The sequence below is a fragment of the Geotrypetes seraphini genome, chromosome 11 (genome assembly GCF_902459505.1).
Source record: "Geotrypetes seraphini chromosome 11, aGeoSer1.1, whole genome shotgun sequence".
Taxonomy (NCBI): domain Eukaryota; kingdom Metazoa; phylum Chordata; class Amphibia; order Gymnophiona; family Dermophiidae; genus Geotrypetes; species Geotrypetes seraphini.
This window is the reverse complement of record NC_047094.1, coordinates 131,804,279-131,948,457: the sequence shown is the minus strand read 5'-3', so window position 1 is coordinate 131,948,457 and position 144,179 is coordinate 131,804,279. Positions and strand designations below refer to the sequence as shown.

Sequence of the window (144,179 nt, the reverse complement as noted above, 5' to 3'; positions counted from 1 at the left end):
TTACAAAATGATGGTACGGCCTCACGCACTAAAGGCCATGCACTAATGGGGAATTTCACGTGTGAACTGAGCGTGCACGAGGAGTGCCAATGTCGGCAACAGGAAGAGAGGCAGCCAACTTCTTCCTTAATGAGCCAGCACTGGGGCAGTTCCAGCAGTGGATCTTATCAGCTGGCAAGGGATTGGTCATCCCCAGCAGCCAGTCAACGGATATTCCAGTTAGGAGGGGGCCTGAGTCAAAAGTGTGTGTGTGGGGGGGGAAGGCCCCCAAGGCCCTCTGTGGCTTTGCCACCAGGGTTGAACATCACTAGTTAATGTTTAGTAAGTAATATCACACCAAGCAAGAGCTTGCATGGGTGAACCATAGAAAATCCATATTTGCAGCATCATGCGTATAAATCCGAAGAAGTCGGCTCTGAAGAACTGTAACAGGAAAGGAAATCAGTGAACTAGACAGGTCATGTGGTTTTATCCGCTTTTATATTCTCTGTTCCTTTATTCTTGAAGTGGGGTTTGACTGCAACATGGCTGCTAGAAATAACAGCGTAACCTGCGTTTTATCAACAGTAGAAGGGATATAGACTGAACTATGTCTTCAACATAGTTATTCATAGCACAGAGGCATGGGATGTTAGGAGATTTTGTCCTTTTAAATCGTCTAACATAAACATTTTAAAGCATGTTTATGGAGCAATAAACAGTCTGTTAATGAAAGCTGAAACGTTTCTGCTGCAGGCATTACCACCATGTTTGCTGATGGCGCAGGCAAAGCACTGAGTGAGAGCGTGCACTCACTTCTATTCTCTGTTTATGGTTCTTAGAACAACCCTCTTGTCACTGGAATGCGGCGGTAAAGGAAAGGCCACGAAGCCAGTTTCAGAAGTCCCGTCCTTATTAAGATGGCGTCCTCGACATAGGCAGCGTTAAACCTCCCTTGTTCAGGACCAGTCAGAAAAAAAAATCACAAATATGATGTCAAAATTCATAGCAATTTATTTATTTTGTAATTGTTTATAGGCAACAGTATACAAAAGCGAGGACGTTGGATATCCAACAGTAAAATACTTGTTTCTGTTTATTAAAAGTTTTAACCGTACTTCGGTTTATCAACAGCACAGTGTACAAAATATATAAAAACAAGACATGAAAAGAACGCCATAAAAAATAGGAAAGGAAAAAAAAAAGGAAAATTGATTAAAATCAATCAAATCTAAATAATCTACAATAAAAATAATTTTGGATATGGGCACAGCCGTAAAGCTATAAACAATATTTTTTTTAAATGAATGAAACGTGCTGTTGATAAGTATTGGAGGGAGCACCATTTATCCAAACAACCAAGACGTGTAAATCATAAAAAACACAAGTGGAGGAAAACAGACCTCAATACTGTGACCCTTGGGCCCATAAGACGCCCGCAGGAGTCTGTATCATCATGGGATCAGTGTTAGATCAGAAACTTTGACATCGGGATGGTCTGTTAAAACAAAAAAAGGGGGATATTATCTTGAAAAAGCCTCACGGCGAAACATGTCGATGTGACAAGCCCCTACCCGATATTTGATCCTATTAAGGAACCAATAGATATTTAAGATAAGTCAAATATTTTTATTGCAAATATTTTCATTGCAAATATTTATGAGGGCACCATGCACTTTAAAAAGAAAATAAAAATATAAATAATTTGGGCGAATGAAGAAGCCGCAGTCATAGCCACTAAGAGCATTTTGTATCACCAAAAAATGTGGGCGTACAAAAATGGCATGTCTGAAGCCCGTTAAAAATTTAAAAAATTAAAAAAATTTTTACTATAGAGGATAGCAGATGGCGTGGAAACACGAACGTCAAGTCTTAAGCACCGTCCCAGAGTCAAAATCTTTTGTATCACTTTGCCGATTGGCGGCGTGATGTGGATGGAAAAATAATTTGATTTCCCCTGATGTAGCGCATTGAGGCAGCGAAACAGGCGGGAGAAGACTGAGAAAAGTGGTCTTTGGAGCCTGTTCCAGTTTTTTGAACTTCATGAGAATCCTTTTATGAAAGGTTGATATCACCCAATCTCACTGCCTCATTCTTGCACGTTTCTGCTGAAACTATCATTCTTCAGAAAACTGTTTTTATAGGAGCCATTTTCTATTAAGTAATGATTGGGGCTCATTTTCAAAGCACTTAGACACACAAAGGACCATAGGTTACTATGGTATTTTGAGTGTCTGCTTTGAAAATGACCCTCACAGTAACATAGTAGATGATAGCAGATAAATATCTGTACGGTCCATCCAGTCTGCCCAGCAAGATGAACTCATAGCATAATACATTACATTAGAGATTTCTATTACGCCATTATCTTGCAGATTACAAAAGAGTTATAGAAAGTGGGTTACAAAAGAAGATCTCTGGTCATTTCCAGAGAGAGTAAAGAGTAGATCAGGTTGGTTCGGGGAGGGGTCAGGAAGGAGGAAGGTAGGCGCTTGTGGTGGTGGCTTTTTCAGAGATTTCTTGAATAGTAGTCTTTTATTTCTTTTCTGAACGTCTTGTAGTCTGGTGTTATCAGTAGATTGGAGATTTGATTGTCTAGTTTTGTTGCTTGAGTAGCTAGGAGGCTGTCATGTAACTTCTTTGATTGGAGGCTTCCATTTAACTTCTTTGATTGGAGTGTGTGTGAATGGGGTGTGAGTTCTCCTATGCCTGGTTGAGGTAGTTTGGATGAGGCGGTTGTTCAAGTAGGTTGGGCCGTCTCCGTTTATAGTTTTGAATAGTATACAGTAGAATTTAAATAGTGTTCTTTCTGGAATTGGAAGCCAGTGTGAGTTGAGGTATGCTTCTGTAATGTGTTTCCTCAATGAATAGATGAGTCTCAGAGCTGTGTTTTGAATTGTTTGTAATTGTTTTGTCATTGTTTCAGAGCAGGGGAGATAGAGGATGTTGCAGTAGTCTAGTAGACCTAGATATGCTTACTTGACCTTGATTTGTCCTTGCCATTATCAGAGCACAGACTGTAGAAGTCTGCACAGCACTGAAGCTGTCATTGAAGTCCCACTCCAGCCCATCCAAATCTGTCCAGCCATGATCAGGGCACAGACCGTAGATATCTGTCCGACACTGGCCTTGCTTCCCAATTTCTGGGGTTGCCATTTAAGCACCGCTAAGTATGTGCATGCGGTTCCATTCTTTCCATATAGGATTCCTTAGTGTTTATCCAGTGCATTTTTGAATTCTGTTACTGTTTTTATCGCCATCACCTCCTACGGAAGGACATTCCAGATATCTACCGCCCTCTCTGTGAAAAAATATGGTACTTCCTACATTATTCCTGAGTCAGTTTCCCTAAAAACTAAATAAATGTCTTCTATGACCTCCTGCCTCTGGAAAAGATTTGAATGTTTGTATGATATAACCCCTGTCTCTCATTCTCTCCATCTTCAGTTCATCAAGTCTCCTCAAACGTTTGTGGCTCAAACCCCATCCCATTTGCATTGCTTCAAGTCTTTTTCTATCCTTAGCAAGTTCCAGCCTCCAGAACAGAACACAATACTTCAGGTAGAGAACATCTTATATGAGAACCGTTATTTGGATTGCTACATGGTATTTTCTCCAATAAAGTCTTTGTACCTTGTACATCACATCTGCAGTTTTTTTCGATGTAGGGTTTACCTGGACATGTTCTCTTTTTAGAGGGTATGTCCGGGCATCTGAACGACTTTGTCCAGATTTTGAAAAGCTTCTTTGGGACCGCGGCATGCACAGATGCCCTCCCTCCTGACGAGAACAGGTTGAGGGGGGCGGAGCTGGGGGCGTGATGTGGACATAATGGGGCAGGGCGTGCCTGGGGGTGGAGCTATGGGTCTGGATTTCAGTCAACTAAAATCTGGTAACTAGTTCAATGCAATTTTTTTTTTTTTTTTTAAACCCAACATTTTATTAAAAGAAATGTGTGATACAAACTGAAAACACATCCTACAATCCAAATGAAACTCCAGCCATAGCTCTACTTGAAATGCTTGCTTCCCAAAGAGAACTGATTCTGGGCTTTCCTCCATCCTTAACGCATCACTCAGTACAGAAATTAGCAGGGCTCCTTGCTTCCATGTTAGCTGCTCCCACCAGAGGTCAGGAGCAGAGAAAAACAGAGGGTCTTTTCTTCACAGTGCAATGGTAAATTTCCATCTCAGTTGGAGTGAATACATTTCGTCAAGGTACCATTAAATTCAGTTCTATGGATGAGATTACGTGGGTCGGTGAATGGGTGATTTCCGCCTTCATATTCATACATTCCATGCCCCGAGTTTTGTGTCAAGCTGTCTGGGATGGTGGCTTAATTCCTCTCAAGCAGCCTGGAATTTCTGTCCCTGTGTCAGACTGTCTGGAATCATGACTAATGTTCATAAAACCAGGCCTTGTGCTTCACCCTGCAGTCAGCGTTCCAATGTCAGCTTGGGCTTCGCTGAGGATTAATTTCCTTCACTCCACTTTCTCTGTTCCCTGCAGCTATTAGACTAGCTGTGATCTAGTCTTAGGGGTCCTTTTACTAAGGCAAGCCAGTGCCATTTTTATTTATTTATTCAATTTTCTCTACCGTTCTCCCAGGGGAGCTCAGAACGGTTTACATGAATATATTCATGTACTCAAGCATTTTTCCCTGTTTGTCCTGGTGGGCTCACAATCTATCTAGTGTACATGGGGGCAATGGGGGGATTAAGTGACTTGCCCAGAGGTCACAAGGAGCAGCGTGGGTTTGAATCCCCAACTTCAGCGTGCTGAGGCTGTAACGTTAACCACTGCACCATTCTAGAAATCAAAATGTAGTAAAAGGGAGCCGAGTATAGGACAATCAAGCCATTGTGACATCACTGCTGAGGTTGGCTCTTAGGCATTGGTGGAATGAGGCATTATGATGTCACAATGCCAGCCCTGGTTACCAGAGACAGAAACCTTTCACACTATTTATTCATTCACTGTTCTCCAAGGGGAGCTCAGAAAGGTTTAGATGAATTTATTCAGGTACTCTAGCATTTTCCCCTGTCCTGGTGGGCTCACAATCTTTCAAATGTACCTGGGGGAATTAAGGGACTTGCCCAGGGTGCTGAGGTTATAGCTTTAACCACTGCGCCACGCTCTCCCCTGCACTCTAGGCGGCAGCCGATTTAGACGGCATTTAAAGAGTTAGCCCGTAAATGTATGGCCCTCAATGGAGACTGCGTTGTGTAACTTCCTTTTTTTTTTTTACCAGACTTTTCAAACCACACTCGTAGGCAGCCGGACAAAATCGGCAAGCTGAGGACCAAGCCATGCCGGCTAAGTAACAGCATTACGGACAGGGCTGGATTTTCCTATAGGCTAACTAGGCTTCAGCCTAGGGCCTCAAGATCAAGAGGGGCCTACATTCAAATTGTTAGCAAAATTAAAATTACACTATTCTAAAAACATTGAACACTAAAACACTGAACCGAAAATAAGGAGAAATTCTACGCATATGACTAATAAACAAACATAAAAATGTATTGGTTAAGATCAAGGCGTTCGGTTCATTGGGTCTGTTCGTTTGTATATACTAGATTGCACCAAAGTATAGTTCATACGTTCACTGATTGCTATGGCAAATATTGACGTGTTCTTGCATAAATAAAGTGCAGATTGGAACAGACAAACGAACAGACCTATTGATATCCCGACGTTCGGTTATATTCGTGTTACTTCGATAATATGAAACACGTGTTAATGTTATTAGAAAAGATTCTTATTTTAGGATTGCGTACACGATCATTTGATTTTCGCCTTTTGAGTTCAGTAGGTTCAATACTTTAGTGAAGTGTTTATAGACTATTGAAAATTTTTTTTGTGACAATATCTTCATTTCGCGGAATTCTAAGTAAGTTAATAAGACATACAATTTGATATTTTCTTATTTGTGATCTGGATTTTGTTTGAATAAAGTTCCATTTTTGGTTTAGTTTAAGACTTAAAATTCATAATAATTCATACTTAAACTTTAAATGCAAATTATTATGAAATAAATTTGTCTGAATTGAATTTGGTTTAATCTTCAATGTATTGAATATATTTAATTTAATTTGATAGAAAATATGATAATTTTTATTGCGTATTTTATTTTCGTAATCAAATATTTTCATTATTTGAATTTTGTTTCTTTGTAAATGTTGTGTGTTATGTTTGATTAGTTATTGTTACAAGTACTATATATGGTGCTGAGAATAAATGTCCAAATAAGTGTTCTCGACATTTTTTTATTTTTTATCCGTGTCACATTTTCTATAAAGGTTAGTACCAATAACAACATATTTCATTTAACATATTGATATATATCACAGTAATGATGTATTTTATTATCTTTCATGTAATTTACAAACTTAAAAATGGGAGGTGAAAGGGCCTCATAAGTGGAATAGCCTAGGGCCTCTTTTCATCTAAATTCGGCCCTGATTACGGAATGTACTTATAGACTCATTTTACTCTGCTGGTCTTTGCTTGTGACTTCCCGTGTTCAGCCATAATCTCAGGAGACTAAGTCAAAAACAAAATATGGAGGAAAAATAATCCAAAGGAAAACGTGAAAAAAAATCACATGAAGTAAACTACACAATATGCTTTCATGAGATTTTTGTTATTGAAGTGAAAAATAAACTTATTTTCATGCAGCGAGCTGATGAGTGGGATTTTTTCCTTAAAGCTTTGAGCTCTAAAGAGACTGACACCCATAGGAAAGACTTTGGGCTCCTTTTACAAAGGTGCATTAGGGCTTTAACGTGCGGAATAGCGTACGCCGAATTGCCACGCGCACTAGATCTTAGCGCCGAGGGAGCTCAGGATCACCAGGTTGTCTAAGGAGGGGTGAACCGGCCCAGGTCGGAAACGGAGCTGTTCTAGAAGCGTAGCGTGGGTTTAGCGCGAGCTACAATCCGTGCACTAAAAACGCTAGCACACCTTAGTAAAAGGAGCCCTTTGTGTCTTTTTGAAACTTCTGTTTGGCTTCCTGAAGAAATAATGAAACGTGGAATGTCGAGGCCACAGATCAATAGTAATTAATTGTTTATCAGAGGGTATAGCAATGATTGGGTGGTGAAGTTTTGGGGGGAACACAACCCTCTAATTAGTTAAACTGTATGAAAATAAGTTTAATTTATTTTTCACATAATCCCAGGAGATGCAGACCAGCCGCTGCCGGGACCTTGGAAGACAAGAGGTCTTGATTGCATGTCTATCACAAGAAGAAGGGCAGCCAAGGTCAGGGACCAGCAGGATTCTTAATGCTTAGAACGTGAGAGCACACAGTGCTGGGGAACCGATCTTAAAACGAGCATGTCGTTTGTTGAATGTTTTATTTTTAGATCTGGATTCGCTGCCCAGATTGCAAGCCACTTCACATTCCTTCAATGACTTGGGAAGCTGACCTCCCACTGCCTCTCATCCTACAACAATTCATCCAAGGAAGGACAAGTAGAAATGCTTTATTAAGCGGATTATTTTTTTTTTTCCTTTCTCTACAAAGAACAGGTGGAACACGGGACTGTCGGGGAAAGTAGGGAAAAGGGAAGGGTTTCCTCTCACCATTCAAACTGCACTGAGGTAACCTAAATCTGCGTTTACAGAGATGATGTCGCAGCGCTGCCTTCAGTCCCGTGGCTTGGAGAAATATAGAAACATCTAGAAGTGGATTTTAGAAAGGATGTCCAGATTGGAACATCTCAAGTTTCCTAAACTTTTAAGAGCGATTTAAATTAGGATCTGCCAGCAAACGGCCTGCTCCAAAATACATAGAGAAATGGACACTTATGTGTTGGTTGGGTGCGACAGCAACATTGAGGCTGATATTCAAAGTGATATAACTGGCCAGAAGTCAGAGTTGTACCAAATAGCATATCTGGCTAAATACGAATATTGAAAAATATTATTCGATCGAATATGAATAATTGACATTGAGCTTTAACGTAATAAATAAGAAACCTCCTCAAAGAGAGTGCTACGCTCCCAAGATGAAACACGCCTACATACACCATCAGGACACTCCCTCCAACTCCAGACAGCCTGGAAGAGATCCTATTCCCATTTCGTACCAAACCCCTGGAACAGCCTACCTCCTCATATCAGAACCCTTATATAAGAACATAAGAAATGCCTCCGCTGGGTCAGACCTGAGGTCCATCGCGCCCAGCAGTCCGCTCACACAGCGGCCCAACAGGTCCAGGACCTGTGCAGTAATCCTTTATCTGTACCCCTCTATCCCCTTTTCCAGCAGGAAATTGTCCAATCCTTTCTTGAACCCCAGTACCGTACTCTGCCCTATAACGTCCTCTGGAATTGCATTCCAGGTGTCCACCACACGTTGTGTAAAGAAGAACTTCCTAGCATTTGTTTTGAATTTGCCCCCTTTCAACTTTTCCGAATGCCCTCTTGTTTTTTTATTTTCTGAAAGTTTGAAGAATCTGTCCCTCTCTACTCTCTCTATGCCCTTCATGATCTTGTAAGTCTCTATCATATCCCCTCTTAATCTTCTCTTTTCCAGGGAAAAGAGTCCCAGTTTATCCAATCTCTCAGCGTATGAAAAGCTTTCCATCCCCTTAATCAGTCTTGTCGCTCTCCTCTGAACTCTCTCGAATAATGCCATATCCTTCCTAACTTTAGAAAAGCTGTAAAAACTGACCTTTTTGCTAAAGTTAGAAGGGAAAAGATTCTGTACCACCGTAAGGAAGTTCTTCTTCACCCAGAGAGTGGTAGAAATCTGGAACGCTCTTTCGGAGGCTGTTGCAGGGGAAAACACCCTTCAGGGATTCAAGACAAGGTTGGATAAGTTCCTACTGAAACACAATATATGCAGGTAAGGCTAAACTCAAATAGGGCACTGGTCTTTGATCTTGAGTGGCTGCTGGGTACGAAGGACCACTGGTCTGACCCAGCAGCGGCAAATCTTATGTTCTTAATCACTCCCTCAACTCTTCCCCAGCATCAGTAAGTAATCCTATATGACGATATATTGCAACACACTGTATGTAAACCCTATATTATAATACTATGAATATAAACTGTAACCTATTCTGAGCTCTTTAGGGACGATTGAATATAAATCTATCCCTCCCCCCTTTACAAAACTACGAAAGCATTTTTTAGTGCACTTAATGCTCTTTGCTGCTCCCGATGCTCATTTATGATTTTTTAATAATTGTGATTCATTTATTCTTGAGGCATTATATTTTATGCTTGATTTACATGTTGTGTTCAATTTGCATACACGTATCACCAAGAAATGAGGCTCGTTGCATGAAATTATGAATTGATTTCTGGATCCCTATCTATATATATAAAATCGGAGGTATGTATGTGTGTATGTATGTGTGTGTGTATGTGCCGCGATCACGCAAAAACGGCTTGACCGATTTGAACGAAACTTGGTATGCAGATCCCTCACTACCTGGGATGATATGTTCTGGGGGTCTCGCGGCCCACCTGCACATGTGGTCGGAGCTACAAACAGAAAATCAGATTTCACCCATTCATGTCAATGGAAAAAATGTAAAAAGCTGCCAGTCTCATAGTAATTCACAAACGGCTTGACCGATTTGAACAAAACTTGGTATGCAGATCCCTCACTACCTGGGGTGATATGTTCTGGGGGTCTCGCGGCCCTCCTGCACACGTGGGCGGAGCTACAAACAGAAAATCAGATTTCACCCATTCATGTCAATGGAAAAAATATAAAAAGCTGCCATTCTCACTGTGACCAATTTGGACGAAACTTGGTATGCCGATCCCTCACTACCTGGGGTGATATGTTCTGGGGGTCTCGCGGCCCACCTGCACACGTGGTCGGAGCTACAAACATAAAATCAGATTTCACCCATTCATGTCAATGGAAAAAATGTAAAAAGCTGCTATTCTCACAGTAATTCAAAACCGGCTTGACCGATTTGAACGAAACTTGGTATGCAGATCCCTCACTACCTGGGTTGATATGTTCTGGGGGTCTCGCGGCCCTCCTGCACACGTGGGCGGAGCTACAAACAGAAAATCAGATTTCACCCATTCATGTCAATGGAAAATATGTAAAAAGCTGCCATTCTCACTGTAATTCAAAAACGGCTTGACCGATTTGGACGAAACTTGGTATGCAGATCCCTCACTACCTGGGGTGATATGTTCTGGGGGTCTCACGGCCCACAACTCTATTTTGCTTGCTCAAGGGTGGGTTCACCCAAGAATTTATATGTTCTTGCTCCAGGAGGTGAAACTAAAAATGTTGTTTATAATCAAGTTTTGTGTTTGTTGTATTGTATTCATTTTGTCAAATATTTCACTTTATAATTTGAATATTGTACTTTTTATTAAGCTGTAAAAAAATACTTTCATTCACCACTATAAAGTATCTTTATTTGAATCCATTTACAGTGTTATTGCTATAATTAAATACCCGTGCAACGCCGGGGCATCAGCTAGTTACTCATAATACTTACATGTTAGTCATTGTTCATTTGTATGTTTTAAGTTGGGCTGTTTGAATAAAGAATTAATTCTACATTGTGGCCTTATTTTACTAAGCCAAGGTAGTGGTATCTACCGCAGCCCGCTCAAAGGAATTCTAGCTTTGGAGCATTTAGCACTCTGGGCCACGGTAGAGACTTCTACCGTGGCTTAGTAAAAAGAGGGGGGAGGGTTATTTGGGATCTGCTCCTTTTCTGTGTATCTGCACTGCTGCAGATTTGGGAAGCCTCTGTTGTCTCCTTTTTTGGTTTTCATTCAGCAAGTTACTATGTCGTTCGTCCTTCTCAAGAGTTTTGCTCAAGGGCTTGCAAATATTGGCCAATATGTCACAAGCCTATATGAATGAATTGCACAGAGATCTTGACACGTTATCTAGCCATTACCCTCATGTGGGGTTCCCAAAGGATTTTTAGGCATTTTGTCTTGCTCACGTAAGACTCTTGGAATGCCACAGACCCTTTCTGTCTTAGCCAGCCCACTTGGTGAGAGGAGGAAATTAAAAAGTTGTCATACTGGGCTATAATCTATTCAGGAAGGACAGGCAAGGTTGAAAAGGAGGAAGAGGGGTGTTATATATACAGTATATGAAAGTAAATTTAAATCAACAGAACTGGAGAGGTGAGGCGGAGGCAGAGTGAGCTAATTGGGAAAGAAGGAATGGAATATTCACGTGTCACTTACTCCTCCATTGCCCCAGCTACAAATAAAAACAGTTTGTGAGGCCACTAGGGACAGGTACCTGCATATAATGTGTTCAGCCCTGTGCCTGTCTAGTGTCCATTTCCACATACAGTTCAAACTCTTCTTATTCACTCTGCACCTCCTCAATATCTCTCCCTATAGTCCTCCCCGAGAACTCTGTTCATTGGGTAAGTCTCTCTTATCAGTACCCTTCTCCTCTACTGCCAACTCCCAAGATGCATTGGGAGGGGAAGGTCTGTCATTTGAAGAGGCGGCCCTATCGGCAGGAGGGAACGGGATTCCCTCCTGCTGATCTTTCTTCGGAAGATACGGAGGTGTTGGGATATCATGGGGGGTGCCGATTAAGGTGGGTTGTCGGGGGATCTCAGGGAGAGTGTTGAATGATGTCAGGGGGTGCCGATTAAGGCACGAGAGTGTCGGGGGATGTTGGGGGTGGGACTTGGAGGACAGCAGCTCTCTGTTGAGGGAGGCTGGGGGAGGGAGAAAGGAATCACCTCTCTGCCGGTTCAGCTGATCCTGGCAGGGGAATCCCTGATCAGCTGAGCCAGCAGGACCCCACAAAACAGGCTCAGTTGATCGGGATTCCCCTGCCACAATCAGCTGATGACAAGCCTTTCAGACAAAGTCTGCTTAGATGTCCAAAATGCTGGCCTTTGCATGTTTTTCATGTGGATATTTTTATATCAGGAAATGGGCAAAAAAGATAACATAAGAACATAAAAATTGCCGCTGCTGGGTCCATCGTGCCCAGCAGTCTGCTCACGCGGCAGCCCTTAGGTCAAAGACCAGTGCCCTAACTGAGTCTAACCTTACCTGTATACGTTCTGGTGTAGCAGGAACTTGTCTAATTTTGTCTTGAATCCCTGAAGGGTGGTTTCCCCTATAACAGCCTCCGGAAGAGCGTTCCAGTTTTCTACCACTCTCTGGGTGAAGAAGAACTTCCTTATGTTCATACGGAATCTATCCCCTTTCACTTTTAGAGAGTGCCCTCTCATTCTCCCTACCTTGGAGAGGGTGAACAACCTGTCCTTATCTACTAAGTCTATTCCCTTCAGTACCTTCAGTACCTTGAATGTTTCAATCATGTCCCCTCTCAATCTCCTCTTTTCGAAAGAGAAGAGGCACAGTTTCTCTAACCTCGCACTTATGGCAACTCCTCCAGCCCCTTAACCATCTTAGTCGCTCTTCTATTGACCCTTTCGAGTAGTGCCATGTTCTTCTTCATGTACTGTGACCAGTGCTAGACGCTGTACTCCAGGTGAGGGCACACCATGGTCCCATACAATGGCATGATAATCTTCTCTGATCTGTTTGTGATCCCCTTCTTTATCATTCCTAGCATTCTGTTCACCCTTTTCACCGCCACCGCACATTGCGTGGACGGCTTCATCGACTTGCCGATCATAACTCCCAAGTCTCTTTACTGGGAGGTCTCTCCAAGTAACGCCCCGGACATCCTGTATTCGTGCATGAGATTTTTGTTAATTACATGCATCACTTTACACTTATCCACGTTGAACCTCATCTGCCATGTTGATGCCCATTCCTCAAGCCTGATTATGTCACATTGCAGATCTTCGCAATCCCCCTGTGTCTTCACTACTCTGAATAACTTCGTATCGTCCGCAAATTTAATCACCTCACTCGTCATACCAATGTCCAGATCGTTTATAAAGATGTTGAAGAGCATGGGTCCAAGCACCAAGCCCTGCAGCAGCCCAATGGTGACCGCAGGGCTCGGTGCTTGGACGTACTATGGACCAAAATGTCCAGATAGGTCATTCTCGAAAGAATGTTTTAAGAACGGTCATTTTCTCTCCTGGATTTCTGGCTGTCTTTCCCAAGACATCCAGACTTAAAGTTAGATGTGCTATCAAAAATGCCCCTCTAAAGTCTACCAAATAAATTACCCTATCCATCCAAAATCAGTTAGCAAATTGCTGGAACCAGCTACCACATACATTACACTGTTGTAACCATGATCTCAGGTTCAGAAAACTTTTAAAAGCATTTCTGTACCAAGACAGGGAGACAACCCTGAAGCAACTGAAATAGTAATTGTAAAAAAAAAAACCCCAACCATTTCTATACTGTCCAATTAAACTCCTGGGACATAATGACGAGCCAATAATGACCTACTTAAACTTGTAACTATGTATTTGTAACTATGACCTAACTGTATTCATAACTGTACACTTCTCCCTCCTTATTCGCGGTTTCAGCAATCGCGGTTTCGATTATTCACGGTTTGTAGCTGGGAGTTGGATTGAGGGCAACAGCAAACTAAAAAAAGTGAAGGTAAAGATTAATACCTTGGGGTTTATTGTGCTTTGGGGTCTAACACAGGGATTTTTTAAAAAATCTAGTTCATCTGTAAACGCCAAAAAGATCTTTCCATAGTACAGAAGCACAAAGGAAAACGTATTGAAAGAAAAGTAGTGGAATAGGAGCAAATGTAATCTTTAAATTGGATAATAAATGTTTCAGAGACAAGGTTATTGGGCTAATAAAATTCTTTATTCAAGCAATCTCAAGAGATACTTGGTGATGCCAAAAATGTGCGTTTTGGGGCTTTTATTATCCTAATTGTGGGTCTCGTCTCCAGCCAAGTAATTTGCCTTTCTTTTTACTGGGCAAAACAAATTAATCCTTTTCTGGTTTCTGAAAATAGACTGGGAAACAGGAAAAGGCGCTAATGTCCTGGAGTTCCAGTATTCGTCGTTCCCCCCCCCCTCCCCACCCCATGTCAGAAAAAGACAAAGAGCCAGACTCTGTGATTGGTGCCAGAAAAGATAGGTGCCGAGGGGCTGATTCTCAAAATGGCTTCCCGACTGTAATCAGGACGCAGGTTGTCGATTTCTTTTTAAATCGATGCGGCAAATGACACCTACAATGTAGGTGTCTGACTCGCGCCCAGTGGCATAGTAAGGGTAAGAAGCGCCCAGGGGGGGGGGTGGCGCCTCTCCCCCGCCCCCCTGCCGCGCATGCGCCTCATTCCAAAACACTGCAGTTCGCTTGATCTTCGGACTGAGAAAAAAAACACCACATTAGCCCCTATTACAAGAAATTACACTGGCTACAAGTGGAGGCGCAAATACTGTTCAAATTTGCATGTACAGTGGTGCCTCGCATAACGAACGCCTCGCACAACGAACGCTGCACACAACGAACTTCATGTCTTGATTCACACAACGAACTTCGTTTCACACAACGAACTTCGTTTCACACAACGAACTTCGTTTCACACAACGAACTTCACACAACGAACTTCGTTTCACACAACGAACTTCGTTTCACACAACGAAGTCGCCCGAGCTGCCGATGTATTGCATCCTTCCGCGCAGGCACTGCAGGCAGTCGTTAGTCACTGCGCTTAACTGCCCTCTCTCACTGTATACAGTCGTCCTTTTAAGATAAACTCAATATTTTGTATATATCATGGCTTCTAAAAAAAGCAGGAAGGTGATTTCTGTTGAAATGAAACGGGAAATAATTAGAAGGAGTGAATGTGGGGTAAAACAGTGTGACCTCGTCAAAGAGTTTGGCCTCAGCAAGACCACCATTTTCACCATTTTGACAAATTTATCTTTTTTTATGTCATCTTAGCATATTTTATGCTGCAGAACGAATTATTTTTTTTAACATGTATTGTTATGGGAAAACGCGTTTCACATAACGAACTTTTTGCATAACAAACTTGCTCCTGGAACCAATTAAGTTCGTTGTGTGAGGCACCACTGTATCTGTTTCAAACAAGTCTGGGGCCTAGCACCTTCCTACCTGCAAACACACTTCACTCTACACAACCCCACACGAACCACCAGAAACAAAAACACCTTTGCCTACCCAAAGATCACAGGCTGCAAATACAAATCCTTCCTAGACAGAACCTTCATGTTCCAAGCAAACAGACAGCAATCCACATAAATAGAGCCAGACAGACCTACAACACATTCCGAAAATCAATTAAAACTGCTCTATTTGTCAAATTCCTTGCCTAATCAGATGACCTCTCTCAGGTATTCTTTCCCCTTTCTACCCCAATGTATTATGTAACATCTTTCTTCTCTCATGTATTCTTTCCCCATGTTTCTCCAATTTATTAAGTAACATCTTTCTTCTTGCATTCTGTAATTCGCTGATTGTCCAGCCTTCTTTCTATGTGAACCGCCTAGAAGTCACTTTGACTATGACGGTATAGAAAAATAAAGTTATTATTATTATGATTATTCCCTTTCTCTGTACCTTTTTAACTTTTCTGGCGTCATTGTCGGCTCGCCCTTTGACACCACATCCTAGGCGTGGGTCCCGGAAGTGACATCAGAGAGAGCGCCGATGCCGACGTGGGCAGCAACCTTGCGCCGGAGAAGGCAAGGCGCGTGTGCGTGCGGCAAGGAGAGAGACGGGGAGCAGAGATGAGGAGGGGAGCTGCTCCACACCCCCTTACTTTAGCGCATGCTAAATCGGTTAGCGCGTCTTAATAAAAGGACCCCTTGGTCTTTTCCTCCCTCCCCCAGTCTGTACCCTCACTCCTCATCCCTGCCCCTTCCTCCCTCCCTCTCCAATCATGTTACTTGACGTATAAGTACACTTCTCCCTCGTTATTCGCGGGGGATAGGGGCAGAGCCGGACCGCGAATGGCAAAAAATCGCGAATATCCGGCTCTGACCCACCCCCGCCTTCCTTCCGCCTTCCCATGGCATCCCGGCCTTACCTGGTGATCTAGCTGGTTCTTGGGGCAGGAGCGATCTTCCTACGCTCTTGCCCCGTGCAGATAGCCATTAAGAAATGGCTGTGGAGAGTTCCCGTAGTCTCTCCTCTCGAGAGACTACGGGAACTCCCCACAGCCATTTCCTAATGGCTATCTGCACGGGGCAGGAGCGCAGGAAGATCGCTCCTGCCCTGAAAACCAGTTAGACCACTAGGTAAGGCCAGGATGCCGGGGGGGAAGACAAAAATATGGGGGGGGTTTTCCCTCCCCCCCCCAAAAAAAAATCGCGATTATGTGAAATCGCAAGTAGGGAAACCGCGAATGGGGAGGGGGAAGTGTAAACTTACTCCCCCACGCTCCTTTGGACCCTGAGGTTTTGCCACAGTAACGCACAGTCACACCCCTTGACTCTTTCAAATTAATTTCATAATTCCACTAGATAAATAACTTACAACCCTCCATGTTAACCGGCAAGGCATCACTTGCATGAAATATAACAATTTTGGAAATTAGACCTTTACAAATTGTGCACACTTTCCAAACAAGGACAGAGGGAGGTCTCTCCAAAGATCCTATTGAGTAATTTGTCTATATGGTTCACAAATGTTCCACCTGTCTAGGAATCCAGACGCCTAAATAGTTCAGCTTCTCTGGTTCTCATCTCAGCGGAAAGTGACCTGAGTAATATTCAGCGGAGATACGAGAGGACGCTGAAAAGTTCTGAGCCCAGGGTTCAATCAATGATCTGAAACATTGTCAAAAACATAGAATTTAGTTTCTGCAAATTGGCACTCACTGAAATAAGATGACACTCTTTTCAGCTCCAGTGGCAAAATAATTCTCACGATTTAGGAAGCTGGTTGGTTGGGCTGGGAACCTTTTAGCGCCCCTTCGTATGTAATAAAAGTGAGCCATGTTTAGGACAATCAAGCCATTGTGACATCACTGATGAGGTTGGCTCTTATTGGTGGAATGAGCCATTATGACATCACACTCTCTGCTCTGGTTACCAGAGACTGAAACCCTTCACACTACGAGGGGGGTGCTGAAAAGTTCTCAGACCAACCAAGAAGAGAATGAACACAGATAAACTTATCAACTAGACCATAACGCTAATTTCCTCACCATAGCATGTATAGTTAATTTAGAGAATCTCGGATGATTATATATACTATTCTTACCTAGTGTATCTCAGATAATCTCTATTTACCATAATTCAGTCATTGTACCACTAGCTTTCCAAATACATTTTGTCCATATTTGTCTTTACTATACTGAAGGGAATAGACTTAGTAGATAAAGACAGACTGTTCACATTCTCCAAGGTAGGGAGAACGAGAGGGCACTCTCTAAAATTGAAAGGGGATCGATTCTGTACGAACGTAAGGAAGTTCTTCTTCACTCAGAGAGTGGTGGAGAGCTGGAACGCTCTTCCGGAGTCTGTTGTAAGGGAAAACACCCTCCAGGGATTCAAGACAAAGTAGATAAACACAGGTTGTTCACACTCTCCAAGGTAGGGAGAACGAGAGGGCACTCTCTAAAGTTGAAAGGGGATCGATTCTGTACGAACGTAAGGAAGTTCTTCTTCACTCAGAGAGTGGTGGAGAGCTGGAACGCTCTTCCGGAGTCTGTTGTAGGGGAAAACACCCTCCAGGGACTCAAGACAAAGTAGATAAGGACAGGTTGTTCACACTCTCCAAGGTAGGGAGAACGAGAGGGCACTCTCTAAAGTTGAAAGGGGATCGATTCTGTACGAACGTAAGGAAGTTCTTCTTCACTCAGAGAGTGGTGGAGAGCTGGAATGCTCTTCCGGAGTCTGTTGTAGGGGAAAACACCCTCCAGGGACTCAAGACAAAGTTGGACAAGTTCCTGCTAAACTGGAACGTACGCAGGTGAGGCTGGATTCATTTAGAGCACTGGTCTTTGAGCTGGGGGGCCGCCGCGTGAGCGGACTGCCGGGCAGGATGGGCCACTGGTCTGACCCAGCAGCGACAATTCTTATGTACTCCTGTAACCCATTCTGGGCTCTATTGGGAGGATGGGCTCAATAAATCAATGATCTGAAACTGTCAAAATATAGAATTTCGTTTCTGCAAATTGGCATTTAAATAAGCTAACACTCTCTTCAGCTACAATGGCAAAATAACGCTCAGAATTTGGCTGGGCTGAGAACTTTTCAGCATCCCCCTCGTAAGCAGATATCTCCTGCTGAATATTAATGGTTAGGCACCGATGTATTATTTGAACGGTCAGCGGCAATGTCTGGCCGGTTAAATAGGTTTGAACAAACGATGGCGGAGGAAGACAAAAACGACCCATCCAGGCTGCCATCGAGGTATTAAGAACTAGACGCCCACCTGTTGTTATGGGAAGAACTAAGATAGATTTAGGCAATGTCTGGATAGTGGAAGAGTTTGGAGTTGGTGGACAAAAAAAAAAGAGAGGCATTGAGGAGACTGGGATGCAGGAACAGCATGGACACATCTGTCTAACGAGAAGCTCGCCTTTCTGCCAGAAGCAAAGGCACCAGGAACGAGATAAGCGTAAAAAAAAAAAAAGGGTGTCATTCTTGGAAAGCACCACCTAGCTTGGCTCGAGGGATGGATGGAAATAATGTATTTGTTGGACAGCAGGTCTAGTCTCTGCAGTGTTGTGAAAATTCCTTTATTCTCCAAAGCACCAGCATGCTAACAACAGCAGCTGGGGACAGGCTGGAAGCCAGCATTCCAAGTCAGAAGCTTGAAGTATGCGTTTGGACTCTAGAAGCCCTATGTGTAATTAAATAAATATATGCAGAAGCTGTAGCATGCACGTCTGGCTCGGAATAACACCTCGCATCCAGGTGAAAACAACTCACATTGCTCTAAATCGGTGGTCTCAAATTCAAACCCTTTGCAGGGCCGCATTTTGGATTTGTAGGTACTTGGAGGGCCTCAGAAAAAAATAGTTATTGTCTTATTAAAGAAATGACAATTCTGCATGAGGTAAAACTCTATAGTTTATAAATTTTTCCTTTTGGCTAAGTCTTAATGGTGTCATTTATAGCTAAAGAGACATAGGATCAAGAAACGGTTTTATTCTACTTTTGTGATTATGCTAAACATACCCAGGGCCTCAAAATAGGACCTGGCGGGCCGCCAGTTTGAGACCACTGCTCTAAATCAACGGTCATCCTCCTCCAGAGGACGTAATAGGGCAGAGTACGGTACTGGAGTTCAAGAAAGGATTGGACAATTTCCTGCTGGAAAAGGGGATAGAGGGGTATAGACAGAGGATTACTGCGCAGGTCCTGGACCTGTTGGGCCGCCGCGTGAGCAGACTGCTGGGCACGAAGGACCTCGGGTCTGACCCAGTGGAGGCATTGCTTATGTTCTTATGTTCTTAAAATAAAGTTGCGTGTCCAAACAGTTGATTCTGTGCTTTGTTCCTGCAAAATGTCTGTCTGTCTTTTACCTCCCCCCCCCCCTTTTAGAAAACCGCACAATTGTTTTTTAGCGCCGGCCAGTGCGCTGAATGCTCTGCGCTTCTCTGACACTTATAAGAGCTCTAAGACTGTCGGAGCAGCGCAGAGCATTCAGCACCCTGGCCGGCGCTAAAAACCTCTTGCGTGTTTTTTTAAAAGGGGGGGGGTTGTTTTTTTATTGGCGTATGGTGTGGGAATTAATGAAAAGTGCTAACCCAAAGCTGCTTATAAAGGGGATGGGACCTGATTTAGTGCTTTTTTGGCCCAGATTCTTGAACCAACGCCAGGAGGCGCCCATAGCTCCATTAAAAATGCCATCCGAATGGGGTTTTTAACCAAGATTTGTGGCGCATACCGGCGCCTGGAAAATCGATGCCGGAATCTCACCTACGTAGGCGCTTTAGGCCGCTGAACACCAAAGTAGGTGTGGCCAGTGCCGGAAGTGGCGTTAGGTAGCTTAAAGCGTCTGTATTAATGTGCATCGCTTTGGAACAAGGCAGTATATACATTTTTTTTATTTTTATTTATTAGCAATTGCAAAGGGTACATACAACCAGGATCAGAACAAGCATAACAAACAGAGCTGGCATAGAAAACAACACTATATACATTTTTAATCAATGAAATGAAACAAAATGCAGACTGAGTTGGTCATTTCTCCCCCCCCCCCCCCCTTTTACAAAACCATGATAGCGTTTTTTTTAGGCCAGCACCCACCTAACTAACCCAGCACCTGCGCTGCTCCCAACACTCGTAGAGTTCTTATGAGCGTCGGGATCAGTGCAGAGCATTCAGCGCACCGGCCTGTGCTAAAAACAGCTGGGTTAGATAGGTGGGTGCCTGCAACAAATATTGCCTGCACCCGCATCCTGCACCATTCCTGACCTGCCCACTTATAAGATGCACAGTCAGAGCTGATAATCTGCAGCATTGTGTAGTTTAGCACTGTTGAATATGGGGATTAGAAACATAGAAAAAAGCGGCAGAAAAGGGCTATAGCCCACCAAGTCTGCCCATTCCAAGTATCCCCTCCCCTGAATTTACTCCCTTAAAGATCCCACGTGAGTATCCCATTTTTTCTTAAAATCCGTCACGCTGCTGGCCGTTATCACCTGGAGTGGGAGTCTGTTCCAATGATCCACTACTCTTTCGGTGAAGAAGTACTTCCTGGAGTCGCCATGAAACTTCCCTCCCCTGATTTTCAGCGGATGCCCTCTGGTGGTCTAGGGTCCCATGAGCCAGAAGATATCATCTTCTGACTCGATGCGTCCCGTGATGTACTTATATGTTTCAATCATATCTCCCCGTTCTCTTCTTTCCTCAAGTGAGTACAGCCGCAATTTCTTTAGTCTTTCTTCAAACGTGAGATCCTTGAGCCCCAAGACCATCCTGGTGGCCATTCGCTGTACCGACTCGATCCTCAGCACGTCCTTTCAGTAGTGTGGTCTCCAAAATTGCAGCCACAGGGAATTTAAGCGGGCAGGAGCCTTTCCTGAATTCTGGGCCCTATATTTCTATTTTTAATTGAAAGCAGAGACACTTCTGGCATACAGTCCCGAGCTGGAGCAGGTCAGAAAAGCAGCAAGTGAAGAATAAATACAGCAGCTAAATCTGGAGAGTGTCATATTTTATAAGGCAAGGCTCTAATGTAGCACGACCAGTCCCTACCTTACCCCCTCCAACCTTCTCTATACCCTTAATACACTCTAATGTGCTTCTAACTACCCAACAAAGTCCAAAATGCTACTATTTTACTCGACCTCTCTTTGGTAATTCTTATTACCCAACATTTATCACCTTAAGATCTTGACAACTCTTTAGTTCTTCTTAAGTAAATATTATGACATCGCTTATGCTATTCCTACAAACTATTAATGTAATTCTTGATAACTTGATATAATCCGCCTTGAACCGCAAGGCATTGGCGGATTAGAAATCACTAATGTAATGTAATGTCTTTTGGAACTGCACAGCCTATGGATAATCATTGCTGGTGAGACTTATCTTCATCGAATGCTAGGAAGTTCTTCTTTACCCAACGTGTGGTGGACACCTGGAATGCACTTCCAGAGACGTAATAGGGCAGAGTACGGTAACGGGGTTTAAGAAAGGATTGGACAATTTCTTGCTGGAGAAGGGGATAGAGGGGTATAGATAGAGGATTACTACACAGGTCCAGGACTTGTTGGGCCGCTGCGAGAGCGGACTTCTGGGCACGATGGACCTCAGGTCTGACCCAGTAGAGGCATTGCTTATGTTCTTATGTTCTTTCTTGAGGCTGGACCTCCTGAATATCTTGCAAAGCCTCAGCCTACTTCTAACCAGCATTTTGAAACACCTGTAATTGATCATGCGTATTATTGCTAGCATGGCAACCTTGAGTTAGAATTTTCGTTAATATGTTTGCAAGGGCCAGATTTGAGGACTGGGCAAACATCCTGCAGTTCTGGTTGTCCTTCTATAGAATACACAACTTTTAATGGCCAAGTGTTTGCTTAGCATGGTACACATGTCTAGAATGACAGTATCCCCATTTATATAAAGCAGTGTTTCTCAAACTGAAGAGATTCCAGGTGTGCCACGAGAGATTCCCGAATTCCCTTCATAAGTATACACTAGAATAGAGGAGATGTACGTTGCGTACTCAAGACTCTGTCAATGCTATGAGAGTCTGAGTGTGTGTAAGGATGTAACCACCCAGAGAAGCATCATTCTTTGACACGATTGGTCCTTAAAAACTAATGGCAAGTAATTTTATTTTAATTTTTTACGCAGTAGTTATCCTAACTTCAGCAGCAAAGCAATTATGGCTTTGTTGTTGTTTGGATCTTCTTATCTTTGCAAACTTGGATCTTCAGCTCTGCCAGAAATTAAATTAAAAAAAAAAAAAAAAGAGAACGAATGTAGATGATGAAATGCATGTTTGCTTGTCAACTATCGAGCTGAATTTTGAGTTAATTTACACTCAAAAACAAGCACATCCATCACATTGATTAGCAATTCTATTCTATTTAATTTACTCTCTCCCCCCCTTTTACGAAATTGCATTAGGCTTTTTATCGTTGGCTGCATTGAGTGTCGGAGCTAATGCCACCGCGGTTGGCAATCAAAAAGTCTAACAAAGCTTCATAAAAGGGAGAGGTTAGTTTCACCGTGGTTACAATTACCCATACATAGCTTAAAGAACTTTAAATAACTCTCAAATGTAATTTTTTGTTGGTTTTGCAATTTTATGTTTCAATTATTATGTGCCGTGAAAAACATTTGCTCTGTTTAGTGTACCAGAGCTAAAATGGTTTGAGAGACGCTGATATAAACTCCATCAACATCTTCTCTCACATCAAGTGGCATTATGGGGCAAAGATCTGGAACAATTGCTCACGACTACTACTTATGGGGAATTTAGGAAACACCTGAAGTATTTAGGCAACAAACCTGTACAATCCTACTCCACAATAACTGATCTCTAGCGCTGTTAATAACTAGCTTCTAACCTTGTTATTCTAATTAATTTGTAACATCTTTTAACCATTATAAACCGCATAGAACTTCACGGTCCTGTGGTATATAAACTGCTAATATTATTATTATATAAAGGAACCAAAGCCTTATATAACTTTGCATAGAACAATGGCAAACACAATAGCCTTTGATGGTACCGTACACAAATGTATATGCTAAATCTATCTCTGCTTTTTTTCAGCTATGTGTAATTTCTCTGTTGTCTTGTGCTCCCATTTTAAATGGCTTTTGTTTCATGGAATATCTTCAAACCAGGCGAGGCAACCACAGCTGTGCCCAGCCCAGAGGGGCAGTAGTCAGATTCTCCCATCATCACTGAGGCTGGAATCCCCATGGGAAGTAAGATCTGCGCCTGGCAAAAAGACAACGTTATTTTTGTTATTAAGAAACATAAGATAATCTGGTCAGTGCTAGGGTAATCGTGTATGCGACAGACAGTGATCGACCTCTAAACCAGCACATTTCGCTCGCGCTGAGGCCTGCAGAGATGGGAGCCATGGCCTTACTGTCATCCCAGGTTTTATTCAAGCTTAAGTCTGTGATACAGGGCCAGAATCGTGAATCTTTCAGCATAAACAGGCACTAAATCTCTTCTTATGAAGCTTTTTTGGAAAAAAATATGCACCCAACCTTCATATGTTTATCTTAGACACCAGCTGGAAAATGCAAACAGTTATAGAAAAGGTACTTCATACCTTTCAAAGGGCAATCTTAAACCCAATTCTATATTGTGGGATTACAGTTATAACTCATATACCAGAAGCAGTTCATCCCTCTTATAGAACCATCAAAGACCCAATTCGGTAAACCTCTGACCGGAATGTCCCAGCATGTCTGCAGACCTTCTCTGACCCAGCTGTGCAGTATGTTGTCAGTCCTTGCTGCTCACTTCTGCCAAGTGATGGAGTCAAAATTCGAAAACAGAGCAGCTGGCGGCTCATCTCCAGTAGACGCTGGTGGGGCATGTATTGTCATATTTCCACTGGGAAGCTTATTTGATTTGAAGTGCAGAGAACTTTGTCCCCATGTCATTCTCTACGTAGAATCCTTGTCAATGTGTGGTTACCCACGATAAAAATAGAACCCTAATGCAGCTTGATAAAAGGGGGCCTTAATTTGCATGCTCATCTTGGAAGCATGCCTACATTTCGGCTTAGAATACGAGGGGCAGTGCCAGTGTGGTCACAGCTTACAAATTAATTCAGCAGCACTCTTACATCAGATTGTGAAACACCGTCTTATTGTGTAAGCATCTCTGTTACTTTCCTTACCCTATGGGTTTGTTGTGCTATACCAGCGTTTCGCAAACTTTCCGGCCGGCGGCACACTGGTGGAGGGATCCAGAAGGTGCGTGGAGAGGAGGAGAGACACCGGCCGGGAGAAGAGTCATCTGCGCAGGCTGACTTCCTACAGGACGTGCCTCTCGCCTGCGTACTTTAGAAAGTTGGTCCTTGATCTGGCAGCTGGGCTTCAACGCCAAGAAATGTAAGGTCATGCATCTCGGCAACGGAAATCCTTGCAGAACTTACACCCTGAATGGAGAAACTTTAGCCAGGACTACGGCAGAACGAGACTTAGGAGTAATCATCAGTGCTGACATGAAAGCAGCCACTCAAGTGGAGAAGGCTTCATCTAAAGCACGGCAAATGATAGGTTGTATCAAGAGAAGCTTCGTCAACAGGAAACCTGAAGTCATGATGCCACTGTACAGAGCCATGGTGAGACCGCATCTGGAATACTGTGTTCAATTCTGGAGGCCACATTACCGTAAGGATGTGCTCAGAGTTGAATCGGTTCAGCGGATGGCCACCAGGATGGTCTCGGGGCTAAAGGGTCTCCCATACGAAGAAAGACTGAGCAAATTGCAGCTCTACACTCTCGAGGAGCGTAGGGAGAGGGGAGACATGATTGAGACATTTAAGTACATCACGGGACGGGTAGAGGTGGAAGATGATATCTTTCTTCTCAGGGGACCCTCGACCACAAGAGGACATCCGCTCAAGCTCAGGGGAGGGAAGTTTCGTGGAGACACCAGGAAATACTTCTTCACGGAGAGAGTGATTGAGCATTGGAACGAGCTTCCAGTGCAGGTGGTCGAGGCACGCAGCATCTCAGACTTCAAGAATAAATGGGATACCTATGTGGGATCCCTACGAGGTCATGCCAAGGGATAGGGTCACTAGGACTGAATGAGCGGGTCAGTAGAGTGACAGTATAATTACAATTATTCTTTAGGGGGTCAGTAGACTTAAGAGGGTGGGTAAATAGTGTGGGCAGACTTGATGGGCTATGGCCCTTATCTGCCGTCATCTTTCTATGTTTCTATGTTTCTATGTTTCTATGTCCTGGAGGCAGGCAGCCAGCGTGAACGACTCTCCTCCTCGCCAGTGTGTCGCAGCACACCAGAAATCTCAGGAGGAACACAGTGTGTGAGACACTGTGCTACACAGTGACATGGATGCAGAAGACTACCAGTACTCTTCCCAGTTAAAAAGTCTAGAGAACGTTATTCTGAGCACCTCTTCCTGACCTCTCATCATCGGAGAGCTGGATTCCAGGTCACATGTGGAGTAAGTTTGGTGGAGTTCTTTGTTTTTGTCTGTTTTGACCTATCCATGCGAGGGGACAGAAAGGTCTGGAATGGTTAAAAAAAAAAAAAGAAAGAGAGAAAATAAACAAAAGTTCATAGAAAAGTCTCACTGGAGTCCGTGGAGAAAAAATATACAAGTCAAAGAATACTTGGGTAATTTGACAGCTATGAAGCCCAAGTTTTGCATAATTCAGATAGAAAAAGGGGTGTCTAATCTGTATTTTCACAATATGCAGAGTATTTTACAAAAGGCGACAAAGGTAGAAGATAAGAAGTGAGGTGTACAGGAAAACTCCACACGATACAAAGATCCTCACTTGCGGTGATGAGGGAATAAGTAACTTTCCCAGGGTTATAAGGAGCAGCATGGGATTTGAACCCATAACCTCAGGGTGCTGAGGCTGTAGCTTTAACCACTGCGCCACTCTATAAATCAAAAGGTAGCAAAGGCGAGCCCAAGTATAGGGCAATCAATCCATTGTGACATCACTGCTGAGGTTGGCTCTTAGGCATTGGTGGAATGAGGCATTATGACATCACAATCTCAGCTCTGGTTACCAGAGGCTGAAACTTTTCACACTATTTATTCATTCAGTTTTCTATACCGTTCTCCCAGGGGAGCTCAGAATGGTTTAAATGAATTTATTCAGCTACTCAAGCATTTCCCCTGTCCTAGTGGGCTCACACTCTATCTAATGTACCTGGGGCAATGGGGGGATTAAGTGACTTGCCCGGAGTCACAACGAGCAGCATGGGATTTGAACCCACAACCTCTGGGTGGTGAGACTGTAACTCTAACCACTGTGCCACACACATATGCAATTGCCAAACAAGCCTTTGAAAATAACTTCCATAAGTCCATAAGATTAAAATGGCTAAAAATAATAGAATGGTATAAAAATGTCCCCTTAAGGTGGTCAGGAGAACCATATAATAATAATAATAATAACTTTATTCTTGTATTCCGCAATACCATGGAAGTTCAATGCGGTTAACAGAGGAAGAGACTGTACATTTACAGCGAAGTTACAAACATGGCAATGATAAGGCTTATAATATATAGGTGTAACAAGGACAGATCATTTAGATAAACAGAATCGATTATGAGAGGCCCTATAGTGGCTTGGCAGGGTAGGAGGGTTCAGAGTTTGGAGGCATATCAAGGGCAGGGGAGGGGGAGGGGAGTTAGAGGAATTTGTCAAAGAGATAGGTTTTTAATGACTTCCTGAACAATTGGTAGGGCGGAGAGTTGGAGATGAGGGCGGTTAGGCAAGTGTTCCATTTACCCGCTTGGAATGCTAGTGATCTATCGAGGAATCTCTTGTAGAGGCAGCCTTTTAGGGAGGGAAAGGTGAACAGGTAGGCGTTTCGTGTGCGGGAGGGGCCTGCTATTTCAAGGTGCTCAGACAGGTAGATAAGAGAAGAGCCGGTTAGAGTTTTGAAGCAGAGGCAGGCGAACTTAAAGATGATTCTTGCCTCTACTGGAAGCCAGTGGAGTTTGGTGTAATAGGGGCTTACATGGTCGTATTTTTTGAGGTCGTAAATGAGGCGAACGGCCGCATTTTGGACTATTCTTAAGCGTTTGATGGTGTTTTTATAGGATCCCAGGTTAATGATGTTGCAGTAGTCTAGAATGCTTAATATCAGAGATTGGACAAGTAGACGGAAGGAAAGGTGGTCGAAGTAACGTTTGATGGTGCGAAGTTTCCATAGGGTGCAGAAACATTTTTTCACCTGGGCGCTGGTATGGTCATCGAAGGTCAGGGTGCGGTCCAGGATGACTCCGAGGATTTTTATGGTAGGGTGGATAGGGTAATCTAGGCAGAAAGGTAGTTATGAACATGGACACATCACAGCGGACTTAGAGTCAAAGAGATAACTGTTTTCCACCTACCCATTAATATTAACTCACGTCAATGGATTTGCTAATGAAGCCGGTGATGATGTTTAATAAAGATTTTTTTTCTCCACTGGAACAGAATAAGGAAAAGCTATTTTCGAATAAGGATCACCATTCATCTGGCCCTTGATGGCAATGGTCAGAGATAGGTTCTGAAAAAAGACAATTGAAAAGAATGAATTAAATCCGGGAGCTGAAAGAAGAAATCAGTCTAATTCCGCTGCTTAGAAAGAATATTATGAATCCAGGTTTTTCATTTACTCCCTTGTGTTCCAACAATAACATAAAGAAACCCCGGGCGAAATAGCAAAATAACTATGCTAAAAATGCGAGAAGGAGGCCAAAGAGAAATCCAGAATAACAAACAAGATGAACATTTGTCCTAATGGCTGCAGGAAGGAAAATACACAACAGCAGGAGATGCGTTTAGCTTCTCTATGCAGCCGTGCACCTTTGAAGTGCACGCAAACTCACAGAAAGAACTGGAAAGCAATGCCGCTTACCTGAATCAGGTGATGCTGGAGCTGGCATGGATAGTGCAGAATATGTAATTTAATGTAATTTATTTCTTATATACCGCTAAACTCCGTTAGGATTCTAAGCGGTTTACAGAAAAATAGACAATAGGGTGCATTAAAATTATAAGTAAAATAGGTACTTAGAAATTCCCTTACTGTCCCGAAGGCTCACAATCTAACTAAAGTACCTGGAAAAATGACAATTACGTAGTAGAGTAATGAAGAAATAAAATAGAGAATAGATGAGAAAAATAAGAAAATAAACATTCTAATAAGACTACAATGATCTAAAGCAGTGTTCTTCAACCTTTTTACACCCGTGGACCAGCAGAAATAAAATAATTATTTTGTGGACCGGCAAACTACTAAGACCGAAATAAAAAAACACATTTTCGCCCCATCTCCGCAAGCTCGGTCCCCACAAACCATCTGATCCCATCTGCACAAGCCTCAGTTATGATTTTATATTGAACGTATTTTATTAAAGTATAAAAAGAAACAATATTCTGTACAATTGTCATTTTATAAATATAAATATTCAGAGCAAGGACCAACAAAACCCCTGTCTCCCCTCCCCTTCACATATATCCCCTCTACTATCAAGAAAACTGAACAAGCCAAATTATTACAGAATGCTACACAGAAATATCATGCTAACAGAATACTGCAGTCACACATGATAGGAATAGTGTTAGGCTTTGCAGTCCCCAGTTATGTCTCTAGCAGGATATATATTTCAAATCTGATATATTGTAATGACAAAATAGAAATAAAATGATTTTTTTCTACCTTTTGTGGTCTCTGCTTTCATCTTCTTTCCACTCTTCCTTCCAGCGTCTGCCCGTTCCATCCACTGTCTGGCCTCTCCCCCTTCCATATGTATCTGACTTCTTTCTATGCCCCTCTCCCCTTTCCATCCAGCCTGTGCCTCCTCTCTCCTTTTTACATCATTCATTCCAGCTTCACTGCTTTCTTCATTTTTATCTCTCCTACACCAGATCTAGCATCTTTATCCCTCTCTCATTTCTCTGCTGACCCCCTTTCCAGCATCAATCTCTCTCTACTTTCTCATTCCTCTGTCTCTCCCCTTTCCCTCATCTGATCTCTCCATTCCACCCTGACCCCCTTCCTCTCCTGTAATCTCTCTGCCACCTGTTTCTTTCCTTTTTCCCTTCTCCCTTCCCTCCTTCCCCCTATCCAACATTAACAATGGCTTCAATATCCTTGGCTCCCATAAGAATCAGAGTATGAATGGCCACAACCACTGACCCGCAAGCTTTGCTTTGAAGAGTGCTGGTGTAGAAGGACTGAGGTTGAAACAGACACTACAGAATGACAGTCTCTGGTATCCAGAGCAGATATTGTGATGTCATAATGCCTCATTCCACCAGTGCCTAAGAGCCAATCACATCAGTGATGTCACAATGGCTTCATTATCCTTGGCTTACATAAGAATCAGAGTATGAATGACCACAACCACTGACCCGCAAGCTTTGCTTTGAAGAATGCTGGTGTAGAAGGACTGAGGTTGAGATAGACACTGAAGAATGACAGTCGATGTCATAATGCCTCATTCCACCAGTGCCTAAGAGCCAATCACATCAGTGATGTCACAATGGCTTCATTATCCTTGGCTCCCATAAGAATCAGAGTGGCCACAACCACTGACCCGCAAGCTTTGCTTTGAAGAATGCTGGTGTAGAAGGATTGAAGTTGAGATAGACACTAGAAAATTACATGGGATTATTTCCCGCGGTTATCCGCGGGGACAGGAACGGTGATGAATTTTGGCACCGTGTCATTCTCTAGGTGGAAGTGTTCTTCTCTCTTTATTCTTGTTCTGTAATTATGTGCATGGGAGGGAGAGTGTTAGGAATGTGGCCATTTGCACTTCTCTTCTGTCCCCCCCTCCTTCCTTCTCTCCTTCTCTTCCTGAATTCCATCAACCAGACTTGGGCAGTCTGAGCGTCCATGAAAGAGTTTCTTCGACGGGGCAGCGCAACTAAGGGAGCAAGCTGCAAGATCTGTTTAAGAACACAAAAGTAAAAATTAAATATCCCCAAAAAACCTATAAATAATATAACTAAGGGCAGTGGCGTCACAACTCCCCCACCCAATTCTCCGCCCCACCCCATCCACGCCTTCCCTGCCCCCTCCTGCCACACGCACCCACAGTCCTTCCCTTTCCCCATACCTCGTAAACGTTTGGGGCGAGAGCAGCCACCCCAACCTGCCGCTCGCACCAGCGTCGGCTCTTTTTCGGATGTCACTTCCTAGGTGCAGGTCCAGGAAGTGACATCAGAGGGAGAGCCGACGCTGGCGCAAGCAGCTGGTGGGGGTGGCTGCTCGCGACGCTCCTGCATGCCTACGATGTAGCTTTTCCTGGCGCATGAGTACATTTATGCCTATTTCCCCGTGAACTATTCTACACATGCGTCAATCGCTTTCGCCAACAACTGGCGAAATGGAATTTCCCTGGACCTCATTTGCATGCAAAGCTTTTTGAGCATCGCTCATTGTGTGGAAATCGGAAAATTGATCGGCCCTACCACGGTACAGAGGATTTTGACGGGGCTTTCGCGCATCGGACCCTCAGAGGCAGAGTCTATCAACAGCGACTGACGGGGAAGGAGCAATCATTTCTCCCTGTAGTGGCCAGGACACAGGTTTTGCCAAATTTTGAAGTTTCTCTGAGCAGCCAGGAATCACGCATCAGTCGGGTAGGCAGGCATAGCATAGGCAGATCCATGCCAGGAAGCTTTTACTGTCTCTACTCATGTGAAAAGAAAGAGGGAAACCTCAGTTTCTAGTGATGTCAGTCTGGCAGCATTCTGTTTTTGGTTTGTATAAGCCTCCATGAAAATGTCAAAGATAAATGGAAAAACATCGAATGATTTCGTTTTTATAGACAGCGTGATGTTTTCAAACCTCAGTCCAATTGTAGAGCAGTCTTAACAAAGGTTTCCCTTCTTGTCTTTTTAGAACAGAGCAGGTCAAAATCTCCCTGGGGCTCTAATTGAAGACATCAATCATTTGAATGGCTATTCTTAGCTACTCCGCATGCCTCCCTTTTCCCAAAAAGCTCATCTTCTAAGAGGCACTTTCTAGGCCTCCTTTGAAACACGTCGTTCACAGCTGCATCCCTTCTGTCAGGTAAAGGAGCGCCAAAGATGAAGAAATATGAAACCTTATAAACTGCATGAGTAGGCAGAAAGCCTGGCGTCATTTTTTTAATTTTTTTTTTTTTTTTACTTCAATTTTCTAGAGCTCCTGATATGGCATTTAGCAGAATATATTCATAGAACCATAGAATCATGATGGCAGATAAAGGCCATATGGCCCATCCAGTCTGCCCATCCACAGCATCAACTGTCTCCTCCTCTCCCTATTGGTTAAGGCTAATATTTGCATCTCCTCTTCTTATAGGCTAAGGCTTTTACACCTGCATTGTGAGGTCATAGAACTTTATGGTAATAGAAACATGATGGCAGATAAAGGCCAAATGGCCCATCCGCAAAACCATTATCTCTTTCTCTCTATAAGAGATGCCACGTGCCTATCCCAGGCTTTCTTGAATTCAAACACAGTCTCTGTCTCCACCACCTGTTCCACGCATCTACCACCCTTTCTGTAAAAAAAAACTATTTCCTTAGATTACTCCTGAGCCTATCACCTCTTAACTTCATCCTATGCCCTCTCATTTCAGAGCTTCCTTCCAAATGAAAGAGGCTTGACTCATGCACATTTACATCACGTTGGAATTTAAATGTCTTTATCATATCTCCCCTCTACCACCTTTCCTCCAAAGTATTGAGATCTTTAAGTCTGTCCCCATACGCCTATGACAAAGACCACGCACCATTTTAGAAGCCTTCCTCTGGACCGACTCCATCCTTTTTATATCTTTTTGAAGGTGCGGCCTCCAGAATTACCCACAATATTCTAAGTGAGGTCTCACCAGAGTCTTATACAGGGATATCAATACCTCCTTTTTCCTACTGGCCATACGTCTTGCTATGCACCTTAGCATCCTTCTAGCTTCCGCTGTCACCTTTTCAACCTGTTTGGCTACTCTTTGGGTTTTTGCCAGGTACTAGTGACCTGGATTGGCCACCGTGAGAACAGGCTGCTGGACCATTGGTCTGACCCAGTAAGGCTATTCTTATGTTCTTATGCACACTCATTAACTCATGATTAGAACATGAGCCCTTAAAGACTCACGTGCTAAAGGCCACATGCTAATGGGAAATTTTTTTGTGTAGCCATTAATTTAAAATATTTTATATACGTGGTAAAAATAGCCGTCCAGCCCAAACCAAGCATTGTATTTCAACCTCCAGTTCAAAATGGACATTTCCTGTTGCCACCAAGATCTGCTCTTACCCAGGCTTATACAAGCATAAATCAAAAAGTAAAGTTAAAATGCATTTAATGGCTTTAATAGAAGTAACTGAGAAATTTAATATATCACTTTTCCACACAGTCCCCATGCAAGACGGTCCATTTGTTGTATCGTTCAACTAGCTTCTGCATTCCTGCAGAGAAGAAGTTTTTTGACTGCTCCCGAAGCCAGGTGAGCACCGCTTCCTTTACTTCATCATGCTTTTTCTCTCCGGGTCGCAGTGATGCGACCCGCGTCTCGTGGCTGGTGACAGTTCTCTCCAGAACACTCGGATCTTCTTCATACCGTCTCGAGGACTGGGTCTCAACCTCCGCACGCTGTTGCGTGTGAGGATCAGTAAGCAGTTTGGGAACCCATCATGCAGCCTTTCCTGTATCCCAAGTCATCTTGCGTTATGACAAATGCGGATCAATAGCTGATATCCAAATTTGCAGCCAATTGAGACACCGTTATCTGGTGGTCTTCTCTAATCAAGGCACGATGTTGATGGGCGACCAGACCAACCTTCATCGGTTACACCTGTTCTTCACACTGTAAACCTTTTTACCCACTTATAAACCTTTTGTTGATTCATGGTGCTGTGTCCATACTGAGTTAATATCGGACAGTGCATTTCCACAGGTTTCACTCCCTCTGCCAAAGAAAGCTCACTACTGCACACTGTTCTTTGATGCTGCAATCTTGCAATGGAGCGTCCATGTTTTTGACCTCATGGCTGGCACACGACTAAAGGACAAATGCTGCACTGTGCCATTGGTTGGAGTCAGGCCATTGGTTGGACAAACTATCCAACAGGCAAGGTATGAGTACATATGCTGTATTTCACTAACTCTGTTCCGGTTATTGTGTAATTTAATAATTCGCCCTCGTATGCTCACTATTTGTGGCCTTTCCTCATGGTGTTCATTATCGGCTGTGGCTAGCATTTGTTGTGACACCATTTTCGGTGTTTTCTGATTCAAACATGTGAATGAAAAAAATGGAGAGCTTAAATAATATACTTTCAGTTTCCCAATGCCGATTGGAGCACCTAATTATTTTTTTAAAATACATGCTTCTGAAAGTGCTCCTTAATTTTTGTGTGAAAACTCTGCTGATCCACCAGGTTCCTACAGACAGTTGGGCAAATTTATTTTTTTTAGCCCGTCCTCCCGAAGGAGCCCAGAACAGGTTGCAGGAGTACATTCATAGTATGGGTATGGGTAGGACAAACTTTTGTGAGCAACCTTCTCTATACCCTTAATACACTCTAATGTGCTTCTAACTACCCAACAAAGTCCAAAATGCTACTATTTTATTCGACCTCTCTTTGGTAATTCTTATTACCCAACATTTATCACCTTAAGATCTTGACAACTCTTTAGTTCTTCTTAAGTAAATATTATGACATCGCTTATGCTAGTCCTACAAACTTTTAATGTAATTCTTGATAACTTGATGTAATCCGCCTTGAACCGCAAGGCATTGGCGGATTAGAAATCACTAATGTAATGTAATGTCTTTTGGAACTGCACAGCCTATGGATAATCATTGCTGGTGAGACTTATCTTCATCGAATGCTAGGAAGTTCTTCTTTACCCAACGTGTGGTGGACACCTGGAATGCGCTTCCAGAGGACGTAATAGGGCAGAGTACGGTAACGGGGTTTAAGAAAGGATTGGACAATTTCTTGCTGGAGAAGGGGATAGAGGGGTATAGATAGAGGATTACTACAGAGGTCCAGGACTTGTTGGGCCGCCGCGAGAGCGGACTTCTGGGCACGATGGACCTCAGGTCTGACCCAGTAGAGGCATTGCATATACAGACTTTACAGCATTTATAGTAAAGACAGAGCTTACAGACTTAGTAGGCATAGGGTGGATTAAATTGCAGCATTTACCGTGTAGGTATAGCATGGAGGTAACATAGCTTTCCTAGCGATGAGTGTATCTTTTTTTGTCGGAGAATGTGGTGGTAAATTCAGGTTATATTTGCGGTGGCTTGCGAGTTTAGAGAAGTCGTTCGGTGTTTTAGGCGGTGCCTTTGAGATCCATCCGTCCGGGGTGTAGACGCGGGTTGAAAATTTATGTCTGGTCTCCCCGGTCACAGGGCTCAGCCTGCAACGCAATTATCTTCCTTTCAGCAGGAATGTCTGTAGCAAGGGCCAAAGCTGGGGATGAGAACAAGAATATTCACACATCATGCTTGCTCTTTGTTGTATCATCTGTTTCGGTCGCAAATGCAAAGAATTTCATGGTGAATGCAGGATTTCACACTCGCTTTATGTGGTCTGACAAAAGTCCTTTGAATAAATTATACAGTTTTGTTAGAGAAGATTCATGATTGCAGAGCCATAGAGAGGTTTTCAGATTGAAAGGAATGCATGTATTCTTGTATTCAGCTTCCAATACAGAAACGCAGGGGATAAGAGGAGCCTTGTTTGGCCAGGCAGCCTTCCTCCCACTCCTTGGAGTTGTTGCAGGACCTGCCCAAATCCTGCATTAATAGCAGGAGTACTCAAAGACACGGTTACATGGGTTTTCATTATTGTGGAAATTTAAAAATGGTAATGACTAGAGATTCAAGAATAGGCAGACCTCCTTTCCTCAGTGTGTTTATAGACCAGAGGTTTTCAGCCCAGTCCTTGGAACACACCCAGTCGGTCTGAGTTTCGGAATATACACGAGAGATTTGCATGCACTGCCTCCGCTCATTGTTGGTGTCCAGGAAACCCAACTGACCGGGTGTGTCCCGAGGTCTGGGCTGAGAACCACTGTTAATAGAACCATTGAAAAAATGGCAGATGAAGACCATAAAGAAACAGAGAAACATGATGGCAAATAAAGGCCAAATGGCCCATCCACAGCATCCACTATCTCCTCCTCCCCCAAGGGTTAGAATAACTGCTTGCATGTTGGGACAAGTGCATTGGGTCTCTAAGGGAAGGGAAGGATAATAGACGGCACAGATAGGATAGTAAGTTAAGAGGTGATAGGCTCAGGACTAATCTAAGGAAATAAGGGCGATAGATGCATGGAATAGTCTCCCAGAAGAGGTGGTGGAGACAAAGACCTAGTCTAACTTCAAGAAAGTTTGGGACAGGCATGTGGGATCTCTTAGGCCAGGTGTAGGCAATTCCGGTCCTCAAGAGCCACAGGCAGGTCAGGTTTTCAGGATATCCACAATAGATATGCATTTGTGATGAAGATAACTGATGGAGGAAGCACAGGAAGGGGTTTAATTGTTGGTCTGCTTTGGGTCTCCTATTTTGTCTAAACTTTGAAATATTTTTTTTATTGTATGTGGTATATAGCTCTCCAGGTGGAGTATGGATGAAATAGATTTGCATCTCAAAGTGGCAGTGTATGCAAATCCATCTCATACATATTCATGAAAACCTGACCTCCCTGTGGCTCTCGAGGACCAGAATTGCCTATCCCTGCCCTAGGCAGACAGAAAAGCAAAGTACCTGAGGCCATTTCCAAAGCTGGGTTTCCCATGTGGCTCCACACCACGATGCAGGCCCCAAAATATATTTGTACAATTTGACACCAGAAAGCATATAAATTAGGAATTCTAACTAGATGGGGAAGGATATGAAAGAAGGTAGTTTTAGATTTCCAGAGGTATCAAGAGCTGTTAATTAAAATGTAGGCTACTTTCTGGTTCACATTAACACCTGAAAGTTATTAACCCTTTAAGTCAAAAAGCCTTTGGCATTCTTTGGTTGGGATGCTATGAGGTAGAGACGCCTGCAGCCAATGCTGACTGATGAGGCTCTGGGGAAAGTCAAAGCTTGCGTGTTTACAACTTCCATACGATTTCATTTCTTTTGGCCCTTGTTGTAAAACATTCTCAAAGAGAAATACGTTGGTGTACGTAGCCAGTCTGTTTCCTGTTTATCTAAAAAGGGTCATAGCCCAGATGGAGAATTCGCCACATGCTGGAGGAGTGATGACATCTTGGTCAACCTAAAATCTATTGCGTACACCTAGTTAGCCTTGTAGTATAATGAGGTGTGTTTTGAACTTCGGCATGGGAGAATTCTGGTTAAAACTATTTCAAACTCCAGCCGCCCCGCCGTTCTGCCAGCAGCTCTGTCGCTTCTCTGCAGTGCTGCTAACCCCCTACCCTTGGACCTGCTCTTCCCCATTTTCACTTCCAGCAGACTTTCTCTTTTTTTCGTAGGGTTACCAGACATCTGGATTTACCCAGGCATGTCCTCTTTTTAGAAGATGGCATCCGGATGTTTTTTTCAGAACCCAGCGCTTTTGCCCGGGTTTTGAAAAGCTTCCACCTCGGGACCGCGTCGGGAGGGCATCTGTGCGAGCGCGGATGCAATACAGTGACGTCATCGGGTCGCATCCAAGCATGCGAAGATGCTTTCCTGACGCAGTCCAGAGGATGAGAACAGGTCGAGGGGGCGGGGCTGGGTAGAACAGGGCGGGGATGGGGGCGGGGCTATGGAGTAAAATCTGGCAACCCTACTCTTCCACATACACACCTTTCTGTGGACCTTCTATCCCCCATGAAACTTTTTCTCACCTAGGCTCCGATGCACAAAAGTTTTCTGTGGCAAGCCGTGGAGATCTCTCCTCCTGATGTTCAAAAGGGTTCTACGTGGCTGCTTCCGATCCTCGTAGCAGCCACCAAGAACCCTATGTAAATGTAATGTAATTTATTTCTTGTATACCGCTACATCCGTTAGGTTCTAAGCGGTTTTAAGAAAATATACATTTAAAATTAAAAGTAAGAAGTAAGAAAGGTGCTTAATAAATTCCCTTACTGTCCCGAAGGCTCACAATCTAACTAAAGCACCTGAGAGTTGATAAAGAAGTGAAAAATAAAGAAGAAGATTAATGTTAAACATTTTAACTAGACAGCATTGATCTGAATAGTACTTTGGTAGTGGAAGAGAGGAGAAAAAAGGAATAGATGTAAAAGGGAGAACTGTTGGAAAATAGAATTTTGGAGAGAATTTAAATGAAGGAGATAAAACATAATAAAGGCAGAATTAAAAACAATAGATAAAGTTAAAGAAATTCATAATATGAAAAGAAAAATAAAGTAAAAATGAAAAATAGTGTCTTTAAACACGTTGTTGCTAGGGTAAATAGAGTACTCCTGTCCTGTATTTTCTGTGCCAACCTGGGCCGACGGATAGCGGGACACCAGAGCAGAAGTCCTCCGAATCTCGGATAGGCAGGTGACGACTAGACCAACGCTGCTGAAGTCTTGCATGCAGGATACAGGCGGAGGAGGCAAATGCACTGCAATAGTCACAAGGCATCACAAACAGCTCATTAGTATTTAAATGTGCCCTTCTTGCGATGCCCAAAAGGGAATGATCCCCTTTTTTGGAACAAAATTTTCCGACAGGTCTGGATCTGCCAGTAGCTGTCCTGCATGTGTTGGGTGAAGCACACAACAGAAGCATCCGTTTTTAAAAATTTGTTGGGGCCGGCTTGGAGAGCAGGGGCTGCTGGCTCAGCTGTAGTTGGCCTTTTTTTTTTTTTAATGGGCACAGCTGTTGTGTGTGTGTGTTGTGTGCTCACAACACACACACACATCTGTGTCCTTCTTTTAAAAAAACTAGATCATGGCTCTGGAGCTAGTAGAAGAAGCCACAAATCAGTAGGGGATTACAGTTTACATTCAATAGGGTGAAAGAAGAATTAATCACCAATAAGTTAAATGATGTTCTTCCAATTGTAGTATGTAGAAATTGAAACAATATAAAATGAAGAGTTAAAAACAAAGTACATAACGTATTTAATAAAGATTGGACTCACGAAGAGTATAGCATCTGATAGCAAAGTGCCCAGATCTAGTCCGAAGGTCCACACATATAACAACACTAAATGAATTGAAAGGTTATATAAACATAAGAAAAAGCTCGAAAAATTATAAAACAAAGGAATTAAAAGGCATTTAGGAATATATTACAATATAGGGTTTACATACAGCGTGTTGCAATATATCTTCATATAGGATTACTTGCTGGTGCTGGTGAAGGGTTGAGGGAGTGACTAGGCAAAAAGGTAGGTCTCTACAGCCTCGCTAAAGTCAAGGAGTCCCCCAAGGGCTCTGATATGAGGAGGTAAGCGTTCCAGAGGCCTGGTAAGAAATGGGAATAGGATCGTTCCCAGGCAGTGTGGAGCCGGAGGGAGCGCCCTGATGGTGTATGCAGATGCATCTCATCTTGGGAGCACAGCATTATCTCGGGGGTGGAGGAAGAAGTCCACCTGAGAAGTACCTGGACGCCATGCCATAGAGGCATTTATACGCCAACACTAGGCCCCTGAAAATGCAGCGCCCAGCCGTGGTTCCTTTACAAACAGAATGGGAATAGGAATAGAATGGGCGGCTCAGCATTTTAGCATGCACTGAAAAAGGACCCACATGTGTCTACGTCTCTAACAGTAGCATAGCAAGAGTAAGTGGCAGCCCGGGCCAATGGCGCTCCTCCTCCACCCTCTTTTTGGCACCCCCTCCAGCGCACGTGCCCCCCCCTTCCCTTCTCCTGTACCTTTTAAATTTTCCAGGCGAGAGCAGCAGCACAAACTTGCTGTCTGAGTCGTGTTGGCCATCCCTCTGGTGTCACTTCCTAGGTGGGGGCCCGGAAGTGACGTCAGAGAGAGGCGACGCGGGCAGCGAGTTCATAATGCTGGTCGCGCAGGAAAAATTTAAGAGGTACGAGGGAAGGGGCGCACGTGGCAGGGGGGGTTGGGAGGAGGATGGGTGCCTACACCCATTACAAAGATCGCGTCTAGGGTGGACCGCTCCCACTAAGCCCCCCCTTACTATGCCAGTGGTCTCTATCCTGCTTTGAATCCTGCATCCTGATACGAGCTCGAATCCAATTCAAATTCTATTGTCTCCTATTCAAAGCAACAAACGGAACTGCACCCACCTATCTCAACAACCGGCTAAATCATAACAGCATATCCAGACCAAGAAGAACCCAGACCCTATTCTCCTACCCACCACTCAAGGGAACTCAGCGCAAAAAAAAATGTACGATGGTCTCCTAGTGACGCAGGCAGCGAAGCTGGACCCCTCCATCCTCAACCTGCTGACAACTACAAGTGACTTTAAATCATTCCGAAAAGAAATCAAAACTCTGCTTTTCAAAAAAACTATACAACCTACTTATTCCCCCCCTCACTTCCTCCGCCCTCCACACAAACTACCAACTAACCTCCCTTCTACTTTTATCCCCCATCAGACCCTATCAAGAAACCAACCCTAAACCTCTTCTTCCCTTCTAGTGATCCTAAACATCCCCCTTTCCTTCTATTCAACACCCTTAATCTGTAATTCCCTTGCATCCACTATATAAGCGTCCCCTGCATCTACTGTGTAATCATCCCCTAAATGACAACTTCTTGGCAATGTCCAGCTATCTTATACTTTAAATTGTAACTTCCTGGAAACGTCCAGCTACCTAATACTGTTATTTGTAACTTCCTGGAAATGTCCAGCTATCTTACACTATAATCCGCCTAGAACTGCAAGATACAGGCGGAATAGAAGTCACTAATGTAATGTAATCCTTCTTCCTCCCAGCCTCTTTTTGTTCTCCAGATCATTGGATTTTAGCCCTTTGGGGACAGAAACCTGTTTGCGATTTGTCTGTACTTTCCGAATTGCCCTTTTGGTTTGCTTTCTATTTGCTGATTTATCCAAAGTGGGAAAGACAGCGGGAGAATGTGCATAAAACCTTTTTTCTAATATAGGCTCTTTTTTGTTCTTCACTCAGTTTCTAAAACTGAAGCTGCAAACCATTACTTTCTTAGATTTTTGGCCAGAGATCACAGATCCCTTGATGGAAGCCAGAGCCCAGCAGCCCCTAGAGAAGATTTTCCAAAAGCACCTTCAGTTACAGGTGTGAAGGCTGGTACTAGATTTAAATGTCATTCATCCCTAGGTGTAGGTTTTTTGGCAGACAGGACAGTATGGGAAGGAATGGATTATTCCAACATGATGCTGAAGTCTCGCACCCTCCAAACGCTCCATTTATTCATGTTAAAAATTTCTATTCCGCCTATCGACTAGGCCGATTTACAAAGTAAACGTACATAAAATGTCAGACCTACAAAATATACAAATTCACAGAAAAACATACTACAACACAAACTCAGTACAGTAAAAAAAAAATTCAACAAAAAGAATAATCCTAGGAAGAAGTACATCAAAGCAGTAATTCCTTATTAATAAAAGGCTTTTACAAATACAGTACTCCCCTGAAATTCACAGAGGTTCCGTTCCAGGAACCCCTGCAAATTTTGAAAACCCGCGAATGCAGTTTTCTGCTTGTCAAAAGGCAGGGGAGGCAGAAGAGGGCAGCTGGAGCGCTGACGGGTGAAGAAAATCACTCGCGGTCTGCTCCGACCGCCTCTTCCTGTAGTAAAGTCGGGCTACACCCATCAGGAGCTGCTTTGACACGCAGCTCCCGATTGAACACCGTAAATGAGTTTGCAATAGTTTTTTTTTAATGATCCAAAGTTAGAACATAATCTTAATGGTCCATTCGGTGCATTCCACAATTTTAGGCCAGCTACAGTGGCGTAATAAAGTGTGTGTGGGGGGGGGGCGTCTGCCCCAGGCACCTTCATGGTGAGAGTGCTGGCACCCCTTCTCTTTCCACTCCTCTGTTCCCCCATACCTCTAGTTGTTCACCCCCGCGTGTTGCTTTATCGCATGTCCCCTAGGCCCTAGGCCTACCTTTTCCTAGTTCTCCTAGTAATGGGTCTGACCTCAGCTAATTGTACTGGAATCTGTAGCTGCTTGCACCAACTTTTAGGCACCTATTCTGGTCTCCCTCACAAGTTCCAGAACTCATATGCAGTACACCTGCCTGTTTCATCGCTGTCCGAGGTCTTCTCTCGTAGGATGAAGAGTTTCTCTCTCTTTCAAACAATGTGCAGTGTTGGGAAAGCAGTTCTTGAAAAGACCAACTCTGAGACAGCTGCATCCTGAGTGAGGAGGAGGGCAGGAGAGAAACGGGATGATGACAGCAGAGGTGGGGAAGGAAAAGGCAGCGGAAATCATTTTGCTGAAGAAGCTTCAGGACTTGTAAAACTTCCTCTGTTTCCTACATATACCGTAATATCAGAGCTGCTTGCCTGATATTGCTCACCTGACAGCTTGTGCGCGGATACCAAGAGCCCGGCAATGGCAGATAGTGTGAAATAAAGCAAAGCCCTTCTAGCTAGTTCTACAAGAAAGGTGTCTGCATGTCAGCCAAAATGGATAGAAGGCATCTCTGTAGCCAAGGATTGCCCCAGAGGCAGATACATAACAATCAGAGTATTCCAATGGTCCAAACTTTCTCATGGTATTCAGACTAGTAAAGGATCCCCTACTAGGGCATTTAAAATATTAGGAGAAATAATAATTAGGTATAATAAATCAGAAAAAGGCATGAAAATATGGATCTGGGTTGCAGCTACAGCTTCCTTTTATTTTCTGTGCTCACTCCATAGAGAATGACAGAATTCGTCACCGTCACTATCCCTGCGGATAACCACAGGAAACCATCCCCATATCATTCTTTTAAGGAGAGAGGGAAGAATCAGAGTTTGAATGGGCACAAATAGTGACCCTCAAGCCTAGGGTTACCATATTTTGCGTCCAAAAATCCTGGATGCATGGCCACGCCCTGTTCTGCCCCCAACTTCGCCTTGTTCTGCCCTGGCCTCACCGGCCGCACTCTACCTCTAGCCCCGCCCTGTTCAGCCCTCAGCCCCACCCACAACAAGCTGCTTTGTTAAATTCCTGACCTCCGGGCCATGCCTGAGGGCCTCTGAGCATGCACAGACACGTGTGACGTCATCCACGCATGCTCAGAGGTCCTCCAAACGCAGCCAGAGCTTTCCAAAACCCAGACCACCTGCTGGGTTTTGGAAAGTCTGGGCACCCGGTGACCCTACTCAAACCTTGCATTGAAGAATGCTGGTGTAGAAGGACTGAGGTTGAGATAGACACTAAAGAATGACACGGGATGGTGACAAATTCTATCACCATGCCATTCTCGCTCAGTTTACCTTTGGTGACCACTTTTTCCTTTGGGGAAGGGGTAGAGAAATGATAGGCTCAGGAGTAATCTAAGGAAATACTTTTCTACTGAAAGGGTGGTAGATGCATTGAATAGTCTCCCAGAAGAGGTGGTAGAGACAAAGAATGTGTGAATTCAAAAAAGCGTGGGACAGGCACGTGTGATTTCTTAGGGAGAGGAGGAGATAGTGGATGCTGTGGATGAGCAGACTGGATGGGCCATTTGGCCTTTATCTGCCATCATGTTTCTATGTTTCTATAACTATAAAGCTCTATGACCTCACAATGCAGGTGTAAAGAGCCTTAGCCTATAGGAAGAGGAGATGCAAATGTTAAGAGCCTTAGCCAATAGGGAGAGGAGGAGATAGTGGATGCTCTGGATGGGCCATTTGGCCTTTATCTGCCATCATGTTTCTAAGTTTCTATAACTATAAAGCTCTATGACCTCACAATGCAGGTGTAAAGAGCCTTAGCCTATAGGAAGAGGAGATGCAAATGTTAAGAGCCTTAGCCAATAGGGAGAGGAGGAGATAGTGGATGCTCTGGATGGGCCATTTGGCCTTTATCTGCCATCATGTTTCTATAACTATAAAGTTCTATGCAAAAACCGAAATAGTAGCAGCATTGCATGCCACCGATCCTCGGCAAGCAGTGGCTTTCCCCGTGTATGTCTCAACAGCAGACTATGGACTTTTCTTCCAGGAACTTGTCCAAATCTTTTTTTAAACCAGCTACATTAACCGCTCTTACCACAACCTCAGGCAAAGCGTTCCAGAGCTTAACTATTCTCCTATTGGTTTTAAAAGTATTTCCCTGTAACTTCATCGAGTGTCCCCTAGTCTTTGTCATTTTTGACAGAGTGAAAAATCGATCCACTTGTTCTACTCCACTCAGGATTTTGTAGACTTCAATCCTATCTCCCCTCAGCCGTCTCTTTTCCAAGTGGAAGAGCCCCAACCTTTATAGTCTTTCCTCATACGAGAGGAGTTCCATAAGAACATAAGAAATGCCTTCACCGGATCAGACCCAAGGTCCATCCTGTCCGGCGACCCGCACACGCGGAGGCCAAGCTAGGTGTTCCCAAATGGACACCTTGATCACCCGTATCCCTCAATGTGATTTGCAAGAAGGTGTGCATCCAACTTGCCCTTGAATCCAAGAATGGTGGTCTCTGTCATCTTGGTCGCTCTTCCTTGAACCTTTTCTAGTGCCGCTATATCTTTCCTGAGATAAGGAGACCAGAACTGAACGCAATACTCCAGGTGAGGTCACACCATTGAGTGATACAGAGGCATTATAGCATTCTTAGTCTTGTCAACCATCCCTTTTCTAATAATTCCTAGCATTTTGTTTACTCTCTTGGCCGCTGCCGCTCATTGGGTGGAAGGTTTCAGCGCATTGTCCATAATGACACCCAGATCTTTTTCTTGAGCGTAACTGGACTACCCCATTGACAGTGAATATCAGACGAGTATGAGCATGGTTACGAACTCCATATCAACAATATTACTTTTTTAATTTTTTAATTTTATTTACATTGTTGTAGTGTGACTAACATAAGAACATAAGAATTGCCGCTGCTGGGTCAGAACAGTGGTCCATCATGCCTGGCCGTCCGCTCACGCGGCGGCTCCCAGGTCAAAGACCAGTGCTCCAAATGAGTCCAGCCTCACCTGCGTACGTTCCAGTTTAGCAGGAACTTGTCCAACTTTGTCTTGAATCCCTGGAGGGTGTTTTCCCCTATAACAGACTCCGGAAGAGTGTTCCAGTTTTCCACCACTCTCTGAGTTCTATTCTGTTACTATTGGCGTTCCTTTCCCTTTTTTTTTTTTTTTTGCAATTTATCACCATAGTCTGTCATTGAGAAAGACATGGGGGAAGCCACCGCTTGCCCTGGATCGGTAGCATGGAATGTTGCTACTCTTTGGGGTTCAGGAATCTTTTGTTACTCTTTGGGGTTCTGGAATATTGCTACTCCTTGGGTTTTGGCCAGGTATTAGTAACCTGGATTGGCCACCATGAGAACGGGCTACTGGGCTTGATGGACAATTGGTCTGACCCAGTATGGCTATTCTTATGTTCTTATGTTACGTATACTTTTTAAAACGCTTTGATCTGTATTTTGCAATTGGCGATATATGAGATGACTGAATAAACGTAAACAAACGACCCTTTTCAAACCTCGGGCTACTCTATGTTAAGAACATAGTATTCAAAAAGCTTTTAAAATCTCATTTATTTAAGGACGCCTTTGATCTATAATTAAACTTATGGACGTCTTTAACTACTTTTTTCCTCTAAACTGTAGATTTGGCTCAAACAAATATGCAAGAAATGCTTTGAAAATTTTATACCCTACCTTTCGTTTTTCCCTGGTTTTTTTGTTTTTTTTTCCTCTTCCCCATTGTAACTTTACCCTCCTTCCCTATCTCGCATGTCAGTCACAATTGATTTTATTGTAATTAGGTTATAGTTTCTTTATTGTATTATGTACATCGCCTAGAATTTTGAAATAGGCGATTCATCAAATGTAAAATAAAACTTGAAACTTGAAACATAAGAAATGGCTTCACCAGATCAGACTCTAGGTCCATCCAGTCCGGTGACCCGCACTCACAGAGGCCAAGCCAGGTGTTCCCTGCTGAGAAACCTTGTTTACTCGTATCCCCCAATGTGATTTGCAAGAAGGTGTGCATCCAACTTGCTTTTGAATCCCAGAATGCTGGTCTCCATCACGACCTCCTCAGGGAGAGCGTTCCAAGCGTCCACCACTCATTGTGCGAAACAGAACTTCCTAATATTTGTCCTGGGCCTGGTACCCCTTAGTTTCAGCCCATGACCTCTTGTCCGAGTCACATTTGACAATGTGAATAACGATGTTTCTTGCTCTATTTTGTCAAATCCTTTTAGTATTTTAAAAGTCTCTATCATGTCTCCTCGCAGTCTTCTCTTCTCGAGGGTGAACAATCCCAGTTTTCCGAGGCGTTCTTTGTAGCTCAAATTCTCGATACCTTTAACTAGCTTCGTGGCTCCCTCTCCAGTGGGGTTATATCCTTCTTTAGGTAGGGAGACCAGTGTTGGACACAGTATTCCAAGTTGGTGTCTTCCACTGCTGGTTGGTATTAATCTGGACAAGAGAGGCTGAAGGTGTTTCCCAGAACCAGAATACTGTTAGCATTTCTGAATGGGAAGAAAATCTACTGTACAAGTAAATTATATAGAACCAGCTCCTAGGAATTTCGAAACAGGGAACCCTCCTCCCTCTTTCCTTCTCTCCCCCAATACGGGACATAAAGAGGATTTTGAAGACAACGCAGATGACTTTAGCACAGCCTCTTGGGAACATTATTCACGTTCCAGGAAGATACAGAAATCCATTTGAATTTTTCTCTCTCTCAGTCATCGGCCCATAATCTCTTCCAGAAGCAAAGTTCTTTCGTGAGCGTGTTCTCAGACTCCAACTAGACTTTTGTGTTTACGTGGAACAAATGCTTGGCATTTTCTTAACTCCCCCCCCTCCCCCTCAGTCTTCAGTCCCTAAGCTTCTGTTCCTTTCCATCAAAGAATTTAATGATATATGAAGCTATGAGCTACTTTTTCAGGAAGAGAAAGGGAAGGAAGATGGGATTTGATATAAGCCTTTCTGTGGTTACATATTACATACAGGTACTTACTTTGTACCTGGGGCAGTAGAAGGTTAAGAGGCTTGACCAAACTCACAAGGAACTGCATTAGAAATTGAATCCAGCTCCCCTGGTTATTCGGGTACTTTATACTGCTACATAAAATCCAGCCCAATAAGCCAATACAACTAGTATTATCAGATGTCCGGGGAAACCCAGATATGTCCTGGCAGTTTGTCCGGGTTTTGGAAGGCCCCACTCGGGGCCTAAGTTTGGAAAGCCAGCGAGCACGCACGAATGCAGCACGGTGATGTCACACTCCCATGCATGTTGTCGCATCATATCCGCGTATGCTCGGAGGACCTCCAGATGCAGCCTGGACTCAAGAAAAAAGGGATGAGATTTATTTGGGGACTGGGTTAGGGGCGGGGCTGGAGTGGAGGAGGGCAGAGCTGAGGGTGGAATGGGGTGGGACCACATGTCCTCTTTTTTTTTTTTTGGCATGAACAAATCTGGTAACCCAGAGCGTGCGTGTGACGTCACCGCGTCGCATCCGTGCATGCGCAGATGCACGCCAGACATGGCCCCGATCTCACCAGCTTTTCAAAAGCCGGACAAAGTGCCGTGTTTTGAAAAGACGTCTGGACGCCCGGACAGTCCTCTGCAGTATTGCGTTCAATTCTGGTCTCCTTATCTCAAGAAAGATATAGTGGCGCTAGAAAAGGTTCAAAGAAGAACGACCAAGATGGTAAAGGGGATGGAACTCCTCTCGTATGAGGAAAGACTAAAACGGTTAGGGTTCTTCAGCTTGGAAAAGAGACGGCTGAGGGGGAGATAGGATTGAAGTCTACAAAATCCTGAGTGGAGTAGAACGGGTACAAGTGGATCGATTTTTCACTCCATCAAAAATTACAAAGACTAGGGGACACTCGAAGTTACAGGGAAATACTTTTAAAACCAATAGGAGGAAATTTTTTTTACTCAGAGAATAGTTAAGCTCTGGAACGCGTTGCAAGAGGTTGTGGTAAGAGCGGATAGCGTAGCTGGTTTTAAGGAAGGTTTGGACAAGTTCCTGGAGGAAAAGTTCATAGTCTGTTATCGAGAAAGACATGGGGGAAGCCACTGCTTGACCTGGATCGGAAGCATGGAATGTTACTACTCTCTGGGATTCCAGAATCTTCTTATTCTTTGAGATTCTGAATGGAATGTTGCTACTCCTTGGGTTTTGGCCAGGTACTAGGGACCTGGATTGGCCCCCATGAGAACGGGCTTGATGGCCCATTGGTCTGACCCAGTAAGGCTATTCTTATGTTCTTATGAAATCAGTTTTCTACCCAAATGAAAGAAAACAAAAGCCATCAGTATTATTTCTCCTTTTGTCAGCAGGGAATTCATCACAGATGTTGTACACTGCTGTCTGGATCTTTTACACTAATTTTCATCCCCTAGAGTGAAATGAAGAAAGAGAGCCTCAGGAATTTCAAATCCAGACTCCAGTGTCAATGATCAAGAATTTACACTTGAGAAATTGCTTATGTCACATTGGCAGGTTCAAGGAAAATAGACAGGGGACATGGAAACTATCTCTCCCAAGTATAAAAGTTATCTGAAATCAAGGGCTCAGATGCACCAGAATTCCAGAAATAAAAAATAAATAAAAAAATGATTGAATGAAATCAGAGTGGATGTTTCTTTTCCAAATGTTCCCGTTCTCTGTTGGATTTCTTGTTTCACGACTGCTGAACAAACAGGGATCTTGGTGGAATTACAACAGTCAGTAATAAATTGTTGGATTGATATTCAAAGGGAGTTATGGGTCAGCCACTGGAAAGCCAACACATAATTCCTCACCTGGAAATTATGAAACGTTATCTGGATAACCAAAAATGTCAAACGAAGAAAAATGTATGACAACCTACTGGCCGCCAGAGCAGCGAAACTGGACCGACAACTCACCAATCTGCTGACTTCGACCACAGACTACAAAACCTTCAAAAAAGAAACAAAATCCCTACTCTTCAAAAACTATATAACACAACCAAACATGCTCCGAACTCCTCCTGCAATACCAACTACTCCTTAGCAAATCAGAAAATGTTCAAACTATTCCCTAAGTACTTCTTATTATCTTAACAATATGTACTTCTTAATATCATAACAATTCTTATGTAATCCACCTTGAACCGAAAGGTAAAGGCGGAATAGAAATCACTAATGTAATGTAATGTAATTCGTTTTAAATACTTTGAAATACATAATAATGAGATGCAAAAAACACAAATGCATGTAAACTCATTCTTGTTACATATGTTTAATAGGTGTCTTGGCTTCCCTGGGCTGCATTGGCCGAAAAAAAAAAAATGTTTCTGGGGCTGCAGCAAGACAGAGGAGGGAGCCAGCAAGATGGTAAACACCCATGGGCAGCAGAGGAAAACACTGCATCGCCCTCGACCGGGGTCGCACAAAATACTTCATGGGGCCGCAGGTTGGACACCCCTGGTTTAGACCAGTGTTTTTCAACCTTTTTACACCTATGGACCAGCAGAAATAAAAGAATTATTCTGTGGACTGGCATCGGTCCGTGGACCGGCGGTTGAAGAACACTGGGCTAAGTCGTGGGCCAGACCCCGCCCATCTCTACCCAATCTCCACCCCAGACCCCGCCCCCATAATAGTACTAATTGCACCTTGCACGTCCCGTGCCTCATCTGGAAGCCTTCCCTCTGACGTTGCAACGTCAGAGAGAAGGCTTCCGGTTCAGGCGCAGGATGCCCGTAGGAGCCGCTGCCCGTGGCTTTGTGCACTGAATCAGTTAGGAAGAGGGAGCGGGCTCGAAGATAACGCCGCATCGATCGCACTGTGGACCGGCGGTTGAAGAACACTGTTTCGGGCCTGATGCACATGCTGGCCCTGTGGATCGACAGGAAATTTTTGTGGACCGGCACTGGTCCATGGACCGGTGGTAGAAGAACACTGGTTTAGGCTATCAAATTTAGAACTGTAGACTATCCCAATCAAAATTTATAGGATTTTAAAGTTATGGGACAAATATGTCCCTTGGTCCTGAAAGGGTTAACCAGGTGCTAGTCTGAATATCAGCCAGTGACTGGTGAACTTGCTCCATGATGCATACCTGGCCTGTGGATGTCAAGGATCAGAACTGAGTAGCCCTGAATTACAGTATGCTGCAAATTGCACGTGTAAGTGGGAGATCCGCCTGTGTCCACATCATGTTCCGCCCCTGTGTACGTCCCTCTTGCAAATACATAGAGATTTACAGCATGGTGAATAGATGGCCCACTGGCATATAAAAGCATACATGTGCATATGCACACATATATGCTAGTATTCTAAACATTTATGATATAACATGCTTGTAAATGTTAGTACCTAGTATATAAAATTATAAGAATGTAAGAGTTGCCATACTGGAACAGACCGAAGGCCTATCAAGTCTAGTGTCCTGTTTCCAACAGTGGCCAGCCCAGATCCCAAGTACCTGGAAAGATCCCAAAGAGTAAAGCAGATTTTATGCTGCTCATACTAGGAATTAGCAGTGGATTTTTCCAAGTCCATATTAATGAATGGCTTATACAATTTTGTTTTATAAAATTATCCAAACCTTTTTTAAACCCTGCTAAGCTAACTGCATTTTTCCATCACATTCTCTGGCAGCGAAGTCCGGAGTTTAATTACACAGTGAGTGAAGAAATATTTTTTTTCTGGTTTGTTTCAAATCTACTGCTTAGTAGCTTCATTGAATGCTCCCTAGTCCCAGTGTTTTTGGAAAGAGTAAGCAAGCAATTCACATCTATCCATTGCACTCCACTCGGTATTTTATAGGCCTCTATCAAATCTCCCCTGAGCCATCTCTTTTCCAAAGTGAAAAGCCCTTGCCACACGTGTCTAGGTTTCATGGCATGTGTACTTGTAGGTGCAGGGGATAAAGGATGGAGTAGGAGAAGAAGTATTTAAGGCTAGCCTCTCATGAAAGAAGTAACCAGGATCATTGTACTTGCACCAATAGAAGGGGAAATGAGTTTGACACACTCCTGATGAGTGAAACTTAGCATTTTTGTGGAATTAGGTAACTTGGCAGCTCTATAATTATGAAGGAACCCAAATGATAGGTTTAACAGACAGAAGTATGCAGGGTAGCCAACTGCCTTCTCTGTTAACTGATTCGGAAAACTGAACTAGAAGATTTATAGCACACCTGTGACTTCAAGTCCAAGCCTGCGAGAACATTGTGTGTAACCATGGTTGCAGGGAACGCTTACGTTTTGTGGGTACTTTAAGTATAGAAAAAGAGAGGACAAGACCCAAATATTCAATGCTAGAAACCATGCATGCCCCAGCATTGAATATACAGAGTTAATTCAACTTGTAGCTTGGAATTGCTTGCAAACCACTTCCCACATGGGCCGATTATTACCCCCATTGAGAATAAAAACCTTAGACCAGTTGTGCTGACATATAGGTTTTACTGGACGGTTTACAGCTTCACTGAACAGTCTTTTCCATAGATTTCCTCAGGTTTTGTACTGAAAACCAAGGACTCCTCTGAATGGCCAAGCACTGTTGGACTCCCTCTGAGTTATATTGGCAATTGTATGAGGCTCCTATTCAGTTAAGCCTTACTTCTGTAATCTTAGTGCGATCAGCCAGACTCTGTACAGTTCTTGAACAACTTTTTTTAATAACATGAAGTACAGAATAAATACTTACAATTGATGATTTCAAGGCAGTTCAAACTTTCACAGAATCTTCTCACTCTACCAGCATATTCTATTCAAAGGGAAGCTGGGAGTGTGTCCACACACCTTGTGGAGAATAACACTTAAGCTGTGTTAGACTGTGAGAAATAAAGGGAGAAAACCTGGAGGGAGAACAATGTTAGACCCAGGTTCTCATACAGATGAGGATGGAGCTTAGGCATTGGTGGAATGAGGCCTTATGACATCACAATCTGAGCTCTAGAATGTTGCTACTTAGGATTTGATTTCAAATATGTTTATTGAGTTTCAAATACCAAATCAAGATTGTGGCGGTATAGAAGAATAAAGTTATTATTATTATTATTATTAAATAGAGAAACAAATAATGGAACAGAAAATCAAGTGACAAGTAAACAATGGAGTTCAACAGAACCTTCAGGAAACCCAGAGGGTTAACATACAATATACAACATAAAGAACCTCAGGGGGATAACCAGATGGTCCAATAGGGACCAAATAGGGCCATGCAGTCTTACAAATACGGCAACTGTTCTCTCTCAAACTGAAGAAGGTTGGGCTTAAGCTCTGTAGTTGCGGCCTCGCTCTCTGGGAATAGCAAAGTTCTCTGGAGATTTAAGTCCACAGAGCACACTTTACTTATACATCTTAGCATAAACACTTGTTCTTATTCAAGAAACTGAGCAAATGCATACATAAAATGGGGGCAGAACACCAGTATTGTAGCCAGACAGCCATATTTGGGGGGACCTGAACACATGAAGTTTTCTGTGCCCCCACCCTACCCCACCTCTCTCTTTCCCTCCCTTACCACCCCCTAGCCTGTGCAGCAGCCTCTTTCTTGCCCTCCCCAACCATCCACCCTGTGTAGCATTGCTTTTTACAGCATTTCTCTTCAGGTTGCCAGCAGCAATTCTTACGTGGTGCTAGCAGCTGTCCCAAAAGCCTTCCCTCTGATGCAAAACGTAAATGCATTAGAAGCAGCATGTAGGAACCACTGCTGGCAGCCTGTAGCTGCTGGGTGACTGGGCCTAAGCACAGACTGGACCCCTGACTTAGACAGGTGCCATGGACTGGACATTTGAGATGCTCCCAGAGACGTGTTTAGGTTGAGGGAGGAAAATAACCGACATGTAGATTCCATTTTCAAAACAAGCCCCCGAATTCTATACCTGACGCTTTGAGTTGCAAGCACCCAATTTACCCTTGCAAGTTAATTGAATTATGAGCCAATTAGCGCTGATAATCGGCTTCTTAATGAGAAATCATTAGTGTTAATTGGTTTTCATCTAAATGTATGCACATAAATTTAGATATGAGATCTGTGTCGAAACTTTACACACAGCACCAAAAAGGGAGCGAAGAAATGGGCAGGTCATGTGAAGATTAGGGGAGTCCTCAAACTCATGTGCGGAGTTATAGAGTATGGAGAATCCATCTCTAACTTCAGGCACAAGGATTTGCTCCCCATTACTCTGTCTCAGGCATAAGCACTATTCCATAACTTGCAACTAACTTTAAGATAGAGACTTTCAAGATCACGAAAGGCATAGAGAAGGTAGAGAGGGACAGATTCTTCAGACTATTGGGTACCACAAGTACAAGGGGGGCCCTCGGAGAAACTGAAAGGGGACAAATTTAGAACCAATGCTAGGAAATTTTTTTTCACCCAGAGGGTGGTGGACACCTGGAACGCGCTTCCGGAGGTTGTGATAGGACAGAGTACACTAAAGGGGTTCAAAAAAGGAATGGATAAATTCCTGAAGGATAGGGAGATTGAGGGATACAGATAGGGTAGAGATATGTTATAGAAAGAGTATAGACAGAAGATAGGAGGGATTAAAGGGCTTAGGAAAGGATCACCGTACAGGTCATGGGCCTGATGGGCCACCACGGGTGCGGATTGCTGGGCGCAATGGACCTCTGGTCTGACCCAGCGGAGGCAATTTCTTATGTTCTAGAATACCGCTCAGCAGGTTTTCTCAGAGCCGATTTTTTTAGGTGCCATATATAGAAATCAGTCCTCTGTGTGTTATTTTGGCTAAAAAGAATAGCTTACACTAAAAACATAAGGCCCCTTCTACAAAGCCGCGGTAGCAAAGCTGTCACAGTAAACACACAGAAGCTCATTCAATTCCTAAACATAGAAACACGATGGCAGATAAAGACCAAATGGTCCATCCACAGCATCCACTGACTCCTCATCTCCCTATTGGCTAAGGCTCTTAACATTTGCATCTCCTCTTCCTATAGGCTAAGGCTCTTAACACCTGCATTGTGAGGTCATAGAGCTTTATGGTTATAGAAACATGACAGCAGATAAAGGCCAAATGGCCCATCCAGTCTGCCCATCCACAGCATTCACTGTCTCCACCTCTCCCTATTGGCTAAGGCTCTTAACATTTGCATCTCCTCTTCCTATAGGCTAAGGCTCTTTACACCTGCATTGTGAGGTCTAAGAGCTTTATGGTTATAGAAACATGATGGCAGATAAAGGCCAAATGGCCCATCCGCAGCATCCACTATCTCCTCCTCTCCCTAATGGCTAAGGATCTTCACAGCTGCATTGTGATGTCATAGAATTTTATGGTTATAGAAACATTGTGACATGATGGCAGATAAAGGCCAAATGACCCATCCAGAGCATCCACCATCTCCTCCTCTCCCTATTGGCTAAGGCTCTTAACATTTGCATCTCCTCTTCCTATTGGCTAAGGCTCTTTACACCTGCATTGTGAGGTCATAGAACATTATGGTTATAGAAACATTATGGCAGATAAAGGTCAAATGGCCTATCCAGAGCATCCACTATCTCCTCCTCTCCCTATTGGCTAAGGCTCTTAACACCTGCATTGTGAGGTCATAGAGCTTTATGGTTAAAGAAACATAGAAACACGATGGAAGATAAAGGTCAAATGGCCCATCCCCTCGTTAAGAGATCCCATGTGCCTGTCCCACACTTTCTTGAATTCAGACACTGTCTCTGTCTCCATCACCTCTACTGGGAAACTATCACAGCTTTGTAAAAGGGGCCAATAGATCCTATAGGCCCTTATTTAGAAGGACCTAGTAACGATTTATGTATGTAAATAGCTGCATTTATAAGGGTATAAATCCAATTTTAGAGAGCTTGATTGTTCATGTACATATGTGCCCTCCCGGCAGATTTCAAGGGGGCCTGATTGTAGGTAGGACTAGAGTGGAATTAAATTTTACATATGTATTCTCCATTCCAGAAAGAGAATGGACATGTCTGTCTCCATATGTCAGCATCTGGATTTACATTGCTCCCTTGCATGTGTAGGTTTGGAAAAAGTGCTTGCTTGGGCCAGCCCTTAACAGAAGGGATTAAGTATTGTGGCCTCTGTTGTTAATTAGCCGCATATACTGTATATGGCAGGCATGTGTGAGCAAAAGGGTAGCTTAATGTTTAGAGCAGAGGGCTTGAGAATGAGGAGCTCATGAGTTCAAATCCACTGTGGCCCTGGGCAATCCTGGGTATCTCTACTCTCCAATGTCTCGGGTACAAATATAGGACCCTTTTACTGGGGTTACCAAACATCTGGATTTACCGTCCTAGACATGTCCTCTTCTTAGATGACTGTCTAGGTGTCCAGTCGTCTTTTCATAACCTGGCACTTTGCCCAAGATTTGAAAAGCTTCCACCTCGGGACCGTGTCAGGAGGGCATCTGCACATGCCCGGATGCAATGCGGTGGTGTCATGTATCATACCTGCGATTGCACAGATGTCCTTCCTACATGGTCCCGAGGACAGGCTGAGGTGGGCAGAGTTGGGGGGGAGCGAGGCTGGGGTGGAACAGGGTGTGACCTGGCCATAACAGGGCGGGGCTATGGGTCTGGATTTTACAGGGCTTTTGCAGCACAGTGCCCACTAGTGTGGTGACATGTCGGCATAGGCGAACAGAGGCCAATGCTGGACAGACTTGTATCATATGATCTGTGTCCCACACTTGGCCAAAACCAGCATGGGAGAAGGTTCAACAGCTCCAATGTGTTGAGCATTTTATTGTCACATACTGCAAGGGGGGGGGGACTGTTCAGCTTAAGAGGGAGGGGAAGGCATCTTGACTGTTACGTGATGTCCATCCAGTCTGCCCATTAGTTATACCCATTAAAAATACATAATTAAATTAACTTGTCTCTTCTTTGGTATTTCTGGGTCATAGACTATAAAGTCCACCTGGTATTGTCCAAGGTTCCAAATGCTGAAGTTGCCATCTCATCAAGCCATTGTGACATCACTGCTGAGGTTGACTCTTAGGCATTGGTGGAATGAGGCATTATGACATCACAATCTCAGCTCTGGAATGTTGCTACTCTTTGGGTTTCTGCCAGGTAACATAGTAAATGATGGCAGATAAAGACCTGAATGGTCCATCCAGTCTGCCCATAAGTTATGCCCATTAAAAATACATGATTAAATTAACTTGTCTCTTTGATATTTCTGGGTCATAGACTGTACAGTCCACCTGGTATTGTCCTAGGTTCCAAATGCCGCCCAAGCTCACTTCAGCCTATCCTACCGTCCTGTTTGTAGAATATCTACCATAAAGCCATCCTCATGTTCCAAGTTAATGGAGTTCTCATTGATGCCCTCCCCAGCCCAATCCTACACCAAATCATCACATATGGGACACAGACCAAGTAAGTCTGTCCAATACCATCCTTAGTTCTTTAATTTACATCCTTTGTTTACTAATTAGAGATCCTCTATGTTTATCACACGCTTTTTTGAATTCCATCACCGTTTTCCTCTCCACCATTTCCCTCGGGAGGGCATTCCAAGTAGCTACTGCCCTCTCCATGAAAAAGAATACACATTCTCTCAAATAAATAACTTACTTCCATGGTGAGTCTGAGTCAGTTTTGTCCTCCATAAAATACTTTTTCCATTCTATATATTCTCACATCTCATCTGCACGGATAGCGTAGCTGGTTTTAAGAAAGGTTTGAACAATTTTCCGGAGGAAAGGTCCATAGTCTGTTATTGAGACAGACATGGGGGAAGCCACTGCTTGCCCTGGATCAGTAGCATGGAATGTTGATTCTCTTTGGGATTCAGAATCTTGCTATTCTTTAGGATTCTGAATGAAAAGCTGTTACTCTTTGGGATTCTGCATGGAATGTTGCTCCTATTGGGGGTTCTGGAATCTTGCTAATCTTTGAGGTTCTGGAATGTTGCTACTGTTTGGGGGTTCTGGTATCTTGCTAATCTTTGAGTTTCATTCTGGAATGTTGCTACTTTTGGGGGTTTTGCCAGGTACTTGTGACCTAGATTGGCCACTGTGAGGACAGGATACTGGGCTAGATGGACCATTGGTCTGACCCAGTAAAGCTGTTCTTATGTATCAACTGGTAGAAGAGTTTTCTATTTTTTCCAAAATGGTGAGAAGTCACTGACACCAAGGCAGAGACGCTAATCCAGGTCACCTGCCAAGACGTATGTTTGCATTGTTAACTTGAAGTGTGGCAGCATCAGGAATAGTCTCAAAGGGTCGTAAATCCTACAGCTTGTCTCCAGAGCCAAATTCCCGTCTGACCAGACAGGGCACTTGCAGACAACGTCTGGGAACAGATAGGAAACACATGTTGGTTCTTCAAGACCTAGAAAGAAGTCCAACTTTTCATGATATCTGCCTTCCCTTGTTGAATTTGGGGTGCAAAGGAATAGTTATGAAGGTACAGCAAAGAAACATTATTGTGGCTTATTATATTGAACAGATATAGGAGTATGGGTTATGTTCTAATGCATGTCAACCTTATTACCCGATCTGAGCTCGTTGGAGAGGATGCGATATAAAACTAACCTAACAAACCGGCACTTTGTCCGGGTTTTGAAAAGCTTCCCCCAAAATTGTGTTGGGCATGAGGGCATCCGCGACCAGAGCAAGCAGCGGGGGCGGGGCTATGGCAGGATTAGAGGCAGGACTGGGGCGTAACAGGGCGGAGAGGGGCAGCCCTGGGGGGTGAGTCTAGATTTTACGAATGTAAAATCTGGCAACCCTAAACTAACCAAATAAATACATTTGAAAGGCTGAGATCATACTCCTTATGATCCGTATGGCCTACGAAGTGAGGTTCATTCCTCTCATGGCATGCACAAAAAACCACCCCCTAGAAGAAAATGGAGAGAGGACGGCTGTTTGCTGGCCTGTAGAACTTCTGCTACCCTTCACAAAACTCTGTCACTTTTCTGTCTACCTTCTTTTCGGTTTTGTGTTATTTTATGTTTATTTAGCTGGGAAGTCTGTGGCCTAACAGAACAAAGAAAAGTATCCTCATGACATCTTGGAGACGAATTGGTAAGGTATATGAATGCAAAAAAAAATAAAGAAAAATAAATAAAGAAGCTAAAACGTATTCCCACATAACTAAGAGCCTCTTTAATGAAGCCACACGAGTGGGCGCTGTGCTGCAAAAGCCCTTTTAATCCCTTTGTGCTTCAGGGCATTTACCACAGCGGCCTATGCTATCAGGCTTTATAAAAGAGGCCCCAAATATGACATTAATTTCTCTGCCTGGACGCTCCTGGACTTGGCCACAGCAAAACTTGTTACAGTGATGATAAATCGTAACGAAACAGGAGCCAGAAGACGTGGCATTAAGGAATCGAGAGCAACCAGACTTTAAGAGGACATCGATGGCATATGGTTGAAAATGTATTTCCTAAGCACAGCTATTCATACAGGCTGGGTTCTCCTGTCTTGCGCTCACAATGATTCTGTATCTAGCAATTCAAGAATGCTATAGAAACATTACTGCCAAGATTGTAAGACACCAACAGGCAACATAGCTTCCTCACTTGCAAAAAGAAAGAGGAGAAAAAAAAAAATGTGTTTTTGTGCAGATAAAATTTATGTTCTGTATTATACTAGTTTCCTCCAATGAACTAAAGAAAGTACCACGGGTCGATCTCTGTGCATGACGTTCCCTCCCATCCCTTCATCTCTGCTTACAAGTACCTCTTGCCATCCCACTCCATTTCTGTCTTCCAAATCAGTCCAAGAGGCACACTCCTACGCCTGTGCTTGCTTCCTATTGAAATCTAAAACGACATGTGATAAGGTAGGATTCTGAGGACGTGTGGGTGTTCACTTATTTATACATATTTGTGGCCAGCCGAGCAAATAAATGTTCAAAGTGACTTCCAAAATTACATTCATAATAACAAACACAGCCTCTCCTTTCTGCTTAAATCACTTTGAATATCGAGTGGTACAACTTTAGCCATAAGCTTTCCTTTCAGTCCATTGCCTGTTATTGAGAGAGACATGGGGGAAGCCATTGCTTGCCCTGGATCGGTAACATGGAATGTTGCTACTCTTTGGGATTCTAGAATCTTGTTACTCTCTGGGATCCCAGAATCTTTTTGCTCTTTGAGATTCTGCATGGAATGTTGCTACTCCTTGGGTTTTGGCCAGGTACTAGGGACCTGGATTGGCCACCGTGAGAATGGGATACTGGGCTTGATGGACTGTTGGTCTAACCCGGTAAGGCTATTCTTATGTTCTTATGCGAGCCAAGTATAGGACAATAAAGCCATTGTGACATCACTGATGAGGTTGGCTCTGAGGCACTGTAGAATGAGGCATTATGACATCACAATCTGAGCTCTGGAATGTTGATCTCATTGGGGTTCCGGAATCTTGCTATTCTTTGAGATGCTGGAATGTTGCTACTCTTTGGGTTTTGGCCAGGTACTAGTGACCTGGATTGGCCACCGTGAAAACGGGCTACTGTGCTTGATGGACCATTGGTCTGACCCAGAAAGGCTATTCTTATAGTATTTCAACCAAAGTTTCTTTTTATTATTATTATTATCATCATTATTACATACAGTATTGTCTCAATTGCTCAACCTTCACATATCTGACAGACCTCCCTGAAGACATCATCGCGTCGTCATTAAAAAGCATATGGCTTCTCTTCCTGATTTCCAGCGTAGCTTAGAGGGAGATTTTGCACCTGAGGCAATTTAACATTGAAACATGATGGCAGATAAAGGCCAAATGGCCCATCCAGTCTGCCCATCCGCGGTAACCATTATCTCTTCCTCTCTCTAATAGATCCCATGTGCCTATCCCTCGTCTTCTTGAATTCAGACACAGTTTCTGCCTCCACCATTTCTTCTGGGAGACTGATCCACGCATCAAGCTCCCTTTCTGTAAAAAAAAGTATTTCCTTAGATTACTCCTGAGCCTCTCACCTCTTAACGTCACCCTGTGCCCTCTCATTCCAGAGCAGGTAGGTATTTAAACGTTTCTATCATATTTCCCCTCTCCTGCCTTGCCTCCAAAGTATACAGATTGAGATCTTTAAGTCTGTCCCCATACGCCTTATGACGAAGACCACACATCATTTTAGTAGCCTTCCTCTGGACCGACTCCACCCTTTTTAGATCTTTTTGAAGGTGCTCCAGAATTGCACGCAATATTCTAAAAGAGGTCTCACCAAAGTCTTATACAGAGGCATCAATACTTCCTGTTTCCTACTGGCCAGACCTCTTCCTAAGCACCCTAGTATCCTTCTAGCTTTTGCCATCACCTTTTCAACCTGTTTGGCCACCTTAAGATCATCCCATAGAATCCCACCCGAGTCCCACTCTTCCGTTGTGCACATTTGTTTTGGACTCAGCATGGGCGTCGGAATGGGGTAGGTCACAGGGGCCATGTCCTTCCCCATAACAGGTTAGAGGAGTAGGTTATGGGTGGCTGTACTCCCCCACCCATATACTTCCGGTCACTGTAATTTTAAAGTTTTCAAATAGCTGCCTCACAGCGTCAATGATCATCGCTGAAGACTTCCAAGGGAGAGCAGACCTGCTCCTTTACGCCGCATGGCGGCTGCCCGAATACATAAAATTATAGTGACCAGGAGGAGGTGGGCGGGGGAGTCAAGAGCTAGAGAGAGACATACTGCAGGATCCTGCTGGTGGAGCTTTTGGGGCCCTGACAAACAAAAAATCCGGACCCATGGCACCGCTCCCAGGCCCGCCCAGTTCCGCCCGAGTCATGCCCTGTTCCGCCCCCCAGCCCCACCCTCCTCAACCTGTTCGCTTGTCAGGAGACCATCTGCACATGCGCCGTTGTGACTCGGTGACAACGTCACCACGTTGCATCCATGCATGTGCAGGTGCCCTCCCGACACTGCTCCCAACTGAAAGCTTTTCAATACCCGAACAAAGTGCCGGGTTTCGAAAGTCGGCCAGACCCCCCCCCCCCCAGACATGTCCTCGAAAAGGAGGACATGTCCGGGAATATCCGGACATCTGGTAATGCTACTCAGGATCCTGCTTTTACTGCCTTTGTTTATTCATTATTTGAGGGGTTGCCATTGTTTTCTGTATTATCCGGCTTTTCACTTATCTGACAATGGGTCGATCCCTTTACATCAGATAGCTGAGACTGTACTGTATCGCTCTAACTCCACAGGAAAATTCCCTGTATACAGCATTTGGTTCACTTTTCTTTCACACTCCTTATTTCATCTTCAGTTTGGCAAGCTGTCGCAGTATTACATGGCAGTAGGAGTGGTAAAATCTTAATAAGAAAAAGAAGAATTGGGATAGGATCTTTGTTCTCTGTTAACCATACATTCTCATTCTGGTTCATACACTCTGTGTAACATGGACGCCACCTGATCCCAACTTCCTGGTACCTTCACAAGAGAAAAGCAACACAAAACAATCTTCCACCTGGTGTTAAGAGTAGCTCCTCTTTGATTTCTTAAAAAAAGAATGGCAATCATTTCATCCCTGTCAGAGACTTCTGTGAAGTGCAAGGCTACATTGCCAAAGAGTATTGAGAGAAAATCAAATCAAACAAGGCCTCCTGGGGCCTTGCAGACTCAAACTACCTGTCTGAAATATCTCTTTCATCTGGGAATAAGAGAAAGGCCCAGAAATAGACCTGACAAAGATGCAGATGTGAACTGAGGACAGGAATATCCCAACAGATGGGAAGGAGGCTACTTTACTCAATATGAGTTCCAGATTCAGATGTGCACCGCATGTAAGAAGGCCAGCAATCTATTTCATGTAAAGAACCACAGTGTGAATTTAAGAAAGTGCTGAGGGCCTCCAAAAGATTTCAAGCTTACACACATTACTAATCTTGTGAACTGCTCTGACCTGCTTCTTCAGACAGACTTGTACGTGTGACTGCTTTTGGACATTACCTGGGTGTATAGTTTGCCACTTGTCTGGAAAGGGGCATTTGGAACCACCAGGTGCTATTAGCCTCTCTAGAGGGAGGTCTGGTATTGAGAGCATGAGATACATTAGTAGCACCAGATCCTGAGGCACACCCTGCCCCTTTGAGTGTAGTGGAAAGGGTAGATGTGAATCACTTGTGTACTCTTTCCAAGAATACTAGGACTAGGGGGCATGTGATGATGCTACTAAGTAGATGTAAAACAAACCAGAGAAAATATTTCTTCACACAATAGCCCGGGGGGGGGTGGGCTAGTGAACCACAGAGAGGAGGACCCAGGCCCATAAGCCACTCCAACCACTAAATTTATGGTGTAACATGTGTGCCCACCAAAACTCCCCCAAACCCCACTCTACTGCCATATAGGTACCACCTGCAGCCATAAGGGCTATTGGGGTTGTAGACAGGTGGGTATAATGGATTTGGAGGGTGTTTTTGGGGGGGCTCACCATAACCTATAAGGGAGTTCTGGTGAGATGTTTATTTGCCACCCTTTTTGTAAAGTTCACAGCAGTTCTCTGTAAGGTACCCCGCTGCTCTGTTGCCATGGCAGGGTGGCCAGTCCATTACAAGATTGGCCCCCTCCCACGTCCAAATGGTCTTGTTCTGGGCGTTTAGGACTTGGATGAAATTTTGATCAAAAATGTGGTATAAAGAGAGACAAACATCCTGGCGGTCTGGACGAACAATAGCCTTGACATCCAGATAGATGAGTTAAAAAAAAAAATAAAATATATATATATATCTTATATCTATATCTATATATATAAAATCGGAGGTATGTATGTGTGTATGTATGTGTGTGTGTATGTGCCGCGATCACGCAAAAACGGCTTGACCGATTTGAACGAAACTTGGTATGCAGATCCCTCACTACCTGGGGTGATATGTTCTGGGGGTCTTGCGGCCCACCTGCACACGTGGGCGGAGCTACAAACAGAAAATCAGATTTCACCCATTCATGTCAATGGAAAAAATTTAAAAAGCTGCTATTCTCACAGTAATTCAAAACCGGCTTGACCGATTTGAACGAAACTTGGTATGCAGATCTCTCACTACCTGGGTTGATATGTTCTGGGGGTCTCGCGGCCCTCCTGCACACGTGGGCGGAGCTACAAACAGAAAATCAGATTTCACCCATTCATGTCAATGGAAAATATGTAAAAAGCTGCCATTCTCACAGTAATTCAAAAACGGCTTGACCGATTTGGACGAAACTTGGTATGCAGATCCCTCACTACCTGGGGTGATATGTTCTGGGGGTCTCGCGGCCCTCAACTCTATGTTGCTTGCTCAAGGGTGGGTTCACCCAAGAATTTATATGTTCTTGCTCCAGGAGGTGAAACTAAAATTGTTGTTTATAATCACGTTTTGCGTTAGTTGTATTGTATTCATTTTGTCAAATATTTCACTTTATAATTTGAATATTGTACTTTTTATTAAGCTGTAAAAAAATACTTTCATTCACCACTATAAAGTATCTTTATTTGAATCCATTTACAGTGTTATTGCTATAATTAAATACCCGTGCAACGCCGGGGCATCAGCTAGTATATCCTATATAATAAAACCCTAGCCACGCATGTGCACTCTTAACTGCAAGCTTCCATGATCCGTAGGTCTGTGGCCGCAGGAGTGCGCATGCGTGAGTCCCCAGCCTTACTTCTCCCCAGCACCTACCTACACTCGCCGACAGAACTAGTCTCCAGCGCTGGACTTCCTGCTCTCCACAATATTCGGATCCTCTCACCAGCCGCACCAACATCGGTGAAGGCTACTGACGCTGGCGGGGATCGAGAGGAGCCATGGCGACCCTCGTGGGGCGGGAAGGGAAGCGCCGACAAAACACTCCAGCCGCTACGTTCTTCGCAGTCCCGACCCCAAACCTGCCGATTCCAGCAGCGTGTGCAGCACTCTACACATGCTGCTTCGGGGCCTTCTACTGCCCTGATTTGCTTTGCCGCGTCTCTGAAGTCATCAGGGACGTGCCAGAGTAAATCAGGGCAGTAGAAGGCCCCAAAGCAGTGTGTGAAGACTGCTGCACACGCTAGAATCGCCAGGTTCGTAGTCGGGACCGCGGGAAGTGAAGGGGGGGGCGGCAAGGACTCTCTATCCAAGTAGAGAACAAACGGCAGAGACCGGGCCTGTACTAACTCCCGTGGACAGGGGGAGCAAGAAGAGGTGCTGATGGACAGGGGGGGGAAAAAGGAAGGGAGGCCTACTACTGGACAGGGGGAGCAGGAAGAGGTGCTGATGGACAGGGGGGAGGTAAAACAAAGGGAGAAGGGCTGCTGCTGGATAAGGGGAGCAGTGAAGGGGTGGTGGTGAACACAGGGGAGGTAAAAAGAAGGGAGAATGGACAGGGGGAACACGCAAGGGGTGGTGGTGGACAGCCAAAAGAAAGAAAGACAGAAATACAGAAAGCGGCTAAGAAGACAGAAAGAGAAAGAAATAAAGACAGATACACACATATATTCTAGCACCCGTTAATGTAACGGGCTAAAATACTAGTATATATATATATATATATATATATTCTAGACATATTTTTTCAAATATGGGCATTTTCCCACTGCCGACTTTGGGCGTCTAGCGCCATATGCCCAAATCCGACTTAGACGTATGTTTTGATTATGCCTTTCTGTCTGTACAGGTGTTCTGAGCATTAGAACAGATGACCTTTGTGGGGGAAAATCACTAAGCAAATCTGGTAAGCCAGGGGCCTAAGTAATGTTATAATCCATGGTCATGAATAGGGTTACCAGATTTTCTGTCTGGAAAATTTGGACCCCCCTGGACCCACCCCCCAGATCCATCCAATCCCTCCCCAGCCCCCGCTGCCTGTTCTCATCGAGCATGCATGGATGAAACGTAATGACATCATGCACACGTGACAAAATCGCATCGTATGCGCGTATGCCCTTCTGCACAAAGGAAAGCTTTTCTAAACCCAGGCAAAGTACCGAGTTTCGAAAAGCCGTCCGGACCCCTGGACATGTCCTCAAAAGGAGCTCATGTTCGGGGGGATCCGGATGTCTGGTAAGCCACTTTAACACTAACGGCCTCTTTCACAAAGCCACGCTAACGGCCCCGAAGCCCATAGAGATTTAAAGGGCTTCGGGGCTGTTGCCGCGCGGCTTTGTAAAAGAGGTCGTGAGTGTAGGAACATGTTCTGTGGACAAGAGACACATAGAAAAAACAGAAGGGGAGCTATTTGCACTGTATTGATACAAGGAACAATATACCAGATCTGTCAGTGGTGGTGACTCCGTACTATGGAATACTAAGGAAGAGGCCTAAACCCCAGCAAAGAAAAGAAAAAGAAAAACAGAACAAAGGAAAATAAATAATAAAACAAACACATTTTCTCACAGCTGGCATTCATCAACCATAAAGCATCTCTGAGCGGACTAACAAGCAAAGCAGAAGGCATAAAGATAAAAGCCTTCTGTTGGCCTTTCAATAGCTGTAATTTTCAGGCAGACTGCCCTGGTAATATGACCTCCACAGGTCCATAGCAAGCACATGCGCGAAACAAAAGGGGCCTTTCATAGACCTTTACACTATAAAGTTGAGAATGCAGCTGCCCCGTAGCGGAGGGAGTGAAGAAAGGAAGTCCAGCCAGGAATCCCGAGGCAAAAGTACTATGGAAAATGAGGCCTTGCAAATCCATTTGCAGACCAATAAAATGCTTTTCCATTGACAATCTTCTCTCTTTGGGGGGCCGTTCCTGAGAGCACCTCTTACGTTTGGTGTATTGCTTTTGTAATGTGAGGAGGGGGATTCCTGTGTTCCCTAAATCTACCTCTGTGTTCACTGGGTCTAAGTGCCAGTAAGAAAACCACATTTTTCTTATTTTGTTTCTTTCATGGGTTGATAACAATGGAGCTTTGCTGTCAGCATTGAGAATACAAGTCCTTTGTCTTAACCATAGACCATTAACACCAAACAACGCACTAACCAGCCCCCTATTACCTAGCCGCACTAGCGACTGCTGCTGTGGTAACTGCCCCGAAGCCCATCGAGATTTAAAGGGCTTTGGGGTATTTACCATGCGGCAGTTCCTACTGCAGTTTTGTAAAAGGGGAGGGGGGGATAAATGCTTTCCACCGCTAATTTTAGCTTGCTGGTACTCAGTTAGAATGCTCCCTACTAGCTGTAAGCCATGCATGAGTAGTGTTACCAGATTTTTCCACGGAGAAACCTGGACACATGGCCCCACCCCATTCCACTCCCAGCTCCGCCCCCAGCCCTGCCCCATTCTGCCTTCAGCCCTGCCTCCGCAAAGCCTCGTCTTTCTTTTGTAACCTCCGAGCCGCATCTTGAGGGCCTCTGAGCATGCGTGGATGCGTGTGACATCATCTGCGCATGCTCAGAAGGCCCTCCAGACATTGCCGGAAGGTCAGGGTTTTCCAAAACCTGGACAAACTACCGGGTTTTGGAAAGCCCGACCGGGCACCCAGACAAGTCCTCTAAAAATCTGGTAACCCTGTGCATGAGGCTTTTCCTCTTGTGGAAAACAGAATCAAAAGTCCTTGGGGATGGATTTGCATGCACTCTCTCTCATATTCAAATGTATCTTATGCATATTTAGGGTTACCAGATTTTCCGTCTGGAAAATCCGGACCCCCTAGATCCACCCCCATCCGGGCACCTGAACAGTCCTCTAAAAAGTTTCCCCGGACGTCTGGTAACCCTACACTGGCCTCATCGCTCCCTTTGATGTCACGTCCTGTTTGTGGGACCAGGAAGTGACATTGGAAAAAAGGCTCTGTCAGCATGAGCAGCAGGTAGAAGAACCTGTTGTTGCCAGCAAGGATTTCAAGAGGTACGGGGGAGGGGCAAGGGGGTCCACAATGCACCAAGTTAACTTGCTGAACCACTGTCCTCAAACCTAGCACTGTTAATAAAGTATTGGTTTTGGTTCCTTTGAACCCACTGTGTAGCTCTGCTTTGACTGGGCTCCAGGCCCACCCTTGCCCACATTACTACAGGAGGTGATTACATTTTTCTTTCTTTCTTCCGGAAAGGATCCTGATCAAAAGTCACATTGCAATTACAGGTGGTGTCACTGTTGCTCCTCGTAGAATGGGTGAATAAAAACCATATGTATCCTTCACTTTCCAGATTGCTCAGTGCAATGAACAATCATTCAAATAAACAAGTTTACAATCAGTAACAAACCTAAAACAAAATCCCATTCACTGCTTAATCCGCTAAAACAGAAGAATCAGGTCCAGCCCCCTTAAGAACTGAAATAGCTCCAAAGAAATTGTCTCTCCCCAAATATCATGCTCCACGTTGGCTTCTAAAATGTTCTATTAAGTAGACTAGCAAGATAGCACTTTCTTCCAGTCTTTATTAACTGACCGAGGAAGGGACTGTTGATATCCCATGAATTGAGACAGCAGGACTTTTCCTAAAATGGTCATTTCCAAGGAATAACGAGTAAAGCAAGGACAAAGGGCACTGATCCTGAAGAAGACATGTCCATCTGTTTGTGTGAAGTGAACAATGGAATCTCACATACAAATACGATTTATATCTAGTTTAATGGCAAATAAATTAATTGTGATATTACTGTATTACATTAGAACATATGAACATAAGAAGTTGCCTCCGCTGGGTCAGACCAAAAGGTCCATCGCGCCCAGCAGTCCGCTCCCGCGGAGGCCCATCAGGTCCATGACCTGTAAGGTGATCCTTGTCCAAACCCTTTAATCCCCTTTATCCTTCTATCTGTACCCTTTCATAACCTATCCCTACCTCTATCTGTATCCCTCAATCCCGTATCCTTCAGGAATTTATCCAATCCTTCTTTGAAACCCCTTAGTGTACTCTGTCCTATCACAACCTCCGGAAGTGCATTCCAGGTGTCCACCACCCTCTGAGTGAAAAAGAACTTCCTAGCATTTGTTCTAAACCTGTCCCCTTTCAATTTCTATTCCGCCATTACCTTGTTCAAGGCGGATTACAAAAGAATTATCAAGGAAGTATTACAAGAACATACAAAAAATGCCAAAGAAAGGAAGAGACATTTTGAAGTAAACATCGGGGGGAAGGGGGGGTTCTCTGGACCTTGCTGCACTTACGCTTCAGTCCAGTTTTTAAATCGCATTGCTGACCAGTGACTTAAACACAGGGCTGTGAACGTTATTGATGCATAACAGAGGGGAAAATTTTTTTTTCTCTATTTTTCCATATACAAACAGAACATCAAATGTGTTCCATGTTTTCAAACACACTGGACCAGATCTAGTAACAGACTTTTTTCACAAAATCAAGACTGGAAAATCCTCTAAGTAAATCTGGCCTCTGATTTTCAGGTCCGGAAGGCATGGGAAAAGCACTTCTCAACTCTCAAATCCTGTTAACGTCACAGAGAGCATTTTTAAGGTTTGTTTCTAGACTCCCCCAGTTTGTCCAAATTTCAGACTTCAGGATTATTTTGAATTCTACTGCACAGAATTCCCAATGTTATGGTCTTACTTATATTGGGTTAACAGGTCATGTGATAAAAAGACTTCATATTTTTTCAAAATACCACAGCGTGATTGATGATTGGCTGTGGTAGGAAAGTGAACAAAGAGCCTCTTTTATAGGGTTGATGTCCAAATTTACCCAGATATGTCCTCTGGACATCCGGACAGCTTTTTAAAACCCGGCACTTTGTCCAGGTTTTGAAGAGCTCTTGAGATCAGGGCCGAGTCAGGAGAGCATCTGTGTATGCGTGGATGCAATGTCAGCTGTCATGTTCATTGAGCATAACTAAGAACTCATTTCAACCCAGGGTTTTTATCAACAATTCAGCATCTTTCAGGCAATGGAATAGCAAAGCAAACCTCTGTTTTCCCATAACCTCACCCTTCTACAAGGCTTCTGGGTAAACAAGGATCCCATATTTGTGCAGATGCTGCTGATCTGACACTCCCCTGGGTGGGGAATTCTCCTCTATCCACAGCTAAATCATGCTGGGTAGTGGTTTAATTAGTGGTTATAGCATAGGACTGGGAACCAGGAACTCCTGAATTTAAATTGTAATGTATGACTGTCTTTGTGTCCTTGGAAAGTCACTGCAACCGGCAGAGTTTTGCAGCTTTCGGGCCGGTTCTTCCTCAGAACCTCGGCAGGCACCTACAGCTGCAATCGGCAGCAAAATCAGCACGGGACCGGCTCCTCCATGGAGTCTCCAGTGAAACTGCTCCCCTCCAATCCGGGCGTGTGAGCCAGCTCCGCCCCCCCTTCGGTGAAACCAAGTGACCTGGACTGAGAGAACAGCGCGCCCAGTGCTGAACCTGCAACCGGCAGAGTTTTGCAGCTTTCGGGCCGGTTCTTCCTCAGAACCTCGGCAGGCACCTACAGCTGCAATCGGCAGCAAATTCAGCACGGGACCGGCTCCTCCACGGAGTCTCCAGTGAAACTGCTCCCCTCCAATCCGGGCGTATGAGCCAGCTCCGCCCCCCCCCCTTCGGTGAAACCAAGTGACCTGCACTGAGAGAACGGCGCGCCGCCGTTTGGCGCTACGGCGCACGGCAAAGGCGCGTGCACCTTAGCATGCACCTTTGCGAAGCATCTGCGCGAAACGTCCAAACCCAGAACAAACAATAAGTACTCCTTAACTGTTTAATCTACAATTAGAATTTGCATGTATAGACTGCACGCATAGCCAACTCATATAGCCTATTACCACACAAACAAAAAAACGTTTATTGCCTGTACAGTACGTATACAAGCGCGAATCCAATTCAAATTCTACTGTCTATTATTCAAGGCATTAAACGGCTCCTCCCCTCCTACCTAAACAGCCGCCTAAACCAGATCTTCACCTCAAGACACAGAAGAACTCCGAACCCTTTTGCCTTCCCCCCACTCAAAGGCACACAGCGCAAGAAAATGTTTGACAACCTTCTGGCAACACAAGCAGCAAAACTCAATCGTACCATCTCCAACCTGCTGACGACAACGGACGACTACAAAACCTTCCGAAAAGAAATCAAAACCCTACTCTTCAAAAATTTCATCCAAAAATCTTAACCCTCATCACCATATCATCACCATTCCTCCAGATAATTCCCCCCCCCCAAAAAAAAAAAAAAAACCCAAAACACCTACCAAGTAAACAGATCCCTGAAATGTATAGTAATCTTACCTACTCTAACTGTAATCTATTTATTTAAATCACTAGTTCTGCATTTTCAATTTACCTCCAACTCGGAAGTTCCCCTTGGAATCTATCCAGCTATCTCTCCTCTGTTATAAAAAAAATGTATCTTCACTGGAAAATGTCCAGTCAAATCTTTTGTAATCCGCCTTGAACTGCAAGGTATAGGCGGAATAGAAATCCGTAATGTAATGTAATGTATAGCCAGCATGTACAGCCTGATACCGCATGTATAAACCGCATGTATAACCTACTATTGCATGAAAAGCCTGCGACCGCATGTATAACCTGTTATTGCATGATCAGCCTGTGTCTTTGTGTACAACCTGTTACCGCTTGCATAACCAGTCACTTAACTTCCTAAAAGAGCCATTATTAAGATGGCTTGGGGGAAATTCATTGCTTATTCCTAGGATAAGAAGCATAAAATCTGTTTTACTGTTTGGAATCTTGCCACATATTTGTAACATAGGTCGATCACTTTTTTTTTTTTTGGGGGGGACAGGATACTGGGCTTGATGGGCCTGCGGTCTGTCCCAGTATAACAGCTCTTTTGTTATGCTCTTAATGAGTTTGGCTCTCAGGCCAATCGGGTTTTTAGGATAGCCCTAATGAATATGCATGGCACAGAGTTGCATGTCTGTCACTTCCATCATATGCAAATCTCTCGCATGCATATTCATTAGGGCTAGTCTGAAACCCCGATTGGCCTGGAAGTCCTCCAGGACAGTATGCTTTACTTGCAAATAAAAAGATATCGCGTTGTTTTTTTTTTTAGGCCTTTGTTTCAAACTTGGTTTTGTCCCACACAGGGTTAATTTAAAATCAACCGCACACAATAGCGGCAGGATCCGTTTATCTCACGTGACGTAATTGACAAGCCCAGTGCACCAATGCAAGGAGGACACGTCTTAGCCAAGAACCCGCCTTTCCCCCGACGTCCTCCGGGCCCTGCAAGGTACACCGCTAGTGCAACATTAAAGGCGCCTCTGCCACGTGCGTACGTGACCCTGTCGTCAACGTGGAGGGCGAGCCCACGTGCGCCAACCGCAGAGGGGGGTGCGACCAAACCGCACGAGCCGGTCGAGAGCGACCGAGTCCGCGCCTGCTCGCCGCGTGATTGTTGGCGCTCGCGGGAAAGAGTTTTAGCACGGCTTTTTGCCACGCGGAGAGCCGATTGCCGTTTCGCATTCTCTCCCCCCCCTCCCCCGCGGGCTGCCATGGTAGGAGCCGCCGAGGGCACGCACCGGAAGTGATTGGTGGGGGCGCCTTGGTGATGCTGCGGTGAGCTGACAGTCCTGGTGATGGCGGCGCCAAGCGGCTATGGTAAGGAGGGAAGAGGCTGCGGGGTCCAAAAGTGTCTGCTCCGCTGCTCTTTCCTCTTTCTCCTTCGGAGCCTGGGGCAGGGAGTGCAAGGCTGCAGGTGGAGAGGCGTTACTGAAATACCAGGCCATGCTTCAGGGGAGAGAGTAGCGCCGTGGTTAAAGCACCCTGAGCTTGTGGGTTCAAAGCCCATGCTGCTCCTCGTGACCCTGGACAAGTCACTTAATCCCCCCATTGTGAGCTCACCAGGACAGACAGGGGAAAATGCTTGAGGACCTGAATAAATTCATGGAAACTGTTCTGAGCTCCCCCCAGAGCTGGTATTGTGACGTCATAATGCCTCATTCCACCAATGCCTAACAGCCAACCTGAGCAGTGATGTCACAATGGCTTGATGGTCCTGTACTTGGCTCACTTTTACTACATTTTGATTTCTAGAGTGGCCCAGTGGTTAAAGTTACAGCCTCAGCACCTGAGGTTGTGGGTTCAAACCCACCCTGCTCCTTGGGACCCCTGGGCAAGTCACTTAATCCCACCATTGCCCCAGGTACATTAGATAGATTGTGAGCCCACTGGGACAGACAGGGAAAAATTCATGTAAATCGTTCTGAGCTCCCCTGGGAGAACAGTATAGAAAACTGAATAAATAGTGTGAAAAGTTTCTGTCTCTGGTAACCAGAGCTGATATTGTGACATCATAATGCCTCATTCCACCAATGCCTAAGAGCCAACCTCATCAGTGATGTCACAATGGCTTCATTGTCCTATACTTGGCTCACTTTTGCTACATTTTGATTTCTAGTGTGGCACAGTGGTTAAAGCTACAGCCTCAGCGCCCTGAGGTTGTGGGTTCAAACCAATGCTGCTCCTTGTGACCCTGGGCAAAGTCACTTAATCTCCCCATTGCCCCAGCAATATTAGATTGTGAGCACACCAGGACAGACATGGAAAAATGCTTGAGTACCTGAATAGATTCATGTAAACCGTTCTGAGTTCCCCCACAGCTGGTATTGTGATGTCATAATGCCTCATTCCACCAATAAAAGCCAACCTCATCGGTGATGTCACAATGGCTTGATTGTCCTTGACTTGGATCTTTTTTACTACATTTTTATTTCTAGGGTGGTGCAGTGGTTAAAAGCTACAGCCTCAGCACCCTGAGGTTGTGGGTTCAAACCCACACTGCTCCTTATGACCCAGGGCAAGTCACTTAATCCCCCCACCATTGCCCCCAGGTATATTAGATAGATTGTGAACCCACCGGGACAGACAGGGAAAATACTTCAGTACCTGAATAAATTAATGTGAACCGTTGTGAACTCCCTGGGGAGAACAGTATAGAAAATTGAAGAAATAAATAAATTACTGAGGGACCCCCTGCAACCAGCCACAGAATCCATGAAAAGACAACACTGGGTGTGCAGAACCCGAGGTCTTTTTTTTTTTTTAATACTTGAGGACCATGTGTCTCTTTTATCAAGCTATGGAAAAGGTGATAGTACTCAGTATAAGTTTCAAATTTCTTTATTTTTGATATACTGCCTATCAAACATGTCTAAGCGGTGTACAATAAAATGAGATTTAAAAAGTAAATAAAAGGAGGCAAATTAAAATAAATATCTTGTCAAATGTTAAAAATACTGGACCAGTTCACACTGACATACATGGAACAAAAGGGGTGTGAGGGAGGGAAAGTTGGTTTGGTTTTTTGTTTTTTTTTAAAATACATCGAAGTGGAAAAAAAAGGGAGCTGAATGGAGACACATTAGGATGGGGATCGCTTCAAGAGAAGCGTTTTGGTGTTTCAAGGCAAACGTATGGTTTCCAAGGGACTTCAAGAGATATTAGATGCGAGAGCTGGGATTAAAGACTATAGGCATCTTTAAAGAGAAGAGTCTTAAGTTTAGCTCAGAAGAGCTGTCGGGTAAGATTTGCCTCTCTGTGGATGATACCAAAATCTGCAATAGAGTAGACATCCCGGATGGTGTGAAACGGTGAAGCTTGAAGAATGGTCTGAAATTCGGCAGCTAAAATTTAAACGCAAGGTCATGAATTTGGGCTGCAAAAACCAGTGGGAATGGTACAGTTTAGGGGATGAAGAATTTATGCGCAATCCAGAAGAGCGGGATTTGGGTGTGATTGTATATGATGATCTTAAGGTGGCTAAACAGGTTGAAAAGGTGACGGCGAAAGCTAGAAGGATGGTAGGAAAAAGGATGTATTGATGCCCCTGTATAAGACTAGGCCTCATTTAGAATATCGTGTACAATTCTGGAGACCACACCTTCAAAGAGATATAAAAAGGATGGGGTCGGTTCAGAGGAAGGCTACTACATTGATTACCAGTCAAAGCCAGGATTATATTTAAATTTGCATGTCTATGTTATAAGACGTTGTTAAGTTTTGCACCTATTTTACCTCTCTAAAACAATTTGTATGCTCTACTAATTTATGACATACACATGGAACTTCTTTGTTCTCATTTCCCACGTTGAAAAGATGTGTTTATAAAAGTTTCCTGGACAAAACTCAATCTTATCAGGCTGATATTTGGGGTAAAACTATAAGTGAACTGTTAATAATTTCTTCTACATATCAAACATTTAGAAGATCTTTGAAAACTTACTTATGATACATCACTAAGATAATTTAAATACATTTTTTCAGGCATGTGCTAATGTATATATTTTTGCTGTTGTTTGACAGCTTCTCTTGATATAAACCACTCAACTGTAAGGTGCTGCAGGATTTTAAAAATTTTTTTTATTATTATTTGTTATAAGGCATATGGGGACAGACTTAAAGATCTCAATCTGTATACTTTGGAGGAAACGCAGGACAGGGTAGATATGATAGAGACGTTTAAATATCTACATGATGTAAATGTGCATGAGTCGATTCTCTTTCATTTGATAGGAAACTCTGGAATGAGAGGGCAGAGGATGACGTTAAGGTGACAGGCTCAGGAGTAATCTAAGGAAATACTTTTTTACAGAAAGTGTGGTAGATGTATGGAACAGTCTCCCAGTAGAGGTGATGGAGACAGGGACTGTGTCTGAATTCAAGAAAGCCTGGGATAGGCATGTGGGATTTCTTAGACAGAGGAAAAGATAATAGTTGCTGCAGATGGGCAGACTGGATGGGCCATTTGGCCTTTATCTGCCATCATGTTTCTATGTTTGGAGCTCAGAACCTGTAAAGTTCCTAGCTTACAGAACTGTTCACTGTCTTGATTATGAAGTGTGACTGCTGTGCATAATAAACATTGGTATAATATAAAAAATATTATGGTATATATAAAGTCTTAACATTATTTTCATGATTAAAAAACACATGGACCTAAGACAGTAGCATTCTTCCTTGGAAATATTTAAAAGCACCCCAATAATGTGGACTAAAATTAATAGATGTTGACCTTTTTGTAATTCTCTTGAATTTCGGTATTGCTTCTCTTTATTCTTTTTTTATGTTGTGTAACAAGTGATATAATAATAATAAAAAAAAGAAATATTTAAAAACTAGCGAAAGGTATAGTACCCAATTTTTCTTATTGTGGAGGTTTCTTATTCACTCATAAGCTGATTGCTCTTTGTGTTTGCAGGGTAACCGTCCTCACTGATCTACAGTGGAGGGGGGGCCTCCCAAACTTTTCCCCTGGGACCTCCTAACCAGTCATGCTTTTTAGGATATCTTTAGTGAGCGTGCATGTGTGCATTACCTCTGCTACATCTAGATTTATCTTGTGCATGTTCATTGGTGATGTCCTGAAAACCTGACAGGACAACTTTGGGAACCACCAATCTAAAGAGTAACCTTAATTCCTAATATCTTTTGTGAAAAATGAAAGTGTTTTATGTGTGTCATGTTTTAAATATGAATCTGGGAGAGAGCAAAAGCCAGAAGGCCTTGAGCATGCACAGATGCTCAAGGCCCAGGCAAGAGGCAGGAACTTCTTGCATCGGCATGTCCTGTGGGCTGTGTGCCGGTGCCAGATGGGGGGTAAGACTGAATGCTGTTCGGGTGAGGGGGGGAGGGAGCAGCGCCGCTGGCCTTGGGGGGGTGGGGGTGGGTGGGAACGTATCGAGCGAGTTTACCTTACTTCCTATGGGGAAACTCGCTTTGATATACGAGTAATTTGGTTTATGAGCATGCTTCTGGAACAAATTATGCTCGTAAACCAAGGTTCCACTGTATATTGATTTGTAACCCACCTAGATTTTAGGCGGGGCAGAAATTTTTCAAATAGTCATCCCATCAGTTATCCATTTGTAAAAGTAAACTTAAGTTTATCTTAAAATTCACAATAAGGAGGTTATTTTTTTCTTTTCTAAATTAGTGGGGTTTTCCTGTTTTGCTTTTGCAGGTTCAGGTATAGTTTTCCTTTTGGCACTAACGTTTGTGGGAAGTATTCAAGCCCTGACACCTAGCCACTATTTGACCAGGCAAGATGTTGATAGGCTAAAGGAGTCCTTGGAACAGCCACTCCTGGATTTAGAATCTGCTTTCTACTATACTGTAGGATTCAGCCAACTCGGGTCAGAAGTGTTGAATAAGGAGGTGAGTGTTTCTACCGTGTCTTTCCTGATTTGATGTCTCCCTTACATAGTAATCAACCTGACTTTATTAATAGCCTCTTAATACCTTACTGTCCATCAAAAAACCTCCGTTCGGTATCCCAAAACCTAACAATCCCCTCCCTAGAACAAATTAACACACTTAGATCTCATAATTTTGCGGTGACCGCTCCTTCCCCCTGGAATTCTATCCCTAATCATCTTCGGCAAGCAGCATCTCTACCTAAGTTAAAAACTTTCCTATTTCAAGATGCTTTTCACATTTAACGGCCCTTATCAGGGCTAAAACCCTTACAGCTAATCACTCCTCAGACCCCCTTCCTATTGTTTGTCCCTTTTGTGTTCTCTTTACTTTGAATATTGTAATTCTTGCCTTTTTTCCCTCTTGTCTCTGTAAGTCTTTGTATGTTTGTTTTGTTCTATTAATACTCCCTGTTGTCAATACTTGTCAGTTTTAACCAGTTGTATTTTTTGGATACTGTAAAGCTTTTAATTGTACACCGCTTAGAAGCCTGATTGAGCGGTATAATAAATTTTTAATAAAACATGAATACTAAATCCCACTATATCTTTCTCTTTTTTTGCTTTTGTCATATAACAATCGCAGTTCCTCCTTCCCCCTTTTGTTTAAAGTTGCTGTTTACCTGTTGTCGATGTTCATGTCCATTGTACACCATGTATAGTTGTTTGTCCTCCCTTCTATTTAAAATTGTTTATCGCTTTGAAATTTTTTGACAATGCAATATAATCAAATTTTAAATAAACTTGAAAGGTTAATACATACAGGGGTCCTTTTATCAAGGCGCGGTAGGGATTTAACGCACGGAATACCGCGCGTTCAACCGCCTGCCGCACTAGTTGCTAACGCCTCCATTGACGAGGCATTAGTATTTTGGCTTGCCGCAGGGGTTAGCGCGTGATGAACTGTCAGACACACTAACCCCTGTAGCGCGCCTTGATAAAAGGAGCCCACAGTCTTTATTTTAAAGCAGCACTGGCAACTTAATTATTCAAAATATCAATAGACCTTTTTCTTGATTCCTCTGATCTTATTCCTATATCGTTTTTCTTTTGTCATCCAAACATACTTGAGGCCCTTTGTACGAAAGTTTACCAGTAGTTATGTTTTGCAGTTACCATGCAATAACTGCCAGGATTATCACTTGATAACAGTAATGCCTCTGCATTAACTCTTTGGTGTATCCAGCGTCTGCCTGGTTGGATATTGCAGAAAAGAAATACTCTTGTCCTTTTTTTTTTTTTGCATTTTACAATTATTAGTGCAGGCAACTTGCTACATTTCTTTGGTAATTGCATTGAGATTAGTTGTAAGCAGTAGGATTTTCAGAAATTTTAAACAATAATATTTTCTCAGAAATTAAATATAATTAGAAAGGAGATTAATTTTATTAAAAAGACCTCAAAATAATTATACAGTTTACTATATATCAAAACATTCCAATAAGATTGTAAACAGCTGTTTTTATCCTCCTCTGTTCTTTCTTACAGTATAATTCTACTGAGGGAGGTGCTGGGGTGTTGCATAAGTACAGACAGCTCACCAGGTCGTGCAGGTGCAAGGCCGGAGGGTTAGGACATTGATGGGAAGATAGGACTTCGATGAGAAACCTAGGGGGCAAGGGGGCCCCTTCTGGTGATTAAGGCAGGTCATGACCTGTTGGGCCGCCGCGGGGGCGGACTGCTGGGCGGGATGGACCTCTGGTCTGACCCGGCAGAGGCACTGCTTATGTTCTTATGTCTCCCTTACATAGTAAACGCAAGCAGATAAAGACCTGAACAGTCCATCCAGTCTGCCCATTAGTTATTCACATTAAAAATACATGATTAAATTAACTTGTCTTTGATATTTCTGGACCATGGACTAAAGTCCACCTGGTATTATCCTAGGTTCCAACTGCTGAAGTTGCCATCTAAGCTCAATCCAGCCATCCTGTTGTTTGCTGGATATCTACTGTAAAGTCTGGCCAGCATCATTCTCATGTTCCCATTGATGCCCTCCCCAGTCCATCCTACACCAAATCACCATATATGGGACACAAACCATACACTGGCCTTAGTTCTTTAATATATACCTTTTGTTTTCTAATTAGAGATCCTTTGTATTTATCACACACTTTTTTGAATTCCATCACCATTTTCCTCTCCACCACCTCCCTCGGGAGGGCATTCCAGCCATCCAACACCCTCTCCATGGAAAAGACTTTCTTAACATTATAGTACACCTAAGTCTTCCTCCCTGCAACCTCAAATTATGCCCTCTTGCTTTACCACTTTCTCTTCTCTGGAAAAGATTTGATTCTATATCGATACCCTGTCCCTCCTCCCCTCTAGAGTGAACATGTTTAGGTCTTCCATTTTCTTCTTGTACTTGTTTTGGTTCAAACCCCTTATTATGTTCGTCACCTTCATCTGGACTGCTTCAAGTCTTTTTATATGCTTCACCAGATTCAGCCTCCAAAACGGAACACAATCCTAAGTGTGGCCTCGCCAAGGACCTATGTGGGGACATCAACACCTCCCTTCTTCTGCTGGTTATTCCTCTTTCTATACAGAGCCACCACCTTATCACACAGTTTAGATGCCTTTAGATCCTCAGACACAATTTCCCCAAGGTCCCGGTTTTCGGTTGGAGGGATTGGCCATTCCTCCTGCTGGCGATCTTTGCGGGGGGGGGGGGGGATTCTGGCATGAGCAACTGGGCATCCTTCCTGCCGGTAGTCTTTGATGGGGGGAGGATGCGTTGCTGCAGCTGCTAAACTTATTGCGACAGGGAGATCCCTTGCTGCGATAAGCTCTGCTTGAAATGTAGGACAGCATTTTGCTGGCTTACATTTCAGGCGCCTATCATGGGCTTAGAGAAGCACCTAAGGCCACTTCCGGGCGAGACCATGCCTAGCTTTAGGCGAGCTTAGGCAGCCCTATGCACTGCCCTAGGCTCACGGAGGTGCCTACAATGTAAGTGGCCTGCCTGGGATGATTTTTTTTTTTTTTTTTTTAAACATGCATCCTGATTGGTAGTTAAAATCAGGACACCATTTATAGAATTTGCTTCTAACTGCCTAGACTAGTCCTTTAGAATTGTCTAAAGAGAGGGGATGCACAATTTTAGAATTTCAGATTTGATGGTGATCAAGCAGCAAAAGACTTGATCATTCAGTCAAGACAGGGAGCAATGTGAACCCTTGATTTGTATGTATTGCATATAAACCTTTGGTGTTGGTTTTTACGATCCTTTGAAGGGAAACCTCCCATGATCTTGAGTGTATTAGATCTCAGATGTTAGGATTATGGCAGTGAATTGTTTGCAGATTAGAATCGTTGTCCATTAGATCTGCCGTTAGATGTAGTAATGTGGTTGGCGCTTACCCATATTATGTCTTTCTACACAGGCTGTCTGCAACTTTATCCTATCCAATTTAGACCCAAACAGCGTTGACTCTCTCTTCTACGTAGCACAGTCCATGCAGGCTCTGTCAGATTGTGAGGTGAGTACAAATTGAGTGCAGAACCTTATACAAGATCAATGTAGAAGTACAAGTTACAATTAATACGGAAGTTGCTTATCTGGTTAACTCAGTGTCTTTCAAACTGTGTGCACGGCACAGTGGTGTGCGCCAAAGGGATTCCGGAATTCTACTTCATTTTTAAAAATTCCTTTCATAAATATATACTAGAACAGGGGTAGGGAACTCCGGTCCTCAAAAGCCCTATTCCAGTCGGGTTTTCAGGATTTCCCCAATGAATATGCATGAGATCTATTTGCATGCACTGTTTTCAATGCATATTCATTGGGGAAATCCTGAAAACCCGACTGGAATACGGCTCTCGAGGACCGGCGTTCCCTACCCCTGCACTAGAATAAATTACATGTACATCTGTCAATTTTATGAGCGTCTGTGTGCGTGAGGATACAACCACCCAGACAAGCATCATTCTTTGACGTGATTGGTCCTTGAAAACTAACAGCGAGTAATTTAATTTTTATTTTTTATGCAGTCGTTATCCTAATTTGAGCAACACAGCCATCAAGGCTTTGTTACCGTTTGGATCTTCTATTCTTTGCAAAATTAAATTTTTTTTAAAAAAAAAGAACGACTGCAGATGGTGGACGATGAAATGCGTGTTTTCTTGTCGACTATCGAGCCACGTTTGGATTTAATCAAAAAATTGATTAGCAATTCTATTCTATCTACTTCAGTTTCACCGTTGTCATAATTACCCATACATAGCTTAAAGAACTTTAAATAACAAATGTAATTTTTTTGTTGGTTTTACAATTTTATAATTTCAATTACAGTGTGCCATGAAAAAACATTTGCTAAAAATATTTGAGAGACACTAGGTTAACTGAAGGAGTGAGGCTTTTTATTGTATTGTGTTAATCTCCCAGCCCTCTACTGTTACATCTAAGGTTAACATTGTTTTGGAAAGATGTATCACGGAATTCAGTATCTATATAATAGAATAAGCATAGTAGGAAAAACATATTCATTAAAAAAAAAAAAATTTATGATGACTATGGTAAGCTGCCTTTTCATGTGCTTGTCGTTCTCTGCTGAAATAATTTTTCTCTGCTGCTTTTATTCTGTCCAGTATAATTGAGCTTTTTTTGTGTAAAACTTCAATAAAAGGTTACTACTGTTGAGAGAAAATGATGTACTGAAGGACCAGATAGTCATAAACCAAAAATAAAAGGATAAAGTGAATTTTAAGTCAAAGTATATAAACTTTAGATAACTGAAAATTTAGAAACAGGTAAAGTTTGAGGGTGTCTCCAGTCTGGAGAAGAAATGGCTCAGGGGAGATATGAAAGAGGTGTATAAAATACTGAGCGGAGTGGAATGAGCAGATGTGAATCGCTTGTTTACTCTTTCCAAAAATACTAGGACTAGGGGGCCTGTGATGAAGCTACTAAGTAGTAGATTTCAAACAAACCTGGGAAAATATTTCTTCACTCAGTGGGTATTTAAACTCTGGAATGTGTAGTCGGAGAATGTGATGAAAGCAATTAGCTTAGCAGGGTTTAAGAGAGGTTTGGATAATTTCCTAAAAGAGCAGTCCATAGGCCATTATTGAGACAGCTTGGGGAAATCACTGCTTATTCCTGGGATAAATGGCATAAAATCTGTTTTTCTCCTTGTGACCTGGGTTGACCACTGTTGGAAACAAGGATGCTGGGCTTGATGGACCTTTGGTCTGTCCCAGTATGGCAGCTCTTATGTTTCAGGTTATCTAGAATATTTTCTGGCAGACAACTGTTCCAGTTCAGTGTGTTTGGAGAGAGCAGTGTATTGAACTACAGATCTCCCTCCATATTTGTGGGTTTGGCATTTGCAAATTCAGTTATTCACAAGCCTCCCGCCTCTCAGACCCCTTCACACCTTACCTTAAAGCCCTGGTGGTCTAGTGGCGAAGCAGGGCAGGAGTGATCTTCCTATGCTCCAACTCCATAAAAGCCGTGATCAAAAATGACTGTGGCAAGTTCCCACGGCTCTCTCGTGAGAGCATGGAAACTCGTGAGACTGCTGCAGGAACTCGTTACAGCCATTTTTGAACACGGTTTTCACAGGGCAGGTATAAAGGAAAATTGTTCATGCCCTGCTTTGCCGCTAGATCACCAGGGCTTTAAGGTAAAAGTAGAGAATGACATGGTTGCAGAATTAGTCACTGTCCCTATCCCTGCAGATAACCACGGGAAACCATATCTCATATCTCCGGTCATTCTATTATATAACTTTTGGCTCAGTGACATCATCAAGTTTGACAATCAATAAAGTAATATGGGTGGTCTTAAAAGTTTAGACAAAGCAAAATTCCTCCACGTTTCCAAGTTAGACAATTTTAGAAAATTACTTTTGATTTCTGAATTAACATTATAACATATTCAAGAGAATCTACAATTATTAACAGGGTGCTGAGAAGTTCTCAACTCTTCCTAAATTGACAGGTTCACATTACATAGCCTTACACAGAAACCTTACTCTGGAGGAGGAGGAGGAGGGGCTGCCTGAGCTGACAGTCTCACACACAAAGAGCAGGAAACCACGGGAAACCATCTTTTAGTGTCTTATCTCAACCTCTGTTCTTCTACATCAGCATTCTTCAATGCAGTGGCTGGGCCCATTCATACTCTAATTCTTTCCCTCTCTCCTTAAAGAATGATACGGGGATGGTTTCCCATAGTTATCTGTCCCTGTGTCATTCTAGGTGCGGAGGGGTCCACGATGGGGGCAGGACTTTAAGGTTTGGGGAGCCCCTAAAGTTATTTGTGAATACATAGTATTTGTGAGGGGGCTGGACCCCTAACTCCTGTTAATATGGAGTGGGAGAGTGTAGTTCATTGCATATACATGTAGTTGGAAGGAAGGAAATGTTAAAGAGGGGGAGGTAGGGATGGAAGTTCCTCCGTGAAGGAGATATGGGCATCTTGTATTTGTGGAGAGGAGGGAGGACAGTGAAGTTAAGCCCTTCTCTGATGAATCATGTTTTGCATCTGGAGGAACTGCACGCTCTAGTATAGTTTCTTTATACTCTGGTATTTTGGTTCATACTCTGAGCTTCTGCATATGCTTCTCAGATCGTCATTTCCAATGATACAAAAGACCTGCTCCTTGCTGCAGTGAGCGAGGATTCTTCGGTCACCCAGATCTACCATGCAGTTGGTGCTCTTAGCGGCTTCGCTCTACCTTTCTCCTCACAAGAAGTAATTGGAGCCCTCACTGCCCGTCTTAGCAAAGAAGAAAATGTCTTGGCGTAAGTTTAACTTAAAAGTAAAATAATTCTGGCTTTTTTTTCCCTCTCCTATTGTGCTTACATATACGTTCATGGGCTGTTTAAAGCAGGATGGCTATTCAAATGACCTATCTGATTAACTTTAGCAGGTAACCGGGTAAAATCATTAGATAAAATTTAATCAGCTGTTTTCAAGAATGACTTAGTTGAAATGTGTTGTTTTGTTTTTTTTTTTAATTGTATTTTTGAATAAAAACTAACCCCCTCTTTTACTAAAGTTGGCAGCAAAGGTGGGTGCGTTAAGTGCTCCATAGGAATTGAATGGGCGTGGGAGCATTTGCTATGTGGCACTCAGCTACGTGGCTTTGTGAAAAGGGGCCTAAAAGTTGCATATGGGAATTTTTTTTTTTAACCTGGCTGAATGTTTGCAGGTAAAGGGCGGAATATTTTGAAGTAATCAGATTTATGTGCCTTAAAACCTGGTTAAATCATTTGTAACCTCTAATAGACTATATCTGTCCTTTCTTGTATATATGGTCACTGTATGTTATGTAATGGGCTTTGATCATTCTCACAATACAAAGAGCCTGCTCTCTAAATGAAAGATGATGGCGTGCCACAAGGATCTATGTATAACACAAATTATAGTCTAAAAGCAAAGCTTTCTAAACTTCAATCATTAATGGTATGTTCACATCATAAATTATTAAAGGGAAAAAGGGGGCTTTCAGACAGTTATGAAAAGATAAAAAATTAGGAGCTTGGTGAGCCGAATCTGGAAGAGCATTCCATAATGCTATAGATTAGATTAGCTGTAATTCATAAAGAAGGCACTTCCAATAATTGCCTAAACTCAGAACGTAACAAACAAGGAGGCTTATATGGCACAATTGCAGCAGCCACTGTTTTGAGCAGAATTTAATGAACAGCCTTAAAGCCTTAAACTGAATTCTCCAAACCATTGGAAGCCAGTGCAACATAGCCGGCAAAGGACACACATTTTCACCATGGGAAATACCTCCAGTTGCTCTTGATGCTGCATTCTGAGCCACTTGCAAAACCCTTAGCGACTTTTTAGGAAGCCCACGTAATAGGGCAATACAAAACACTGCATAAACTGTGAAAAATTATCAGAGGAAAGCAAACCCCATACGTTCAGTCCAAACAGATTTTAAAGAACATCTTCCTTGTAACCGAGGCAATGTGACCTTGAAAAGTTAAGGTGTCCAGTACTACCCCCAAATTTTTTAAATTTCATGTTGAACTGGAATTGACACCCCAACATGCACAAAATCAAGAAGTAAGGCTAAAGGGGTTAGGCCCTTCAGCTTTGCAGAGGATATAAAGTCCTGAATGGAGTGGGACACCAACACAAATTGAGTTACTGTTTCAAAAAAATACAAAGACTAGAGGACACACCATGAAGTTTTGTAGAAGCACATTTAATACAAATAGGAGAAAATGTACTTATTGTTGGAGAATGTAGAAACGGCATTTTGTATATCTGGGTTAATTAAAGGTTTGGACATATTCCTGGAGGAAAAGTCTGTAGAACATTATTAAGTTAGACCTGTGCAAAATCACTGCTTATCCCCAGGATTAACTAACCTGGAATCTTGCTATTACTTGGAATCTGGACTAACCACTGTTTGGAAACAGTATGTTGGACTAGATCAGAGGTCTCAAACTCGTGGCCTGGGGGCCACATGTGGCCCGCCAGGTACTATTTTGAGGCCCTGGGTCTGTTTATCATAATCACAAAAGTAAAATAAAACAGTTTCTTGATCATTTGTCTCTTTAGCTATAAATGACAATATTATTATTAAGACTTAGCCAAAAGGAAAGATTTATAAACTATAAAGAGTTTCACCTCATACAAAATTGTCATTTCTTTAATAAAACATTACTATTTTTTTCTGAGGCCCTCCAAGTACCTACAAATCCCAAAATGTGGCCCTGCAAAGGGTTTGAGTTGGAGACCACTGGACTAGATGGACTCTTGGACTGTTGGACTCAATGTGTTGTACTAGGTAAAGGGTGGGCAATTCCGGTCCTCAAAAGCCAGAGCCAGCTCAGGTTTTCAGGATATCCCCAATGAATATGTACGAGATGGATTTGCATGCACTGCCTCCTTGAGATGCAAATCTATCTCATGCATATTTATTGTGGATATTCTGAAAACCTGACCTGGCTCCAGCTCTCGAGGACTGGAATGGCCTACCCCTGGACTAGGTGAACCCAGTACAGCAAACTGTTATGTTCTTATGTGTTCATTTCTTTCAGTGTTCAGAGACTCAGCCTTTCATATTTATTTCAGATAATACCCATTGAAGTTTTCCTGTTTAGACCAATCTGCTTGATTCCTCTGCATGGCAGAACTGGCCAAAAGATTTTTCTTATTGTTACAGAACCATCGAGGCCTTACTGACAGCTTCCTACCTTTCCCAACAAGCCGACCTGAGTGGAATTGTGGAAGAGATTGAGGTCAGAACTGGTTAGCTTCTCTAAATCACTAACACTTTTCTAGTAGATTTGGAAAGTGAATGTTTAAACAAGATAGACTAATTCAAATAACTGATTTAGAAGCAAGTTTTAAGCAATTTTTGGTTGCAGCAAAATCATTATTTTCCTCATGTTTTATCCTTTATGACTCAACAATGTTGATGGGGGGGGGGGGGGGATTGTACTTAAGGGACTGAAAAATGTCTGATGTCAAAAAAGAATAGGAACAAATCTATCCTGGGGGAAAAACTGGTGAAAAGACACATGTTTGGACTGAGAGTTCCAGAGAAATAAAGTCCCCAAATAATAATTCAATGTATGTCTGTGGGAGAGGACAGCAAGCAGCTGCAGCAGTTGAACCATAGCAACTAGGGAATTCTTCCTCTGCCCCTCCCTTTCTTGTTCTGCATGATTACCTATCTCACATCCCTACTCTTCCCTTCCTGCTGCCATACCCTGTTTCCTTTCTGGACTGGATCTTTATTAAGACAGGAAAGTATAATTTGCAAAATATATATTTACTGTGAAACCTAGTGACTGAATCATCTCACAGTGAAATTTTCACTTATTGGTTGCTATGTACAGTGACACCTAGTGTTTGTACCATGTAATTTGCTACTAGTTTGCAATGTGTACTGCCTCCTAGTGGTAGAGAAGCAAAACAATACGTATTTGAGACACTAAGTACCCTGTGGTCAGACTGTGAAATGGAATGGGTAGATGTAAATCACTTGTTTACTCTTTCCAAAAATACAAGGAATAGGGGGGGGCACACAGTGAAGCTACTACTGAGTAGTAAATTTAAAACAAATTGAAGAAAATATTTCTTCATTCAATATGTAATTAAATTCTGGAATTTGTTGCCAAAGAATGTGATAAAAGCAGTTCGCATAGCAGGGTTTAAAAAAGGTGTGGCCAATTTTCTAAAATTTCATTAGCCATTATTAAGATAGACTTGGGAAAATCCCCCTGCTTATTTCTGCGATAAAACAACATAAGATGTTTTACTGTTTGGGATATTGCCAGATACTTTAACCTGGATTGACCACTGTTGGATACTGGGCTTAATGGACCTTTGATCTGTCATAGTATGGTAGCTGTTATGTCCATGTTTGCCCTGTGCATGTGCACATTCATGGTACCTAAAACTTGAACACTCCTTACAAAATTACCTCAATCAGAGTAACTTTCCAAAATCCATTTTTATCTTTGTAAAAGTTTATTTGAAAATTGCCCTTTTTCTGGTGGTTAAAAATGCATGTTGATGGTTCTTTAAGGTTGTGAATCTGACCCTGTCTGGTTTGAAAGCAGCTGTTGCCACCTCCAGAAGATGCTGCTCTAGGCCCAGGGCTTGATTTGTAGACAAAAAAGGAAGTGGAACTGTGGAGACCAGCAACAGGAAAAGAGGGAGTAAAGTGATTGTTTTCTTCTGCTCCAGGCTCACTCCATCCTCTCCTGCTCCCTGCAAGCTTCCTCGAAAGGGAGAGGCTGGAGCAAGAACACCTCTGCTGCTCTGGAGTCTGAAAAGAAGTGGTGGAACTGTGTTCCAGGCAGTTTCCCCAGAAATTAAGTCCCGTGGCTAGGCAACATCCTAGTCTAACTTTAAGCCAGCCCTGGTCAGAGACAAAATGCTTAGCTTGATGGACCTTTGGTCTTACTAGTATGGCATTTTGTACAACCTAATGTTTACTTTCTCTGTTGCTTCTAGGATCTTGTTGCTCGTTTGGATGACCTGGGAGGTGTCTATCTGCAGTTTGAGGAAGGGCTGGAGGCCACAGCTCTTTTTGTTGCTGCCACCTACAGACTGTCAGAACATGTGGGAATGGAGCCAGCGCTGAAGGAGGTATACAGCAGGAAAGTAGAGAATGACATGGTGACAGAATTCATCACTATTCCTGCCCCCAAGGGAAACCATCCCCATGTCATTCTTTAAGGAGAGAGGGAAGAATCAAAGTATGAATGGGCCCAGCCACTGACCCTCAAGCCTTGCATTGAAGAATGCTGGTGTAGAAGAACTGAGGTTGAGATAAGACACTAAAGAATGACACGGGATGGTTTCCTGCGGTTATCTGTGATTACAGGAACAGTGATGAATTCTGTCACTGTGTCGTTCTCTAGCAAGGAGCCCTCTTGTCCCTCTCGCGCTCCAGGCCGGCTTTGTCCTATACTTTGACTTCCCCTTACCTTATTCTTTAAGTCGTGTGTATGTGTTTTATCTTGACCCTGTTACTTGGACTATGTACTGTTTCCACATTTTAGAATGACTACTTTTAATCTAACTATGTTTCAAGCTCAGACAATCTAATTAGAAATCCCACTGTAAATATAACAATAAAGGGGACACCGAAAGCTCAAAATAAATCAGATGTTCTTAAAAAAACTTGTTCTTTTTCAAAGTAGCCACATTAAGCTTGTTTTATGGTGTAAGAAATCCATGCAGGATGATTTCTCTCCAGGATTATAAAGGATTTCACACCCAGTACCATTACAGAATGCTCTAGGTTTTGTGCAGTCCAAAATATAAGTATAGCCTTACTGGGTCAGACCAATGGTCCGTCACAAAGAAGAAAAAAATCCAATGAGTCTGCAGTAAGTGTACCAAAGGAACCAAAAAAGAGAACTGCAGAAGTGATGTACTTGATGCAAGATTTTTATTTAAGTCAATAAAACATTGTATAAAAAGTGGTCCAATCTAATGCTTGGCTTTATATACCAAGTCTTCATTCTAGGAAAGTTCAACTTGGTTTACAATAGTTAACAAACAAATAAGAACCATAAAAAGAAAAATTTCCAAAGTGTTTAGTGAATAAAGTAGTTTTCAAGAGCTTACGGAAAATTGGAAGAGAACCGGAGCTTCTTAAATGGAACAGAAGATTGTTCCAAAGTTGAGAAAACTTAAAAATCAAGTATTGACCAAAAATCTTAACTCCTTTTAAAATCCCTTTTCTGGAAGGAAGAGATAGTTTAAATTGTTGGTCGCCTCTTGCAAAAGAGAATTTTTAAAGATTCCAGGATAAAGGAACTAGAGGAGTGAAGATACCATAAAGAATTTTAAAAATAACATAAGCACATTAAACTGAACTCTAATCAGGGAGCCAATGAAGACTGGAGTAATGGTGTCACGTGATTGAACTTACATTTCCCGAAAATCAATTTAGCAGCAGTATTCTGGATCAGTTGTAATCTATGAAGACAAGTTTTTGTAATACTGAGGTAGATACCATAACAATAATCAAGGTGCAATAATATGATTGACTGAACTGAAATAAAAAAGTGGCGGTGATGAAAAAGATGTCTGACCTTCCTCAGCATAGGCCTAGCAATCTTAATCAAACAAGATCTAACCCTTAATATAATTGAGAAAACATCTAACCCATGCATGGACCTTTTAGCTTGCCAACTCTCAAGCACCACACTAAAAGACACACTAAACTGCATGCTCTGCTACATAGCGCCGGGAAACTGGTCTTTAGCAAGAACCTAAGTGGAAGACTTCATATACCAAAACTCACTAATAGCAACCTACTCCTAGGTTTCTATAGAAGCCTCTTAAGATATCAGATATATTCAAACTGTCTGGTGACTCAGTTCATGTCCCTTCACCTTCAGTTTGTTTTCTTTTCTAGGGTAAGTAAAAAAAAAAAAACAACAACAAAAAACCATATTCAGTGGGGGTATCACATCGAATCGTGATTTCAAAATATCTCCCAGATATTTCATAAGGAAGTCCCTCATTTTTCAATTAAAAAAAAAATCTATTTAACACAGAATTTGAGAGTTAATATTGTGTGAAGTCTGAGGCTATTTCTTCTGATAGAAATTAAGTAGAAGTAAAAATTTGTGTTCAGAAGATTTTTTTAAAATTTTTTTTAATGTTAAAAAAAAGACACTAAGGTGACTTCAGTTGCTTGCTAGTTTCTGGAGCATGACAGAGATCAAGTGGCATAAACAAAATTGGTATAATTAGAGAAAATTGTTTAGCATTTGACTCTGAATCCAGTGTGAAGTATCTCTGCTAACCTTCAACAATGCAGACAATGAAGCTTTAGAAAGAGAATATCTTTTGTGAACTAGTGAGTTATTTCAAGCTGTTTAATGGGACTGAGGGCAGTTAACATGTCAAATAGTTTTCTAAGGAAATTGAAGTTGCCCTAGACCTAGAGTAGGAGGAAAGAAAGTGATTAAATGAAGATATGGGAGAAACCAGTAACAGCATAAGTAACTTATTTTGTTTTTAACTTAGCAGTGATATGTATGTAAGAGGGGAACAAAACTGGTAGGGAAACAGTACGAGGATAATTTATAAAGGCACAAAAATGCAACAATATCTAATATAATAAAACGCTAGGCCGCGCATGCGCATTTCCTATGTGTGCGCCGGTTTTCCGTGAGCTGTAGCGACACATAGGAAGTGCGCATGTGCGGCTTACGATTCTTTGAAAGACGCGGCGGTGGCTACTCTCACGATCCCCGCCTGCGTCGGACTTCCGATGCAGGCGGGGATCATGAGAGGAGCCACCGCCGCGTCTTTCAACTAAAAAAAAACAAACAAACAAGGCGGATGTCGGCCCGATGGCTGGAGTTCACCGCTGAGTCTGGTGAGGAGTGCTTCCCTCAACAGGAACTGTCGGGTCTAATTCAAATACTCCCGGCAGGTCGGGAGGGGGCGGAGCAGGCTCCCATGCCTGGCGGGGACCGGACAGGAACTAGACTCCCTGTAGGAGCCAGCCTGATGGCTGGAGATCACCAGGCTGGACAGGGGGAGCAGGTAAGGGGGTGCTGCAGTACAGGAGGAGCAGGGAAGAGGTGATTCTGGACAGGGGAGGAGGTAACTGGAAGGGAGGCCTACTGCTGGATAGGGGAAGCAGGGAAGAGGTGTTGCTAGACCGGGGGGGGGGAGAGGTAAAAGGAAGGGAGAAGGGCTCCTGCAAAAGAGAAGAGCTACTGCTGGATATGGGGAGCTGGAAATGGGGTGATGCTGAACAGGGGGAGATAAAAGGAGAAGGGCTACTGCTATATAGGGTGAGCAGGGAATGGGTGGGGGTGCTGCTGGACAGGGAGGAGGTAAAAGTAAGGGAGAAGGGCTGCTAGCACCCGTTAATGTAACGGACTAAACAACTAGTATGCACATAAAATACATCTTACAATATTTCACATGATGAGCTGGAAAAACTAAATAAATGAGACAGATTTGCAGCTACCGAGTCTCAGATTGCAAACATCGATCACATGCAAATTCATTGTGATAATCCTGAAAGCGAAGCTGGTTAGATGGACTGTAGGACGGAGACAGGAGCCACTGGTGTAAAATGTCACAGGGAAGTGACAAGTGTATTGGTCTGATGTGTTGCCTGCTTGGCTCTGCAGAGATCTTTGGCTAGGTAGAAGCACACCATTTTACTTTACTTTGTGCTGCGACTGCTGGGCTATGTTTCTGGAAGTGGGCTAATAGAAATTGTCCCTATTTTCTCCAAGTTTAGTGCAAGGGAGTTAATAGGGCTTTAAAAATTCTTTTATCTTCCCTAACCTCAGGATCAGATCATCCAGCTAGTGAACGCCATTTTCAGCAAAAAGAACTTTGACAAGCTCTCTGAAGCCTACAGTGTGGCAACGGCAGCAGCAGCTCTGTCTCGGAACCACTACCACCTCCCATTAATTGTTGTTCCAGACGGAGCGGCGTCAGTCTCTCATAAGCAGCCAGTGCTCAGGGTGAGTTTCATTTTACCACTTGCGGCTTTTCTCTCTTTGCAGTTTGTAACCGTTTGTTTTGCTTCATTTTCCATTTTAAAAGTTCTGGATCCCGAAAGAAGGCAGGAGGGTCCAGCACTCTTGAGACCCTGACCTGATAGTCTGGAAGAAATTCCAGTGATAGCTGCACAGTCTGCATTACTGTGCTATTATGAATGCATACCATGTTAATCTCTTTTATGATAAGGCATTTTTCAGTTAAAATTGAGTCAAGTTGCCACAGATTTAATTGCAATCCATCTGTCTGTCACTAATATCACAGACAGGAGTAACGGACAGATAAAAAGAGAGAGACATGTGGGAGCCAGTCACTGTACACATGCCGGCGTGCTGTTCTGTCTCTCCTTGGGCTCCTGATTGCTTTCTGCTGATTGCAGGAGAAGAGAATACAGTTGAAGTGTTAGGGGAAGACAACCTAGGGCGCGTAAGGGGATTGAGCACAAGGCAGTTGAGAGGATGCCAGAATGTATGAGGAGAGAGAACCTGGCTTACACCCCCCACTCCCAGTATAACTGTAATATGTGTGCCTCCAGTAAATGTTCCCTGCCTACCCAAGCCATATACAGTACACCCTCTAGAACAGTGTCTCTCAAACTGTGTCACGAGAGAGTCCAGAATTTTACTTTTTTATATATATATATATATATATCTTTATTCATTTTAAATATTACATCGAGTGTATAGAAAAATCAACAATCAATATACAACATCACTTGAAACTCTACAAATTCTCAAAAAGAAGATTTAACCCCAACCCACCCTTCAAAATTGTATTCAAGCAAATACATCTTACATAATATAATAACATATACCATTTGTCCTATAATTTATTATTAGACTTCAAAACCCAACCCCCACCCTCCAACAATATACAGTCAAACCTCGGTTTGCGAGTAACCCGGTTTGTGAGTGTTTTTTGCAAGACGAGCAAAACGTGTTTCGCAAACCGAGTGTTGACTCGATTTGCGAGCACCCCCTGATAACCGGCATCGCTCCCCCCCCCCGTTCGCAAAGGGCCCCTCCCGCTCGAATCGGCACTTTAACTCACCCCCCCTTTGGCACCGGCACTTGTGGGCTGCGTGCCGGTGCCAAAGGGGGGGGCGAGTTAAAGTTGGTCGGGCGGGGGGTTCCTGTTCTCGCAGGGGGGTGCCAATTCGAGCGGGGGGGGGGGCTTTTGCGAGCGGGGGGGGAGCGGTTCTCGTGCCGGTGCCAGACGGGGGGGGTGAGTTACAGTTGGTCGGGCGGGGGGTGCCTGTTCTCACAGGGGGTGCCGGACCACGCGGGGGGGGGGGAGCAGCGCCCTGGCCTCGGGGGGGGGGGGGAACGTATCAAAGCGAGTTTCCATTATTTCCTATGGGGAAACTCGCTTTGATAAACGAGCATTTTGGATTACGAGCATGCTCCTGGAACGGATTATGCTCGTAATCCAAGGTACCACTGTATATAGTAAGTAGGGAAAAATGCTAATTATTCATTATAATAACTTATTAATGGCCCCCGCACATCCTTAAATTTATTAAAATATCCTTTTTGAACTGCTAATACAAGTGACACACAGAGTTCCACCAAAAACAGTAGTTTAATCTTTTACAATCTTTCCAGTTATACATTATTTGTTGAATGGCAACACCTGTTAAAATCATTAAAAGTTTATTATTATTAGAGGATAATTGACTTTTAGCTCTCATAGCCATGCCAAATAAAATTGTGTCATATGACAATGCTACATGATTTTCCAGCATACAATTTATTTGATCCCAAATTGACTGCCAAAAGGCTTTAATAAATGGACTTTATTTTTTAAAATTCCCTTCATAAGTATACATTAGAATAGATGACACGTATGTTGCGTACGCAAGAGTCTGTCAATGTTATGAGTGTTTGTGTGCGACAGGATACAACCGCCCAGACAAGCATCATTCTTTGACGTGATTGGTCCTTGAAAACTAAGGGCAAGTGGGCAAGTAATTTTAGTTTTATGTTTAATGCAGTAGTTATCCTAACTTGAGCAACACAACAATCAAAGCTTTGTTACCGTTTGGATCTTCTTATCTTTGCAAACTTGGATTTTCAGCTCTGACAAGAATTAAATTGAAAAAAGAGAATGACAGCAGATGGTGGATGATGAAATGTGTGTTTGCTTGTTGACTATTGAGCCGCATTTTGAGTTAATTTGCACTCCAAAAACAAGCACATCCATCGCACTGATTAGCAATTCTATTTTATCTACTTTAGTTTCACCGTTGTTACAATTGCCCATCTATAGCTTAGAGCAGTGTTCTTCAACCTTTTTACACCTATGGACCGGCAGAAATAAAAGAATTATTTTGTGGACCGGCAGTTGAAGAACACTGGGCTAAGTCTTGGGCCAGACCCCGCCCCCATAATAGTACTAATTGTAACACTATTTTTTCCATTCATTTTTCATAGATACACAATATACACAATATTGGGTATACAAAATACACAATAAACTACACTGACAGCAGATGTAAATTCGCAAACTTGACATAATTCAATCACTAAATTCAAAAATAAAATCATTCTCCTTACCTTTGTTGTTTTCCTCCCTCCATGCTATGCTTTACCTTCTGGCCTGCTCCCACCTGGCCAGTTTATGCCACCCCCGGTGTTATCTTCAGGCTGGCTCCCTCTTCCTCACTGATGCAGTGTACAAAGCTGCGGGCAGCGGCTCCTTGCACGTCCCATGCCTCATCTGGAAGCCTTCCCTCTGACATTGCAACATTAGAGAGAAGGCTTCCAGTTCAGGCGTAGGACGCGCATAAGAGCCACTGCCTGTGGCTTTGTGCACTGAATCAGAGGGAGCTGGCTCGAAGATAAAGCCGCATCAATCGCACCGTGGACCGGCAGTTGAAGAACACAGTTTTGGGCCTGATGCACATGCTGGCCCTGTGGACCGGCAGGAAATTTCTGTGGACCAGCGCCAGTCCACGGACTGGTGGTTGAAGAACACTGGCTTGGAGAACTTTAAATAAATAACTCTCAGATGTAATTTTTTGTTGGTTTTGCAATTTTATAATTTCAATTAAAATGTGCTGCGAAAAACATTTGCTCCGTTTAGTGTGTTGGAGCTCAAAAAGTTTGAGTGACATTGCTCTATAAGATGACCACCCAAGGGACTGCAACAAACTGGTCAACATACGGAACTGGGCCTATTGTACCGATACGTACATGTCTTGTACTTTCTTGTGCAGCTTTTATTACAGAATATCATATGAAATCCATACATAAAACATCATACATAATCAATACATTTACGGCCTCTTACAGAGCCGTGCGGAAACAGCCTCGAAGCCCTTTAATTCTCTATGGGCTTCGGGGCCGTTAGCGCAGAGCAGCCGCTAGCGTGGCTTTGTAAAAGAGGCCTTTACTGCTTTCTCATGGTTTAATCATTCTTTCTGAAAAAAGACAGTCTCGGTCCATGTCTTTCTCTTGGGTCATCACGTCTCGATTAACTAAAATTTTTCAGTAATTGTAGGATGTACCTACAACTCAGGCCAGTCAAATAATCCCTTTCCATTGTGCTATTTCTATCTAATAATATAGATGACTTTTAAATCGTTTCCCCTCCTTTGGTTTCCAGTTGCTTGTGACAGATGTCATGTCAGAGCCACTGACTCGAGCTGTTGTTAAGGTGGATTATGCCAAATCTGTCTCCACCAAAGCCTCTGTCCTCCAGAAGATGTTATTCACCCCTTCAGGGTAAGAAACAAATGTGTATTTTAGCTTGCAATGGACAGTTCTGCCCTCGGTGATAGCAAATGTCAGACCATGACAAAACAATGACTGTAGTATTAATGACAGAAATGACTATAGCCGCTTGTTTGTGCGCTTAAGATTTTCCCTCCGAAGCTCTGAATTGATAGGGTTTATGGTGCATCTCGGAGTTTTCATCTGTGTCGCCTATCTGCATAACTTTGGCTATTCACCTTGTGTGATTATCCATTCCCCATTGGGTACTTTAATTGCCTAATCCATGGGGGGGGGGGGTTGTTATAATTCAGTAAACTGGTTTATTGGGTTTTTTTGGCAAGAGGTGGTACACATCTCCCTTGCGAATATTAAAAAATCACAAATATGGAAAGAGCAATAGCAATACAAAGAGGGACATATACTAAATTTATAAAAATATGGGGGCCATTGACAAAATATTGTAGTGAATGATCATCAGTTTTTCTCTTCTTCTTTTCTTTTTCGTCTTTATGGCACATCAGGAGGGGTGGGTAATGGAAATAATATTACATAATATGTTATATAATGTGTATAGGGTGATTGGAAAGCAGTTGAAGGGTGGGTGGTGGGGGAGGGGGTAAAAATATTATTAGAATTTTAGGTAGTAGATATAAAAGTGATATTGTGTAATAATTTGTTGTAATTTAATATTTTGTGCACTTGATGTAAAATATGAAAATGAATAAAGAATATTAAAAAAAAAAAAAAATCACAAAAAACTTTAAAGCTTCCACCCTGGCTCCCTCCCGGACCCCTTTTAAAGCCTAACGGTGAAGCGGGGCAGGAGCGATCTTCCTACACTCCAGCCCATGCAGATCCCCAATCAAAAATGGCTGCCTCAAGTTCCCGCAGCAATCTCGCAAGACCACGGGAACTCGCAGGAACTTGCGGCAACCATTTTTGATCGGGGATCTGCATGGGCTGGAACGTAGTAGGAAGGTCGCTTCTGCCCCGCATCACCTCCAGGGTTTCTTTTTTCAAATTCTTTATTCATTTTTTCATCTTACATCAAGTACACAATATTACATCATTTAAAACTTTTACACATCACTTGAATTTCTTTCTATTGCCATCGTAAATACATAAATTTATTCCCTCCCCACCCACCCTTCCCACAAAAATTTCAATCAAAAATATCATATAAATATTGTATTCTTTTTTTTTTTTTTTTTTTTTTTCAAAGTATTTTTATTGAAAATGGCAAAAGGTCCAGACAAGCATCCATGGTCTAACCTTTAATAGAATTTTATACCATCCCCCCTATGTATAAATATACTGTCAGTGGAAAATGATGTCTAATCATTACAATAATTTGTCAATGGCCCCCAAATCTTTTTAAAATTATTATAATTCCCTTTCTGTATGGCAATTGTTCTTTCCATTTTGTAAATGTGGCACAACAAATTCCACCAGAATGTATAGCTAAGATTATTGTAATTTTTCCAGTTACTGGTGATATGTTGCATGGCGATTCCTGTCATAATCAATAGAAGTTTATTATTGCTTGATGAAATTTGACTTTTTGTTCCCATTGACATACCGAACAGAATTGTATCAAAGGTAAGTTGTGGAGATGGGAGGGAGGCTGCTTGTTTGGAGATTCGCAAATAACTATCAGTAGCATGGAATATTGCTACACCTTGGGTTTGGCCAGGTACTAGTGACCTGGATTGGCCACCGTGAGAACGGGCTACTGGACTTGATGGACTATTGGTCTGACCCAGTAAGGCTATTCTTATGTTCTTATATCAAATAAATATTAGACATTATTATATTTTTAAGCATTTCAGGCCTGGAATGAATTCTTTTGTGCCACCACTGCCAATTGACTTATTGCACCAATTTCTACAAATCTGTTTCTCCTATTGCTGGATTTAAAATTGAATTGACTTGGAGCCATATCCTATGTATGACACCTAAAATATTGGTGCTGAAAAGGACAAGACTTAGCGTGATTCTGCAGAACGCCTCCAAAGTTTTGGAGGAAAGGCGGGGGAAGGGAGATATGATAGAGACGTTTAAATACCTATGTGGCATAAATGCGCATGAGGCGAGTCTCCTTTCATTTGAAAGGAAGCTCTGGAATGAGAGGGCATAGGATGAAATTAAGAGGTGATAGGCTCAGGAGTAATCTAAGGAAATAAGGTGGTAGATGCATGGAATAGTCTCCTTGTGGGGGTGGTAGACGAAGACTGTATCTGAAATCAAGAAAATGTGGGACGGGCATGTGGGATCTCTTAGGAAGAGGAGGAGAGAGTGGATGCTGCAGATGGGCCATTTGGCTTTTAGATCATGCCCTGCTGCAGTAGCCCTGCCCCATTGGCATATGGGCACAGCGCACGTCTGTGTTCCCGGCCTTGCCCATACCTTCTTTATGCTGTCACTTACTAGTTTCTTAAATACCTGTGTTACCTTTTTCGTAGTGACGCCTTCGAGCTTAACTTCATGGATGTCAAACCTGCCAGTGGATATTATGACTTTTCTGTCCTCGTGGAAGGAGACAGTCGATACATCGCAAATGAAGTTGAGGTGTGTAGCTAATATATACTCTGGTCTATTCTAATAAACAGTTTTGCCAGTGTTGTGAATGCAGTCTCGTGTTTCTTTTGCTGGTAGTTTTGGTTCCTACAACCCCTGCTTTTCTGTTCTTTTAAGTTGTTTGAACTAGACCTAGCATGGAATGATATTTGGGGGGGGAATGTTAAGATGTGGTGTGTTAACCCCATTCATTATGCTTTTTTTTTTTTTTTTTTAATTCTTTATTCAGTTTTAACTCGTGCAACAAGTGTACAAAATCCAATCAAATAATTCGTACAAATCACTTGACATTCTAACAATTATTGTCAAATGCATATAAAAAAGACCCCTCCCCCACCCATCCCATTCATCAGGAATAAACCCATTAAATCACATAACATACCTCCCCATCCCCACATTAAATATAGTCCTATGTAGTAAAAAGGTGTCCAAGGTGTCTAATCATTAAAATATGCAATCAATGGCCCCCCCAAATCTTTTTGAAACTATTATAATTTCCTTGCTGTATAGCAAACACTCTCTCCATTTTATAAATATGACAAACTGAATTCCACCAAAAGGTATAATTAAGTTTAGTATAGCCCTTCCAATTTCCAGTAATATGTTGAATGGCAACCCCCATCAGTATTAACAAAAGTTTATTGTTATTTGCTGAAATTTGATACTTGAATTTCATAGACGTTCCAAATAAAATAGTATCATAGGATAGGGCAACATGATTTTCTAACATTGAATTAATTTGGGACCAAATTAACTTCCAAAAGGCATTGACCAAGGGACAGAAAAAAAGTAAATGATCTAGAGTCCCAGCATTTTTTTTCATTATGTTTATTGAAAGCTTATATACTGCTACTAATGACTGAGGAGTCAATTCAGAACAGTTGACATGAGCTTCTGTAAATGTGTTACAATAGAGTTAGGGGTTTTTGAGATGGTTTTTTTCAATACAGACACATTTATACCATAATCGATCATCAAGTAACTAGGTCTTATTTCATAAAAATGGGGCTTATGCTAAAGTAGAGGTAATAAAAGCCATCCTAACTCTCCCCTTGTCACTCAGCCCTAGCTGTGACAGTGTACCTCAGTTTTATATCATGGTCCAGGGTTGAGCCCTTTACACAGCACTAGAAATTGGAGAATGACATGGGGACAAATTTGTCACGGTTCCTGCAGGATCTCAATATCCCGGTCTCATCCCTGCCCCTGTCTCCTTCCTGCAAACTCTGCCTTAACCGCAAAAGCCTCAAACACTTACGATTTTAAAGTGTTTGAGGCTTGTGCAGATGAGGACGGAGCTTAGGCATTGGTGGAATGAGACATTATGACATCACAGTCTGAGCTCTAGAATGTTGCTACTTAGGATTTGAAAGTGTTTGAGGCTTGTGCAGATGAGGACGGAGCTTAGGCATTGGTGGAATGAGGCATTATGACATCACAGTCTGAGCTCTAGAATGTTGCTACATAGGATTTTAAAGTGTTTGAGGCTTGTGCAGGTAAGGACGGAGCTTAGGCATTGGTGGAATGAGGCATTATGACATCACAGTCTGAGCTCTAGAATGTTGCTACATAGGATTTTAAAGTGTTTGAGGCTTGTGCAGGTAAGGACGGAGCTTAGGCATTGGTGGAATGAGGCATTATGACATCACAGTCTGAGCTCTAGAATGTTGCTACATAGGATTTTAAAGTGTCTGAGGCTTGTGCAGATGAGGACGGAGCTTGCAGGGGATGGGACTAGAGGGATCCTGCGAGGGCAGGGACAGATTTATCCCCGTGTCTTTCTCTACGAAATGCACAGTACTTAAGTTTGACTTGAACGCTCGCATCTATTCACGTAGCAGTACCAGTAAACTACAGCACCCACTGTTCCAGCTATGCTTATTCCATTTCAGCTCTTTCAGTAAACCTGACCTGTTGCTTCTGCTTAGCCTTTTCTTGTCCACCTATCTACATGACCTCAATTCTTTCGGTTCTAGCAATAAATTCTATTTCCAGCTTACTAATTTTCCAATCATCATACAGCTTTATTAAAGCTCCTCATTCTTTACCCATAGCATTTACCTCATCCCTTCTCTGAGCACAGGTTGTAAACATGTTTTATTGGTGTTTGATAATACATAGTAACATAGTAGATGACGGCAGATAAAGACCCGAATGGTCCATCCAGTCTGCCCAACCTGATTCAATTTAAATTTTTTTATTTTTTCTTCTTAGCTATTTCTGGGTGAGAATCCAAAGCTTTTCCCGGTACTGTGCTTGGGTTCCAACTGCCGAAATCTCTGTTAAGACTTACTCCAGCCCATCTACACCCTCCCAGCCATTGAAGCCCTCCCCTGCCCATCCTCCACCAAACGGCCATACACAGACACAGACCGTGCAAGTCTGCCCAGTAACTGGCCTAGTTCAATATTTAATCTTATTTTCTGATTCTAAATCCTCTGTGTTCATCCCACGCTTCTTTGAACTCAGTCACAGTTTTACTCTCCACCACCTCTCTCGGGAGCGCATTCCAGGCATCCACCACCCTCTCCGTAAAGTAGAATTTCCTAACATTGCCCCTGAATCTACCATCCCTCAACCTCAAATTATGTCCTCTGGTTTTACCATTTTCCTTTCTCTGGAAAAGATTTTGTTCTACGTTAATACCCTTCAAGTATTTGAACGTCTGAATCATATCAATACCACCCTTAATATGTATGTCAAAGTGATTTACAATTGTATTATAGAAATAACATAGGAAAAAAGCTCCAATCAGTAAACATGGGTTTCCAAATCAGGTCCAGAAGTATTAGAAGCGATATAATCAAATTTTAAATAAACCTGTAAAATAAAATACAGACATCTATCGATTTTGTTGTTTTCTGTGCAGTACTTTTTAAAGGTATCCACAACTACAAGGACTTCTATATTATTTAAATCTACCCAGAGATTTAAGGGAGAACATATTTTAAAACAAATGAGAATCCACTCTTCAGACAGGCCTAATAACTGCAGATATAGTGTACATGCAACGATAAGTCCTTGTGTCTTGCTCCTTGTAGAAGTTTTGAGTCTTCTCTTAGGCAATCTCACACGTTTTTGTTGTCAATTTTATTAATGTATATTGTTATTGTGTTGCTTTTGCTTGTACTTTGCTTTGTACATTCCTGAGCGTGAAAAGGCAGAATGTAAGATTCAATTTCCAGCTCTAAACCCCGCTGTTGAGAAATGTTAGTTATGCTCCTGAAGGCTCTGTGTCTTCAGGGTTCCGTTTTCATGCATGATTAGTGAAGAGAACAGAGAGATTTTAGCCTTTTGGAACTCAATCTGGGATCAAATAAATTGTTTATTGGAAAACCATGTAGCGTTATCTTATGATACTGTGATAATTGGAATGTGTATGAGAAAAAAGAGTCGGATATCATCGAGTAACAATAAACTTTTAATGATCATGACTGGAGTTGCCATCCAACATATTACTAATACAGTGGTGCCTCGCATAACGAACGCCTCGCACAGCGAACGCTGCGCACAACGAACTTCATGTCTTGCTTCCCACAACGAACTTCGTTTCACACAACGAAGTCGCCCGAGCTGCATCCTTCCGCGCAGGCACCGCGCTTAACTGCCCTCTCTCCGCCTGGCTCCCTGTGAAACAAGCACTGGCGCTACAGCCGACACCCCGCCGAGAAGAGAAAGTGATGTCGGCAGGGAAAGAAGCACGGTATCAAGCAGCTGTGGGTCCTGCACCGCCGATGCGGCTGCATCCACTGAGAGAGCCAGCGAAACTGAATGCACATCATTCGGGCGGGAAAATGCCAACTCAACCGGCGCCATTACTACATCTTCCCCCGAAGCGTCCACATACCCTGCAGCGCATAACCCCGATGGTGTTTGCCGCTTCCCACACCGGAAACAACTTTTAACCACCTCTGCTGCCATGTTACCGCACCGAAAAAGAGAAAAAACTAACACCACAGAACATGAAAACCACCGGGCCAACCAAAAATAAGCCAAGAAAAAAAAAATGAACAGTTAAGTCCCAGTTTTTGCCGCTGAGACTCTGCCCTCTCTCACTGTAAAATTAGACTCTACTTAGTCTGTCTTTAAATTTAAAAAATGTGTGTTGTTTTAAAAAACAATTATGTTTTTAGATGTATCTAAATAAAAATAATAACAAAAAATTTATCTTTTTTTATGTCATCTTAGCATATTTTATGCTACAGAACGAATTATTTTTTTTAACATGTATTGTTATGGGAAAACGCGTTTCACATAACGAACTTTTCGCATAACAAACTTGCTCCTGGAACCAATTAAGTTCGTTGTGTGAGGCACCACTGTAACTGGAAAGATCATACCAGGTTAAACTTTAATTTTTGATGGAATTCATTATGCCACATATATAGAATAGAAAGATCAATAGCGACACAAAATGGAAATTATAATAATTTTATTAAAATATGGGAGCCATTGGCGTCTTTTCGTCATGATTAAATGCCATTTTCCTATTAGTCAGACATCATATAATAATAGGAGGGGGGAGGGATACAAATATAGGTTTCGTTACATGAATGAAGGGTTTTGAGGGAGGGTGGGGAGAGGGTTACATTTATATGTTTAGATTATAATGTAAGAAATGCCAAGTGCCTTGTTTCATTGCGTTGATTATGAATATTGTACACTTGATGAAAGATTTTTAAAACGAATAAAGAATTAAAAAAAAAAAAAAAAAGAAAGACAAATAAGTTATTTATAAGGGCCACATAAGCACATAAGCAATGCCTCTGCCAGGTCAGACCTGAGGTCCATCGTGCCCAGCAGTCCGCTCACGCGGCGGCCCAACAGGTCCAGAACCTGCGTAATAATCCTCTATCTATACCCCTCTATCCCCTTTTCCAGCAGGAAATTGTCCAATCCTTTCTTGAACCCCAGTACCGTACTCTGCCCTATTACGCTCTCTGGAAGCGCATTGGCTAAGGCTCTTAACATTTGCATCTCCTCTTCCTATAGGCTAAGGCTCTTTGCACCTGCATTGTGATGTCATAGAGCTTTATGGTTATAGAAACCTAGAAACATGATGGCAGATAAAGGCCAAATGGTCCATCCGCAGCATCCACTATCTCCTCCTCTCCCATAAGAACATAAGCAATGCCTCCGCTGGGTCAGACCTGAGGTCCATCGTGCCCAGCAGTCCGCTCACGCGGCGGCCCAACAGGTCCAGGACCTGCGCAGTAATCCTCTATCTATACCCCTCTATCCCCTTTTCCAGCAGGAAATTGTCCAATCCTTTCTTGAACCCCAGTACCGTACTCTGCCCTATTACGCTCTCTGGAAGCGCATTGGCTAAGGCTCTTAACATTTGCATCTCCTCTTCCTATAGGCTAAGGCTCTTTGCACCTGCATTGTGATGTCATAGAGCTTTATGGTTATAGAAACCTAGAAACATGATGGCAGATAAAGGCCAAATGGTCCATCCGCAGCATCCACTATCTCCTCCTCTCCCATAAGAACATAAGCAATGCCTCCGCTGGGTCAGACCTGAGGTCCATCGTGCCCAGCAGTCCGCTCACGCGGCGGCCCAACAGGTCCAGGACCTGCGCAGTAATCCTCTATCTATACCCCTCTATCCCCTTTTCCAGCAGGAATTTGTCCAATCCTTTCTTAAACCCCAGTACCGTACTCTGCCCTATTACATCCTCTGGAAGCGCATTCCAGGTGTCCACCACCCGCTGAGTAAAGAAAAACTTCCTAGCATTTGTTTTGAATCTATCCTCTTCTAATTTTTCTGAATGCCCTCTTGTTCTTTTATGTTTTGAAAGTTTGAAGAATCTGTCTCTCTCCACTTTCTCTATGCCCTTCATGCCGAGTAAAGAAAGGCAAGGCAACCACAAGCAATAAACCAAAGGAAACTGGGTGAACGAGAATCAGTGTGGCAACCACAAGGGCTTTTAAGACAGAGAAGGAGTGGGGGGAAGGGAGCTATTGTTAAATACCTTTGGTACTCAAGTATGCTTTACTCATGTTTTCGTACCAATAAAAAAGATTTGATCATAAAACAGGTTTGATGCGACCATGTTTCGGCAAATGCCTAAGTCAGAGTACATTGTCTATAAGCCAAATATAAACATAAACTGTAATAGCCTTTAAAAATAGTGATTAAAATCATTAAAGTCATTATTTTTAGCCATATGATGCTTTATTTTTCCTCATTCTCATTGATCTGGTTTCTCTTGACTGGGTTTAGCAAACATTTCAAATGACGACAACAAATTAGAATTCATTTCTATAACACTACCAGGTGCATGCAGCGCTGTGCATATTACATGCAAGAGATGGTCCCTTCTCAGAAGAGCTTATAATCTAATTATGATAGACACACAGAGGGGGCTAAGAGGTGGTAGGGAACTATATAAGGGAATGACAGACAGATGTGTTGGTTTGGTCAGTGTTTAAATGCAGCTTCAAATAAGTAGGTATTTAGTCTAGCTTTGAATACCGCCAGAGACGGAACCTGAGGTAGCAAGCCAGTAGACAAATACAGTAGAAGACAATATGTTTTTATTGGTCCAACTTAATACACACAGAGTAAATGATGGCAGATAAAGACCTGCATGGTCCATCCACCCTGTCCAATAAGGCAACCTGAGCCACACCAGCCTCTCTGCGTAGGTTACACTCCTCATGATTGAACATTTCAAGTTTATTAAAATTTTGTTATCCCGCCTATACAAATATCCAGGCGGCTTTACATAAAAAATAAGCATAAGTAGGGGAATACAATACTTAGAACATACCATCAAAGAAACATCAAAAGACAAAATAGCTGGACTAACAAGACAGACCTAAATAGACTGGTATGAAAGGAAGGGGAAGAACTACAATTGTTTTAGAGGAAAAAACAAGAGGGAGGGGGGGTCACAGAGGGTTCAACCTGAACGGCTGGACTAGCCAGGGGGACTGGACTAGTGAAGGATTAAAGCATCCTTAAAAGGACGGTCATACTGCAAAAGCATCGTTAAAAGGCATAGTTTTTAGGCTAGACTTAAAATCGTCCAACATATTAATCTCTTGTAAATAGGCCGGTGCTGAGTTCCAGAGAGAGGGGGCAATGATGGAAAAATATTATTTCTCATGACACTTTGAAAATTAATCTCCCGAAACTTAGGGGTCCTTTTTATCAAGCCGCGCTAGCGGGGTTAGCGCGTCGGACATTTCCTCACTGATGTCTCGGTATATAATGCCAAGCCTTAGATTAGATTAGATTAATGAAGGGATTGCAAGCAAGTTATTGTTGGATGATCGTGAAGTATGTTGGGAGAAATGGGGTATTAGAAGTCTATTGATGAATTTGGGTTGCCCAGCTTGCCTGGTTTTGGCATCACAGCTCAGGGCAGCTGGCATTTCATTACCATGCCCATCGCATGTAGGCAATCTGGATGCTACTGCTATACCGCAGCACCATGGCAGTAGTCTGAGGAGTGGTTTTAATATTACGGCCTCAGCATTGTCACGTTCATTATAGTAATGATTAAACCGGGGCCTTCGCCAGGTCAGGTTTTCAGGCTTTCTACAATAAATATTCATGAGCTATATTTGCATACATTGGAGATAGTGCATGCAGATCTCATCCATATTCATTGGGAAATCCTGAAGACCCAACTGGATTGTGGCTCTTGAGGACCGAGGTTGGAAACTCCTGGGTTAAACCAACAATCTAAGTACACTACTAATTAACATAAGAACATAAGCAATGCCTCTGCTGGGTCAGACCTGAGGTCCATCATGCCCAGCAGTCCGCTCACGTGGCGGCCCAACAGGTCCAGGACCTGTGCAGTAATCCTCTATTTATACCCCTCTATCCCCTTTTCCAGCAGGAAATTGTCCAATTAACAATTATGGAATCAACTCCCTCCTGCCATTAGGGCAATTGATAACATACTGACCTTCCGGAAAGCAGTAAAGACACTTCTTTTCATGGACCGGATCAATTCTGGTCTCAAACTTTGACAGACCTTGATCAACGTACCTTACTTCAGAACACCTGAGCCTGCCAACCAGTTTTTCTACCATTCACTGCAGATAGGTTAATACTCATTCATGACCCTATGATTTATTTTCTTAGATTCTGCAAGGCATGTGTTCTTAGTCACATTCTCTATAAGTTGTAAGTTATTGATTCGATATCTGTCTTTTGATCCTGTAGCATGTTATTGACTGTAATGTACATATCTCCGTTCCTGAAAACTTTGTGTATGTATTCTTGTAACCCATTCTGGGTTCCTGGGTCTATAAAAATGAATAAATAAATCATTTCAACCTTAAGATTGTAGGGTCATGAAATGGTTAACTGTTGTTTAAAATATTGCTCTGGTCTACATAGCTGAAGAAAGTGTACAATCTGTTGACTTCATCTGCCTAAAATGTATGTCCCTGCCTTACCACATTGTAAGCTGAATAGATAAGAGTTTGAGCCATGATGTACCCTGCCCTTCTGTACATTTTACATTTAGAACTGTAAGAGTTAGATAAGTGATCTGCTAGTGTGAGCTTAGGACCAATAATAACTGTAGAAAAGTTATAGAAGTAACAAATGAAAATTGTAGTTTTTGCATATATTAGTTCGCAAAAAGGGCATAAAAGTCAGTGTATTTCCTGTTTCTGACACTCTAGTAGGCAGGCTATTAACTGCACTAGAGTCCGGTATACCGTAATAAATTTCTTGTACTTTCTTCACGCCTCTGACTTTGTGTGTCCAAGAGACCTTTCAAGATGTCTTCCATGTAGACTAGGATGAGAGTTTTGAATTCGAGTCGGGCAGAGACTACGTTTCTTTTTTGACTTGGATATTAACTCTCCTGTTCCTCAGGTCCAAACAGAATTAATATCCAAAAGCTAGTTGAAAAATTTGTGGGGAGGCTGGTTTTCTAACCTGTGTGATAGGAAGGTGCATAAGTTACACCAGTTTTACTAATGCTTGCATACATTTACACCTGCTTTTCAAGCATGCACAAATTTGCCAGTGCATGTTACAAAACATGCATATCCCATCCAAGTCCGGCCCCCACGCATACCTCCAACCAGGTTAGACAGACGTAATCACGTACGCACACAAGTTTAGACATCATATACCACTGACAATTTTGCAGAAAGCAATTTTTGTGCGTAAAATACCGCTTTGCTTACAAGTGTCTTAACAAATTGCCCTCTTAAGTTAGTCCAATAAAAAGATGTCACCTTTGTATATTTAGTGTTTGAGCTTTTATTTCTGTGCGTGGAAGTGGACAGAGCAAAAGCGGTCTCTCTCTAGAGGTGCTCAGGAACACATTGGCACCGTCAGAGTTGCATGACGGGTTTCTAATGAGATACTTCATTACGAAAGGGAGGGGGTTGGTGGGGGAAGGTGGTTGTCAAGGGAGCTACATTTTGTAACTATCATTAGCATTAATTGTCCCTAATGCACTAAAGTGTTTGACAGTAATGGGCCTAATTCTCATGGTATTACTCATTGCTGTTACCACTGCATTTGTTGCCATTAAAATACCTCATAGAAGCATGTGCGACACAAATCTGAGAGGGAACTGTATGAAACCAAATCAAATAACGCAAAGGTCTGTTTTTTGGTTTTTTTTTAAATTGTGCTTTTAAGAGCAAACACAAAGATGGATTATTTTTTCAGCCAAAGATACAAGCCCATGCTAGGCTGAGTCATTCGTAAAATCGCAAGTCATCCGTGGCTGGTTGTCCTAGTGGCATCCGATTGGCCCCACAGACCATGGTATAAGGACCTAGTACATCTACAGAGAGACAAAGGTCTCAGGTTGTTAGTTCAGATGGATCTCCTGACTCTGGGCCCGATTCCCATAGAGAATCCGGAACACTTTGGGCTTACAGCATGGCTCTTGAGTGAGCTACCCTAGTAAGGAAGGGATGTTTGGAGATGGTAATTTCCACTCTGCTTAGAGCCAATGAGCCCTTGACAGTGGCAGTTAGCGGGCCTTTCCTGTTTCTGAGGTTGGAGAGAGAGAGCATCTCTGGCCTCTCATCCAGATGTGGCAGGAATCTTTAAAGGGGCTCTCAGATTGCGCCCTCTTGTGCGTCTACCATTCCTATCCTGGAACCTTAATATCATTTTACAAAGTCTCGGTAGGGCTCCATATGATCTGATGGTAAAACGATGTTCTTGGTAGTGATTACATTGGTGAGAAGAGTCTCTGAGTTACAAGCTCTCTCTTGCAGGGAGCTGTTTCTTAAGATTATGGAAGCAGGGCTGTCCTTGCTCACAGTTCCATCCTTTCTAATGAAAGTAGTCTCTGCCTTCCATATCAATCAGGAAGTCTGTTTTCCCACTTTTCAGCCTCTGGACAAGTTATGTAACACTTCATTGCCCCAGGTACAAAATAAGTATCTGTCTAAAATATGTAAACCGTTTTGATTATGTAACCACACTGAAAAAGCAGTGTAAAAGGTCCCATTCCCTTGAGTCCCCCAGCAACAGAGGAGGCAGCCACATGACTGCTTTCTTCCTCCCAGATCAGTATGGGGAGGGGACAGAGAATAATCTGCTGGGTTGGCTTCTCTGCTAGCTACTTCCAAATCTTCCTGGCCCCCATCTCCTCCTCATTCTCCTGCTTATTTCTATTGGACTACTAAAGGTGCAAAGTGCTGTATGTAAACAAGATGAAGAGAAAGAGAGGGCACTCGCTAAAGTTAAAAGGGGATAGATTCCGTACAAACATAAGGAAGGTCTTCTTCACCCAGAGAGTGGTAGAAATCTGGGACACTCTTCCAGAGGCTGTTATAGGGGAAAGCACCCTTCAGGGATTTAAGAAAAGGTTAGATAAGTTCCTACTGGACCAGAACATACGCAGGTAAGGCTAGACTCAGATAGGGCACTGGTCTTTGATCTAAGGGCCGCCGTGTGAGCAGACTGCTGGGCATGATGGATCACTGATCTAATCCAGCAGCGGCAAATCTTATGTTCTTATAAGACAGCTGCTACTTGACAGAGCTTTCAGTATAGTCAAGACAGACAAAACCGGACACACAAGAGATTGGGGAGCTTCGCTTATTATGGGAATGATTAAAATAACTGGGAATGTAGGCCCTTACCGTAAATGTATTGTCTCAGGCCACGAGGGGCCTTGTTTATAAGGTTGTTGGAGTACTAGCTGTAACGACATCATGCAAAAACATGTAAAGTCTAAATATGCATCAAATGCTTTCTCTTTTGTTGAAGGGAAGAAAGGATTTTTTTTTTCTTTCCCATTATTCATGTGTTTGATCACTCATGTTGCCTTCTCTTTTTTTTCAGTTGAAAGTGAAAGTTTCCACAGAAGTTGGCATTGACCATATGGATCTATCTATTGTGGACAAAGATCAGAGTATAGCACCAAAGACTGCAAGGTAAAGCAAAGGTGAATCAGAAGTCCAGAAGAAATGAAAGCCAGTATAATGATCTGAAGTGCTGGTGAACTGTTTTGGCAAAGTCTTGACTAGAAAGAAGTGGAACGCTTGCTAATTGAAGAAAAGGGCAACGTTTTGAACTCAGTGTGACAGGTTTCCTATAAAAGTTTCACAAAACGAAATGGTCAGCAAAAATAATTGTAGGTGATGGCTTTTTATTGAGCTAGTTTTGCGAGCCTCGCCTCCTTTATCAGGTCAGTGCAGAAGTGGGCCAACAAGGCAACCATACTGCAGTTAAATAAGAAATTATCCCCCCCCCCCCCCCGCCCCCAAAATCTGCCTTTGGTGTTTTCCACAAATAGCTCAGGAGGAGAGGAAAGACCTCGGAGAAAGTGGGTGGAGGGGGGAGATTGTTCAGGGAATTTGAGCGCCAGAGTTTCTATTTGAGTTTTCACGCGCATGAGTTGGCGTGGTTGGACTGGAACTCTTGAGCCCCTAATTCCGTACTGCTTTAGAATTTGATTTTGAAAAATGAGCAAATAGATGGCAAGCCATCACGTTCGGTTTTGAAAGATTTGTGCTATGAATGACCATTGAACTTTGCTCATTTTCATAGTACTGAAAAGCTTTAGGTCCCCTTTTTACAAAGTGACGCTAGAAGGTGCTGCGCAACAAAAGCCCCAAAGCCTATTAAATTCCTCTGGGCTTCGGGGCATTTACCGCGCCGGCCTGCACTAAAATGCTTTGTAAAAGAGGGCCTTAATGAGGTGATTTTCTGCCCCTGCAGGCTCATTTCTCTTAAATGCATTTCTGGGTGGGGTCTGTGGATACATAAGTATGTGCAGGAAACACCGTGAGCTTTTATTTAACTCCTTGTGTATATTTTGCTGGGACGGCCCTTCCCATAGCACCACAACTTTGCCCTAGGGCTGCATGTTAATCGTGGTTAATGCTGCGATTAACACATTAATAAATAAGCATAATTCAACGTTCTCCCTCCCCCCCCTTTTTTACAAAACCATAGCATGGTTTTTAGTGCCAGACATGGCAGCGCATGAGTGCCGGAGCTGTTACCGCCGTTGAAGGGAATAGACTTAGTAGATAAAGACAGGTTGTTCGCCATCCAAGGTAGAAAGAACGAGAGGGCACTCTCTAAAGTTAAAAGGGGATAGATTCCGTACAAACGTAAGGAAGTTCTTCTTCACCCAGAGAGTGGTAGAAAACTGGAACGCTCTTCCGGAGTCTGTCATAGGGAAAAACACCCTCCAGGAACTTAAGACGAAGTTAGACAAGTTCCTGCTGAACTGGAGCATACGCGGGTAGGGCTGGTCTCAGTTAGGGCACTGGTCTTTGACTTATGGGCCCCTGCGTGAGCACAATGGACCACTGGTCTGACCCAGTTGCTGGCACTAAAAACTGCGCTATGGTTTTTAAAAAGGGTTGTTAATTGACATTTAGTCCTACTTTGCTGTACATTGGGGAAAGAGAAGTGATGATAATTTAGAAAAGGATTTTTACACTAGGTAAACACATTCATTGGCTTGCAGAATGCCTCCAAAGTCCTGTTTTTAGCATTTATCACACCATTTCTTTTCTTTTTCTCTGTAGAGTAATGTACCCAACTAAAGTTACAGGAACCTTTACTGCTGACAGTCATCAAAACTTTGCCCTCTCCTTCCAGCTGGTGGATGTGAACACAGGAGCTGAACTCACGCCACATCAGGTCAGCAGGCAGTATGAACTCGCCACCTTTCTCTCGTGTGTGTGTTGTAGCAGGGTTTCCCAAGCTTTCATCCTCGTGCGTACGTTGTTGAATACTTTTTGAACTGGCGTGGGTTGAGCAGTTCTATCACCTATCGTGATGACCAAAGCAAAATAGCAGATGTCCAACCTTCCATGTTCCTTTTCCTCAGCAGACCACCACTCCGCTTTCTTCCTCACCTACTCCCCCCCCCCCCCCCCATGCTTATCCAAAGTAGGGAAACGGTAGCAACAGGAGAGAGCATATCGAGCAGTGCATGATTTCCAGCTTAACAGTTATCCTGTTCTGGAAGAAGAAAGATGCCTGTAAGCATGCACTGGCTCACAGCGCCTTCACAGATTACCAATGCGGATTTCAGGTTCCCGAGAAAGTCCAGAGGGTGGGGAAATGAAAGTTCATGACCCAAGTTGAAGGTTTATTATTTATTTTTAGTATTTATACCACTTATAATCTAAGTATTGGACGCTCAAACATTTTCCCTATCTATCCTGGCAGGCTCACACTCTTATCTAATGTACCTGGGGTAATGGGGGGTTTAAGTGACTTGCCCAAGGACACAAGGAGCAGCATGGGATTTAAACCCACAATCTCAGGGTGCTGAGGCTGTAGCTCAAACCACTGTGCCACACGCTCCCTACCGCCTGACATGGGAGCCGCTTTGCCTGTTTAATCGCCACCAGTTTGAAGGTATGAAAAAGGAAATAGGCGATTCACCTACTAGAGCCTGCGATGCCAGTTTGTAGTCCTGTAGCAAGAGCGTGTGATGTAACATGAAGCTTTAATTGAATGATGTCCTGCATCTGCTTGCCCCTGTTTCATCCTTGATATTGGTACCTAGCCAGTGTGGGGTGGATCTTGACTCCATGATAGGTGGGGAGACATTGGGAAGGAAGCTAGATTTTTTTCTTTTTTCCTAATGGACCCCAATGCATGCCAGAATCTGGTACAGCTTCAGCGATTTTGGAAAGAGCAAGGAAGTAATGTGATGGTCCCTGAAGAAATGGAGGTGCCAATGCTTGCAGTTGTTATCTCCCCTGCTACCCCCCACCCCTAAAGAATTCAGAGACTCGTTAAGGGGTTATCAGAGCAAATCTGGCATGTTGCGAAGAGAACTGAAGGCATTCTTTTTACAATTATCCCTCAATTTTGTGCTTTTTTTTTCTGAGAATTTGCTAAAAAGGTTTCAGAGCTAGCAGAAAATGGAAGAAAATTGGATGATCAGGAGCTCTCAAAGTATAGGCCAGTGCCTCGTAATAAAATTGAACAACTAGACAACACTGTAAGAAGGAGATGCCTCAACTTCCCTAAAACCAGTAGAAATTAAACTGCCCTCTGAATTGTCATCCATTACAGGAATGACTGTAGAAAAGGGGGGATGAGTCTGTCTCTCTTTTTTTTTTTTTTTGTAAATCTTTATTCATTTTTACCTCTTACTTTTTACCTCTTACTAGTGTATCAATAAAATTGACAATTGACATTTAAATACATCACTTGAACATCTATCATATTTAACAATAATACATCCTATGAAATATTCTTTTTACTTATCCAATCATTTAATAAAACTCAAAATACCCCCCCCCCATCCAACCCATCACTTGCATTGTACTTATAATGGAAAATGTTATCCATTCATTCTAGAACCTTTTTTATGAGATCATTGAGTCATTGGATGTATTTTATGAGACTTTAGATGAATAAAGGCATTTGGATTTATCAGATGAGTTGAAGGATACTTTTAGTGTGCACCATTCTGATTGGGATAATTCCACTTTGGTTTTGTGTATCCATTCATTCTATTCATTGCAATATATTATCAATGGCCCCCATATCTCTAAGTTTGTTATAATTCCCTTTTTGTATGACAATTGTTCTCTCCATCTTATAGGTGTGGCACAATGAGTTCCTCCAAAAACTGATGAGTCTGTCTTGACTACCGACAGCTGTTTAGTTTCAGGCTTTCTTGGAATCAATGAGATTACTTTTTTTTTTTTAATTCTTTATTGATTTTTAAAACTTTAATAGTGCAATACAACAAATGTAACATGTAATAACACAATAAAAGCACATTCAACATACACATGTTTTTAATCAACCATTCTTTAGCACTCTCCAGACCAGTAGAGGTTAACTTTACGAATGGGTATATATCTAATCATGACCAGCAGGTGGAGACTGAAAACAAAACTTTGGGACAGTATATACTATCCTCCCTTCTCTATTTCCCTCAGTCTTCTTTCAGTCTCCAGCAGGTGTTGAGTGATCTGTACCCATCTCTCTTGGTAGGGCTGTTGGAATTTGTTTAGGGGTTTATTGTCCCTGTTTTTGGCTGGACGGAGCTTGGTCGGGCCCTGTTTGGGGGTCCGTCCGACCTCGGGGGTGTCAAACCCGGCGGGTCACGAGCGGGGTCCCTCCCCCCACTTCCTCCACCTCCCCACATTTTTTTAGAGGAGCCTCAGCAGTAAGCCTTGCCCCCTAAGTCAAGCAAGGCATATTGCTTCGAGAGCCTGTGGAGTCTGTTCTGTAAAAAAAAAAAAAAAATAAAAAATAAAAAATCCTGAGGTAGTGCTGGTCTGAAGGGTTGTTTCCCTTTAAGAAAACTGTATTTTACTGTATTTTTTCATGTAACCAGCACTTTTTTATAGCTAGGTCGCGTCTGGAGCAATTGTGCCCTTCTCCGGGGGAGTAGGCCACAATTTTAGTCCAGCCGCGAGGCACTCGCGGCCGGCCTGAACTCGGCGGTTTGGGTCGGTGAGGTGGTGGAGCTCCGTCGGCAGCGGCTGCAGGCGCCCAGAGCTCCCCGCCGATGGTGCCTCGCGAGTCGGCTTGGAGCAGTGGGGAAGCCCGGTCTTCCACAACCGCCCACGGAGGGATTCCCCGAAGGATTCCCTCTCAGCTGATTTTTTGACAGCTGATGCCGGCTTGCCTGCTTTAGCGGCTGAGACTATTCAGGTTTCTCAGCCGCTTCAGGCTATGGAGGGAGCTTTTTTGGCGGGAAAACCGCCATCTTCTCTGTCTGGCCCCTCCATTTTGTCTGCAACCTCAGGTGACCTTCCCCCTGTATGGCGAACACAGGGGCAGGTTTCAGCATGGACCCCTGCTGGGGCAGGGAGTCCCTGGGGACCCCCAGGGGTTTTTTGCCCCCAATTTATTTTCTTTCTTTGTGCGGACTTTTGGGGGTCCCACGTGCGCCTGGGGGGTTTCGGGGGGGGTTTCCCTCCGCGCCCCCTATGGCTTTGCCTCCCTCTTTTCGTTTGGCGTCCCCTCTTCCTCCTCCCTCATCCAAGCGCCCGCGGGGGGGCTTGGATTGCGAATTGGTGGGCGGAGGAGCGTGTTGGCCTGGTTGAGGACCTGGCTGCTTTGGCGGGCTTCCAGGATCCTCTAGAGGGGACGCCTGTTGGCAGCGGGGCGGCGGGTTTCCCGTCTTCCAGAGCAGATGCGTCCGTGGTGCGCTTTTTTATTCAGAGGGATGAGCTTTTAGACCTGTGTAGCAGGTCTCCTTGGTGCTGCATTTTTGCAGTGGCGCCGCCGGAGACCCCGCGTATGGGGGCCCCTCTGCTTCAGGGGGTCTGTCCTGGTTCCCGCTCTTTTCCTGTGCGTCAGGATTTGCGGGATTTTGTGTTGGCGCAGTGGCCTATGGGCGCAGTTTCGTTTGGTGTGCGCCTTGGCTCTTGGGTATCCCGTCCCGGAGGGAGGTAGGGCTACCTTAATTTCGCCAATGGGGAACGCGGTGGTCTCGGCACTTCCTAAGCGGCATACCGTGCCTGTTATGGACGGTTCTGCTCTTAGGGTCTCGGAGGCGCGTGCGTTAGAGACTCTTCTTAAGTATGATTTTGATGTCTCTGCCTTTGGGGTCCAGGCGGCTGTTTGTGGGGAGCTAGTCGCTCGCGCCGTGTTTCGGTGGGCTGAGCGTGTCCTGGATCGGGAGTCTGATGACTGGTCTCTAGTGGATCAGGAGGTAGCGAAGATTGCGATGGCTGCCTCGTTCCTCTCAGATGCTCTTTATGACTTGGTGCGGATTTCGGCTAAGTCTATGGCATGGCCGCGCGGCGTATTTTGTGGCTGCGCGCTTGGGCGGCGGATTCTGCGTCCAAAGCTAAGTTTACTAAAGTTCCCTTTAGGGGGTCTTTTTGTTTGGAGAGGAATTAGATGAGTTGATTCAGACTCTGACGGACTCGAAGGTGCCCCGTCTGCCTGAGGACCGTGCCCGCCCTGCGTCTAGGTGTGGGGCTGCCCGGGGGCGTTTGCGGGAATTTCGCAAGTATCGCCCGGGGCGTGGGGCTGCTTCTTTCCCGGCTCAGGGTTTTTCCCGGGGTCGGTTCTTCCAGCGCATGCAGCCCTTTCGGGGGGCCCGTCGGGGGGCAGGGAATCCCTCCGCCGGTTCCCCCGCTTCCCGTCCTGCGCAATGACTCCTTGCCGGCGCCCCCTTTGGTTCCGGTGGGGGCCCGGCTGCGCAAATTTTTCCCCAAATGGGCCGAGATCGCGTCCGATCAGTGGGTCCTTGAGGTGGTGCGGGACGGTTACGCTCTGGAGTTTACCCGCTCTCTGCCGGACCTTTTCCTCGCTTCTCCATGTCAGACTCCATGGAAGACGCAGGCTTTTCGTCAGACCCTTCAGCGTTTGCTAGATCTCGAGGCAGTGGTGCCGGTGTCCCCTACGGAGTGGGGCACCGGCAGGTACTCCATTTACTTTGTGGTGGCCATAAAGGAGGGGACCTTTCGGCCCATCCGGGATTTGAAAGGGGTCAACAGAGCTCTCAAGATTCCGTCTTTCCGCATGGAAACGCTGCGGTCGGTCATTCTGGCGGTTCAGCCGGGGGAGTTTCTTACGTCTCTCGATCTGACGGAGGCCTACTTGCAGGTTCCAATTCGGGCCTCTCATCAGCACTTCCTTCGCTTTGCGATCTTGGGGCGGCACTTTCAGTTCTGTGCGCTTCCCTTTGGTCTGGCCACGGCTCCTCGGACGTTCACCACGGTAATGGTGGTCGTCGCGGCAGCCTTGCGGTCGGTGGGCATCCTGGTTCACCCCTACCTGGACGACTGGTTGATTCGGGCAAAGTCGTTGCAGGAGAGCTCCCGGGTTACGGCTCGGGTGGTGGAGTTTCTCCGGTCGCTGGGCTGGGTGGTCAACCTTTCCAAGAGTCGGTTGGTCCCGGCTCAGCGTCTGGAGTGCCTTGGGGTTATGTTCGACATCTCCTTGGGGAAGGTCTTCCTTCCAGAGGCCCGGGTGAGCAAATTGCAATCTCAGATTCGCCTGCTTTTGGCGTCCCGGGGTCCTCGGGCGCGAGATTTCCTCCAAGTCCTGGGGTCAATGGCGGCGTCCCTGGACGTGGTGAGGTGGGCGCGGGCCCACATGCGTCCTCTTCAGTATGCTCTGCTCCGGAGGTGGTCTCCCCGGAGGCAAGATTTGGATGTTCCGGTTCCCCTGCGAGGCTTGGCGCGCTGCAGTCTGCGCTGGTGGCTCCGGACCCCTCACCTGGTTCAGGGGGTGGGTCTGGATCTCCCGCAGTGGACGGTGCTCCTTACGGATGCGAGTCTCCTCGGTTGGGGGGCTCAGTTTATGGGCCACTCAGCTCGGGGCACCTGGTCCGCGGAGGAGGCCTCCTGGTCGATCAACGGGTTGGAGACCAGAGCGGTCAGGCTGGCGCTGTTAGCTTTCCACTCCCTTTTGCTGGGCAAGTCGGTCAGAGTCCTGTCGGACAATGCCACGGCGGTGGCTTATGTCAATCGTCAGGGGGGCACCAAGAGCACTCCTGTGGCGCAGGAGGCGGCTCGGCTCATGGTTTGGGCGGAGTCCCATCTTCTGGACCTCTCGGCTTCTCATATAGCCGGGGTAGAAAATGTTCAGGCAGACTTCCTCAGTCGTCACTTCCTGGATCCAGGAGAGTGGTTTCTCGGCGCCGGAGCGTTTCGGTTGATAGTGCAAGATTGGGGGCAGCCCCTGATGGACCTGATGGCCACGAGTGGCAACGCCAAAGTGCCCCGCTTCTTCAGTCGTCGCAGGGAAGGGCTGGCCAAGGGTCTGGATGCTCTGGTCCAGCCGTGGCCAACGGAGGGGCTGTTGTATGTGTTCCCTCCTTGGCCGCTGGTGGGCAGAGTGCTTCTTCGCATTGTTCACCATCCGGGTTTGGTGGTGCTGGTGGCTCCGGATTGGCCTCGACGTCCGTGGTATGCGGATCTGGTGAGGCACCTGGTGGCGGTTCCTCTTCCTCTGCCTCTCTCGGACGACCTTCTGATGCAGGGTCCCATTCCCTTGTTCGACCCGTCTCTCTTCTGTCTTACGGCGTGGCTCTTGAAAGGGGTCGCCTTAGCAAGAAGGGATATTCAGACAAGGTGATCGCTACACTGTTGGGGTCCCGGAGGCTTTCTACCTCTCGGGCTTATGTGCGGGTTTGGCGTCTCTTTGAGGAATGGTGTCGGGCGCGGGGAGTGACCTCTTTTCGCGCTTCTCTGCCTAACATTCTAGAGTTCTTGCAGGATGGCCTGGATAGAGGCCTGGCTTGGTCTTCTCTCCGGGTTCATCTTGCGGCCCTGTCGACCTTTCGAGGGTTGGTGTCAGGTCAGCGTTTATCGGCTCTTCCTGATGTGATTCGGTTTCTGCGGGCGGCCAAGTTGCTTAGGCCTCCCCTACGGCCCTCGGTTCCCTCTTGGGATCTTAATCTGGTTCTCTCTGTTTTGGTGCGCCCGCCTTTCGAGCCCTTGGACGACTGTTCTTTGAAGGACCTTACTTTGAAGGCGGTCTTTTTGGTGGCCATTACTTCTGCTAGGCGTATTTCTGAGCTGCAGGCTTTCTCTTGTAGGGCTCCCTTCTTGGAGTTGTCTAGGGAGCGGGTCATCTTGCGGCCTGTTCCTTCCTTTCTGCCGAAGGTTGTTTCTCCTTTTCATGTCAATCAATCGGTGGTTCTCCCGGTCTTGGGTGGTCGGGAGGGCTCTTCTGAGCAACGGCAGCTGCGCAAGTTGGATGTCGGTCGGGTCCTTCGCTCTGATGTGCAGCGGACCCAGGAATTCCGGAAGTCCGATCATCTCTTTGTCCTCCTGGCTGGTCCTCGTCGGGGAGCTGGCGCTTCTAAGGCTACTATTGCGCGCTGGATCAAGGAGACGATTGCTTCCGCTTATCTTCTGAAACAGCAGCCTGTTCCGGAGTTTCTCAAGGCTCATTCCACTCGGGGTCAGGCGGCTTCTTGGGCTGAGTCGTCGCTCGTGCCTCTGGTGGATATTTGTAAGGCTGCGGTTTGGTCCTCCTTGTATTCTTTTGTTAGACATTATCGGGTAGATGTTCAGGCGCGTCGGGACGCGGTGTTCGGTGAGCGTGTTCTGGTATCGGCCCTTCGGGGGTCCCGCCCGTGAGAGGGACTGCTTTGGTACGTCCCATTCGTAAAGTTAACCTCTACTGGTCTGGAGAGTGCTAAAGAAGGAGAAATTAGGTTCTTACCTGCTAATTTACTTTCTTTTAGCTTCTCCAGACCAGTAGAGGTCCCCACCCTGTCTGTTGTTGTTGTTGTTGTTGGGGCTGTTTTCGCGGGCAGTTTTTGTTTTTTGCTGCGGGTTCTAGTATTTTTCTAGGGCCGGGGAGAATTAAAGAACAGCGGCTGTGGCTCGGCTGGCTTAGCTGGCGAGCTGTGGGGACATTTTCCTTCGGGTATTTCTCCTCTGCATTTTCCAACAGCATTTGGGTATGTTATTTGTTACTCCTGTTCGGAGTATTGTTTTCTTCCTGTTTTCCAGTTCTTGGTTCTGCTTGGCTATTCGGCAGACTGAGGGAAATAGAGAAGGGAGGATAGTATATACTGTCCCAAAGTTTTGTTTTCAGTCTCCACCTGCTGGTCATGATTAGATATATACCCATTCGTAAAGTTAACCTCTACTGGTCTGGAGAAGCTAAAAGAAAGTAAATTAGCAGGTAAGAACCTAATTTCTCCTTTTCCCCCACCCACCCAATGATTATTCAATAAAACACAATAACAAAGATTACCGCAAAAAAACAAAACAAAACCCATATCCTATTCTAATTACTGATATCTTCCCATCCAGTCACCCACCCCCAAATGTAAGTACCTTAGAACCAACCTAAGACAGATATAATCCCCCCCTACCTGGATATGTACCAAAATAAACAAAAATTAATTCACATCAGTAATCAATTACAAAGATGTGACATAAGATGTCCATGAGCCCCGTATCAAATTAAATATGTCCCAAATTATTAGTGTTCATCCTTTCAAGTCTATAACTGGAGCAAAGACTTGCTCACCAGAATGAAAAATTTAAACGATCAAAGTTTTTCCAGTTTTTATACTTTTTAACTTCCTCTTTCTGATCACTTTGGCTCGTGGTTGAAGAGTTGGTACGGAAATTTTTCCTAAGTAATCAACGTTTACCCCTTTTTTGATAAAGGACAAGAATATTTCCAGACGTCACATGTGCAGCACAATTTAGAAAGAAGTTTATTCTGTTCAACTGGATAATTCTTTTGAAAGATAGTTACTATGAGTGATTATTAGATATACCCTTTTAAGGCTGTGAATTGATTGGTTTAAATATATAGTTCTTGGCACAAGAGAGGGGGTGTTTCTTTCTTCTCTGCTTTTTCTCAGTCATCAAAGAGCCTATTTATTAAGCTACGTTAAGGGTTAAATAATTTAATAAAATGAGCTACTCTGTTAGCATCATATCAACATGCATAATATTACAGTGTTGGCCAGATCTCAAATAGGTTCACAGAATCCATAGAAACATGGAAATATGATGGCAAATAAAGGCCAAATGGCCCATTCAATCTGCCCAACCACAGCAAACATTATCTCTTCCTCTCTCTAAGAGATCCCACGTGCCTATCCCAGGCTTTCTTGAAATCAGACACAGTCTCTGTCTCCACCACCTCTTCTGAGAGACTGTTTCACGCATCTACCACCCTTTCTGTGAAAAAGTATTTCCTTAGATTACTCCAAGCCTATCGCCTCTTAACTTCATCCTCTACCCTCTCATTCCAGAGTTTCCTTTCAAATGAAAGAGACTCGACTCATGCGCATTTACGCCACGTAGGTATTTAAACATCTCTATCATATCTCCCCTCTCCCGTCTTTCCTCCAAAGTATACAGACTGAGATCTTTAAGTCTATCCCCATACGCCTTATGATGAAGACCACGCACCATTTTAGTAGCCTTCCTCTGGACCGACTCCATCCTTTTTATATCTTTTTGAAGGTGCGGCCTCCAGAAGTATACACAATATTCTAAATGAGGTCTCATCAGAGTCATATACAGGGGCATAAATACCTCCTTTTTCCTACTAGCCATACCTCTCCTCATGCAACCTAGCATCCTTCTAGCTGCAGGAATACCAAAGCCATGTTGTCGTCTTATGTAGGGACAATGTGTCGAAGCCTGTTTGGGTTTAGTGGGAAGCACATTTGCAGCACCTTCACAGCCAATGTTTCATGACCTGGAACAACAGCAGAGGCACTTTAAGAAGTCTAGTCTAATGTTGCTTTAATGCAAATTAACACAGCCTAAAGAGACAAATCAAAGCGGTTAACAATAAAAAAAAAAAAAAACATATTAAAAATTAAGAATGGAATTCCATAAATCAATGGGAAAGTAACATTCACTCGAGCGCAAGGAGAAACTGTGCACACTTTATCAATCATGTGGTCACTGTGTTCCCACCACCCCAGGTAGGCTGCAGGATATGTCATTGTGTTCCCACCACCCCAGGTAGGCAGCAGGATATGTTCAGAAAAGAGAGGTTTTCAGTAAAGAATGAAATATATAAGATTTTTCTAGATGAAGGTAGCGTGGAAAAAAATTCCAAAGTGCAGGAGCTAAAAATTAAAATGCTCTAGATCATTTTAGATAGGTTTCTGTGGTACTTTGTGTGTGTCTTAAGTGCTTTGAAAATGAGCCCCTTTCTGTTAAAACTCGTAAAAAAAAAAAAACAGCAGACACAGAAGGAAACCTTCAACAAGTGTCCTGAAAGTGCAGTAATTTACTTTGTGTCATTCTTGCTAGAAGGGTCTATAGCGTGAAGCTTTCCCTCTTTCAACTTAATTTCAGACAGTCCAAGCCATCACTACAGAACTGCATCTGCTGATCCAAGTCATAGCAATAGAGATGGATGCTCAGATAGCGTGGTAATGTCCCAGGAGCAGATTAAAAGCAAATAACAGCAGTTTAAACATGCTACTGAATTTCACCCAAAACCAACATAATGTTTGCAATGTGAAGTTATGATGTTTGGCATATCTGAAAATATTTAATGAGAGACGTGTAGTTGGATATTGTATCCACTGATTTCCCCAGAGAAGCCTTGACTAGCCTGAACAAAGATGAACTATAGTAATCTTATTAATAACAAGAACATGAATCAAAGTAGCTAAATTCTCCTTTAAAACAGGTTTTATGATGCTCAACTAATGTTCTAACGATGTGACATCATGATTAGACTTGAATCCACTATTGCACCCAGCATAGAAACATAGAAAGTGACAGCAGATAAGGGCCAAGGCCCATCAAGTCTGCCCACACCAATGACCCTCCCCTACCTCACTTTGTGAAGAGATCCCACCTTTCGATCCCATTTAGCTTTAAAATCAGGCACACTGCTGGCCTCAATTACCTGTATCGGAAGACTATTCCATCGATCTACCACCCTCTCGGTGAAGAAGTACTTCCTGGTGTCGCCATGCAATGTCCCTCCCCTGATTTTCCACGGATGCCCTCGTGTTGACGTGGGTTCCTTGAAGAAGAAGATATTCTCCCCTACCTCAATACGGCGCGTGAGGTATTTGAATGTTTCGATCATGTCCCCTCTCTCCCTGCGTTCCTCTAGGGAGTAGAGCTGCAATTTATTCAGCCGTTCCTCATATGGGAGCTCCCTGAGCCCTGTTACCATCCGTGTGGCCATTCGCTGGACCGACTCAAGTCTCAGCACATCTTTGCGGTAATGTGGTCTCCAGAACTGCACACAATATTCCAGATGGGGTCTCACCATGGACCTATATAATGGCATTATGACTTCGGGCTTACGGCTAACGAAACTCCTGCGTATGCAACCCATGATTTGTCTGGCCTTAGATGAAGCTTTCTCCACTTGAGTTGCAGTCTTCATGTCCTCACTGATGATTACCCCTAAGTCACGCTCCGCTACAGTTCTCTCTAGGATCTCACCATTAAGACTGTAAGTCTTACATGGATTTTTGTTGCCAAGATGCATGACCTTGCATTTTTTGGCGTTGAAATTTAGTTGCCAGGTCCTGGACCAATTCTCCAGTAGGAGGAGGTCATGTGCCATACTATCGGTCTTGGATTTGATGTCAGGTCCTGTTGTGTTCTTGTCTACTATATTGCATAATTTGGCGTCATCGGCGAATATCGTTAATTTACCCTGAAGCCCCTCAGCCAAGTCCCTTATGAAGATGTTGAATAAGATTGGGCCCAAGACCGAACCCTGCGGTACTCCACTGATCACCTCTGTCATTTCTGAGGGGGAGCCATTCACTACCACCCTCTGAAGTCTACCTCCTAGCCAGTCCCCCACCCAAGTAGTTAAGGTATCACCCAAACCTATAGAGTTCATCTTGCTCAACAACCTGCGGTGTGGTACGCTATCGAATGCTTTGCTGAAATCTAAGTACACGACGTCCAGGGACTCCCCAATATCCAGCTTCCTCGTCACCCAGTCAAAGAAGCTGATCAGGTTGGATTGACAAGACCTCCCCTTTGTGAACCCATGTTGACGAGGATCTCTCAAATTCCCCTCGTTCAAGACCGTATCCAATTGGTGTTTGATTAGAGTTTCCATTAGTTTGCTCACTATTGATGTGAGACTCACCGGTCTGTAGTTCGTGGCTTCCGTCCTGCATCCTTTTTTATGTAGTGGAATGACATTAGCAGTTTTCCAGTCTAGCGGGACTCTTCCCTTGCTAAGGGAGAGATTGAAATGACATTAGCAGTTTTCCAGTCTAGCGGGACTCTTCCCTTGCTAAGGGAGAGATTGAAGAGTGTTGATAGTGGTTTCGCCAAGGTGTCTTTTAACTCCCTGAGTACTCTGGGGTGTATGTTGTCTGGCCCCATAACTTTGTCAACCTTGAGTTTGGATAGTTCACTGTAGATAACGGTTAAGGAGAGAATGACACGAGGACAAATCTGGCCCCATTCCCGCGGTATCTGTCTCCATCCCCGTTCTGATCCTGCCCCTGCCCCATTCCTGCAAGCTCTATCCTCGTCTGCACAAACCTTGAGCACTTTATGTGAAATTGTGTTTTTATTATGCAAAAGAGAAATACAAACCACATAACATTACAGAACACTACATCCGTTCTAGCACAGTCGGGAAGGTTCTCAGCTCTTAGAACCTCCCCCCACTCACATTAGCAAAGAAAATACCCCCTATCCCCTCCCACCCACCCCAGCATTGTGGTATCCACTGAATAGGCTTCTTTCATATTAATGGACACTTTATAAACAGTCTCTCACAAGTCCAAGACGTTCAAAATCAAACTCTGTCTTAATAATAATAACTTTATTTTTATATACCACAATACCACAAACAGTTCAGAGGAAGAGACTGTATACAGACAACGATATTAGAAAAAACTTTCAAAATTACATTAACATGGTAAGATTAATCAAATTTTGCCTGAAAGTGTTTTAAAATCCTAAGTGTTCGAGGCTTGTACAGATAAGGACAAAGCTTGCAGGGATGGGGCAGGGACAGTCGTCTCCGTGTCATTCTCTATTCCTATCCAGTCTATGTGTCCATACCAACTCCTAATCTCTACTACCCCTTCTTCTCCCTTAAGCAGGGGTTCCCAAATCTGTCCCAGGGGAACCTCAGCCAGTCAAGTTTTCATGATATCCACAAGGGCAGTGTATGCAAAGTAATTTCATGAATATCCATTGCACTGAGATGTAGAAAGTGCCAGTGTATATATTAGCTTGGTGAGTAAGCCGGTTTTGCTAGATCTGCTGGTTCATGCACCCCCCCCCCCCCCCCCCGCCACTCCTTACTTTCCTTTCTCGTTCAGACATTCGTCTGCCTGCACAATCAGAAGACTGCACAAGAAGTTGTCTTTGTTGCCGAGCCAGACAATAAGAATGTGTACAGGTTTGAGCTGGACCCTTCAGAGAGGAGGACCGAGTTTGATTCATCCTCGGGCACGTACACGCTGTTCTTGATAGTTGGAGATGCCACGTTGGAGAACCCCATCCTGTGGAATGTGGTAAGTTGGTGCATTATTCAGGTTCTAGGTTACTCTCTCTTCCCAGGCTGCATGCTTCTATACCTAAAACCATGGTTTTAATTAACCACCCCCTTCCCTCCCCCCAAAACAATATAGAACTAAATTCTTATGGCTGGTTAACCTTTTCAGGACCATAAGGATCGTAGGCCAATTTTTGTGGTTTTGACGACATTTTTATGGTAAAAAGGGCTTGCAGATGCCAAAAAATTGATTTTTTTTGTGAAATATCATTATTTTTATTTAAAAAAAATCAAACTTCTGGCTTATGGACAGTGTGGCAAGTGAATCTTCTCGTCAATCTAGCAACGACGCTAATGAATGAATGTCGGAACCAGTTTGTTTACATAAAGGCAGTATCATATGGAATCCGTACATATCAAATTTAGAACTGTAGACTATCCCAATCAAAATTTATAGGATTTTAAAGTTATGGGACAAATATGTCCCTTGGTCCTGAAAGGGTTTTAATGCATCTGGCTAGTAGGGTATTGTAGCCAGATGGGAGGAGAAAATTGTTTAGGGGCTTGGTTTCCAGGAAGCCTCCAGGCAGCGCAATGAACCATGAATTATTTCTGTTTGGGTTGGTATGTTGTCATAGCTACCACCTTCATAGAGGAGATGGGCAGGATGGACCTTAACGCAGCGTAGTTGCAAAAGCAGCTCTCCTCCTCAAAAGCTGTAAGCTTTTTAAATGTTTTCTAGGCTGACGTGGTCGTCAAGTTCCCAGAGGAAGAAGTGCCTTCTCCAATCCAATCCAAGAACCTCTTTGTTCCCAAGCCAGAGATTCAGGTAGGCCAAAATCGTTTTCTCTTTTGTTGCAGGATGCCGTTGTTCCATACTAACCCAGTGCGCTTCCAATGAACAACAATTTTTTCTCCATCCCGGCAGGAACTCAATTGCCCCGTCTCATCCCCGCGGATTCTATCGCTGTCCCTACCCCATTCCTGTAAGTTCTTCCTTGAACACAAAAGCCTCAAACATATATGATTTTAAAGTGTCTGAGGCTTGTGCAGATGAGGACAGAGCTTGCAGGAATGGGGCAGGGACAAGAATTGAACTCACCAGGATGGGAAAATGAGTTCCCATGGGGAAGGGGAAAAATTTGTTGTGTCATTCTCTACATAGTATCTACTGCCATAGAAGAAGGGAAGCAAGAAGAAAGCTACTGAGTTAACAAGCCTACCTGTAACCATTTGCTCGGTAGGGAAGCCATGGCATGGCAGCTCAAACAGTGGATTGAGACCCCCCCTGTGTTTGCCACTGACACTCCATTTGCTTTGGGTAAGTCACTTTATCTCCCGTTGCCTCAGGTAACAAAGTAGCTTTTCAGGGACAAGGGCTGACTGTACTTGAATACTGATGCTAGAAGCTGTCTTGAGCTGTATTTAGAAAGACAGGCCAAAATCTCTTTAAGGACTGCTTTTAGACAGATATGAATATAAACCAATGTTCCATCTTACTTTATAGCATCTCTTCCGGGAACCCGAGAAAAGGCCTCCCACGGTAGTATCCAATACCTTCACTGCGTTAGTCTTGTCTCCTCTGCTGCTACTGCTCATCCTGGTATGTACTCTGGAAATTTGATTCCTCTGTTTACTACCATAATGCATAAACTCTAAATTCACCCGAGTTAAACAATGTCTCTCCAATTATACTGAAAGTTCTAAATGGAAATTGGTCCCTTCTTGAGCAAAACAGCAAATAAATGAATGCCGAGTGGAGGGAACGCTGGTTCCTTCTGTCAGCCCCAGTTGGGAGTGAGTATTCAGGTGGAGTAGGGCTGTGTCTGGAGGGGAACATGATTTTACAGGGCAAGGGGCAAGTTTTAGCTCGGAGAAGCATATTTCAGGATCAGAAACCTAACAAGAGAGGTAATAGAAAGTCTTCTTTTATTTATTTTTTTGTTTTAAGATGGACTAGAGAGAAGGGGGATTGAGGATTATTTTAGAAGCCCTGTTTGCAATTTCCAAATGGAAATACCAGGCTTTACATGTGTAAGAAGAAAAAACAATTTCAGAAATCAAAGATTATAATTTTTCTCGATATTTCTAGGAATACTCAGAAGCACTGCCAAGAATTCTTGATCCTGTGTCTTAGGAATCAGAATAAAATTATTCTTTGTCTTTATTGATCCCAAGCAAGCATTAAAATTAGTAGTTTCTAAAGAAAAATTCAGACATGACTTGTTCATAGCTATTTAGGGATCGTTGTTTAGACTAGCTGAGATATCTCTGTAATCTGAATCTGTTCTCTATACAGTGGAACCTTGGTTTACGAGCATAATTTGTTCCAGAAGCATGCTCGTAAACCAAATTGCTCGTATATCAAAGCAAGTTTCCCCATAGGAAGTAAGGGAAACTGCTTTGATTGGTTCCACCTCCTCCCCCCCCCTCCACGAGGCTACCGGCGCTGCTCCATTCTCCCCCCCCCTTGAGGAATCAGACGCTGTTCCAAACCCCTCCCCGCGATCCAGCTTCCCCCCCCTGAGAACCGGCATCCCCCCCGCTCCCGTTGCCCCCCCTCCACCGCGATCCTACTTTCCCCCCTCCCGAGCAGTCAATGACACCCTTTACCTGACTTGGCGCGGCTGGGCGGTGCATCGGAGATCCTCCTTCTTCTGGGCTGGGCTGGGCTGGACTGGCTTTGAGCATGCGCAAATGCTCAAAGCCAGTCCAGCCCAGCCCAGAAGAAGGAGGATCTCCAACGCGCCGCCCAGCCCAGGCCGCGCCAGAAGAGGGAGGATCTTCGGGCACCGGCACTGGTGCCAAGTCAGGTAAAGGGTGTCATTGACTGCTGGGGTGTTAGCGTCTAGCGTGCGTGGCGACTTAGTGCGCGCTAAAACCGCTAGCTCAGCTTTGTAAAAGGAGCCCTTAGCCTCCCCCAACACCTTTTACGAGACGTCTCAGCATTTATGTTCTTTGTAGATATCCTGAAAACCTGATTGTTTACAGTGAGCAAAAATGTGAAGTTTCAACGCTTATTTAAAATGTGATACATCGCCTTTACGAAGTTTCAAGTTGGTTACAGTTAAAATAAGCGGTCCAGAGGAGGGTGACGAAAATGATAGGAGGCTTGCGCCAGAAGACGTATGAGGAGAGACTGGAAGCCCTGAATATGTAGGAAAGGAGAGACAGGGGAGATATGATTCAGACGGTCAAATATTTGAAGGGTATTAACGTAGAACAAAATCTTTTCCAGAGAAAGGAAAATGGTAAAACCAGAGGACATAATTTGAGATTGAGGGGTGGTAGATTCAGGGGCAATGTTAGAAAATTCTACTTTACGGAGAGGGTGGTGGATGCCTGGAATGCGCTCCCGAGAGAGGGGGTGGAGAGTAAAACTGTGACTGAGTTCAAAGAAGCGTGGGATGAACACAGAAGATTTAGAATCAGAAAATAAGATTAAATATTGAACTAGGCCAGTTACTGGGCAGACTTGCACGGTCTGTGTCTGTGTATGGCCGTTTGGAGGAGGATGGGCAGGGGAGGGCTTCAATGGCTGGGAGGGTGTAGATGGCCTGGAGTAAGTCTTAACAGAGATTTCGGCAGTTGGAACCCAAGCACAGTACCGGGTAAAGCTTTGGATTCTTGCCCAGAAGTAGCTAAGAAGAAAAAAAAAAAAAAATTTTTAAATTGAATCAGGTTGGGCAGACTGGATGGACCATTCGGGTCTTTATCTGCCGTCATCTACTATGTTATGTTACAATAACCAACGTATCAGTAACCATATACATGACATATTGACTGACTTGAACAGTAGGAGAAGGGGGGAGAACTACAATATTGGATAGAAAAGAAACAATTAGGGCAAAAACAAAAGGAAAGGAAAAAGAAGAGAAGAGAAGAAAAAAAATAATGATAAAATTAAAGAAAGATCTTAAGAAAGACAAATCTCAGTCGCTTAAAATAGAGATGATGATAATAGTCAGAATGTCATCCTGATAAGGACATATAGATATCGTAAGCATCTTTGAATAAATATGCCTTTTGGTGCATCACAGCCGCTGGGGTATTCTTTTCCCCTTTGGTTGTCAACCCTGTGGGGGAGTGGACCGCCCTGAATGCTGTGTTCGTGGGGGTACCGGCGCTGGCACCTCTCTTCCTCCCTGCCCCCTGCATAGCTGTTTAAATGTTCACCGGCACAAGCAGCATCTTCCACCTGCTGCTCGCGCCAACCTCAGATCCCTTCTGACATCACTTCCTGGTTGCGGGATCAGGACATGACAGAAGGAAGCCGAGGCCTGTGCGAGCAGCAGTTGGAAAATGGAAGATGCTGCTTGCATTGGCAAACATTTCAAGAAGTACATTGGGGGGTGGGAGGGGGCGCACAGCATGGCGATGCCAATCGCTACCGCCCCGGGCACAAACCTCCCTTGCTACACCACTGTGTGATCCTAAACAAACTTGTCACTGAAATCCAGTTCTTTTGCAAAGCTGTAGTCATTTCTTATTAGAGTAATTTAGTGATTGTGGCATAAGAAAAAGTCTTTTATGAGCGGTTTTTTTTCATCCTGTTTTGTAACCTGTATATAGTGGATAAAAGTGGGCACCAACATCTCCAGTTTCAGTTTCGCTCCCAGCACTATTGTTTTTCACATGGGACATGCTGGTAAGTAAAGTTCTCTTAATTTAACCTATTTCATGAAGCAGCACCATGGAAAGAGGACTAAAATAGTCTTCCTGGTCCTTTCTGGGTTATTTTTCCTTCTGCTACCGATCAGAAGTTGACATCTTAACCACGTTAACCAGTTTTTTTTTGGAATACTTTCATTTAGAGTGGATTGCCCTGCTATAACTTCAATATGTTAATAGTGTTGCCTTTTTATATTGCTAGTAAAATTCAGTTTTGATGGACAAGAGGCCATATGTGTAATGTTACCTAATTCTAATTAACCCACATAGTACAAGCAAATTTAGTATATATGGTATATATCAAGAAACTGGGATCTCTTGGGAGCAATTACCATGCCCTTGCTGGGAATTTGGATGTCAAAAAAAAAAAATGAACTATTTATTAATTTCATATTATCAGAGCTGCTGGATGATTCAATTAGCAAATAACTGTGACAGGTCACACTAGTACTTTTCACCTATAGAAGTATAATGTGCTGCCTGGGTTAAAGATACCTTTCCATTATGCTCCAGAATTGTTTTTTTGTTTTGAAATAACCAGATAGTTTTATAATAGTCCCGTTGTCCAGTTCTCTTGTATATTTTGGGACACGTTTAGGGAAAAAACAAAGAGATCTTGTTTCATTTTCAAACTTACAAATAGTAGACAAATAATTGGTTGAAAGACCATGAAGTGACTTCAGTATGTTTGTCAGCATTTTATATTTGACATGCTACTCATTTGGTAGCCAATATACCCCCCTTTTTACAAAACCAGAGCGCAGTTTTTAGCGCCGGCCGTGGAGGTAACAGCTCCAACACTCATAGGAACTTGTGAGTGTCAGAGCTGTTACTGCTGCGGCTGGCGCTAAAAACCATGCTAAGGTTTTGTAAAAGGGGGGAGGGGGATAGTTTCTTTAAACATGGAGTAATTGGTCCGACTGGGCCCTAGTCAGAGACACCTGAGTTGCCACATTCTGCGTTGACTCTTATCACCCATAATGAAGAGGCCTAACAACCCCTTCGGTGCAATGTTGCAGAAATCACGGCACGGTAAAAGCAACGATTGAAACGCTGTTTTGGTTGGCACTGTGCTGACACACACCTGTGTTATCTCGTTTTCTCAGCCATGTTGGGGCTCATGTATGTTTACTGGACGCAGTTGAACATGTTCCAAACCCTGAAGTACCTTGCCCTCTTGGGCACGATCACTTTCCTTGCAGGCAATCGAATGCTAGCCCAAAAAGCAGTGAAAAGGTAAGCATTTTAACAGTTATCTGTCCTAGTGACTAGTCTTGATTTTCACCTCATAGAAATGAGGCATCTTGACTGGCTGAAAAAGATCATGCAGTAGAATTTGAGATGGATTAAATGCTATAAATATTGTGTCTTTTCACCTAACATGGATTTCTTTTGTTTACCTGTAGCTTGTTTTAGGTATTAACTTCAGTTCCTAACAGACAAATTTGAGGGGGGGGGGAGGATGTTTCTGTTATGATTTGTCTGATAAATAGTACATCAGAATTCCCAAGCTCTATTGACAACATCAAACAGCCACCAGGAGAGAAGGAGGATTGCCAGTGGTGAAATCAGGATGCACATCATAGTATCAGGGGGGGGGGGGAGATTTCATGGGGACACCAGGAAGTATTTCTTCACCCGAAAGGGTAATTGATCGATGGAATGGTCTTCCACGTCAGGTAGTCGAGGCCAGTACCATGCTCGACTTCAAGGGACGATGGGACAGACAGGTGGGGTCGCTCCAGAGGAATGCTTAAAAGATGGATTCTCGAAGGAGGGAGGGTTCTTGAGTGGGCAGACTTGTTGGGCCGTCGGCCCTTTTCTGCCGTCATACTCTGTTTATGTTTCTATGTTATCAATATAGCCATCTTCTGTGGGCCCTGGCCAAGACTGTTCCCAGGGTGACAGAGAAAGGGAAAAAAACCAAATACTGTACTTGTAAATCAGTGTCTCTTAAACTTTTTTAGCTCTGGCACACTAAATGCAGCAAACGTTTTTTGTGGCACATTAAACAGAGCAAATGTTTGTCCTGGCACATTTTAATTGAAATTATAAAATTACAAAACCAACAAAAAATTAAATTTTGAGAATTACTTATCTAAACTAGATAGAATAGAATAATCAATGAGATGGATGTGTTTATTTTTGAGTGCAAATTATCTCAAAACATGGCTCATGGACTCTCATTGGCTTCCTATTGCACATCGAATTTCGTTCAAAATATTACTGCTAGTTTTTAAATCTATGATCTATAATGAACCCCAGTTCATCACTAGAATGCTCATTCCATACAACGTTTCACGGACCCTCCGATCTGCTTCAAACAACCTGTTAACAGTCCCATCTTTAAAAATAACTGGAACTAGAAGACAAGACATGTTTTCAATTATTGCTCCTACCTTATGGAACTCTATGCCCCAGTACATTAGAGACATAAAGGACCTCATTTCCTTTAAAAGAGCTTTAAAAACTTATTTTTTCAAGGATGCTTTTAATATATGACTCTCAGATTTATAATTTTAGACCCTAGGTTTTACATACCACAATTTTTTTCTTTTTTCTTTTTCCCCTTCCTTGAGTTATTTTTCCCTTTAATGTATATTTACTTCTACAAATATATTGTAACTTTCCCCCTTAACCCTCACGGTTCATGTATGTTAACCCAGTATGTTTTTTATTTAAAGTCAGTGTATTTGTATTTCTATTTTACTTGAATTGTACATCGCTTAGATATCCAATAAGCGATTTATCAAGCACTAATAAAACTTGAAACTCAATAGTCAACAAATAAACACGCGTTTCATCATCCACCATCTGCAGTCGTTCTCTTTTTTTAATAAATTTAATTTCTGTCGGAGCTGAAAATCCAAGTTCGCAAAGAAAAGAAGATCCAAACATATTGCTTTGTTTCTCAAGTTAGGATAACTACTGCATAAAAAAATAAAACTAAAATGACTTGCCCTTAGTTTTCAAGGACCAATCGCGTCAAAGAATAATGCTTGTCAGGGCGGTTGTATCCTTACGTGCACAGACGCTCATAACATTGACAGACTCTTGCGTGCGCAACATACATGTCATCTATTCTAGTGTATACTAAGGGAATTTTTTTTTTTTTTAATTCTTTATTCATTTTATAACTTACATCAAGTGTACAGTAAATATCAAACAATTATAGAACAACATCACTTGAAAATCTACAATATCATACAACAAGAAGATTTAACCCCCATCCCCCTTCCAAATTCATATATAACTAAAATATACCACATGAAAATAATATCTTATGTCATTCATAAATATATTATTAGTGGAAAAACAAGAATCCCCCTCCCCACCCCAAATCCACATGAGTATTAAAATTGGGAAAAGTGTAAATTATTCATTATAATACTTTAATAATGGTCTCCACACATCCTTAAATTTATTATAGTAATCTTTTTGAACTGCCAACGCTCTTTCCATTTTATACACGTGACAAACTGAAGACCACCAAAAACAATAATTCAGTCTTTTATAGTCCTTCCAATTATATGTTATTTGACATTTAGTTCTCATAGCCATGCCAAATAAAATTGTGTCATATGACAATGCTACATGATTTTCTAATAGGTAATTTATTTGATCCCAAATAGACTCCCAAAATGCCTTAATGAATGGACAATAAAACAATAAATGATCTAAAGTTCCAGCTTCGAGATGACAGTGCCAACATCTATTAGACTTGGAGCAATCCAATTTTTGTAAACGAACAGGGAATTTTTAAAAATAAGTAAAATTCTGCATACCTGAATCTCTTTGGGGCACACCATTGGGCCATGGCACATAGTTTGAGAGACACTGAGTTAACTAGATAAGCAGCTTCAGTAGTAACTGTAACTTGTACGTCTACATTGATCTTGAACATGTGGCTTTGTGGCATAATCAGAAGTTGACACCTGCCTCAACAGGTACTGGAGACGGGAGAATTAGAAGGGAATAATATACGTGAGCTTCCTCTCAAGCCCCAGAGAAGCATCTCTTGGTGCAGAGGTTGATCACAATATGTATACCCAACATTTTTCCCTTTCTGAGGATGTTTTGTTCCAGTGGAAAAGTTGTTGGTTTATTGCTGAGATCTATGAGCCAGAGAACAAATTGAAATCAAGTCAAATTGATTAGCCAGACTTCAAATACCCAAGGCACTACTTGAATAATTCTTCATGCCCTTACGGGGATGGTAAATTCATCATTGGTCTTGGTAAAGTGACATGTGCTCAAATATGTTTTTGCAATTAATTTGATAACATTTAATAAATATAAAGTGCATTTAGTGCTTAAGGTGCTAAAGAAAGGAAGGCACTTTGGGCACAAAAGATAAGTGCCTTCCTGTCTTTAGCACTTTAAGTACTAAATGCACTTTATATTTAGTAAATGTTATCAAATTAATTACAAAAACATATTTGAGCACATGTCACTTTACCAAGACCAATGATGAATGAAGAATTATTCAAGTAGTGCCTTGGGTATTTGAGGTCTGGATATCGATTTGTTCTCTACAATTGTTGATTGTTTGAACAAATTGTTGTTTTCTTCTATTTAAGTTGAGATGCCCTGATTGTTCTAAATTTTAGGATAGGTATTTTTTTCCATTGTTGTGTCCTAATAAGGTACAGTATTCTTGAAGGTATCAGTTTCAGGTAAGTACTAATTTCACCATATCAACATGGATTGTCTATATTTTCTTCTTTTATCAGTAAATCATTCATCGGCCCCCAAAGAGAGTGAGAATCAACAGGTTTCCTGCAAAAGAAGGGACTCATTATAAATATCTGCAAAGCAGTCAAGTGGGTAGCCAGACACTACTGCTTTGATGCCTTATCCTCTCAGGAGTTGCCTTTAGATTGAGGGACCACCTAAGCCTCTTTGCTCAGGGTCACGTTTCCAGCTTCCCTGAGCCTACGTTGTCCCATCTGTCTTTTTCACAATGAACCTCAGCTTGGAAGTCTCCAATCAGTGTGCTTGCATTTCTCTCTTTGGCTGCAAAGAAAGCGGAGTTGCTTGCCTTTAATGGGGATTCTCTGTAGATAGCAGGGAAATACAGCTACACTTTCCCTCCCTCCTTCCCCGCTATTTAAAAAAAAAAGAGAGCAACACTGTGAATAGCAAGGATAAAGACTAGAGCTGCCCGATTCACATCGATGAATCGATTCACTTTCTAAAAATTCAGACTTGCTGATTCAGTGAGCCCTGACACCTCCGGGTGTCCTTAAGCAGCAGTGGCCAGTGGGAAGAGGCCAGAGGCAGTGCTCAGAACAGGCTGCTCCTGGCCTGCCCTGCCAGGGCCTTCTCTCTGCTGCATCACTGATGCAGGCCAGAATCAGCCTCTTCAGAGCACTGCCTCTTCACTCCGGCAACTGCCACTTTCTGCTGCTTTGGAAGTTCCGTATGTCGGATTTCACAGTGGAGGGGGGGGGGGGGTCAATCGGGAGGTGCTGCATAGGGGGATGGGAGGAATGGAAAGTTACTGCACAGGGGGATTGGAAGAAGGGATGGAAAGCTACTGCACAGGGGGATAGGAGGGATAGAAAGCTGCTGCGCATGGGGGGAGAGGAAGAATTGTTGGACATGAGGTGAAGGACAGGAAGGGAGAGATGCAGCAAAGAGGTAGAAAAGGTGAGAAGGGGAAATCCTGCATATGGTGGGAAGAAGATATGCATGGAGAAAAGAGAGGGAGAAATGTTGGACATAGGCCTGAGGGCAGGGAGAGAAGGAAATGTTGCACATGATAATGGAGGGGAAGAAGGAAGAGATGCTGCATGAAGGGGAATAGAGAGGTTTGATCTAGGGCACAAGGCAAGGAGAGAGAGATGGTAGACAGTGGGAAAGAAACTGAAATATTGGATATGACAGTGGAAGGGAAGGTACAGAGATGGAAGATGGATGATGAGCATGGAGAAAGAGAGAGGAGAAAATGTCAAATGGGCAGGAGACCCTGGTGAGCGAGTTAATAGAAGACAAACAGAAACCAGAGCCTGGGACCAACATGATCTGAATAATAAAATGACCAGACAACAAAAGGTAGAAAAAATAATTTTATTTTCTATTTTGTGATTGCAATATATCAAATTTGAAATTTGTATCCTGCCAGAGCTGGTAATAGACAGCGAGTGTGAGCTAGGACCTAACAGAGTGAGGAAAAATCGGTGTTTGTTTATTTTGTTTACACCACAGCGCTGGCGTGGGGTTGGAGAGGACAAAAGGGAGTGAGATGGGTGAAGAGGCTACAAATAAGCCCGACAGGACGTTCAAAAAAAACCACCCTATTAGATGAGAAAAATCAATTCACTGGGCCGAATCGAATCAAAAAAATTTTCCCTGAATCGGGCAGCACTAGTAAAGACTGAAGAGGCAGAGGAGGGATATTGCTTAGCACAGGAAAGCCCTAAAGGCTTCTCTGAGCTACAGCCATCACACTGGGTCTGTTGGGTGACATCACCAATTAGCGCTTGGCTGCAGAGAGCACTCATTACAGACGAGCAATTCTGCTCACCTGATGGATGGGAAAAGGCCATAATTGCATTGTGCTTGTTGCTTTGCAACTCAGGAGATATTTGTGGCATACTGTACACTTTATTTTGCTGCTTTTAACTTTTTCTGTTAGATTTCTTGAGATTAAGACCTTTCAAAAAAGTGAACCTTTGCATGAGAAAATAATAACAGAAGCCTGATTTCCTCTCTTTTGGTGCCTGAAGGCGTGCTGCTTTGTTTCTCACTGCCTTTCCTTTGAAACGATCTCCCTCTTTCCTTTTTGGCAGGATTGCAGCAGAGCAGAGCAGTAGATTGGCAAAGTATAGAACGCTTCGGTAAACAGGGTCTTGCTTATGATCAGCTCCTCTGTAAAGTAAGGGCATCTACTAGACTTTGTTGTCCTCACCTTCTTATTCTGCATCTCGCATGCCGCTTCATCCTACATTATCTGTCATTGTCCTCAGAAGTATGTGAAGTGTGTCTGTATGCCCGCCAAAAGTCCAACAGTGTTCCTGAAGTCTTTAAAGAATTTTTCTAGCAATGAGATTCATTATTATCGGAGGAGTAGCCCAATGCTTAGAGCAGCAGGATGAGAACCAGGGAGGTCAGGGTTCAGATTCCACAGATGCCCCCTGTGACCTTGAGCAATTCACCTCACCCTCTGTTGCTCCAACTACCATCTTAGACTTTATTTACTAAGCTGCATAATGTGTTAACATTAATGCAAATTCATTTTAAATAAAGTGTATGGTTAGGCCCTATTGAGATAAATGGGACTTGCTTTATTTAATGCCTGTTAACACGTTAATGCAGTTCAGTAAAGAGCCCTGGGGAATAGCTCTGGGGAAAGGGTATACTTACCATACCTGTATGTAACTTGCCTTGAGCAACACCCAGTGAAAGGAAACTAGAATCAAGTGTCGGATGCCTTGAAGAAGCAGCAGAAATATGAATTTTTGAGAGTGAGTTATCATTCAGAGGAAGAACACAAAACTTGGTTTGAGAAGACTTTACTGAGCAAAACAGGACAACAAAAACGCTTCCAGGAAGCGATACCTCATTTTTTCCTTTCGTTTTATCCTTCCCTCCTTTCCTCATTTCACTTTTATTTATACATTGTCATTTAAAAACCTTCCCTTTTGTCTCATATCCAAGTCTTTGTATTGACATTATCTCCCCTATTTTTATTTTGGTTTTTTATATACAACTTTTTTTTTATAATTTTTATCTCTTATTATTGTAAACCGACCAGGTACTTGTGATGGTCAGTATATCAAAATATTAATAAACTTGAAACTCAACCACTATGCGTAAAAATGACTCTCCCTGATGAAATATATACTGTGTGGATTCAGGGCTCATCGCAGTGTTCTTTGTGATGAGTTCTCTATCAAATAATGTTTCCTCCTTTGACGTCAGCTGTCGTATCTGAAGAAGTGCCCCCAAGTGATCTCACAAGATCATACTAGACTGTCTTTTGGATAATTCTAAGAAGCGCCATCCCTGTCTTCCTCTATACCTCTATCCTTCCTTTTTATTTTTATTTATATATTATAATTAAAATTTTCCTATCCCCCGTATCTTTCGTTTCTAATAATAAGTCTTAATTTGTCATAGTTTTAGTTTTACCCTCTTTTATTTTATTTCAATTACATCTTAAATTTTATGAGATTTTTCTAATTTTTAATATTGTAAACCGTCCAGATACATGTGATGGTCTGTATATCAAGCCATAAATAAACTTGAAACTTGAGTATGAAATCTGAACCTGGATAAATATCCAGATCCCATTTCTGGAGAGATGGTATTGAAGATTTTTGAAAGCTCCTGTATGCACAGTTATGAATTTTAGACTTGTCAAACCATTCAGTGATCCTGAGAAAAGTTTGTAGGTAGTTTGGCAAACCTTTGTGTAGTAAAAAAAAAAATTTTCAGTCTGCTTCAGATTTTTGAAACTCTCAACCAATAAAGTCCTAAATCAATTTAATAATAACACTTCATAATTCTTTGGGTAAAAATCTGAAGGATTCCCACAATCCATTGATAAAATTTTAGAATTCCATGGAACAAACTAGACCAACATTCATTGGTTCAGAGGTTGACTTTAAATTGTCAATCTGTTTCTAAATTTGCATAAATGTGACACGGATACCATGTACATAGAAGCATAGAAAAGTGATGGCAGAAAAGGGCCAAGGCCCATCAAGTCTGCCCACTCTATTGACCCACCTACCCTCCTAGCTACCCTTTGAGAGATCGCACTCTGAAAGGGTAGCTAGGAGGGTAGGTGGGTCAATAGAGTGGGCAGACTTGATGGGCCTTGGCCCTTTTCTGCCATCACTTTTCTATGTACATGGTATCCGTGTCACATTTATGCAAATTTAGAAACAGATTGACAATTTAAAGTCAACCTCAGAACCACTTTTAATGGTTGTTCCTCAAAAGCAGTTTTCAAAAGGAATCTACCTACTTAGTTGACCTTTGAAAATGATCTGTAAAGTATGTACATACACCTTCCAACACTTCAGGCTATCTAAAATTTCTGCAATCCAAAAAAACAAGGTAAATAAACCCCACAGAGAAAGTACAATGAAGAGAAAGGGGGGGCAAAAAAGTGCAACCTGAGTTGAAGTTTTAAGTTTATTAAATACAGTTAAATAAATATCAAAATGCAAAACATATAGAAACACTAAAATAACCAATCCATCTTGCATGGCCATCCAGACCCGACCCGGTCCGTGTTTCTGCTCCACAGAGGAAGCCTGCTTCAAGGGTGCAGGTGATAATCCGATAAGATGGCACCAAAACATCAAAAAATACATTTAAAAAAGCTGTATTTCTCAATAAACAATGATGGTATCACTCAAAAGCAGTGTTATTTTAGATGTTTTGCATTTTGACATTTGACTGTATTTAATAAACTTAACTTCATCTCAGGTTGATGTGTACATTTCCCGCCCCACTTTCTCTTCATTATTTATGTAAAATTTCTGTCATACAAAATTCTTTAGGGGAGTTTATAGAGCTGTTGGACATATAGTGGCATACAGATAGATACAGCATGTTCTGCCCTGCATGAAGCACTCATCTGTTCCCATCTAGTCATGCATGCCTGTGTTGCTTTTGTTCCTAACATAGGGGTCCTTTCATTAAGGAGTGCAAAATGCTACGGCATCCGTTATATTCTATGGACGCCTTGGAATTTGGCCCACGCTAATCTTTAGCACATGCTAAATCGGTTAGTTTGCCTTAATAAAAGGACCCCATAGATTCAGCCCTCTTCTTTCGGGAAGTTAAGGATTAGTGAACATAATTCTATGCATGTGAAGTTATTTACCAAAGCCAGCTACAATACATTAATATAGGCATAAAAGGCCAGTGCATCATACCAGAGGTTTCTGGGTCAGACCAGGCCAAATTATTTTGCTTTGGCAGAGCCTACCATGGAGTTTTGCCTCAAGATTTGTCATTTGAATGTCGTTCAATCTATCAGTTTTTCACTTTGTTCAGCTGCCTTCTATCTTCTGTTGTGACTGACATCTGCTCTGTGATTTCATCGTCTGGTATATAGTCTAAGGCAACCATGGAAATGGTGTCGGAGGGGACATGTCTGAAAAAAATTTTTCCATGTCAAAAGAGTACCCTTAAAGGAGTTAGAACATATTTCCTCTGGGGTTCGTTGACTTTCTGTTCTCTTACAGCAGGCTGTAATAGCTGTAATTATTTGGCACTCGTATTGCTAGGTAATACGCTGGAAGCACCTGGTGACTTTACTGGGAAAGTAGTGGCCAAACTGATAATGCCTTCTTTTTCTGATAGGGCAGGAAGAGGGTTATTAGCAGGCAGAGAACAGAGATAGTTTATAGGGGAGGGATTGTGGAAACTGAGGGCAAGATTCTCAAAACTTTTAGCGCCCTCGCTAAACTGTTTTCCGGCGGTTTAGCCTGTCCACATTTTAGCAGTGGATTATCAAAATGGATTATCTCTGTCTTTAGCGAGGTGTCTAGCAGTCTCCGACAATGGCATGCAAATGTGCTCTTTAACTTTGAAATGAACAATCGTCGAGGCATCTTCAAAGAGCGGTGTTGGCTTTTGGCGACAAAAAGCAGCAACTGGTCCGGGAATGCCATTACAGTGCCAGCACTTCTGTTTTGACTGTGGCTAATGAAAAAAAAAAATGTGTATCTACATATTTTTAGTGGAGGGGAGTAAAATCACGCTTCTTTTGAGTTTTTGGGAGAGACGGGCATGTTTCATGCGCGCTTGTTAAAAGCCAACGTTTCTTCTTGAGCGTGTGTGTGATACCCTTGTCTTGTGTGTTTCTGGCTGTGGGTCTTCATTAAATTTTACATTAAAAACAAATTATAGTAGTTTTTTGGAGAGAAATGCATGTTTTATGGGTTCATAGACAAAACCGCCGAAGACAAAGGCGCGCGCCGACAACTGAGCGCAAGACGGAAGTGCGTGCCGAAGAAAAAGTGTTTTTAGGGGCTCCGACGGGGGGTTTTGTTGGGGAACCCCCCCACACTTTACTTAATACAGATCGCGGCGGCATTGTGGGGGGTTGTAACTACCCTCATTATACTGGAAACTTAACTGTTTCCCTGTTTTTTAGGGAAAAAGTAAAGTGGGGGGTTCCCCCCCACACCCCCTATCGGAGCCCTTTAAAACAATCATTTTCTTCAGCGCACACCTCCACATTGCGCGCGCCTTTGTCCCGACACTTTTTTGACCTGACACCGTTTTATGAGCGATTGAAAAAGTCAATGTTGCTTCTCCCCTCCCATTCGTCCAATGGGGGTGGGGGGGGGGTTATGGCGTTTTTCTGTGTATGTGCCCATCAAATGTAGGAACTCCTTTGTTGCTGCCTACCAATCTTATTTGCATGCGTGATTTTTTAAAGAATGTCTCAGTATCAAAATGGCTGCGGTAGCAGACTGTCACTTTTTAACACAGGTTTTTGAGAATCCTGCCCTGAGTATGCGGCTTACTGGCTAATTCTGCAAGAATATCAAATATTTATTTGACAGCATAAAAGGTTCAAACCAGCCAGAATAGTTGAGTAGTCCCCCACCCATGAGTATGTTAGTGAGAGCAGAGGTCCGTGTCCAATTTGACACGAACAAGAGGACACGGAATGAAGCTAAGGGGGGACAAGTTCAGGACAAATATCAGGAAGAGAGCGGTTGACACCTGGAATTCTCTCCCAGATAAGGTTATTGCGGAATCCACCGTCCTAGGATTCAAAAGCAAACTAGATGCACATCTCCTTATGAGAGGCATAGAAGGATATGGGTGACTAAAAATTACACCAGGTGTACACCTGGCAGGGCCTCTGCGTGTGCTTATCGCCGGACTTGACGGACCGATGGTCTGATCCGGAGATGGCGCTTCTTATGTTCTTATCATTTGCCCTTCAATATCCCCAGCCTGCGTTTTCACACATTTTTCAAGTCCTATTTCCAGTTTGTATACCATCACTTACATTTTTGATTCCAGCTTTTCCCTCGGGTATGTCTGTTCGTTAGAAGTCTCTGCCTTTTCACCACAAAGAGATGACGGAACAGGAAGATCATACAAGCTCCATAGAGTTACTGGGGTGATTAATCTTTGTGCATTTTTATCAAAAACACATGTAAGCTTTCTGGACTCTGCGTGGAAAAGGCTGGCTTTAACAAAAATGTAATAAGCAATTTTATTTTCTCTACTCTAATAGCCACTGATATATCGGTGATGTGGCGCTCTGATTGTCAAAATCGCCTTTTTGTTTACATAAAAAACTACAGCTAGTTTCATTCATTCCATAAGTCTTACCCAGTGCTACTGTAAACCAGCTTGTTACAAAAAATATCTGTTTCTCACGAATGTTAGCAAGATTTTAATTTAATTATGTCATGGCACACAACACTGTATAAAACATCTATGGATTTATAGGTGTGATATATATAGTGGTTGTCCATTTTATTTATTCTCCATGACGTTGAATGAGGATGTGGGTTTGTTTTCCCAGTTCATGACCAGAATTTCTTCAATAAAAATTTATTGATAACAAAAATTATTTTAAAACTTTACTTCGAGGACATGCTTCATCAAAAAGCTCAAGGTGTGTAATAAACTAAAACATAAGCAACAATATGCAAAAAATAACAATATTGTACATAAAAATTGGTTAAAGCGTGACTGTGGGCCCAAGCCTATGGCTAAGGTAGTTATGATTTGGTTTGGTGGTGGCTCTGTGCTGCTGAAGGCATGAGGTGATATTTTGGATTTGTTTAATTGTATGTTTTTTTTTAATTTGGATTTTTTTTTCTGTCGCATGTTACCTCGAGCTATTTTGATGAGGTGATTTTTAACTGAGCTAAATTTAATTTAATTTATAGCCCCTTTTAATAAGTTTCAAGTTTCAAGTTTATTAGGTTTTAATATACCGACCATCAAATAAATATCTGGCCGGTTTACATTACAATAAAAAATATAGATAAGAAAGAGGAATTAATATAATCAATATTTAGAAGTACATACAGTGTATATTAAAACATAAAACATAAGACAAACTTGATTGTGAGGGAAGAGGTTTGTGGGAGGGTAAAGTTACATTGTTAAGAGAAAAGGGAGAAAGAGGGAATGGGAAAAAAACATTTGGGTAGGGAAAAAGTCTTTTAGAAATAATTTTTGAAGGTTAAATAATTGAAAATAACAGAGAAAGTAGATACTAAACTGAAATGAATGCATCGCGGAATAGAAAAGTCTTTAGGCCTGCCTATCTTAAATTTATCCAGTTGTTGTTCGTCGCGAAGAGGTTGTGGTAAAGAGTTCCATAGCATTGGAGCAGAGACAGCGAAATTTATTTTCTGTGTGTAGTAAAAATGTTTAATAGAGGGGATCAGAAGGAGATTTTGATTTGTGGATCTCAGAGTACGAGATGAACATTGGGGAATGAGGAGTTTATATAGAAATGAAGGCAGATGAGAGGATTTTATTTTAAAGGTCAAGAGAATAATTTTATATGTGATTCGGTGGGCCACAGGAAGCCAGTGGGCATCTTTCAGAACTGGAGTGACGTGATCAAATTTACCTAGTTTATAAATGAGTTTTATAGCTGTATTTTGAATCAATTGGAGACGTCGGATTTCTTTTTGGGGAAGACCGTTAAGAAGGGAATTACAATAGTCTAGGTGAGAAATGATCAGAGAATGAACCAGAATTGTAATTGATTCGATCTGCAAGATTGAAGTTAATGAACGAATGATACGGAGTTTGTAGAAACAAGTTTTTATTATAGAACTGATGTGATCATGAAATGATAAATCTTTATCAATAATGACCCCTAAAAGTTTTATTTTTGTTTCCATTTGAATTGGAACAGATTTAATAGTTATTTTTTCCAGTAAAGATTCAGTATTCTTGGTTGAGAATAAGAGGCCACGGGATTTGTTGACATTGAGGGAAAGTTTGTTAGAGTAGTTTGTAAGCTGCCTTAGAGGCTTTTAGTGCAGACCAGCAAAGTAATTCCTAAGAGTGCCAGAGTGCTTACTTTGCCAGCCCGCACTAAAAACCTCTAGCCCAGCTTAATTTAAAAAAAATAGGTGGTGGGGGGGGGGGGGTTAATGAACTCCTAATCCTTTTTTTTAAAAAAAATCTTTATTCATTTTCAAATTAAACAATAAGTGCATAAAAATATATCATAAAAATAATTTCAATATAGCACTATATTATCTAACATATGAACTATAATAGTGTAAAACTCCCCCCCTCACCCCTTCATCCCATTCTCAATTAAAATAGAATATGCAATGTTATACAACATATTATAACATCTCGTATTTAATAACATCCCAAATCCATCCTCCCCCCTTGAATGTGCTAGATAAAACTAAGAAAGAAAAGAAAAGGAACAGAAAAGAAATTATGTCTATTCATCACAATATTTTTCCAATGGCCCCCCTATCTTTATAAAGTTATTATATGTCCCTTTTTGTACTGCTATTACTCTTTCTTATGAACTCCTAATCCTACTGTTGAGAATGTTTTTGGTCACTTTATCACACATTCATAGCTCTTTGGTCAAAGGTGATGCTACACATTAAGTTCCAATTTATTTTATCTTATTTATTGGAAAACTTGCCCCCTCTTCTACAAAGCTGCGCGGTAACGGCCCCAAAGCCCATAGAGATTTAAAGGGCTTCGAGGCTGTTGCCGCGCGGCAGCCACTAAACACGGCTTTGTAGAAGAGAGGGTAAATGTATGTATGTATGTATGTATATATATATGAGTAAATAGTATAACTTTTTTTATTCTTAACCCCATACATATAGGGGTCCTTTTTACAAAGGCGTGCTAAGTGTTTTAGCGTGCGTGAAATATTAGCACATGCTAAATGCTAACGCGTGCATCTTAGCCTATGGACGCGTGCGCTAAAATGACTAACGTGCCTTTGAAAAAGAGGGGGAGAGTGTACATAAAAGTAAAACAAGTCAACAAGCATAGGGGTCATTTTTATTAAGGTGCGCCAAATCAGTTAGCACGCTTTAATAAAAGGACCCCATAGTTTTGCTTTATATCCTAACAAGATTTCAGAATGCTTAACAATTACTGAGTAAGAAAATGCAAAGATTAGCCTCGCAGCTGGATTTGATTGTAAAATAAGATAATTAATTCCAGAACCCATGCTTTGTAGCAGCCCATTGTAGACGGAACGGTAAAATTGCAGGGGAGCAGGCTGTAATTCCTTAGAAATGCTGAACAGATTCCTTTCTTTCATTTAATGGAAGTGTCATTTTTATTCTGCCTTTTCAGAACCAAACATTGAAATGAAGTATGAGCAAGTTTATGAAAGACAACAGCCATAAAGAAATTAAAATCCCCGGGAAAGAAGCCAAGAAACAGTTGAATTCAGGATCAAAAGATTAAGGCACGGGGATGATTTTTTTTTGTTTGTTTAAAGTCAAGATTGTGGTTACTGTTTTCCCTTTTTAAGTTCTACCTTTGAATACAGAGATGCTGCCAGCCATCCAGGTTCTTTTTACATGTACAACCCTAATTGGACTGAAAAGATTTTTATTTCCTTTTCCTTTTTTTTTTTTTTTTGGGGGGGGGGCTTTATAATTTTGACATTTTTCTCATGATATAAAGAAGGTGAAAAGGGACTTGACTGTGTCTTGTATGGATTTATTTATATGTTGTTTGGTTGGTTTGCTTACCCCCCCCCACCCTTATCCAAAATAAGGCATTACACTTAACATACAAGTCACATCAATGAACACACTTGGTTTTACCCTTGGAGTTTTCACTGGGCCACAGACAATCTTCTGTTCAACGCTTTCTATACTCTTCGGTACCCTGAGCCAAAGCTTATTGATAGATAGATGTCACCTCTTTGGGGCTGCCTCTTTAGTATTTCCAGCTCAGCATGTGGAAACCAGACTTATGAATCCAGTTTAGGTCTCCTGCAGGGCCATATACAGTCCTGCTACTGGGCCACTGAATTGCTCAGTTTTTGGCATGATTAACATCTACTGTGTTCCACCCTGCGTATGGATAACAAATCAGACTGTGGTAATTCTGGACTCGAGCAAGTAATAGGAAGTAGAATTTAGGACAGTTTATCCTAAATAATAAAACCTTACCCACGCATGCGCTTTTAAAATGGCGTGATCCCTGCCGCCGTGATTTCTGATCCGTGGCGGTATTCTACAGCATGTGGCACGGCTTCCTAAGTCTTCAGACGCGAGCGGTGGCTTGCCGCATGCGCCCTGGCTTTTCAAATCTTCAAGCGCGAACAGCAGCTTGCCGCACGCAACCTGACCTCCAAACGCCCCTGCCGGCATCTATTTCTCCCCCCTCTCACCTGCTCACCCGCTCGCAGCATTTAACTGAAAAGTGCTGCGCTGTGCTGCCACTGGCCTCACCGTCTTCTCTCCACTGTGGCCCGTCCTCTGACAACTTCCTGTTTCCGCTAGGGCTGGCCGCAATGGAGAGAAGACACCAAGGCCAGTAACAGCGCGGTGCAACTCTTTTCTTTGAAGCAAGTAGATTTCTGCAGGGCGTATGCACAGGGGGAGCAGGAAAGGGGTGCTGTTGGACAGGGGGAGGGAAAAGGAAGGGAACGGGGAGCAGGCAAGGAGTGGGTGCACAGGGAAGGGGGGAATGCTGCTGCTGTACAGGGAAGTGTGGGGGAATGCTGCTGCACAGGGAAGGGGAAAATGCTGTTGCTGCTACACAGGGAAGGAGGGAATGCTGCTGCACAGGGAAGTGGGGGAAAGGGAAAGGGGGCCAGGGAGCAATCTTGGTTTGCTTTGGGGGGAGACAAAAAGGGGCCATGGAGAGAGACAGAAAGATAGGCAGGCAGTGCACGAGAATGAAAGACAGACACA

General features: G+C 43.2%; 1 protein-coding gene across 2 annotated transcripts; it reads left to right on the top strand.

Moving 5' to 3' along the window:
- Positions 1-70,098: 70,098 nt before the first annotated feature.
- Positions 70,099-143,881, top strand: RPN2 (ribophorin II). 2 transcript variants are annotated; one of them, XM_033963691.1, is made up of 18 exons: positions 70,099-70,416; positions 74,777-74,970; positions 78,398-78,493; positions 81,586-81,761; positions 84,149-84,224; positions 85,951-86,085; positions 89,775-89,951; positions 93,595-93,713; positions 96,167-96,272; positions 107,575-107,666; positions 109,275-109,389; positions 122,453-122,647; positions 123,371-123,457; positions 124,136-124,231; positions 127,201-127,276; positions 128,406-128,535; positions 134,094-134,179; positions 142,603-143,881. In XM_033963691.1, exons 1-17 carry the CDS (start codon positions 70,395-70,397, stop codon positions 134,143-134,145), a joined length of 1,944 nt encoding a protein of 647 aa, XP_033819582.1. In that variant the 5' UTR covers positions 70,099-70,394; the 3' UTR covers positions 134,146-134,179; positions 142,603-143,881. The 2 variants fall into 2 exon arrangements, with proteins under 2 accessions (XP_033819582.1, XP_033819583.1); XM_033963692.1 differs by lacking the exon at positions 134,094-134,179 and having other exon boundaries at positions 70,102-70,416; positions 142,603-142,636.
- The last annotated feature ends 298 nt before the right edge of the window (positions 143,882-144,179 follow it).

Excerpts from the sequence above, each read along its gene's own strand:
- RPN2 (XM_033963691.1), top strand. The coding sequence starts at position 70,395 with ATGGCGGCGCCAAGCGGCTATG. Across the intron at positions 84,225-85,950 it reads GAATTGTGGAAGAGATTGAG|GATCTTGTTGCTCGTTTGGA; the intron begins GTCAGAACTGGT and ends TGTTGCTTCTAG. Across the intron at positions 89,952-93,594 it reads ATAAGCAGCCAGTGCTCAGG|TTGCTTGTGACAGATGTCAT; the intron begins GTGAGTTTCATT and ends TTTGGTTTCCAG.